General features: G+C 43.0%; 2 protein-coding genes and 2 pseudogenes across 2 annotated transcripts; 2 read left to right on the top strand and 2 right to left on the bottom strand.

Moving 5' to 3' along the window:
• The window catches only part of LOC135541536 (transmembrane and coiled-coil domains protein 1-like), a 20,898-nt pseudogene extending 1,628 nt beyond the window's left edge, over window positions 1-19,270 (top strand).
• A 1,758-nt stretch (window positions 19,271-21,028) lies between these two features.
• Window positions 21,029-23,256, bottom strand: LOC135541503 (protein B4). The gene is made up of 5 exons (XM_064967820.1): window positions 23,163-23,256; window positions 22,799-23,064; window positions 22,444-22,549; window positions 21,576-21,616; window positions 21,029-21,400 (listed from the first exon to the last, which is right to left on the bottom strand). The coding sequence occupies exons 1-5, from the start codon at window positions 23,254-23,256 to the stop codon at window positions 21,029-21,031; spliced, it is 879 nt and encodes a 292-aa protein (XP_064823892.1).
• A 9,949-nt stretch (window positions 23,257-33,205) lies between these two features.
• LOC135541023 (mucin-2-like) lies at window positions 33,206-39,241 on the top strand. The gene is made up of 9 exons (XM_064967163.1): window positions 33,206-33,274; window positions 35,927-36,238; window positions 36,385-36,429; window positions 37,253-37,300; window positions 37,488-37,541; window positions 37,632-37,685; window positions 38,540-38,596; window positions 38,737-38,784; window positions 38,958-39,241. Exons 1-9 carry the CDS (start codon window positions 33,220-33,222, stop codon window positions 39,038-39,040), a joined length of 756 nt encoding a protein of 251 aa, XP_064823235.1. The 5' UTR covers window positions 33,206-33,219; the 3' UTR covers window positions 39,041-39,241.
• Window positions 39,242-49,489: 10,248 nt separating this feature from the next.
• On the bottom strand, window positions 49,490-134,967 carry LOC135541022 (voltage-dependent calcium channel subunit alpha-2/delta-3-like; annotated as a pseudogene).
• Window positions 134,968-144,179: the final 9,212 nt, after the last annotated feature.

The raw sequence follows: 144,179 nt of genomic DNA, 5'->3' as shown, positions 1-144,179 counted from the left end.
TCTGTTGGAAAGGGGAGAAATTGTACTTTACAATGGTATTGACATTACAGTTGATCTGGAAGTATTACGTTTTGGGGGCGCTAAAATAAGGGCAATTGTACGGACCAAGGCGATGTACGAGTTTACGTTAGCGGGCTCATTCTGATATTGATGGTGGTTTTGTTTCAATGCTTGCCAAAAGATACCGAGCTTACCTTTACGCTGAGTTACACTGGGTTCAGAACGCAATCGTGGTTACTTTAAGACACCATGGAGCCGGCGCGAGATATGGGTCTGAAAACATACCTCAATGCATGGATGGGATATGCCACGACTTCAAATATTACCTTTATCCACCCTGCTCCATCAAAAATATTGAAGTACTGCTGGTATTTTTGTCATTGTGCTAGCTATCAGTAGCCACAGCAGCCATTATGGAATGGCATGTCTGCATTAAACAATAAAGGAGCTCAAATCATATGAAAGTTTTATTGGTCACATACACAGTTTTGTTCATGCTATTGCAGGTGCAGCAAAATACTTGTTTCTAGATCCAACAGTGCAGTAATACCTAGCAATAATAAAATAAACTATACACATATAATCCAGAATATCAGAAGGAGCAATGTCAGATCCTGGAAAATATAGGTGTGTGCCTTTCCAAATCATGTCCAATCAATTGAATTTACCACAGGTGGACCCCAATCAAGTTGTAGAAACATCAAGGATGATCAATGGAAACAGGATGCACCTGAGCTCAATTTCGGGTCTCATAACAAAGGGTCTGAATGTAAATAAGGTATTTCTGTTTTTTTATTTTGTAAAAAATTAGCAAAAAATTCTACATCTGTTTTCGCTTTGTCATTATGGGGTATTGTGTGTAGATTTAGAATTTATTTATTTAATCCATTCTAGAATAAAACAGTAAACTAACAAAATGTGGAAAAAGTCAAGGGGCCTGGTACTTTCCGAAGGCACTGTACATTTTAAAGTTGGTTAAAGAGTATCTAAACATTTATTGTCCAGTATTCAATGACTATGTATATAGAGCAGCAGTCTCTAAGGTACTGAGCAGAGGCCGGCTAGAGTGGTGACTGTTTAACAGTCTGATGGCCTGGAGATGAAAGCTGTTTCTTAGTCTCTCGGTCACAGCTTGGATGCACCTGTACTGTCTCTGCCTTCTAGTCTCATCGTTGTTGGTAATCAGGCCTACCACTGTTGTCGTCAACAAACGTGATAATTTGAGTTGGAGACGTGCATGGCCATACAGTCATGGGTGAACAGGGAGTACAGGAGTGGGCTGAGCACACCCCTGTGGGCCCCTGTGTTGAGGGTCAGCGTGGGGGAGGTCTTGTTGCCTACCTTCACCATTTGGGGTTGGGAGTTCAGGATCCAGTTGCACGGGGAGGGGTTCATAGCCAGGGCCTGAGCTTAGTGACGAGCTTGGAGGACACTAGGGTGTTGAAGGCTGAGCTGTATTCGATGAATAGCATTCTTACTAGAGGTCGACCGATTTAATCGGAATGGCCGATTTAATTAGGGCCGACTTCAAGTTTTCATAACAATCGGTAATCTGCATTTTTGGACACCGATCATGGCCGATTTATATTGCACTCCACGAGGAGACTGCGAAGCAGGCAGACTACCTGTTATGCGAGTGCAGCAATGAGCCAAGGTAAGGTGCTAGCAAGCATTTCAACTCGCCCAACATGCCTACAAAGTATCTAAGTTACCTGTAAACTTGGTCCAAACATTTCAAACAACTTTCCTAATCCAACTTTAGGTATCCTAAAACGTAAATAATCCATACAATTTTTAAGACGGGATAAACTGTGTTCAATACCGGACGAAAACAAAGTGAAGCACGTTCCAGGCCCGCACGCACCAAAAGACTTGAGTCCCTCTGAGTGACACATGGAAATAACAGGGCTACTTCTTCATTTCTCAAAAGAAAAACATCAACCAATTTCTAAAGACTGTTGATATCTAGTGGAAGCCATAGTAACCGCAAGCAAATTCCTATTAAAAAGAGCTTCCCATAGAAAACTAATAGAAAACACATTGACCTCAACAACAACAAAAAATCCCTGGATGGATTGTGCTCGGGGTTTCGCCTGCCAAATCAGTTCTGTTATACTCAGACATTATTCAAACAGTTTTAGAAACTTCAGTGTTTTCTATCCAAATCTACTAATAATATGCAAATCCTAGCTTCTGAGCTTGAGTAGCAGGCACTTTACTTTGAGCACGCTTTTCATCCAGACGTCAAAATACTGCCCCCTAGTCTTAAGAAGTTTTTTGTAACTACACATGGTTGAGGAAATTACGAGTTTATCTAGCTTGTCCTGCGTTGCATACAATCGATGCGGTGCCTGTTAATTTATAATTGAATCATAGCCTACTTCGCCAAACGGGTGATTTAACAAGCACATTTATGAAAAAAGCACCATCTTTGCACCAATGTGTACCTAACCATAAACATCAACGCCTTTCTTAAAATCAATACACAAGTATATATTTTTAAACCTGCATATTTAGTTAATATTGCCTGCTAACATGAATTTCTTTCAGTTAGGAAAATTGTGTAAATTCTCTTCAGTGCTGTGCAACAGAGTCGGTATGTGCAGCAGTTTGGGCCGCTTGGCTCATTGCGAACTGTGTGAAGACCATTTATTCCTAACAAAGACGGCCAATTTCGCCAAACTGGGGATGATTTAACAATGTGCTTTTTTCGTAAATGCGCTATCGTTGCACGAATATACATAACCATGAACATCAATACCTTTTATTAAAATCAGTACGCAGAAGTATATTCCAGGTTAGCAGGCCATATAAAACTATGGAAATTGTGTCACTTCTCTTGCATTCATTGCACACAGTCCGGGTATATGCAGCAGTTTGGGCCTCCTGGATCGTTGCAAACTAATTTGTCAGAGTTTTACATAATTATAACATTGAAGGTTGTGCAATGTAACAGGAATATTTAGACTTATGGATGCCACCCATTAGATAAAATACGTTACGGTTCCGTATTTCACAGAAAGAATAAACGTTTTGTTTTCGAAATGATCGTTTCCGGATTTAACCATATTAATGACCTAAGGCTTGTATTTCTGTGTGTTATGTTATAATTAAGTATATGATTTGATAGAGCAGTCTGACTGAGCGATGGTAGGCAGCAGCAGGCTCGTAAGCATTCATTCAAACAGCACTTTTGTGCGTTTGCCAGCAGCTCTTCGCTGTGGTTCAAGCATTGAGCTGTTTATGACTTCAAGCCTATCAACTCTCGAGCTAGTTAGCGGGGTGCGCGCTAATAGCATTTCAATCGGTGACGTCACTCGCTCTGAGACCTTTGAAGTAGTTGTTCCACTTGCTCTGCAAGGGCCGCGGCTTTGTGGAGCGATGGGTAACGATGCTTCGAGGGTAGCTGTTGTCGATGTGTTCCTGTTTCGAGCCCAGTTAGGGGCGAGGATAGTGACGGAAGCTATATTGTTACACTGGCAATACTAAAGTGCCTATAAGAACATCCAATAGTCAAAAGTGTATGAAATACAAATGGTATAGAGAGAAAGTGTAGCCTAGTGGTTAGAGCATTGGACTAGTAACCGAAAGGTTGCAAGTTCAAATCCCCGAGCTGACAAGGTACAAAATCTGTCGTTCTGCTCCTGAACAGGCAGTTAACCCAGTGTTCCTAGGCTGTCATTGAAAATAAGAATTTGTTCCTAACTGGCTTGCCTAGTAAAATAAAGGTAAAATTAAAATAGTCCTATAATAACTACAACCTAAAACTTATTACCTGGGAATATTGAAGACTCATGTTAAATGGAACCACCATCTTCGATATGTTCTCATGTTCTGAGCAAGGAACATAAACGCTTGTTTTTTTACATGGCACATATTGGATTTTTACTTTCTTCTCCAACACTGTGTTTTTGCATTATTTATTTGAGGCTACATTTATTTTATTGATGTATTAAGTTAAACTAAAATGTTTATTCAGTATTGTTGTAATTGTCATTATTACAAATACATTTAAAAAAAGTTTTTAAATTGTCTGATTTTAATCGGTATCGGCTTTTTTTTGGTCCTCCAATAATCTGTATCGGCGTTGAAAAATCATAATCGGTCGACCTCTAATTCTTACATTGACATTTCTCTTTTCCAGATGGGCAAAGTCAGTGTGCAGTGCAATGGTGATTGCATCATCTGTAGATATGTGAATTGTAGCGGGGTCTAGGGTGTTTGTTTGATGTAGGTGATATGGTCCTCTCAAAGCACTTCATGATGATTGGCTCACCCTGCCATTCCAAATGGCTGCTGTGGCTACTTCTAGAAAAGGGCAGTTTCCTGCTGCTGTGGCTACTGCTAGCTAAAAAAAAAGGGCAATTTTCTGGGAAAACGAGCAGTATTTAGGTCTTCTCTATGGAGCAGTGTGGATAAAGGCACAATGGCATATCCCATCCCTGCATTGAGGTATGATTTCCGACCCATATCGTGCGTCGGCTCTTCTCTATCTTAATGTAAGCATGATTGAGTTCTGACCCCAGTGCAGCTCAGTGTACAAGTGTAACGGTAGGGTCCGTATGTTCTGGCTGAAACTGAAATGGGATAGGATAATTATGTAGTCAATTTCTTAGCGAGTAGCTTAACATTTAGATTGAAGTGTGATTGCAATTAACTTGTCTTTTTGGCAAGTAATAAATCAGACTGATGCTTCTGGTTACACAGTCTGAGGTTAAAGACATGCTCTGTAACTTTGGTGACTTAAGTGTTTTTTAAAAACCTGTTAAGGATGCTGCGAATTTTCGCAGCTTTTTGTTAAGAATTGCGCAAAATTTCAAATGTCCGGGTAGTCATGCCAGGAATATAGTATATGCATATGATTAGTATGTGTGGATAGAAAACACTCTGAAGTTTATAAAACTGGTTAAATGATGGCTGTGACTATAACAGAACGTGTGTAGGAGGCAAAAACCCAAGGAAACCTGTTCACAAAAAACACTAAAAAAATATCAATCCGCCAGTCTCTGTATTGTCTATGGCAAGGGAAAATAGATAGCGACCGGTTTACAGTTCCTACAGCTTCCGCACGATGTCGCCAGTGTTGTAAATTGTATTGAAGTTAATCCTTGGTCAAATGAGTAATAGGCACTTCCTGTCGTCGAGTCTACCAGAGGAAGTTATGAAAGGGAGAAAATGGACGATTTCAAGACTTGCTGCTATTGAATACAGATCGCCCCGTGATCAATTTGATCGTTTATTAACGTTTACTAATACCTAAAGTTGGATTACAAAAGTAGTTTGAAGTGTTTTGTCAAAGTTTATAGGCAACTTTTTTAATTAAAAAAAAAGTGACGTTGCGTTTTGAAACAGTTTTTTCCTGGATTTGACGGTGTTCATAATTGGACATTTTGGGTATACATGGACCGATTTAATCTAAAAAAAAAGACCCAATTGTGATGTTTATGCGACATATAGGAGTGCCAACAAAGAAGCTCGTCAAAGGTAATGAATGTTTTATATTTTATTTCTGCGTTTTGTGTAGCGCTGGCTACGCAAATTATTTTGTTTACGTCCCCTTCGTGTTTTTCTGGGGGTTGCATGCTATCAGATAATAGCTTCTCATGCTTTCGCCGAAAAGCATTTTAAAAATCTGACATGTTGGCTAGATTCACAACGAGTGTAGCTTTAATTGAGTACCCTGCATGTGTGTTTTAATGAAAGTTTGAGTTGTATCGAGTACTACTAGTTGGCGCTCTGGAATTTCCGCTGATTTTGATCCCTGTACAGGGACAGCAGCCGTAAAAGGAGCAGTCTGACTGAGCGGTGGTAGGCAGCAGCAGGCTCGTAAGCATTCATTCAAACAGCACTTTCCTGCATTTGCCAGCAGCTCTTTGATGTGCTTCAAGCCTTGCGCTGTTTATGACTTCAAGCCTATCAACTCCCGAGATTAGGCTGGCAATACTATAGTGCCTATAAGAATATCCAACAGTCAAAGGTATATGAAATACTAATGGTATAGAGAGAGAGTCCTATAATAACTACAACCTAAAACTTCTTACCTGGGAATATTGAAGACTCATTTTAAAAGGAACCACCAACTTTCATATGTTCTCATGTTCTGAGCAAGGAACTTAATTAAACCTTAGGTGTTTTACATGGCACATATTGCACTTTTACTTTCTTCTTCAACACTTTGTTTTTGCATTAAATAAACCAAATTGAACATGTTTCATTATTTATTTGAGACTAAATAGATTTTATTGATGTATTAAGTTAAAATAAGTGTCTATTCAGTATTGTTGTCATTATATATACATGTATGTCTGATTAACGTTTATCAGATTAATTGAGCTAACAGCTCTGTTTAGCTCAAAGTTAACTGCCTCCTATTGTAAAAACAAACGCACCCCCACACATTCCATTTTGGAAAATCTATCAGTCACATCACTCTAACTAACTTTAGCTAGTTACACAACAATTCCTCCCCGGGCGCGGCAGCTCCCTGCATCTCCCGAAACCAAAACAAAAGATAAAAAAGCGGAAGTCACATTTCGTTTACCTTATGCGCAATTGACCAATAAAGTGATCTTGATTAGCTAAGAAATATCACGCTCCCAGACATACAGTGCCTTTAGAAAGTATTCACACGCCTTGACTTTTTCCACATTTTGTTGTTACAGCCTGATTTTTAAAAATGGATTCAATTTAGATTTTTGTCACTGGCCTACACACAATACCCCATAATGTCAAAGTGGAATTGTTTTTCAAAATGTGTACACTTTTTAATTACAAATCAAAAGCTGAAATGTCTTGAATCAATAAGTATTGAGTATGAATACTTTCTGAAGGCTCTGTAAGCTACTCAGAGGAGACAGTTGGCAATGGTTTGCCTGCCCCATGGCAGAGTTTGCACCTGTTTGGTCCTAGTTTTCATGACCGCTCACTGGATTAGCCAGAATGATATACAGTGCAATAGCTTATTGAATCTGGAGCGCATACTGTATTGAGTCTTGATAAACCACACATTAAATGTGCGAATCACATGTATTTGAGTTGAGTCTGAAAGTACAGTGTTGAACTGCGGTGAGTTTGTCAAAAGCATCAAGATCACATTTACCAGTCAGATCATCTAAAGTCAATGGACAAACCATGGTCTTAATGGTAAATGTTTATCTTTATACCCCTGGTGATTTTGGAAACCTGCCCTGACATTTCTCCACTCTTTCCATTGCAGCATGTGATATTCCTAAACATCACTGGATACCGTTGACTGAAGAGGAAAGGACATCCCACGTCTTTTATTTTGGAAAGAGCAGTTTTGAAAACTTCCCTGGAATATTTAGCCTTTTCTTATGCAGAGAAATCCTAATAGGCCTGCTGATGACTGGAACGTAAGGCATGTGTCCCAGTAGCTCGCCAAACAATTTGCTTTAGGAAAGAATCAACTGGCTGTCAAAAAGGAGGGAATTTCTTTGCCTTACGGTAGATGAGGAAAGAAGGCAGCTCCTGAGTTCAATTTTTTTGTTGATCCCAACATTGTTGAAAGTGGCATTAATGTTTCAGCCATGTTGACTTTCATCAGAATGAAGAATAGCTTATGAACAGTGAAAAAATAGATCAGAAGATCAATGATCAGCAGGCTGACACAGCACATTGAAGGGGAATGAAAACACTTTTTAGGACATATAGCAATGCAACAAGTTGTATTTAATCCACTAACACTAAACAGGTGTAAAGCCTAGTGTTTCCCTTCCCCTTTAAAGCTGGAATCATTAATGGTGAAACTGCCATGTCCTTTTGGGATATTACAACAGAGAAGTTACTGCAAACATCAAACTCTGTTTTTTTACCCTCTGACGACATTGCATACGCGATAGAACAGCAGAATATGTACTGTGTTGCTCGAAGCATCTCGCCTCCTTTAGGTCCACAAAATAATAAGATGTGCTGGGGCGGACAGGGGCGCTTTCCCCCCTATTGCGGATTCAATCTTTAAGATGTTGTCATCTTGCTGTAGATGCCGTGTGAAAGTAGACTGTTCCAGTGAATGGACACAAGTACAGATGTGGTAGATACATTTGCATGCAGCATCTTATCTATGTAGGCACAGGCAGTATAGACTGTAGACATACGCACACTAGTGTGACCTTGGACGGCTGAATGCTCGAGGCGGCGGGGGAGAGTGATAAGCGAGTGTTGGCCAACCCTCTTAAGTCAGAAAATGTAGCGGACTAGAGGAGGAAGAGAGACTGGGTGTCATGGTGTGTAATGATGTGTAATAGCGTCATGGTGTGTGTGTGTGTCACTGTGAATGTTTGCTACTATGCTCATCTATGTACTTAGCTGTGGGTGTGCATGTTGGACTGCATCTGTGGTGGTAGGTAGTCTGATATTATAGCATAAGGCCTTGTGTTCCATTAGCCTTTCTGCTTGTGGCACAGGTGTTTTATCTATAGTGTTTTTGGATATGTTGGATGTGCCTGCTTGTTGACGGTGACACACAATATCAGTGCTGAGCCACTCCTATGTTTGTCTGCTTAATAATGTATGAACAACACCGTTAGACTCACTTATCACTCTGTGTATTACCTTCAGGACACAATGGAACATACACGTCTCTGTGTGTGTGCAACATGCATGTCGCTGTGTGTGTATCTGCTCAACTGTTGGCCACAGCGTCCCCTCATTGAAATCGGGCCTGCACATAGCCTATAGATGGCCATACCTTTCAGTCTGGATTGCAATAAGTCGAACGTGGGGTGAAATGAGGAGGAAGGGAATGGGCAAACACATTAGGGGACTTTCAGTAACAGACGAGGAGGATGCTGATATGACCATTGTTGACACTTTGTTTTAGGTCAGTTGTTAGTTAGAGCAAGGGTTTGAATAGTTTCTCTCTGTGGGTGAGATTAGCCATAGTGGTACACCAGTGTTGGGTTAATGTTGCAGGGTTAGTGTTATAGTCCCTTCCTCATAACTTTCTCAAATGAAGCAATCTCTCCTATCCATTTGGGATACTTTCCCTCCATGCTAGTAGTGTTTTCTCTATGCTGTTCCTGCATAGCACAACCTCCTAATGTGAGGGCAATACAGGTGATGTATCATCATTTCAGACTGAGTAGGGGCGGTAGGGGGGGCTTGTGTGGGTAGGGGGTTGTCAGTGGTGCCAGTAAACTGGTGGTGACTGAATTTTTCACCTTTCTTAGTTTTGTGCTGATTAGGCAAATGCTGCCCCACAGGCCAGTAATTGGTGGGGTTAAGAGGCACTGACGGGCACTGTGTGTACGTGCCAAACAGCAGCCTAATTTCCTATGTAGTGCACTACTTTTCACCAGAGCCCAAATGCTGGAAACGGTAGTGCACTATTGTAAGGAATAGGGTGTAATTTGGGATGCTGCCAGTGACTCTAAGCAACAGGCTCTTAGCTCACGACATGAAATACACTATTAGGTTATTGACATTGTCTGCTAGTCAGTGTCTCTCAAGCTTTGTGTCCCTCATTTACTTACGTTATTTACAGTACCACTCATGATGCATCAATGTATCAGAGACCTCTACTGCTCTGCTCTCTGAGTAATCTGGATGGAGTCATCACTGTTAGGTGTTCCACACATCTTCATGTCATAGTTTCACATTTTGAGTGTGCACTGGGCAGTGAAGATAAGGACTGCTCCTTCTAGAATACATTTTTAGTAGTAACTGAATGGCCTCAGTGTGTGTTAGTGCACATACAGGTCTCTTTGATTCTGTGCAGTTTATACATGGCTGATTGAGCGTGAGTCGGTGTGCTGCCATACCAGCATAATTTATTTGAATCTCTTTGTTTGTTCCAATTTGATAGTGATTTTCCTCTCATGTTGACCACCTCCTCCGCAGCAGCCAACCCTGAGCTGTGAGTCAGAAGAGAAGCTGGACGGATGGTAAGCTTTTTTTCTCGCTCCATTTCTCCTCTTTCTTGCCAACTGTTTCTCCTTTTCCCTCTCGCTTTCATCCTCCATATCTCTCTCCCTCCCTTTGTCCCTCTCTCTTTCAATCTTTCTATGCTGTTGATAAGTGAAAGATAGTCTTTATATAATGTGCTCTCCATGAACTGCCCTCTCAGACGCTGTAGATTAGCCATAGACGGCCCCGCTAACAACTCCATATTTGATTCTGAGGCCAAAGCTCTCTACAGGGAGAACATGGTGCAACTGTGGGTGCCTCTGGCAGATAAGACCACCTGATAAAACTATATTATTTAATATTTTAGTGCTCACTCACCATCCTGTTCATATTATTTAGCTACAATTTAAACTAATTTGAAATCGTAAAAGGATATATGGTTTCTTTCACCCATTTGGTAAAGAAATTGTTTCTGAAATGCTGTGTCTTTATATTAGATGACAATGTAAAAGGACGGTCTGAGTATCACTTAGGCCTACTGTCTGAGTGAATAATTAAGGCAATGTTTGTTTGGCTCTGCCTGACCAGGGAACCACAAAGATTAGGCTAGTTTACCCAGGTCCTGACACACTTCTGTCCTCTAAAAGTGAATTTGCAATTTGATATGGTCACTGTGGCACTTTAGTGTATCTATGGAAACTGCACAATGAACCCCATTTCAGAAATGTATTTTTTTTTTTTTTATATATAAAAAAAATGTTTAGCATGACACCCATCATTGCTGTAGATTAGGCTTGTGCAGTAGATTTATTTTGTAAGTGGGTTTAGACATATCAGACATTATTTGGCTTATATGGATATCTCTGAGAACATTTATTATTATTGCCATTAAGAATATTTGGACATAAAAAAAACAATTTGACTCAACTAATAACTCAAGTCTCAAAGCCGACCCTAGTACGACTGTATGCTCCTTTGTGTAATCAGTTTTAATTCTGCTACTTTTTTTGTCCCGTCCACTCACTGCTGCATGTCATAATCCATTTTATTTTCCTTCTTGTGTTAGACGAGCATGACTTTGAGCCAATCCGCAGATGCATGCATGTGCACAGGGCCCAGTGCCATCCCCCCTGCTTCCCGGCTTTGAAACTGCTTCTGAGAGGGGGTGTGGCGTCGGGACGTAGCTAGACCCTCGCACCCCCAGTGTTGGCCCTGTGACCCCGTGGCTGAGCGTCAGCCTGGCGTCCCCTGATGGATCAGGCTAGCAGTGAGCAGAGTCCTGAGGAGCCGGAGGTGGGCCGAAGGGCGTCTGAGTCAGAGCACGGCCTGTCCAAAATCACCCACAATGCACTGGAAAACATGGGCGCGCTGGGCCACGGCCTGAAGCAGCTCTTCCAGCCGCAGCGCCGCCGCTCGTCCGTCTCCCCGCACGACGCCGCCACCTCCTTCTCTATGGGTGGGCCCGCCCCTGAGCCCCCGGACGGTGGGGGTACAGAGGTTGGGGACTCTCCCGCCCCGGTCCGGACTCTGACCCCCACGCTACTTCCTCCGCTCCCCCTGCAGCTCTGAGCCGCGTTCTGCAGCAGATCAGAAGCGCGCCCCCAATGATAAAGCGAGGGACCAGCCTGCAGAGCCGCCGCAGCAAGACTGGGGGGACTGGGGACCCCCCCCAGAAAGGCAGCCCCCAGATCCACCGGAGGAGTACCCAGGAGGTGATTCTGCTGCAGGATGGCCGTCCGCGCTCCTCCTCCACCACGGACACGCTCACCAGCCCCACTCTGGCCGACATGCTGCTCACATCCGGGTACCACTCCACTGAGGAGCCTGACCAGGTGAGTTTAACCCCAACCCTGGCCGACATGCTGCTCACATCCAGGTACCACTCCACTGAGTAGACTGACTGTGTAAGATTAAACTAGGGGACCTACTCACTGGGACAGACAAGCCACTGCAAAGCTTTTTGTCCTACACTAGTTCAAAAGTTTGGGGTCACTAGAAGGCCAGCATCCCGGAGTTGCCTCTTCACTGTTGACGTTGAGACTGGTGTTTTGCGGGTACTATTTAATAAAGCTGCCAGTTGAGGACTTTTGAGACATCTGTTTCTCTAACTAGACACTAATGTACTTGTCCTCTTGCTCAGTTATGCACCAGGGCTTCACACTCTTTCTATTCTGGTTAGACAGTTTGCGCTGTTCTGTGAAGGGAGTAGTACACAGCGTTGTATAAGATATTCAGTTTCTTGGCAATTTCTTATAGAATAGCCTTAATTTCTCAGAACAAGAATTGACTGTGTTTCAGAAGAAAGTTATTTGTTTCTGGCCATTTTGAGCCTGTATTCGAACCCACACATGCTGATGCTCCAGATACTCAACTAGTCTAAAGAAGGCCAGTTTTATTACTTTAATCAGAACAACAGTTTTCAGCTGTTCTAATAGCATCAATGCAAAAGGGTTTTCTAATGATCAATTAGAAACTTGGATTAGCTAACACAATGTGCCATTGGAACACAGGAGTGATGGTTGCTGATAATGGGCCTCTGTACGACTGTGATATTCCATAAAAAAATCAGCCGTTTCCAGCTACAATAGTCATGCAGAATGTCTACATAGTATTTCTGATCAATTTGATATGTTAAATGGACAAAAGAAATTGCCTTTCTTTCAAAAACAAGGACATTTCTAAGTGACCCCGAACTTTTGAACGGTAGTGTAAATTTAAGAAGCTGCTACTACTAGAGAAACAGAAGATTCATGACTTCTTGTGCTGTTAGATTAAATTGGTCAGATTTCGGCCAACTGGTTTGCCGTCCTCTGGATGTTCTTTGATGAAGGAGTGAAAGGAGCTGTCAGTGCTGATTGGTCAGAGAGAGAAATATTGTGTGTGTGTAGGTGACTATGTGCTCTAAGCTTTTCTATATTTAGCTGTGGCCTGTGGCTGCCTCTAAGTGTACTTCAGGTCAGCCAGAGAATGCTTGCCTTGCAGACCAAAACGAGCTCAAACTTTACATCATTGACACTGTTCTATATCCCCCAAGATCTAAAATGTTCCTCACTGGAATTTCTCACATCCATTGAAATGTGTAGTACACTGATTGAATACTGACTTGTAGCAGGTAAATGATCAAATCCTTTACATTGTTACAATTGAGCGTTGAACTCCTAGACAACTAGTAGAGCTGGCGCCTCATTGTGTCTGAGGTATACCAATCAAGCACAGTGCATATCCCCGGCAGTTATCTCACAATGCTTGATGACACCACCAAGCCTTCTGAGAAGTACTGGTATGAATCTGACTTTTGGATGGATAAGGCTAAGCTGTCTGTGATCACCCTGTGTGTACTGCAATGAACTGTCCTTACAAGAGCAGCTATCGGACTAGGGTCTAACTAGCATCGAGACATGGCTGTGGTTGAGGGACTCAGTCGACAGTCTGTCATTCTTTGAAAGAGCAACAACTGTCCTGTCCACTGCCTCTTTTACACAAGCTGTCTGAGCTGACCGTGATGGAAAGGGGGATGTACTCGCAACCCCACTGTGGTGGCCTACGTCTTTCCCAACTCCCAAGAACAGCACAGAATCCCTCTCTGCTCAAAGTTAATTCTCTTCTGACCTCTAACACTGCCGAACATAGTGCCTTCAGAAAGTATTCACACCCCTTTTACTTTTTCCACATTTTGTTACAGCCTGCATTTAAAAATGATTATATTTAAATGTGTCACTGATCTACACACAATACCCCATAATGTCAAAGTGGAATTTTGTTTGTATAACATTTTAGAAATTAATAAAAAATGTAAAGTTGAAATGTCTTGTCAACAAGTATTCAAACCCTTTATGCCAAGCCTAAGTAAGTTTAGGAATACAAATGTGCTTAACAAGTCACAAGTTGCATGGACTCATTCAGTATTCAATAAAAGTGTTTAACATTATTGTTTTAATAACAACCGCATCGGTGTACCCTATACATACAATTATCTTAATTGATTAGTGAATTTCAAGCACAGATTCAAACATCAGGTTTTTCAATGCCTCACTAAAAATGTCAATGAAGATGTGTTAAAAAAACAAACAGATGCTGAATATCCCTTTTGAGCATGGTGAAGTTATTAATTAGGCTTTGGGTGGTGTTACTACAAAAAATACAGTCCTTCCTAACTCGGTTGCCGGAGAGGAAGGGAACTGCTCAGGGATTTCACCATGAGGTCAATTGTGATTTTAAAACAGAGTTTTTAATGGTTGTGATGTGAGAACTGAGGATGGATCAACAGCATTGTCGTTACTCCACAATACTAACCTAAATGACAGTGTGAAAAGGAAGCCCAAACAAGCATCCTGTTTGCAACAAAGCACTTAAGTAATATTGCAAAAGATGTGGCAAAGAAATTTACTTTTTGTCATGAGTACAAAGCGTTATGTTTGGGGCAAACATCACTGAGTACCACTCGTCATATTTTCAAGCCTTGTGGTGGCTGCATCATGTTATTGGTATGCTTGTCATCGGTAAGAACTAGGGAGTTATTTAGGATACAAATAAACGGAATACAGCTATAAGCACAGGCAAAATTCTAGAAACCTTGTTCAGTCTGCTTTCCAACAGACACAGAAAACAGACACAATTCACCTTTCAGCAGGACAATAACCAAATCTACACTGGAGTTGCTTACCAAGACATTAAATGTTCCTGAGTGGCCTAGTTAGTTTTGACATAAATTATCTTGAAAATCTATAACAAGACTTTAAAATGGCTGTCTAGCAATAATCAATTTGAGAGCTTAAATAATTTAAAAAATCACAATTGGCAAATATTGTACAATCCAGGTGTGTAAAGCTCTTAGATTTACCCAGCTCTTAAAGACTCTCAGCTGTAATCTCCGCCAAAGGTGCTTCTAAAAAAATTAATTAATTATGTTTTCACGTTGTAATAATGGGGTATTGTGTGTAGACATGCGAGACATTTGTTTTTATTTAATACATTTTGAATGTAGGCTGTAACACAACAAAATGTGGAATAAGTTGTTGGTGTGTGAATACTTTAAGGCACTAACATTTTATTTTTCTGGTTGAGCCTTAAGCTTCTTCAGAGATATGTATGAGGTGGCACACAGTCTTTATGGCATCCCTGTCTGATGGATTACTGCTCAGATTATACACATGGATTCCTCTGCGTTAATATATGAAAGGTATGACCCAGCTGTTTTACACATTATAGGAAACCAGTCTGAGTATAATGGTAGGTAACAGGTAACCTTATGATTATAGGGTGTTGGTATTGGCTGGTTTATAATGTTAGTGCTATAGTTTCATATACATAAAGGTCTGATGTAGGATGAAGACAAGTTTCTTCACCACATCAAATAGTGACCATAGCAACTGGAGGAAGCTTGTGGTAACTGTTTTGCAGCCAAATGATCATGATAGTTTATGAAATGATGAAACTCAATATTGCCCCTGTTGATATAATAGGCCTTCCCCTTTCAGTTCAATTTAGTTATTTTTACGCTCTCCCTCATCTCACACGTCAGTCTCTGATCTCTTATTTCCATCTTCCCTTTATCTTCTCTTCCTCATTACACTCTCCCTTTCCTTGGTCAGCTGGACGGCTCTGGCCCGGCCATATCGCCCAACGCTATTTCCTATGGAGCCGACAGCTACGGGCTGGACTCGGTGGACAGCACCCCAGACCCCCAGCGCACAAAACAGGCCATCGCCCAGCTGCAGCAGAAGATACTCAAGCTCACAGAACAAATCAAACTCGAGCAGAGGGCCAGAGACGACAATGTGGCAGAGTACCTGAAGCTAGCTAACAACGCAGACAAGCAGCAGAGTGCCCGCATTAAACAGGTGTTTGAGAAGAAGAACCAGAAATCAGCCCAGACCATCCAGCAGCTGCAGAGGAAGTTGGAGCGCTATCAGCGCAAGCTGAAAGAGGTGGAGCACAACGGGATCCCCCGTCAGCCTAAAGACGTGCTCCGAGACATGCACCAAGGCCTCAAGGACGTAGGCGCCAAGGTCAGGGCTGTTATGAACATTTTTAATCACATTTACTTTCCCTGTGAGCTGTTTTGTTAGTCATCTCATGTATTTTTCACCACTGTCATACTAATTCCTGCCAGTGTAGTGTGCCACTGCATCTGCTAATGTGAGTAGTACCACCACAAATGTACAATTTGTCTGGTCTTAGCCACCTGTCCTTGACTTCTTTGCAGAGTGGTTTGCAGTACACAGCTTCTAACAGAGTCCTATAGAACACATGTAGAATACGTATCTCTCAGACCTGGGTTCAAAATTACTATTTGAAATCATTTATAATACTTTAGCTGGGCTTGATTGGCACAATGGAACCAATATAATAGTTGCAAAACATCATACCTGGCCTATCTGGCACTCCAGGCAGACTAAAGGAATCGCTAAAAATATTTGAACCCAGATCTAGTATATCTATGTCCCTGTCCATTAAGGGATAAACACAGACATTCTGTAGATTATCTTGGAAATAATGGATGACTTTGCAGAGTAAATTTTTCCAATGTAATGTACATAAGAGGCGTTTATCCCGCTTATACCACAGTTTCCAAAGAAAACAATACTAAAGCACACATTTACTGGTAGAAATACCTTTTTTTGTTTATTTACTTATCTTTTAAATGCTAGGGACTCAACCCAGTTGTTAATTCTATATGGTCTGTTGCCATGTTCGCTGGCTAACACAGGCATGACCTCTGCAGCCAGAATAACAAGAAAGTAGCTGCATTTGCATTTATTTAAGCTGTTTTCTATCAACAGCCATTAAGATAACAATGAGCCGATGGTGCTAGATTTTGTCTGGCATAGCTAGAAATGTTAATTACGAGGAGATTGCATATATTCAAATGTAAAAATACCTGATGCTGAAAACAGATGGTAAAACTAGAAACATGGGAGGATTTGACAGCATAGCGCCACTTGCGTAAGGACTAGAGAAATTCATCATTGCAAGGTGTTCTGATTTTATATTTTCAAATGGACCTGTTGTAATGGTTTTAATGTCCATTCTAGAGCCCTTCTAGCCAATCACGAACAAGTATTCAACAATGCTGTGGTCAAAATCTCCTTTAATTCACACCTTAGTCCCACCCCAGTTAGTATCTATCTGTCCTTCCCTACAGGTGACCGGTGGCCTCTCCAGCTTCTCCCACGCCACTCACTCTGCAGCTGGGGCCGTGGTGTCCAAGCCCCGAGAGATCGCCTCCCTCATCCGCAACAAGTTTGGCAGCGCCGACAACATTTCGTCCATGAGGGACTCCCTCGACGAACCCCAGGAGGATGGTCACGGTCTGGGGGGGGCTTCCAGCCCAAAGTACGGCAGTGAGGATGACTGCTCTAGTGCCAGCTCCGGCTCGGCAGGGGTCAACAGCGTCCCCGGGGGCCCGCCAAGCTCTAAGGGTCTTAACACCCTGGACCCCGGCCAGCCAATGGGCTTGGACACGCTGCTCCACGAGGTTCAGGAGCTCCGGGACAACCAGGGTCGGCTGGATGAGTCGTTCAACAGTCTGAAGAGTCACTACCAGAGAGACTACACCATGATCATACAGGCCCTGCAGGAGGAGAGATACAGGTAACCAGTCACTGCCACACACAACCTCGCAGGTACTACATACACTTTACTGAGTCCTCATTTACAAAGGACACGGACTGTCACTAATACTTATGTGATAACCTGAAATCTGCATGTATTTACCACCCCTCCCTGAACTCAGCACTTGCTCAAATCGCTTATAATTGCAAATCTGTCTTGTTATTAAACACTTTTTACGTTCAAAAGAATGTATTATTCTCACCCAGCAACAGAAAACATCTCCACCTTTATGAAAGGAAGCGTGTGTGATCGGTACCTGACCTCTGTGTGTCACTAGGTGTGAGCGTCTGGAGGAGCAGCTCAACGACTTAACAGAGCTCCACCAAAATGAGATCCTCAACTTGAAGCAGGAGCTGGCCAGCATGGAGGAGAAGATCGCCTATCAGTCCTACGAGAGAGCTAGAGACATTCAGGTAGGTTGTTTCTCCAGTACTTAAAAGAAGGATTATGGAATGATTATATTTGACTTTTAGCTCCAAAGGGCCTCAACAGTGCGTCTCCAGTGAACCCAAGGCGTATTCTTAGTCTGGGACATTTTTTGTATTATTATCATGGTACAGTAGTTGTCTAGTTTGTGCTGAATTGTGAAAGTATTTCACACGGTGATCCATGGTCTTCTCTATGACCCCCCCATCTCCCGGTATGTGGTACTGTAGTTATGTCTAGCCATGTTTGTGACAAAGTGTGTTGTTGACATTCCACACTGTGTGAACCATGGCTGTCTGATAACCCTTCTCTCCCCTCCCCCTGTAGGAGGCGTTGGAGGCATGCCAGACGCGGATCTCCAAGATGGAACTGCAGCAGCAGCAGCAGCAGGTGGTCCAGCTAGAAGGCCTGGAGAACGCCACGGCCCGCACCTTGCTGGGAAAGCTCATCAATGTGCTGCTAGCCGTCATGGCCGTGCTCCTGGTGTTCGTCTCCACTGTGGCCAACTGCGTGGTGCCCTTGATGAAGACGCGTAGCCGCACCTTCTCAACGCTGCTCCTTGTTGTCCTCCTCGCCTTCCTCTGGAGGAACTGGGAGGTCATCTCCCAGTACTTGGACCGCTTCCTGTTGTCCCCGAGTTGATCTGCAAGGGGTCCTCAATGAACGACAACAGAGGTGCGGGGCTCTCATAACAATCAGGGATGGCGACGCAGGGCCTGGCGGGACGAGAGGGGACTAACTAACCCATGCACTGCCTCTGATGCAACTGTAGTGGCGCCAGGCCAGCCCAGTTGGTGGGGCTTAGTGGAAAGGAGGAGGAGCCAGGATACCTTTCTTTCTCTAAGAGTGAATTTGTTTACAGGTGGAAGATGTTTATTGCAGTAGAATTGATTCAAGTGGTATTGAATTTGTTTCTTGATATTGCTATCATTAATGCAGATGATTGAGGGCTTTCTCGTTGCTGGATTTGGATAATGAACAGCTGGCATTTTGCTGATCCACATGGCTAGTGTCTTTCGCTATTCCTTTTCTCTTTCTAAGCCTAAAATCTCCCTTTTTCTTACTCTGATGTCTCTTGTCTTTCTGGGAGGATTGATAGACTAACTACCGTACCCTGTTGTGGACAAAATCTATCTGGATCAAGCAATTGATGGGTTCTCGAGCAGTGTGTTTTATATGGACAAGCTGAACGCAATGATGGGCCTGATTGGATAAGGACGCTGAGTTGGAATATGCTCAGCCCTGTTGGTCCTGCCCCCTGCAGAGATGATGAACATACTTGAAGAGCTGTAAAAATGCTCAGACTGTGCTTCCATACTGTTTCTATTAGTGACAATAAAATAGGACTTATTTTTTTTAAATGAAAGATGGACTGGTCCTTGAGTCTAGTGATGTAAATGGAGCGACATGCAAACCATGACTGGGTGATGTTTGTTTCCTTTTTCAAATCCAGGTTCACAGCAGTGTTTTATAGATCTCCTTGCTGACTTGAGAATTTGATCAAACTTCCAGGGACAAAAAAAACCAGCAGCACCCCAACGCCTTGATCACACCTAGTGCCACTGCCCAAAATGGTACACAGCATCTGGATGTGCAACATTCACCTACCATTTAATGCATACTTTTTATAAATGCAAATGCAGCATTCTATTGGAAATGATTGAGCTGTCGAGGTGCTCAATGGGTAAGGTTGGAGTACCCCACAAAACATTTGGTATGATCAGTTTAAGCTCAACGTGTCCTTGCACACCCTTGTGTAGAAGAGGTACATTTTGTTTACTTATGACACACTAATAACCCATGGCAAATGTATCGTTAATCCTGACGAGAGCGAACACCAACCTTGTATAACCACTCAGATTATGGATAGTGCAGTGGTAATCCAAGGCTGGGAGAACCCACTTTGCCATCAAATGTTAAACAGGATGTACTAGTAATGCAATTCACCTGGCAGAAGAGGCTACCTCTGCTGAACAGGTCTAAATGGCTATACCAATTTGACTCATGAACTGAGTTTTACATTGGTGGGCATTTAAGTTAAGACTACTAATGCCTACCCGAAAGCTTGTGTGACTCCAATCTTTGGAAATGTAGAACTATAGCCTCAGACTGAGCCTGATTTCAAATGAACTATTTGACTGGTTAATTTCTCCAGCCCCCCCAAAAGTTGTCAACTGCCACAAGCATTTAAAGTGACTCAAACTTGTATCAGTGCATTTAACAAATAAATGGGCCTCAAAGCTAGTTCCATTATGCCCCATGCCCTATAAGGACAGATTTAGACCTGGGACACCAGGTGGATGCAATGAATTATCACAGGGGCGCAACTTGTTTTAGAAGGGGGAGATACATTAATACAAACACTCCAGCCTACCCTTCCGCTCGGAGGTGTTCATATGGCACACCGTTGCCTTGTATCCAATGCTGAAACGGGGGGAGGGGGCAATTTCAGAATGTTTGTGGGGCCCCCCTGAATTATCAGGTACAATAATCGTGGGGAGACAAATCCATAGTTTTAGGTAAAACTCGGGGTACTGAAAAAGGAACGTTTCCTTGTTGGCTGTCTTTCAAAGAATTCGTACAAATCCAAACACCTTCACAGATCATTGTAAAGGGTTTAAACACTTTCCCATGAAAGTGGAAAGTCATTAAGACTAACAGCTTACAGACAGTAGGCAATTAAGGTCACAATTATGAAAACTTGACACTAACAAGAGGCCTTGACATACTGAAAAGAAAAAGATGCTCAGGGTCCCTGCTCATTTGCATGAATGTGCCTTAGGCATGCTGCAAGGAGGATTGAGGACTGCAGATGTGGCCAGGGCAATAAATTGCAATTTCTGTACTGTGAGACGCCTAAGACAGCGCTACAAGTCAGACAGCTGATCGTCCTCGCAGTGGCAGACCACGTGTAAATATTTACACATGTTAAGTTTCCTGAAAACAGACAGTGAAAGGACATTTTTGTTGCTGAATTTAGTATGCAGGTCTACACTAAAGGATACCGCAACAACTTCAAAAAATAAGCTTTATTCAAAAACATAGTGAATCTTTAAAACCCACATTTGGATGAAAGGAGATCAGTCACTCAGCTGCTCCCTTCTTGCCTCGTTTCCCTGTGGTTCTAGCAGCAGGAGCCCCCTCGCCCTTCTTGGCTGCCCCCTCGCCCTTCTTGGCTGCCCCTCGCCCTTCTTGGCTGCCCCCTCGCCCTTCTTGGCTGCCCCCTCGCCCTTCTTGGCTTGGCTGCCCCCTCGCCCTTCTTGGCTGCCCCCTCGCCCTTCTTGGCTGCCCCCTCGCCCTTCTTGGCTGCCCCCTCGCCCTTCTTGGCTGCCCCCTCGCCCTTCTTGGCTGCCCCCTCGCCCTTCTTGGCTGCTTTGGTAGTCTTCAGTGCTTTGGGCTGGTCCTCAGCCCCTCCTTCCACTGCAGGCCTCGTCGCCTTGGGCTTCTTCGTAGGGGCCACCTTGGAGCCACCAGGAGCCTTCTTGGGTTTTGCATCCTTGAACATGAAATTGACTGTCAGATTTGCCATACAATCACCCATTGATTAGAGCTAACATTTTGCCATGATAAAGCCCAAATGGAACAGTACCCATTATGACCAAGGTACATAAACTGCTTACCCACCAAAACCACTTGAACTATGTCAATAGTCATAAGAAAAAAAAACTTGCCTCTGAAATCTTCTCCTTTTTGGCTGTAGTTCTCTCAGAAACTAATGATGCAAATGGAACAACATGCAATCACGGACACCACAAAAAGGAGAAGTGAGATATGAATACAAGTCATGAATGAGCATGGTAGCCTAGTGGTTAGAGCGTTGGTCTAGTAACCGGAAGGTTGCAAGTTCAAACCCCCGAGCTGACAAGGTACAAATCTGTCGTTCTGCCCCTGAACAGGCAGTTAACCCACTGTTCCTAGGCCGTCATTGAAAATAAGAATTTGTTCTTAACTGACTTGCCTAGTTAAATAAAGGTAAAAAAATAAATTGTTCTGACAAAGAAATGTTACTGCAATATTATACCAATACCTAGTCTCGAAGTAGCAATTTGTTTCTCTAGGTAGCGCATCGTTCATCCTATAGCTTGTGCGCAATCTGTTTAATTAGTGAACCAATAAGTTTCAGCACATTTCCATGGCTGATTAAAATTAATTTCTCATGCTCTACAGCAGACATTATTGAGCAATATGCTCCCAGATAGCACAAATACAAAGTCCTGCAGATTAATTTAGAATGCCTAAATTCGTCACTCCACATTGTTTATACATCAGTTAGACAAACATTCTATTCGGATGTCTCACCGACATCTTCCCAATGTGCAAACGTGCTCCAAATGACACATTCCCCATGCAATTTCATACGTCAGCTCATTATCTGGGTTTGGAACATCAGCACCTAAATATGTGATAAGGTCCCTGGCAATTCCCAGCCCTCCATTGCAATGTGTTGCTCAATAAGCAACAATTATCCCAACCAATTGGGCAGATAGGGTTATGTCTAAACCCAAGGACTGATGAGCACAATAGGTTCAGTTTACCTGCTTCCTTTGGTCTTCTTGGCTCCAGCCTTGGAGGCCTTCGCCACATTGGGATCAGTGTTCTCAGTGGCCTTAAGCTTGGGCTCCTTCAATTTACCCCTGACTGCAAGCTGGAAAGGGAGGGTGACGACGGACTACATTTTAGAAACAGCAAACCCATATTCAACGCAATGTTTTGATGTAACAACTTGTATAATAAACACTGATGCTCAAATGTGCATTCAAAAGGTGGTACCAAATCCAATAGCCACATTTGGCAGGTACGCTACCACACAGGAAAGTATTTAAATTAGTTGACATCTGTAGTCCTAGTTAATTATCCTAACAAAAAAATATATATATAGTTATGGGTCACTTACCCGAAACCTCCCCTGTGCGCCGCTTGCAGTGGAGTTAGGTGGCCTCGCCAATACCCCGCTCTCGATTCCTTTGTTCAGGGCCTTGCGCATCATGTACTTCAACCTCACCTGGTCTAAAGATGGATATTTCTCTGTTATGTAATTACGAATGGCCTGCGAGGAAACACCCTTTCGAGAGTCCAATTCCTTCAGCGCTTCTTTGACCATTATCATCGTTGGTGGATGAAGGTGTGTTTTCCTTGCCACATCAGGTGCTTTGCTGGACTCTTAACAAAATGAAAAAGAACAATTTATAACCGTAAACTAACAAAATATCAGTAATATTAGGATACCCTTATTGGCCAAAACACATGGGTTAACAAACCGGATTGAGCTTTTCTCGACACTTTCTCATCTATATTGGGTGATTCAGAAGATGCGATTCCTTCTTCAGAGGCTACCGTTTTTTTAGGTGCCATTTTCTAACGATAAATCTTAAATTAACTTAAAAACAGAACGCCTATTTTCTCACCTTTAAAACCGGATTGGATTCCAATTTTATGCACTCCAAACAACTCAGCCGCAAACCACGTGGTTCATCAAACAGGTGCTCACAGTAATGAGGTAGGCTTCCACTCAGGACACATCCCACAAGTGTGAAGTCGATTCCTTTCCTCGCCTCTGTTCCTTCTTTGCATACTTTCCTTTATTGCTCTGATCAGCTGCTTACATTTACTGTTCTGGCATATTAAACACGATTCAACAAACATAAATAAAATATGAAAACATTTATGCTTCGATCATACTGAATGTTATTGCATTTTGGTACACCAGAAGTACATTAATTTCCAATGGAACACTGCATTTGCCTTGCAGCATTGTGTTGCGGAGGCAGTTGCAGTGTGTTCTGTGTGGTGCATATGTTGGATTTATCGAACTGTATGCTTAGACGGCTTGAAGGAAATGGTAGCAGAAGGTGAATGTTGAACTTTTGTTGCACACGTATCCAGAGGATGTTGCATACCATTTAGCATAATAACACGATAGGTGTGATGAAGACGTTACACCTAGATCACACGGACTGAGTCATTGCGTTTTGGTTACACCAGAAGTACATTAATTTCCAATGGAACTTTGCGTTTGCCTTGCAGCGGCAGTTGCAATGCATTCTGTGTGGTCCATATGTTGGATTTATCAAACATATGCATCGAATGAATGCATCAAATTGTATGCCTAGACTTGACAGAAAGTAGCAAACTGTGAATGTTGAACTTCACATATATCTAGTAAAAAATATTGTGGGATTACATCATTTAAAAAAGGTGTGACTAGAATTTTTTATTAAAATGATTTACAAAGTAAAAAACATTATTTATTCAATGATATCTACACATTTGTGACAGCCTATAATATAATTTACCTTAAAAATGCATAGTTGGAGGAAATTACAATAATAAATAGTCAAGATATGAGGCTCTTTCAACAATGAGACCAATGTTGTGCAAGCTGGTCTTGATTGTGCTGTTGGACTGGGACCAGCCCCCCCGAAAGCGCTGGTCTGTGTGGGTCCAGGGATGGTTGAAGTCCCAAAAGCAGGCAGGGGAGTTCCACTGTCTCATTCAAGAGCTTTGACTGTTTGCAAAGGAATTACAAAGCTACTTTTGTTTGGACCGAAGCCAGTTCGATCACCTCCTCCAGATGGTTGGAGACAGGATCGCCCGGATGGATACCAACTACCGGGAGTCCATCAGCCCAATTGAATGCCTGGCAAATTGTCTAGAGTAAGGAAAATTCAAATGACTTTTAAAGCCTTTGATACCGTAATTGATTGATATTAGATATACAGTGCATTCGGAAAGTATTCAGACCCCTTCACATTTTGTTACCTTACAGCCTTATTTTAAAATGTATTAAACACAAAAACAGGTTTAGAATTTTTGGCAAATTTATACAAAATAAAAAAACGGCAATATCACATTTACATAAGTATTCAGATCCTTTACTCAGTACTTTGTTGAAGCACCTTTGGCAGCGATTACAGCATCAAGTTTTCTTGGGTATGACGCTACAAGCTTGGCACACGTGTATATTGGGAGTTTCTCCCATTTTTCTCTAAAAGTCCTCTGAAGCTCTGTCAGGTTGGATGGGGAGCGTCGTTGCTCAGCTAATTTTAGATCTCTCCAGAGATGTTGAATTGGGATCAAGTCCGGGCTCTGGCTGGGACACTCAAGGACATTCAGAGACTTGTCCCGAAACCACTTCTGTGTTGTCTTGGCTGTGTGTTTAGGGTCATTGTCTTGTTGAAAGGTGAACCGTCGCCCCAGTCTGAGGTCCTGAGCGCTCTGGAGCAGGTTTTCATCAAGGATCTCTCTGTACTTTGCCCCGTTCATCTTTCCATCAATCCTGACTAGTCTCCCAGACCCCGCCGCTAAAAAACATCCACACAGCATGATGCTGTCCCCACCATGCTTCACCATAGGGATGATGCCAGGTTTCCTCCAGACGTGACGCTTGGCATTCAGGCCAAAGAGTTCAATCTTGGTTCAGAGAATCTTGTTTGTCATGGTCGGAGAGTACTTTGGATGCCTTTTGGCAAACTTCAAGCGGGCTGTCATGTGCCTTTTCCTGAGGAGTGGCTTCCGTCTGACCACTCTACCATAAAGGCCTGATTAGTGGAGTGCTGCGGAGATGGTTGTCCTTCTGGATGGTTCTCCCATTTCGAGCTCTGTCAGAGCGACCATCGGCTTCTTGGTCACCTCCCTGCCCAAGTCCATTCTCACTTGATTGCTCAGTTTGGCCAGATGGACAGTTGTAGGAAGAGTCTTAGTGGTTCCAAACGTCTTCCATTTAAGAATGATGGAGGCCACTGTGTTCTTGGACCCTTCCCCAGATCTGTGCCTTTACGCAATCCTGTCCCGGAGCTCTACGGACAATTCCTTCGACCTTATGGCTTGGTTTTTTCTCTGACATGTACTGTCAACTGTGGGGCCTTGTATAGACAGGCGTGTGCCTTTCCAAATCATGTCCAATCAATTAAATTTACCACAGGTGGACTCCATTCAAGTTGTAGAAACATCTCAAGGATGATCAATGGAAACAGGATGCCCCTGAGCTCATTTTCGAGTCTCATAGCAAGGCTCAATATACTTACGTAAATAAGTTTTATTTTATTAATGTGCAAACATTTCTAAAAACCTGTTTTTGCTTTGTCATTATAGGGTATTGTGTGTAGATTGATGACGGAAAAAAACATTTACTCAATTTTAGAATAGGGCTGTAACGTAACAAAATGTGGAAAAAGTCAAGGGGTCTGAATAGTTTCCGAATGCACTGTATTTTATGCTAGCTAAAGGGCTCTCTAGTTAATAGCCCCTATGTGATATCAGATGTACTTTTACAGAATGTTCATTAGGTCTATTACTTTTCCCAAAGTTTGTTTAAAATCCCTTTTTAATGATTAAATGTTACCAAATGAAAAGAATGTTGGGGTGCCTTCTGCCCTGATGAAGGTAGGCTAGTCTTCTCCAGGACCACTTGTTTAAGACAGTTACAGTCATTCATTGCATTCTTATTGGAATCATGTACACTCTTAGAAAAAAGGGTTCCAAAAGGGTTCTTCAGCTGTTCCCGTAAGATAACTCTTTTTGGTTCCAGGTAGAACTGTTTTGGCTTCCATGCCTGGCCCCAAGGAGGAAGACTGAAGGGACATCACTGCTGAGATCCTTGTTACCCAAACTGTTATAGACCTACATGTATATCCATCCTGCCCTGCCTTTCAAAAATCTTTGAAAGCCAAGTTAACAAACAGATCACTGACCATTTCAAATCCCACCGTAACTTCTCCACTATGCAATCTGGTTTCAGAGCTGGTCATGGGTGCACCTCAGCCATGCTCAAGGTCCTAAATGATATCATAAGCGCCATCGATAAAATACAGTACTGTGCAGCCATCTTCATCAACTTGGCCAAGGCTTTCGACTCTGTCAATCACCGTATTCTTATCGGCAGACTCAATAGCCTTGGCTTCTCAAATGACTGCCTCGCCTGGTTCGCCAACTACTTCTCAGTCAGTTTAGCATGTCAAATTGGAGGGCCTGTTGTCCGGACCTCTGGCAGTCTCTATGGGGGTGCCACATGGTTCAATTCTCGGGCCAACTGTTTTCTCTGTATACACCCTCTTGCTGCTGGTGATTCTCTGATCCACCTCAACGCATACGACACCATTCTGTATACATTTGGCCATTTTTTGGACACTGTGTTAACAAACCTCCAAATGAGCTTCAATGTCATACAACACTTCTTCCGTGTCCTCCAACTGCTTTTAAATGCTAGTAAAACTAAGTGCATGCTCTTCAACCGATCGCTGCTCGCACCATCCCGCCCGACTAGCGTCACTACTCTGGACGGTTCTGACTTATGTGAATATGTGGACAACTACAAATACCTAGGTGTCTGGTTAGACTTTAAACTCTCCTTCCAGACTCACACGAAGCATCTCCAATCCAAAATTAAATCTAGAATTGGCTTCCTATTTCAAAACAAAGCCTCCTTCACTCATGCTGCCAAACATACCCTCGTAAAACTGACCATCCTACCGATCCTTGACTTCAGCGATGTCATTTACAAATTAGCCTCCAACACTCTACTCAGCAAATTGGATGTATATATCACAGTGCCATCCGTTTTGTCACCAAAGCCCCATATACTACCCACCACTGTGACCTGTATGCTCTTGTTGTCTGGCCCTCACTACATATTAGTCTCCAAACCCACTGGCTTCAGATCATCTATAAGTCTATGCTAGTTAAAGCCCTGTCTTATCTCAGCTCACTGGTCACCATAGCAACACCTGTCTTTGACAGCCTTTCCTTCCAGTTCTCTGCTGCCAATGACTGCAGAGAATTGCAAAATTCACTGAATCTGGATTCTTTTATCTCCCTCTCTAACTTTAAGCATCAGCTGTCAGAGCAGCTTACAGATCACTGTATCTGTACACAGCCAATCTGTAAATAGCACACCCACTACCTCATCCCAATGTTGTTAATTATCCTCTTGCTCTTTTGTACCCCAGTATCTCTACTTGCACATTATCATCTGCACATCTATCACCCCAGTGTTAATGCTAAATTGTAATTATTTTGACTCTATGGCCTATTTATTGCCTTACCTCCCTATTTTTCTACATTTTCACACACTGTAGATTTTTCTATTGTGTTATTGACTGTACGTTTGATTATGTGTAACTCTATGTTGTTGTTTATGTCGCACTGCTTAACTTTTTCTTGACCAGGTCGCAGTTGTAAATGAGAACTTGTTCTCAACTGGCCTACCTTGTTTAATAAAGGTGAAATAAATTCAATAAAACCATTGACATTGTATGTCACATCAAAAACCAAGCTATGCGCCTCCTGGGTGGCTGGGTACTGCAGCGCCAGCTGTGCCATCAGAGACTCTGGGTTCGCGCCCAGGCTCTGTCGTAACCGGCCGCGACTGGGATGTCCGTGGGGCGACGCACAATTGGCCTAGCGTCGTCCGGGTTGGGAGGGCTTGGTCGGTAGGGATGTCCTTGTCTCATCGCGCACCAGCGACTCCTGTGGCGGGACGGTCACCGTGCGCGCTAACCAAGGTTGCCAGGTACACGGTGTTTCCTCCGGCACATTGGTGTGGCTGGCTTCCGGGTTGGATGTGCGCTGTGTTAAGAAGCAGTGCGGCTGGTTGGGTTGTGTATCGGAGGACGCATGACTTTCAACCTTCGTCTCTCCCGAGCCCGTATGGGAGTTGTAGCGATGAGACAAGATAGTAGCTACTAAAACAATTGGATACCATGAAATTGGGGAGAAAAAGGGGTAAAAAAAACACACAAAAAAAACAAGCTATGAGGTTGAATGAATTGTCCGTAGAGCTCCGAGATAGGATTGTGTCAGCACAGATCTGGGGAAGTGTACCAAAATGTCTGCAGCATTGAATGTCCCCAAGAACACAATGACCTCCCTCATTCTTAAATGGAAGAAGTTTGGAATCACCAAGACCCTTCCTAGGCCAAATTGAGCAATCAGGGGAGAAGGGCCTTGGTCAGGGAAGTGACAAAGAATCCGATGGTCACTCTGACAGAGCTCCAGAGTTCCTCTGTAGAGATGGGAGAACCTTTCAGAAGGACAAGGACAACCATCTCTGCAGCACTCCACCAATCAGGCCAGACGGAAGCCACTCCTTAGTAAAAGGCACATGACAGCCCGCTTGGAAGTTGCCAAAAGGCTCCTAAACACTCTCAGACCATGAGAAACAAGATCCCTCTGGTCTGATGAAACCAAGATTAAATTCTTTGGCCTGAATGCCTAGCATCTGAAGGAAACATGGATCCATCCCTAAGGTGAGGCATGGTGATGGCAGCATCATGCTGTGGGGATGTTTATCAGCGGCAGGGACTGGGAGACTAGTCAGGATCAAGGCAAAGATGAAAGGAGCAAAGTATAGAGAGATTCTTGATGAAAACCTGCTCCAGAGCGCTCAAACTGGGGCGATGGTCCATCTTCCAACCGGACAACGACCCTAAGCACACAGCCAAGACAACACAGGAGTGAGCTTTGGGACAAGTCTCTGAATGTCTTTGAGTGGCACAGCCAGAGCCCGGACTTGAACCTAATCGAACATCTCTTGAGAGACCTGAAAATAGATGTGCAGCAATGTTCCCCATCCAACCTGACAAAGCTTTAGAGGATCTGCAGAAAAGAAGGGGAGAAACTCTCCAAATAGAGGTGTGCTAAGCTTTTAGCGTCATACCCAAGAAGTAAAGGGTCTGAATACTTACAATTTAAGTCTGAAGTTTACATACACTTAGGTTGGAGTCATTGAAACTAGTTTTTCAACCCCTCCAATAATTTCTTGTTCACAAACTATAGTTTTGGCAAGTCGGTTTGGAAATCTACTTTGTGAATGACACAAGTAATTTTTCCAACTATTGTTTGAAGACAGATTCTCTGATAATTCACTGTATCACAATTCCAGTGGGTCAGAAGATTACATACACTAAGTTGGCTGTGCCTTTAAACAGCTTGGAAAATTCCAGAAAATGATGTCATGGCTTTAGAAGCTTCTGATAGGCTAATTGACATCATTTGAGTCAATTGGACGTGTACCTGTGGATGTATTTCAATGCCTACCTTCAAACTCAGTGCCTCTTTGCTTGACATCATGGGAAAATCAAAATAAATCAGCCAAGACCTTGTAAATAAATTGTAGACCTCCACAAGTCTGGTTCATCCTTGGGAGCAATTTCCAAATGCCTGAAGGTACCACATTCATCTGTACAAACAACAGTACGCAAGTATAAACACCATGGGACCACGCAGCCGTCATATCGCTCAAGAAGGAGACGCGTTCTGTCTCCTAGAGATGAACGTACTTTGGTGCGGAAAGTGCAAATCAATCCCAGAACAGCAAAGGACCTTGTGAAGATGCTGGAGGAAACAGGCACAAAAGTATCTATATCCACAATAAAACGAGTCCTATATCGACATAACCTGAAAGGCCGCTCAGCAAGGAAGAAGCCACTGCTCCAAAACCGCCATAAAAAAGCCAGACTTTGGTTTTCAACTGCACATGGGGACAAAGATTGTACTTTTTGGAGAAATGTCCTCTGGTCTGATGAAACAAAAATAGAACTGTTGGCCTTAATGACCATCTTTATGTTTGGAGGAAAAAGGGGAGGCTTGCAAGCCGAAGAACCCCATCCCAACCGCGAAGAACGGGGGTGGCAGCATCATGTTGTGGGGGTGCTTTACTGCTGGAGGGACTGGTGCACTTCACAAAATAGATGGCATCATGAGTGAGGAAAATGATGTGGATATATTGAAGCAACATCTCAAGACATCAGTCAGGAAGTTAAAGCTTGGTCGCAAATGGGTCTTCCAAATGCACAATGACCCCAAGCATACTTCCAAAGTTGTGGCACAATGGCTTAAGGACAACAAAGTCAAGGTATTGAAGTGGCCATCACAAAGCCCTGAACTCAATCATATTGAAAATTTGTGGGCAGAATTGATAAATTGATAAAGTGTGAGCGAGCAAGGAGGCCTACAAACCTGACTCTGTTTTTTAACCTTTATTTAACTAGGCAAGTCCGTTAAGAATAAATTATTATTTTCAATGACGGCCTAGGAACATGGGCAGCACAACAGATTTGTACCTTGTCAGCTCGGAGATTTGAACTTGCAACCTTTTGGTTACTAGTCCAACGCTATAACCAATAGGCTACCCTGCCGTCCCTGGTTACACTAGCTCTGTCAGGAGGAATTGGCCAAAATTCACCCAACCTATTGTGGGAAGTTTGTGGAAGGCTACCCAAAACGTTTGACCCAAGTTAAACAATTTGAAGGCAATACTACCAAATACTAATCGAGTGTCTGTAAACTTCTGACCCACTGGGAATGTGATGAAAGAAATGAAAGCTGAAATCATTCTCTCTGCTATTATTCTAACATTTCACATTCTTAAAATAAAGTGGTGATCCTAACTGACATAAGACAGGGAATTTTTACTAGGATCAAATGTCAGGAATTGTGAAAAACTGAGTTTAAATGTATTTGGCTAAGGAGTATGCAAACTTCAACTATATGTAAATGTAATAGTTCTGTTTTTTTTAAATGTTTTGCTTTATCATTATGAGGTATTGTGTGAAGATTGATGAGGGGGAAAACAATTTAATCACTTTTAGAATAAGGCTGTAACAAAATGTGGGAAAAGTCAAGGGGCCTGAATATTTTCCGAAGGTACTGGAGAACAAGCTTACTACTATACTGACCTGGCAGTCTTTGCAGCATTGATGCAAAGACGCTGTCGGTGTGATCAAGGCGTTACACTTTAGAGACTTTTTTTTTTGGGGGGGTGTCAATGTAAATACACTGGGTGGCAATTTTATTAATTGTTCAGCAGTCTTATGGCTTGGGGGTATATCTGTTAAGGAGCCTTTTGGACCTAGACTTGGCACTCTGGTACCGCTTGCTGTGCTGTAGCAAAGAGAACAGTCTATGACTTGGGTGACTGGAGTCTCTAACAATTTTTTGGGCCTTCCTCTGACACCGCCAAGTATATCGGTCCTGGATTGCAGGAAGCTTGGCCCCAGTGATGTACTGGGCCATACGCACTACCCTCTGTAGCGACTTACGGTCGGATGCCGAGCAGTTGCCATACCAGGCGGTGCTGCAACCAGTCAGTGCTCTCAATGGTGCAGCTGTAGAAATTTTAGGGGTACCATGCTAAATCTTGTCAGTCTCCTGAGGGGGAAAATGTGTTGTTTTGCCCTCTTCACGACTGTCTTGGTGAGTTTGGACCATGATAGTTTGTTGGTGACACCAACGAACTTGAAACTCTCGACCCGCTCCACTACTGCCCTGTCGATGTTAATGGGGGCCTGTTCGGCCCTCCTTTTCCTGTCATCCACGATCAGCTCCTTTGTCTTGCTCACATTGAGGGAGAGGTTGTTGTCCTGGCACCACACCTCCAGGTCTCTGACCTCCTTCCCGAAAGGCTGTCTCATCGCTGTCGGTGATCAGGTTGTTGTTTTGTCAGCAAACTTAATGATGATGTTGGTCGTGCTTGGCCAAGCAGTCATGGGTGAACAGGGTGTACAGGAAAAGTTTAAGCACACACCCCTTAGGGGCCCCACTGTTGAGGATCAGCGTGGCAGATGTGTTGGCAGATGTGTTGTTGCCTACCCTTACCACCTAGGGCCAGTCCACCAGGAAGTCCAGGATTCAGTTGCAGAGGGAGGTGTTTAGTCCCAGGGTTCTTAGCTTAGTGATGAGCTTTGTGGGAACTATGGTGTTGAACGCTGAGCTGTAGTCAATGAACAGCATTCTCACATAGATGTTCCTTTTGTCCAAGTGGGAAAGGGCAATGTGGAGTGTGATTGAGATTGCATCATCTGTGGATCTGTTGGGGCGGTATGTGAATTGTAGTGGGTCTAGGGTTTCCGGGATGATGATGTTGATGTGAGCCATATCCTGTTCAAAGGCACTTCAATATTTTGTCTTGCCCATTCACCCTCGGATTTGCACACATACACAATCCGTGTCTCAACTGTCTTAAAAAAAACATTTTTCCTCCCTTTCATCTACACTGATTGAATTGTACTGTATTTAACAAGTGACATCAATAATGGATCAAAGCTTTCACCTGGTCAGTCTATGTCATGGAAAGATCAGGCGTTCTTAATGTTTTGTTCACAGTGTATATGACTGAGACATTATTCTGATTGTTCAGATGCCATGGCCTCCGCAACATTTGTCCACACTTGCTGCATGGGCCTGGTTTTTGCTCTCTGTGGTTTTCCTGTGCACATGCTCCACATCTACTTCTCCATTCAAACACTCCCACTGTCTCAGTCACATAAACCCTACCTTGTGAAAGCATACTTACAGTCTGAAACACTCTGCATAATTACAATGTTCATCCCTGATATGGCAGCTGGTCGTCTGTTTTTGGTCATCGTCCTTCTATGTGAGTAATTCCTTTGATCCAAATGACATGATCTGTTTTTGCTACAGGTTTCTCTCTTTTCATCTTTTACTTTAGGAACGCTTGACATTTCTGAATTTCATGGCTAGATCAGTATAGTACGTTTTGTTCAGATAAGAATAACCACTGCTTGATAACATAGCCATGAATGCATTTACAGCAGGGGTGTCAAACTCATTCCACAGAGGGCCGAGTGTCTACTGGTCTTTTGTTTTTTTCCTTTCAATTAAGACCTAGTCAACCTAGTCAACCAGGAGTTCCTACTAATTAGTGACCTTAATTCATCAATCAAGTACAACGGTGGAGCAAAAACCCTGCAGACACTCTGCCCTCCATGGAATGAGTTTTACATGTTTATTTCAGGCTATTCAACTTTACCGACTTGTGCCAGTCTCATGTCTTCTCATTTTTTAGAATGGCAAAATGTGCATTATAATGACTAATTTTATTATTTATAGATACCTTTCAATACATCAAAGCCCAAGATCAGTATCATTATTATGATTTAAACTGCTACTATTTTCAGTTTTTCCAATTTATTTAACTATTTTAACTAAATAATATTACACAGTACCATCAATCTAAATGATCTTTTTCCAATGTCAATCAAATGCAACTTTGTATCTATAATTACCGTGTTAACCTCAAATACATATTTTAGAAACTCTGTTACTAACAGATACCAGTGACTTAATAGTTATTTTTTTCTGATTTGATTTTGAATATAACTTTATAGTTTTTTTCTTTCAAACTGATATACAGTGCTTTCAGAAAATATTCCCTCTCCTTAACCAATTCCACATATAGTTGTTTTACAAAGTGGGATTAAAATGGATTTAATTTGCATTTTTTGGCAACAATCTACACAAAATACTCTAATGTTAAAGTGGAATAAAAATGTGAATATTTGTAAACAATTAATGAAATTTAAAACACTAACTTGATTAGATAAGTATTCAACCTCATGAGTCAACAATACATGTTAGAATCACCTTCGGCAGCGATTACAGCTGTGAGTCTCTCTGGGTAAGTTTATAACAGCTTTTTTTAACCTGGATTGTGCAATTATTGTACAAATATGGGGCAGGTCATGATCTGCCCACTGAGCTCAAAGTGAGCTGTATCTACTATGCTGCAGGGAGGTCTAACCCATCTCCTCTTAGCGACATTGTCTCAGTCACTTTTCAAGGTAAGCAGGTGGTTTATAGTAGGCAGGTCAAAGTTCACCTGCTGAAAAGATCCCAGAAGAGACACACTTTCCATCAACATACATTGAACCTGTCTCTTTTACGAGTCTGGGTACAAGATTATTATTTAAATGAATACACTGACCTGATTGGCTAATTGTAACAATAATTACTTTTTTAAACATCTTCAGCTGGCACAATAAAACAATACATTTCTCATTATTTCAGTAATTTATAAAGAGGTGTGTATTATTATTTTTATGCTACTGTATAGACAGAATATTGCTGCTTTCTCCTCTCAAGTGAACTAAAGAAACCAGAGATTGGTGTCAATGACATGACATCACCGTCATCTGTGTACTTCCTGAGTCTGTGATGGCAGCAGATGTAACCTGTACACTGGAGACTGGCTCAGCCTTACAAAGAGGCTCAGGCCGCGAGGATGATGTGGAAGTCAACCATAAGAATACTCTGTAGCTTCAATGTGACTAAGATTGAATACAAATTTGACATTTTAGCCACAACACATTAATGGGTATGTATCAGGGGTTAGAACTGGTTCAGTGAACAGAACAGAAGACCGGGAAAGAACAAAATTTTTGAGGAACAGAATCAGAATCTTTACTGTTCCGGAACAGAAATGTTACACTGAAAGCAATGGAACCGGTTAATAACATTATTTTACGTTCCAGGCATTTTTTTCAGTCACGCAAGAACACGCAATAAGGCGCTTATTGTAAATGAGAACTTGCTAATAATAATAATAATAATAATAATAATAATACCTGGTTAAATAACGGTGAAATAAAACATTTAAAAAATAAAAAAGCCCTAACCTTTTCAATGCTAATTAAGGATACTATAGTTATCACGGTTCACATCGGATTTATTAACTACAAAAAGGTTAGATGTGTTTTTAATTCTGGTGCCGCTCTGCACACACATGCTTGTTAGCTAGCTAGCTCTGGTCCAACATTAAGTAAACTCAGAAGTTCAAAGACATTCAAAGTTCCTCAATAGAAGCCGCTCCTCGGTAGGTATAATTATGTTGACCAGATAATGCATGTCATAACAAGACGCACAGCGCTTCAAGTCATCCTCTCCTGTTTCAGCCACATCTCGTGCCCTACACTTGTCTGACCATCGCACATGTAAACAACTATAGCTTGCCTTCACCATAGCAAGCTCCTCTAACCACACTGATTGGTGAAGTCATTTAATGTTGAGCTAATGTAAATTTAAGCTTCTAAAAAAATACATTTTTCTGAGGTTTAAAAATAAAAATATAGGAACGATTTTTATATACTTTTATATTTTTTCATATTTTTATAGAAACCATAGATCCATAATGTTTTATGAACATCTGCATTTTACGTTTAGTTGTGAAAATGGAACTTATAAAATAATAAACAGAATGATATGCATAGAAGTGTGTTCTACTTCACAGTTCAGAAACCAGTGATTAGTACCAGTCATAATGAGGAGGATTTCATCATCAAATGTTTGATTCCTGGACTTGCTGGTAGAGACACCACATGTAACCTGTATATTGGAGAGAAGAATAAGCCATTCTTGAAAACACGGATATGGAAAAAGAAAACCCGAAAAGCCAAGCAATGGTACTGTACATTCTCTGTGACCGAAGACGATCTGATCAGACATCTACAGTCAGTGAGGAGTAAGGAGGTGAGCTGTGACTACAGAGTGAGCTCAGGACCAAACTCTCTCTCTCCATGTAGTGATGGATACAGCTTTACAGGTGAGTCATGATCTATTCAAATCTATCAGTGCTGCAGGTCTTCATGATCTGACTTCCCTTTGATTTACAATATTCTTAGTATTACTGTATTCATTCTGACCCACAAACTAAAAAACTTATTTACTGTAAATCTCAAATACTCTTAGATCTGGTGGAAGTTCACATCAGTGATCCAACAACTATTACAGCAGGTAGGCCTAAAAATATTGTTTTGTTTATTTGAACAACAAAAAAATGATTGAGGCGCTGCTGTTATTTTATAGCAGAGTGGGTTTCAGTAGCAAGATACAGTATAACAGCTGATGTTATTTTATAGCAGAGTGGGTTTCAGTAGCAAGATACAGTATAACAGCTGATGTTATTTTATAGCAGAGTGGGTTTCAGTAGCAAGATACAGTATAACAGCTGATGTTATTTTATAGCAGAGTGGGTTTCAGTAGCAAGATACAGTATAACAGCTGATGTTATTTTATAGCAGAGTGGGTTTCAGTAGCAAGATACAGTATAACAGCTGATGTTATTTTGTAGCAAAACACATTTCAGCATTAAACCAGATCCTGGCTCTACTTTGCTTCTGAGCAGAACAGTGAGCAGACTACCTTTTCAAGTAGTTTCCAATTATACATTCATTCAAGGATGTAGGTTTTAACAATAACATGCCATCTTTCTACTGACTGAGTTGTGTTGTTAATACCTTTATTCTTTGCTAATCAGATACAGAATCAACTTTTATTGCTTCCCAGCAGGTTTGACTGATAGTTCTACTTTGACCCTCCAAAACGTTTGACTTTGTTAAATGTTTTTCTCATATTTATTTACTAATGCTCGGACTGACTTTGCAGTAATAGATCTATTCATAGATGCTTGTCATTTTATTTCAGATTTTTTAAAACTTTTACATTTGATTTGTAGGGAATGTATAGTGTAATTATCTCTTTCTGCGTAATGGATAACCTTAGACATTAACACATGTACATTTGCTCTTGTATAATATGAGTTCTCTCTTCTCACAAGGATTGACCTCTCCTTTGACCCCCAGCACAGTAGTGAATCCTACGTCAGGTGTGTTGGACATCTTTATATAGATCATGGTTTCCCAAACTCAGTCCTGGGGCCCCCCCTGAGTGCACGTTATGTTTATTTGCCATAGCACTACACAGATAATTAAATTAATCAACTAATCGTTGAGATCCCATTTAGAAACCTTTATTCTTGTATAATTAGATCCAATTACTTTTCTGTGCACCAGGTTGGACTGTTCTTTCTACTTTGACCATTGACACCGCAAAGATTTCAACTGAAGGTAAGTATGGCTGCTAGATTTTGCATAGTATTCTAAGTTGTGTTGTGTGTTAACTGTTAGTAAACTCTCTCTCTGGCATGTGCACATTAGGTCAAAGCTACACAGAAAGTGATGTTTTTTCAAACAGTCAAGAAAGCGTTACAGGTATGCATCCTTCTCCAGGTACCTAACTGTTTTTTTCTCACACAAACGAGACAATCGAGACATGTAATGGCACATTTTCTGAGATCACATCATGAGATGAAGTATTGACCCTGGGAATACAAGCTAATGACCTCCCCCAATGTCACCAAACAGCTGAGTAACTGTGGCAGGCAGCAGTAGCTGTGGCTTCTGGAGGGGAGGGCGTGCAAATAATAGTCCTCATTTCCGATTTTATACTGAACAAAAATATAAGTGCAATATGCAACCATTACAGCTCATATAAGGACATCAGTCAATTTAAAAAAATACATTCATTAGGCCCTAATCTATGGATTTCACATGACTGGGAATAAAGATATGTGTCTGTTGGTCACAGATGCCTTAAGAAATACCATAACCGACCGCCACCACGGGGCACTCTGTTCACAACATTGACATGTGGTCTGCGCTTGTGAGGCCGGTTGGACGTACTGTCACATTCTCTAAAACGACAGTGGAGTTGGCATAAGGTAGAGAAATTAACATTAGATTCTCTGCAAGCTCCTTCAAAACCTAGAGACATTTTTGGCATTGTGCTGTGTGACAAAACTGCACATTTTAGTGTGGCTTTTTATTGTCCCCAGCACAACGTGCACCTGTGTAATGACCATGCTGTTTAATCAGATTCTTGATATGGCTCAGGTGGTTGTTGTCCTTGATGATCTTTTTGGCTTTCCTGTGACATTGGGTCAAGTGCCTTCAGTTTTGAGCGAAAGCTGCCATCTATCCACGGTTCCTCTCTACTGACTGAGTTGTGTTGTTTATTAAATAAATAATTCATACATTTATTATTGTGTAATCATATTCCTTCCCAGCATGTTCAACTGTTGCTTCTACTTTGACCCTTGACATCACAGTGAGACCAACTACCAGTAAGTAGGTCCTAAGTTTAGCTTAGTTTGCAATTACAATACTTTTGTACACATTAATTAAATAAAACTCCAACTGGTTTACTAGAGTAATAGATATATTAATAGCTGCTTGTGTAATATGACTTCTCTCTTCTCCCCAGGTTTGACCTCTCCTTTGACCCCCAGCACAGCAGTGACTACTACATCAGGTGTGTTGGACATCTTTATCCAGTTTGTAGATAGAACTAAAACAAATAGACTAGCTTTTTTCCATCACAAATTTGCCTCATTACAAAAAGAGATTGATTTGATTGATTAAATCATCCCAGTTAGATACCTTTATTCTTGTATAATCAGATCCAATGACTTTGCATTGCGCCAGGTTCGACTGTTCGTTCAACTTTGACTACTGACACCACACTGAGTCCAACGGAAGGTGAGTATGGCCACTATATTTTTGTTTAGTGCTTTAACTTTTCTCAAACAATTTGTCACATTATAGAAGGTGTGAACATGTTATCACTCTATACTGATTTGTGTTAAGCATTTAAGGTCCAATGCAGCAGTTTAAAAAAATCTCAATCTCAAATAATTTCTGGGTAACAATTAAGTACCTTACTGATTTTTTTTATATTAAAATTGTCAGAAATAAACCAAAATAGCTTCTTAGCATAATTTCTCAAGCAAGAATTTTGCTAGGGCTGTCTGGGAGTGGTCTGAGAGGAACTCTTATTGGCAGGGAGAGGGCAAACTCTCCTTTTTATTAGTCTATTAAACTTACACCGCCTGGTGATGTCACCAGGCAGTCCAAAAACCCACCTAGCTAAACAAGCTGAAATTTGAGGCAGTCTTTTCAACCAGCTCCTACACTAAAAGTGCATTATCCACATTTTTTCACAATTACACAGTATTATTCCAACCTCAGTGTGAAAAAACTGTATATGTATATACAACCCAGGAAAATCACGTTTTTTTGTCAGAGAAAAACAATTCTCAGAGGTAAGTAATTCCCCTTGTTTTTGATATTTGACAGTATGATGCAGTTTCTATCAACCTTTAGTTGTGTGTTGTCATGACGAGGTCTTACCACAACCTTTTTGTTGTCCTTTTCTTTTCCTCTAGACCTACAGCCAGACAGGATGATGACAACCAATGTATGTTCCAAACACAATACATAAAACACCACCACACTACTAACACAACGACACACATGCATGTACAAACACATTGTAATTACATTTACATTTTGTTTCTGTTGTAGATGATTTGGTGTTGGGAGCCATGAGCAGTGCAGCCATGGTGGATTCTGGGGAAGCTGGGATATACAGTCAGATCACCTCTGTACCAGCCACGTTTTTGCCCTCAGGTGAGTCCATTCTGTTCATACCAAAATGTCTTCTGTCCCTATCTTCCCGACCTGAGAGGTGATTTCGGCATCCTCAGAATAACCACACTCAATGTCAACTGTATTAACTTAATGCAGAAAATAATGTGTCAGCATCTGGGTAGCATGAGAAAAGAGCTGTAAGTTAAACTCATTCCACGAGTGTCAAACTTATTCCACGGAGGACCGGGTGTCTGCAGGTTTTCGCTTCTCCCTTCACATAATTGATGAATTAAGGTCACTAATTAGTAAGGAAGTTCCCTCCCCTGGTTGTTTAGGTCTTAATTTAAAGGCAAAAACAAAAATCCTCAGACACTAGGCCCTCCATGGAATGAGTTTGAAACCCCTGGTCTACAGGATGGTTTGAGTAAGGAGGAGAAGTGTGAAGTGACATTATTACATGTTACTTTCACTTCTGTTCTGCTGTTACTAATGCACTGGGGCAAATTTGGCAAAGTAATGTACACATGGACCCAATACCTCCTCCCCCCCACGCACACATGTATAAACCCATGCTCCTCTCCCCACCCTTGTATAAGCCCCCTTGTATGAATTTATTTGCAAATTATGGTGGAAAATAAGTATTTGGTCACCTACAAACAAGCAAGATTTCTGGCTCTCACAGACCTGTAACTTCTTCTTTAAGAGGCTCATCTGTCCTCCACTTGTTACCTGTATAAATGGCACCTGTTTGAACTTGTTATCAGTATAAAAGACACCTGTCCACAACCTCAAACAGTCACACTCCAAACTCAACGCAAATAAATAAATTAAAAATCCTACAATGTGATTTTCTGGATTTTTTTTTTCTCATTTTGCCTGTCTTAGTTGAAGTGTACCTATGATGAAAATTACAGGCCTCTCTCATCTTTTTAAGTGGGAGAACTTGCACAATTGGTGGTTGAATAAATACTTTTTTTGCCCCACTGTATATACTGCTTTTTATAGGACATAAAGTTGTTTATGCCTGGATTTAGTTCTGGATGTAGTCATATCAGCAAGCATGTATTATAAGTTATACATACATCAGAACATGTGTTAGTCTGAGCATCTTGAAAGTGTTTGAAACAGAGCTGTAAGTCTTCAGGGTGGTTTGACTCTGGAGCAAAAGTGTAAAGTGACATCAAGCTCAGCAAAGAAACACAGCCACACCAACAACTGGAGGCACGCACACACATTCTCACTCAGGCTCTCTCTGTGTTGTACAGGCCCTATTGAAGAGAATGGACAGTCATTTGAAAACTACACAGTAAGTTTAGAATCACCAACTGTGTTATGTGTGTGACTTTCAGTTTCAGATATGTGTTACATCCATAAAATATGCATATTCCCAGAGGATTAGTTTTACAGCACTGTAGATTTAAAGGTCTAAAGTGAAACTGTTTCTTTTCTCTAGACTGATACGTACCACATATACAGCTCAATCCCTGACAAACTAGCAAACTCAGCCCAGCCGGATGGGTTGTACAGTCTTCTACAGGCACACTGAAACTTCACCACTGGCTGTCTGTAGCTATGTCTCACACAAATACCCTCTTTGTCCCATGATGTGCTTTGTTTATTACATATCAAGTTACTGAGCGTATCCATAACATCTGTTACTGTGTTACTAGTTTTATTTTGGAGGGGTCTGGTGGCATACTCCTGAGTATTTGTCTGATTTTGTTCTCGTAGTAAACAAAAAATCTACTGTGTATCTATTCTTTCAGCTGTGTCATTCCATAACGGTCAGATCAAAATCAACAAATACGGACATTTCAAAATGATATCAATAAATGTATAGCATATTAACACAATGCTACCATGCAACAACGCAAATAGTAAATGAAGCAACATTCATTGAAATTAAGAACAAAAGAGTAGTATCTTAAAGAAAAATAACACAAATTCCCCAATATACAACAATATTACATTTTCCTTTGTGAAATGAATCTTGCCACTAACATTAAAATATGCTTATTAGCTAGATGCTAGATGCACCAAAAAAGCTTGGGAAAAGTCTGAAGATGTAATAGACTTTTCCTCTTTTTATAGCAGGAGTATTCATATTTATATTTCCCATACATGCTGCTTCAGGCTACAAATTATATTTCAACTTTAAAATGTTTACGTTGTTGGCAACAGATCATAAAAATGGAAAATATAGATTTCCTAAATGCTACTCAAATATCCCCATCTGCCCACTTTTACCTGTTATTTAATTTCCCAGTTTAAATTAAACTTACTCTGCCTCCCCTTCAATGTGCAGTGTTGTAGACACATTCTAGCTTTTTAGTTCAATGACCTCTGAGCAGTTAAGATGTAAATGGTGTTGGTGCCATAACTTTGATGACAATTTATTTTCAAACTAAAATGGGGAGGGGGATTAGCCTCATTCGACCATTCTGATCTTGCCAGTTTACATTATGTTTAGCTGCATATGAGAGTTCAGCAGATATGGAGGAGAGGGGGGGGGTGTCACGATCGTTGTATGAAGGAGACCAAGGTGCAGCGTGGTATACGTACATTCTCTTTATTAAAAGAATGAACACCGAACAAACTAACAAACAAAACGTGAAGCTATACAATAGAGTGCTGAAAGGCAACTACACATAGTCAAGATCCCACACCAGAAAGTGGGAAAAAAGGCCTGTCTAAATATGATACCCAATCAGAGACAATGATAAACAGCTGTCTCTGATTGGGAACCATATCAGGCCAATATAGACATACATAACCTCTAGACATACAGTGGGGAGAACAAGTATTTGATACACTTCCGATTTTGCAGGTTTTCTGTAATCTGTAGTTATACACAGGCCTGTAATTTAACCTCAATTCGGAGGTCAGGTCTTTAGTAAAACGAGTCAGAACTCATTCGTGCACGATTTTCAGCGTACTACCTCCAGATAACAGGGAGGGGTATTTAGATCCGGGATCGAAGGACCAATTGATAGAGGAATTCTATATTCCTATATGTTTTGTAGCCGAAACCAAATTCACACTCTTATCTATTTCTTAATAAGTTGTAAGTTTATTATTTTTGCATGAAATAGATCGAGACCAGTCTTAAAAGTCAGGTAACAGCGTTTAATTCAAGAGAGTACTAAACTAAAATACAAAGAACATTACATTTTAAAGGGAAGATAAAAATGACGTCATCAGTTTCTCACACTCTCTCCGATCCACACAATAGCACAGTGTCTTCAGGTCTGGAGATTGTGTCCTACTCCCCTCATAAAGCAAACATTCCAATCTGTCTAAAAGAGGCCCTCCTTCTCCCTTAAACCAGCAAGGTACAGACAATTAATTTGTTTTACCTACATTTTCGGTCCTAGTTTAACCAAGAACCCACACATTTCATACCATAACATAATAGTATTAAAACTTAATGGTTCTAAAAGAAATGTATACATAATTAATAATTTCAACTATAATTTCCTCCAACACCGAGAGACTGAAAAACAGCTTCTATCTCAAGGCCATCAGACTGTTAAACAGCCACCACTAACATTGAGTGGCTGCTGCCAACACACTGACTCAACTCCAGCCACTTTTAATAATGGGAATTGATGGGAAATGATGTAAAATATATCACTAGCCACTTTAAACAATGCTACCTAATATAATGTTTACATACCCTACATTATTCATCTCATATGTATACGTATATACTGTACTCTATATCATCTACCGCATCTTTATGTAATACATGTATCACTAGCCACTTTAACTATGCCACTCTGTTTACATACTCATCTCATATGTATATACTGTACTTGAGACCATCTACTGTATCTTGCCTATGCTGCTCTGTACCATCACTCATTCATATATCTTTACGTACATATTCTTTATCCCCTTACACTTGTGTATATAAGACAGTAGTTTTGGAATTGTTAGTTAGATTACTTGTTGGTTATTACTGCATTGTCGGAACTAGAAGCACAAGCATTTCGCTACACTCGCATTAACATCTGCTAACCATGTGTATGTGACAAATAAAATTTGATTTGATTCAAATAAAATTTGATTTGATTTGATAAAAGGTCTCTCTCTCTCTCTCTCTCTCTCTGTACCAATCACATTCATGCTCACAGGTGAGTTCATTCAGACTGCTTATACATTATTAATAACAATATATTGGATTCATATAGCTCAAGTTGTACTTAAAACAGGAAGGAGTATGTCAGAACATCTTGGGAGTGTGAGAACCGAGCTGTACACTCCGGTGGTTTGATGTCATGAGGAGAAGAGTGAAGTGACATGACATCAGACCTTACTTTCACTTCTGTTCTGATGTAATGCACTGACACTCACTCACTCACTCACTCACTCACTCACTCACTCACTCACTCACTCACTCACTCACTCACTCACTCACTCACTCACTCACTCACTCACTCAGGCTCCCTCTGTGTTGTTCAGGCCCTGTTAAAGCCAATCGACAGTCACCTGTAAACAACGTAAATTCATAATCTGTAGCTTTGTCTCACACGTCTCACAAATACCCTCACACGTGATGTCCTTTGTTTAACCATAACATCACCGGGGGCAAACTACCAGCCCTCCAGGACACCTACAGCACACTCACAGGAAGACCAAAGATCATCAAGGACATCAACCACACGAGCCAAGGCCTATACACCCCGCTACCATCCAGAAGGCGAGGTCAGTACAGGTGCATCAAAGCTGGGGCTGAAAAACAGCTTCTATTTCAAGGCCATCAATCACTTTGGCACTAATTTCAGAACCTTGATGCCATTTTTCAAAACTCTAGACACAAAACTCACAACCAATGATCAAAATGCCAATTTTTCAAAACACTTAACACTTTTTCCAATTGCTTGGATGCAATATATATAAAGCTAAGATCATTTGTTTATTGAACTAAAATCACCTGTTCAAAATGACACAACTTAACATCAAAGTATTACCATTTCAAAATGCAATTCACACATTACATCTGAGATGACTGTCTATTAATTTAAATACAATGATCTAACTATCAATTGATACAACTGCTCAAAATGATAAGTAACTGTTGCATTACTCTTAATGTATTGTTTTATGGAAACTGACGAACAATATTCCATGTTTAGATCATGAAAATGTCCGGATAACGAGATACATTGATACCAATTACTGTGGAACATGAACCAATTGGACTACATTATCTATGGATGTAATAGTTCATCATCATTATTTATCAGACACTGTTCTAATATCAATTTAACACTTTTCCAGACCATGTTTTCAGGTTTGACATTCCTGTACACTCACAGGCCACTTTATTAGGTACACCGACTGGGTAGGACCCCCTTTTGCCTCCACAACAGCCTGAATTATTCACAGTGTTGTACGTTAAGAGATGCCCTTCTCCACACCACTGTTTTAAACAGCTGTTATTTGAGCATTTGTGGCCTTTCTGTTAGCTCGAATGAGTCTGAACACTCTCCTCTGACCTCACTCATTAACAAGGTGTTTTGTCCCACAGAACTGCCGCTCACTGAATGTGTTTTGTTTATCGCACCATTCTCAGTAAACTCTAGAGACTGTAGTCAGGAGGACAGCTGTTTCTGAGATGCTGAAACCACCTTGTGTGGCACCAACAATCATACCACGGTCAAAGTTGCTTAGATTACGCATCTTGCCCATTCTAATGTTTGGTCGAACAACAACTAAAGCTCTCTACTCTATATACTCTATATGTTGAGTTGCAGGCTGCCACATGATTCTCTGTTCAAAGGAGCAGGCTATTTGCATTAACACGCAAGGGGCCAGTGAGTGTTTGTATGCAGGCCCTTGTAATTGCTTTTTCAATACTGACAACTAGTTACTGATGAGTGTTTTCACATTGTGGTACGAGTATATAGTGAAATGAGTGGTATCCACCTACAACAACATAGTGATAACATGGAGCCAGCAGGTGATCCAGGTCACAACAGAGGTCAAGCAGTGGGAGGAGGAAGACGAGGAAGACGTATTGGTCAAACGAATGGCAGGGGACAAGCACCCCTTCTGAGAGGTGGTCGTGGGCCTCGTTTGAGAGGTGTGGGGGAATGTGGTAGAGGAGAAGGCCAGGACCAAGACAGCGGCAGCAACAGCAAAGAGTGTCCAATGAAATCCAAGCACAGAGTAAGTGATGTGACTAAATGTGTTCTTACTGTAATTTTCCCTGCAGAATTGAGACTAGGCCAAATAGGGGACGCAGAGGCAAAATTCTGACTGACCAACAAGAGAGTGCTGTGGTCAATTGGTTCAGGCCAGAAATGATATTCACCTTACAGAAATTTGGCAGCACATCTTGGACAATAACGACATGTTCAACAATGTGGAAGCCATAAGTTTGTCGACTATTGCACGCATGCTGAAAAGGCACCAGGGGTCTCTAAAACAGCTATACCGTGTGCCTTTTGAAAGAAAAACAGCTATACCGTGTGCCTTTTGAAAGAAAAACAGCTATATCGTGTGCCCTTTGAAAGAAAAACAGCTATACCGTGTGCCTTTTGAAAGAAAAACAGCTATACCGTGTGCCTTTTGAAAGAAAAACAGCTATACCGTATGCCTTTTGAAAGAAAAACAGCTATACCGTGTGCCTTTTGAAAGAAAAACAGCTATAACGTGTGCCTTTTGAAAGAAAAACAGCTATACCGTGTGCCTTTTGAAAGAAAAACAGCTATACCGTGTGCCTTTTGAAAGAAAAACAGCTATACCGTGTGCCTTTTGAAAGAAAAACAGCTATACCGTGTGCCTTTTGAAAGAAAAACAGCTATACCGTGTGCCTTTTGAAAGAAAAACAGCTATACCGTGTGCCTTTTGAAAGAAAAACAGCTATACCGTGTGCCTTTTGAAAGAAAAACAGCTATACCGTGTGCCTTTTGAAAGAAATGCAGACAGGGTGAAGCAACTGAGGACTGAAAGAAAAACAGCTTCCTGATGCCTGTTGTGAAAAAAGCTATACCGTGTGCCTTTTGAAAGAAAAAATTCTACATTATTGTAAGCTTCTCTTTCCAAAATGTATTTCTAGAGGGTGATGGAGCTGGATACTGATGAAAACCTACACAAATTCCTCTTTTTGGATGAAGCAGGCTTCAACCTGGCCAAGACAAGGAGGAGAGGTTGGAATTTCATTGGCCAGCGGGCATCCAACCAAGTACCTGGACAACATGGGGCCATCATCACCATGTGTGCGGCTATGAAAGAAATGCAGGTGGGACGCAGACCTCGAGGATCATATAAAGCTGAGCTCAAAATTCCTTGTGTAACCTTCTTGAAAAGATAAATCAGGTCTGTGGAGCTGATGCTGATGAAAGACCTCGTATTGGATCATATAAAGCAGCTCTCCTTGTGTAACCTTCTTGATGAGATAAATCAGGTCTGTAGAGCTGATGTCGTGGTGGGACGCAGACCTCGTATTGGATCATATAAAGCAGCTCTCCTTGTGTAACCTTCTTGATGAGATAAATCAGGTCTGTAGAGCTGATGTCGTGGTGGGACGCAGACCTCGTATTGGATCATATAAAGCAGCTCTCCTTGCGTAACCTTCTTGATGAGATAAATCAGGTCTGTAGAGATGATGTCGTGGTGGGACGCAGACCTCGTATTGGATCATATAAAGCAGCTCTCCTTCTGTAACCTTCTTGATGAGATAAATCAGGTCTGTAGAGCTGATGTTGTGACCTATGTCATTGCGTGGGTTAATGTCAGGTTCTACCATACTCAAATGGTGCAAGCACGGTTCCAGGCCCATCCACAATTTATCACCCTGTACTTACCCCTATACTCTCCTTTCCTTAACCCGATTGAGACATTTTTCTCCAAGTGGAGGTGAAAGGTATATGATAGGCGCCCTCAGGAACAAGCCACCCTTCTCCAGGCCATGGATGATGTATGCAATGATATCAGGGCAGACCAGTGTCAGGCCTGGATTCACCCTGCCCGAAGATTCTTCCCAAGATGTTTGGCCAATGAAAACATCCATTGTGATGTGGATGAGAACCTGTGGCCAAATCTACAAGACAGAGTTGTTGGGAATATAGAAGTACAGTAATCAATCCTTTGTTTTTTTTTTTACAGTAAGCCAGGTGAGGGACACTGCAGCTGACATTTTACTGTAGTTTTTTCTTTTTTGAAGCTAATTATTTTTGCTTTGATTCAAGGAGACCTGACCTATGTTGTGATTTTATTGTATTTCATCAATACCTTTCAGATTTTGTTCAATGATTCCACTGTTTGCTCACTCTTTGCTCGTCATTTTACACTGATGTATTACGTGTAGTACCATAATGAAACACATATCACATATTTTGTACTACAATATTTACTGATTGTATGAACAACTACACAGTGAAACTATCGGTATATTGTGTGTGGGTGATCTAAATTAATGTTCCTATGGTATTTCATGATGAAAGAGTTATTTGAACCAGTGCAAGGTTTATTTAAAGATACAAATGCACAATAAATTGTTTTGAACATTGGACAGCCTGTGTAACAAGTGATGACCGTTTTGAGTTTTGTGTCTAGAGTTTTGAAAAAACTGTCAATAGCCATTACTAATTGGCTTCCACCCAGTTACACAACCCTGCACCTTAGAGGCTGCTGCCCTATATACATATACTTGGAGTGACTGGCCACTTTAATAATGGAACACTAGTCACTTTAATAATGTTTACATACTGCTTTACTCATCTCATATGTATATACTGTATTCTATTCTACTGTGTTTTAGTCAATGCCACTCCAACATTGCTCAATCTAATAATTATATATTTCTTAATTACATTCTTTTACTTTTAGATGAGTGTATATTGTTGTGAATTGTTAGATACTACTTTACTCTTGGAGCTAGAAACACAAGCCTTTCTCTACACCTGTCACACTCTGATCTGTTTCACCTGTCTTGTGCTTGTCTCCACCCCCCACCAAGTGTCTCCCATTTGTCCCCATTACCTCACTGTGTATTTATACACTATGAAGTACCTCAGAAAACAAACGTTCACTTACAAACACCCATCTACTCACAAAAAAATAAAATTCTACTTAAAACACGCACAACCCTTTTTACAAAAAAAACACATTGAGCTACAGTCACACTTGTTGTCCACGACGACCATGAGGATGCTGAAGAGAGAGAGAGATAAAGAGAGAAAGAGAGAAGGAAAAAAAAGAGAGAGAGAGAAAGAAAGAGAGACAAAGAGAGAGGGAACGAAAGAGAGAGAGCGGGGGAGAGAGGTCAATTCAATTCAGTTTGATGCTTGAAGGTTAAGTAATGCTACTCCACCAATACGACATTACCCTGTATGCAAATAATATGAGTGTCTATCAGTGCCTAACACCTAGGTAACTGTGTTCCAAGTAACTGACACAGCCCTCACAGTCAATGTTGCCTGTGGTCTCTGTGATGGTACGCTCAGAGACGAAGGCAGGGTAGGTACTCCGGGTCACATTGTACCATCATGGTCTTTCCCCTCAAGCTTTGGGCTGGAAATGGGACATGTAAATGTTAACATTCTAAAAACACAATAATTTAACACACTTCAAAATGCTACTGATAAATAAATAAAGCTGAAAGGTCTGTGTTTATTGAGATTTTAGCAGCCTTCTTAAAGGAAGGGGGTTTGGGTTCAAGGGTAGGGGTCAACATTAGGGGTTATAGTCAAGGTAACAATAACATTCTTAAAACAGGCAAATGTTCATATTTCCGTTTGCAGCCAGAGCTCTGAACTTGATTCCTTTCATGGAACTTAAGTATGTTTGTTTTTATCCATCACATGCATCTTTTTACTCTGTATGAAATGTTCACTGCTGTAAAAATGAAAAGCAGGCTAAATAAATTGACTTCAATCATCCTGTAATCTCTTACTTCACATGATCCCGGTCATATCCCAAAATACAGAATTACATTCTCCAAGATAATGCTACATATATTTAGCTCAAAAAATAAAACAATTGCGGATCTATGTTTTAATTTTTAGCAGTTTCTTTTCTATTGTAATTGATAGACCACTCTTTTCAAAAGGTGACGTTTTTTTTCTAGTTCTTTCATAACTACCTTGACATAGAAGGTCTTATTTTCTACAGTGCAGGTAAAGTACACAGGGATATTGATTTCTTTGCTCTGTAATGCTCTCAGAATGTCTATATTGCATCACAATGCTTTCTCATAGTTTATTTCTCAGTCTGATGTCCATATGGTTTCCCTCTTGGAACAGTGTTCTATTTATCTTGAACAATGCCTTCTTATTCATTATTTCTCTGCTGGTTAGCGATAAGCAACTCAGTTAGTTATGAGTAAGTTCTTCTGGTTGGCAAGGCTCCCTGCGCTTTGTCAGCATTTGATGGTGTGTTAAAGCCGGTCTATCAGTCTCTCCAGTGTTGGGTCAAGTGTTGAGTCCAGTGTGGTGGGCTTCGGCGGCGGTATGGTCATCTGGTGAAGAGAGTGGCCAGCAGGGAGAGCAGTGCTCCTGTGAGGGGGGCAGACAGGCCTGCTGCTCCTCCACACTCCATGGCATTCTCCTTCAGCAGACACAGGGGGCATCAAAACAGAGATACTAGAATTAATATATACACTATGTATCTATGGTTCAGACAATATACAGATGGTCACATAGGTGCTAACTGTCACATTATTACTCAACCAAAAACAGGTGTTCATGTTCATTTTCATGTCATCACAGAGCAAATATATACTACGTACCTCAGGGTGGAAAGGATGACATGATTCTGGCCGCTTCCTGTCCTTCTGAAACTTCAGCCTATCACATTTCAGAGATTCGTTGTGTTCAGAGGGGTTAAGGATGGAAATACTGATGAACCAAACCTCAGATATGCATTTAACTGACACTGTGGTGTCCATTTCTGCAACATCATTGTAGCTTGATGAGAAACACAAACCATATTGCACGCTTCAAAAATACCTACATGTATGAGAAATGTAGTAATACCTCTGACTATGAAGTAACTCAGAAGCTGTTGATGTTCTCAGAAAACAAATGTTTGAGTTCACTTACAAAAGCTCACTCAAAAACCCATCCTAGTAAAAACACACTCGAAACCTTTTTCACTAAAAAACACACTTAATTTTCCCAAACTTCACAAGGATATACATAATCTCAATGGGGTCCATGGAAACTGGAAGGGTGGAGCTACAGTCACACTTGTTGTCCACGACAACCATGAAGAGGTTACTGCTGGGAATCTGCTGAATAACAAAAGATCTGAGGACAGACAGACAAGACAGACAGACAGACAGAGCGACAGACAGACAGACAGACAGACAGACAGACAGACAGACAGACAGACAGACAGACAGACAGACAGACAGACAGACAGACAGACAGACAGAGAGAGAGAGAGAGAGAGAGAGAGACAGACAGACAGACAGACAGACAGACAGACAGACAGAGAGCGAGACAGATAGAGAGAGATGAGTCGATTCAGTTACTGCTTGTAATATTATCCCACTAAGGCATGATCCAGTAAACACTATCAACACAGGTTAAGTGAGTTTATAAGTGCTTAATGCAAAGGTAACTGTATTCCCAGTACCTGACACAGCCCTCACAGTCAATGTTACCCGTGGTCTCTTTGATGGTACGCTCAGAGACAAAGGCAGGGTACTCAGTATCACATGGCACCAACATGGTCTTTCCCCTCGAGTTTTGGGCTACAAATGAGACATGTAAATGTTAACATACTATAAACACACATGAATCTCTCTCATACACACACACACTCATTCATGCATGTGCACACACTTGAGCTCACACACACATACTGACCTTTGACAGAGAGGTCAACATCCCACCAGCTGTACAGGTTGAATTCCAGCAGGAAACTGACGAGGAAGACACAAACATACACATTCAAAATATACATTTATATAACAAACCATTTCTGTGGTTGATAATCAGTGGACCTTTAATCATTTTACTATATCATGGTGATAGTATTATTCTCACATTACTAGTTCAGTCAGGAGCCATTTCACAATGGAGATGGGCTGGAAGAGAATCAATTAAACATTTGCATTAAGTGGATTTAACATTGACTTGATGTAAGGCTAGTGAATCATTTAGGGGTGGAACTTACATGTGATAAACAGTGTCCACTGTCACTGCTGCCAGCATACTCTCTACAGAGTGCCTGGTAGTCGTACAGATTGATCCTACAGGGACGAGACACTAGGACATTAGTGTGTGTATGTGTGCGCACCAATGTGTATAGGCCATGGCGGTGTGTGATCGACTGTGTAGGACAGAGACATTGTAGGTATGATGATTGTAATATTATTGCTTCTCTAACCTCTTGAAGGAGCCAATGAGGAGCAGCTTGGTCATAACAGCAGCCTCCACCTCGCCAAAGAACTCCCCTGTCTGAGGAAGAAAATATGGTTTATTTAAAGGCAAATACTAAGACCTAGGAGAGCAACAGGCCACGGGACAGACATATGTGTCTTGTGTATGTAAGTGGTACCTGAGAGTAGTCTTCTGTGACCAGAATAAAGCCGTTGTTGTCTATGAGGTAACACTTGATGTCCTGAGAATAGAGAAGATAGGAAGATACACATCATCAGCACAGGACATAATACAGCAATTCAATAGCGTGTGGGAACAGAGAAAGGTCAGAGATGGTACAGACGAGAAGGCCCAGAAACCAGAAGTAGAATGAGGGGAGTTTCAGACAGGGACTGTTCTGTTCTTACCTCATTATCACAGCTGATGGTGCACTTCCCATCCAGAGCAGCACACTGTATCAAATCAATATGATGAATCATTTCATTCAATAATAAATACATCATGTCACTGGAGTTTGAATGAGTGAATTTGTGTGTGAATTTGTGTGTGAATTTGTGTGTGTGTGTGTGTCTACCTGTCTGCTAGCGGTCCAGAACTTCCTCTGAAAGAAATTCAAGTTCATTTGAATCCCAACGGCTATAGTGGATTTGAGAAAAACAGAACTGTCAGCACACTGTACATCTAGTAGAGGAAGTAAGCATTTATGTGAATTGTGTCAATTCTTTATCTATATATTCTGTCTGTACATTCTGTTTATTGTGGTCAACACTATTTCACCAGGTGTAATTCCTGTTACGTGTACATGTAATTGGTGAATAAAGGTGATTCTGATAAAGGGGTCTCTTGAAATGTCTTCAATGGGCATTTATATAGAAAATATGACAGTTAAAAGTTCATGACAGGAAAACCTTACAGTACTCTAAATTAGGGATTAGTGAATTTACATGCAACAATGGGTGACTTCCTGTCATCCAGCAGCTGTATGGCGGTGCTGGCCAAAACCACACTCTTATTCTCATTTCCTGAGGAGAAACAGGAACACAGAAGAACACAGACATTAGCAGACATTTAACAGAAAAAATGGCATAAAAATTGACCAAAAAGTATTTGTCAGTAGCTAGGTTCCATCCAATTGGCAACAGATTTTAATGTGAATATTCTAAAATCGGCATAAAAACAACATGCACATTTTCCCACCAGAGATGTGTTTCCATCAAATTACTTCCCTACATCAAACATGTCTAACAAAACACAGGTTTAAACAAGAAAATACATATATATACACCATATATATACACATATACATATATAGTGGCTTGTGAAAGTATTCACCCCCTGGAACTTTCCTACTTTGTCGCCTTACAACCTGGAATTAAAATACTTTTTTTTTGGTATCATGTGATTTACACAACATGCCTACCACTTTGAAGATCCACAATATTATTTATTGTGAAACAAACAAGAAATAAGACAAGCGTGCATAACTATTTACCCCACCAAAGTCAATATGTTGTAGAGCCACTTTTTGCAGCAATTATTGCAAGTCTCTTGGAGTACGTCTCTATAACGTGCTCAAGAATTTCCCTGTATTTAGCGCCATCCATCATTCCTTCAATTCTGACCAGTTTCCCAGTCCCTGCTGATGAAAAACATGGATGGTGTTCTCGGGGTGATGGGAGGTGTTGGGTTTGCCGCCAGACATAATGTTTTCCTTGATGGCCAAAATGTCACTCCCTGACCTGAGAGAGCCTTTTTATGTCTCTATTTTGGGTTGGTCAGGGTGTGATTTTGGTGTGCATTCTATGTTTTGTTTTCTATGTTTCTTTGTTTTGGCCGGGTATGGTTCTCAATCAGTGACAGCTGTCTATCATTGTCTCTGATTGGGAATCATACTTAGGTAGCCCTTTTTCCCTCCTTTCAGTGTGGGTAGTTGACTTTTGTTAGTGGCACTATAGCCCTGTAAGCTTCACAGTTATTTCTTTGTTTGTTGGCGACATTTTAAATTAACCGAAAATGTACGCTAACCATGCTGCACTTTGGTCCACTTCTTTCGACGGCTATGACACAAAAAGCTACATTTTAGTCTCATCTGACCAGATTCCCTTCTTCCCTATGTTTGGGGAGTCTCCCACATGCTTTGTGGCAAACACCAAACGTGTTTTCTTATTTTTTTCTTTAAGCAATGGCTTTTTTTCTGGCCACTCTTCCATAAAGCCCAGCTCTGTGGAGTGTACGGCTTAAAGTGGTCCTATGGACAGATACGCCCATCTCCTCTGTGTAGCTTTGCAGCTCCTTCAGGGTTGTCTTTGGTCTCTTTGTTGCCTCTCTGATTAATGCTTTCCTTGCCTGGTCTGTGAGTTTTGGTGGGTGGCCCTCTCTTGGCAGGTTTGTTGTGGTGCCATATTCTTTCCATTTTTTAATAATGGATTTAATAGTGCTCTGTGGGATGTTTAAAGTTTCTGATATTTTTTTATAACCCAACCCTGATCTGTATTTCTCCACAACTTTGTCCCTGGCCTGTTTGAGAGCTCCTTGGTCTTCATGATGCCACTTGATTAGTGGTGTTGCAGACTCTGGGGCCTTTCAGAACAGATGTATATATACTAAGATCATGTGACAGATCATGTGACACTTAGATTGCACACAGGTGGACTTTATTTAACTATTTATGTGACTTCTGAATGTAATTGGTTGCACTAGATCTTATTTAGGGGCTTCATAGCAAAGGGGTTGAATACATATGCACGCACCACTTTTCTGTTTTTAATTTTGTATACATTTTTGAAACAAGTTAATATTTTCATTTCATTTCACCATTTTGGACTATTATGTGTATGTCCATTACATTCAAATAAAAATACATTTAAATTACAGGTTGTAACGCAACAAAATAGGAAAAACACCAAGGGGGATGAATACTTTTGCAAGGCACTGTATACATAACACTACCGGTCCAAACACCTACTCTGTCAAGGGTTTTTCTTTATTTTTACTATTTTTTACATTGTAGAATAATAGTGAAGACATCAAAACTATGAAATAACACATATGGAATCATGTAGTAACCAAAAAAGTGTTAAACAAATCAAAATATATTTCATATTTGAGATTCTTCAAATAGCAACCATTTGCCTTGATGACAGCTTTGCACACTCTTGGCATTCTCTCAACCAGCTTCATGAGGTATTCACCTGGAATGCATTTCAATTAACAGGTGTTCCTTCTTAAAAGTTAATTTGTGGAATTTATTTCCTTCTTAATGTGTTTGAGCCAATCAGTTGTGTTGTGTCAAGGTAGGGGTGGTATACAGATGATAGCCCTATTTGGTAAAAGACCAAGTCCATATTATGGCAAGAACAGCTCAAATAAGCAAAGAGAAACAACAGTCCATCATTATTTGAAGACATGAAGGTCAGTCAATACGGGACATTTCAAGAACTTTGAACATTTCTTCAAGTGTCGTCGCAAAAACTATCAAGCGCTGTGATGAAACTGGCTTTCATGACGACTTTTGACTTTTGACCAGTAGTGTGTATATTTATATATGTATATATACCAAAATAATAATGACAATTCTATGTGCAATTGTATTCACTCAGAAAATAACATGTAATTATAATAAATCAGGAAGAAGTTATTATTTTTGTTATTATCAAATTGACTTGTTGCAGATAAAAAGCTTTACATGATGACATAGTGCACATAAAAATACCTTTTCCGGTTAAGTTCCCATGTACCGAATACAAAATACAAGTTCAATGGGTTTCCATCATAGTTTCAACTCTACTGATGGTTTACTCATAAAACAGATGTACCTACTCTGGTATTGGCACTGGGCTCAGCTCATATATAACCTACATGGTGAGATTATGGACAAAAAGATCAAGATTATTTTTATTTGTCAAACCGCAGCTAAGCATCGACGACAATGTCACCTAAATAAGACCCTAGATATTTATTGGGAATGAGCATCAAGCTCATCACCTTGCACTTTCACCACTCATTTATTTCATCAGTATCCTAATAAGCCCAACGAGTTGTAGTGGGAGGACCACACAACATGGCAGAGCGTGACTCCAGATTTTCTTCAATATGATGATTATTAACAACGTATTGTCTCAAGGCTTAAACATCCTTCTTTAACCCGTCTCCTCCCATTCTTCTACACTGATTGAAGTGGATTTAACAAGTGACATCAATAAGCGATCATAGCTTTCACCTGGTCAGTCTATATCATTGAAAAAGCAGGTGTTCCTAATGTTTTGTACACTCAGTGTCCATCAACCCTTGAACAAATCACATAAATATGAGTGATACACCTTATCAAGCTTGAAGATGGCGCCATACCCACAGCTTTCAAACAGCAGGTTCTAACACAGGAGCAACCCACTACTCCACTCTGTACAGTTCTAGAGTATAATGACATCAATAGAGCTCAGCCAGGTAATACAACGCCCCTTGAGAGAGCGAGAGAGAGAGAGAGAGAGAGAGAGAGAGAGAGAGAGAGAGAGAGAGGAGAGAGAGACAGAGAGACAGAGAGAGAGAGAGAGAGAGAGAGAGAGAGAGAGAGAGAGAGAGAGAGAGAGAGAGAGAGAGAGAGAGAGAGAGAGAGAGACAGAGGGAGAGAGAGAGGAGAGAGAGAGAGAGAGGAGAGAGAGACAGAGGGAGAGAGAGAGGAGAGAGAGATAGAGAGAGAGAGAGAGAGAAAGGAGAGTGAGAGAGAGAGAGGAGAGAGAGAGTGGAGAGGACAGAGAGAAACAAGAGAGAGAGAAGAGAGGAGAGGAGAGAGAGAAGAGCGAGAGAAGAAAGGAGTGAGGAGAAAGAAGAAGAGAGAGAGAGAGAGAGAAGAGAGAGATAAGAGAGAGATAGAGGGATAGAGAGAAGAGAGGAGAGATAGAGGAGTGAGCAATAGAGAGAAGAGAGGAGAGAGAGAAATGAGAGGAGAGAGAGAAGGCAGGAGAGAGAAGAGAGGCGAGAAGAGAGAGAGAGAGAGGAGAGGAGAGAGAGAAGAGAGAGAAGAGCAAGAGAAGAAAGAAGAGAGGAGAGAGAAGAGAGGAGTGAGTGAGAGAGAGAAGAGAGGAGAGAGAGAAGAGAGAGGAGAGAGAGAAGACAGGAGAGAGAGAGGCGAGAAGAGAGAGAAGAGAGAGAGAGGAGAGAGAGCGAGAGAGAAGAGAGAGAGAGGAGAGAGGAGAGAGGGAGAGAGAGAGAAAAGAGGAGAGAGGAGAGAGAGAGAGAGAGAGAAAAGAGGAGAGAGGAGAGAGAGAGAGGAAGAGAGAGACAGACAGATAAAAACAGGTAGAGCAGGTAAAGAGGGAACAGTATGATTGTGATCTGATTCTACCTCTCCTCTCTTGCTATCAGTGGGGGGAAAGTGAGGTACATTAATTACACACAGGAGTTAGAGAGGTGAGCTGTACAGTATACCCTATCAGAGACACAGATACACAGTCTCCATGACAAACCTATCAGAGACACAGAATCCCCACAGAAATGCAGAGATACATACAACAAGGTAAACTAAAAGGAACTATTGAGTGTGAGAATGCACTACAGACGGTATTGCATTATAGTGTTGCGAGAGTGAGCTACTGTATATTAGAGAAACTGAAGAATGATTAAAAAGTCAACTACACAACACACAAAATAGTATTTTAAAGGCAACAACAACCACACAATGGAAACACAGGACGAGCGATGGATGTATGGCCGTATAAAAATGTTTGTTGAACTTTGAGGTCGAGTAAAGATGTATTTAGTGGGTGTGGGATTTCTGGATGTAGCAAAGGTACATTTAGTGTCAGTGTCTCCTTACCTCCAAAGGGGATGGAGTAGACAAAGGTACATTTAGTGTCAGTGTCTCCTTACCTCCAAAGGGGATGGAGTAGACAAAGGTACTAGTGTCAGTGTCTCCTTACCTCCAAAGGGGATGGAGTAGACAAAGGTACTAGTGTCAGTGTCTCCTTACCTCCAAAGGGGATGGAGTAGACAAAGGTGCCAGGGACCTGCTCTGCTGCTCTCTTATACCACAGAGGGAAGTGGTCAGCGTTAAACACCCCCTCCTTATCCTCCGCTGTCAGGAAGTCTCTGATGGAACACAGGAAGTCATGAAGGAGTCAAAGGAGAAACTACAAGTCACTGCTGAAACTACAAGTCATTGCTGTAATGCTTTGTCTTAGTGTTAATTTCACTAATTCATCAGATGCTCAGTATAGTGCTCACTGATTGGATAGATCCTCTTGGACAACAAACAGGTTGGTTCTAGAGAGGCCAGTGCGTGTGCCCAGGTAAGCAATCTCCACACCTTTATCTGAATTCCTGTAGACATGATGGAAGCAAACAAGTGTACAGTAAGAATATAATAAGGGGAGATAATCTGCATATTTGTCATGATATCACAGAGTACACTTTGCTACATACAGTACCTGTGGTAATACAACAGGTGCAGGACAGTGGCAATGTTAGTTGAGAAGAAGTTAGTTCAGTAGTTAGTCAGTAAGACTCACTCTGACTTGTTGAGGGCCAGGCCTGTCCAGTAGGCCTCCAGTGGGGCTGTGACCACAGCATCAAACAGAACCTCCTGGATCAGCTCCCTGTCACCTGCAACAGAAAGGAGTTGTTCTGGTTCACTACAGGAACCTATACAGACAGGACTGAGTCATCCACCACTATCAATCATGACTAGATAACAGTACATTCTATTTTGACTAACCACATCATTATAATTCATTCCTGTCTTCTGAAGCAGATGGGATATTCAGTCCAGGAAACACTTGGCCAAGTCCTCTACAGACAGGGTATAGGGTTAAGGCTGAGGCTAGGGTTAAGCAGGATATAGCTCGGGGTTAAGGCTGAGAGTTGCTAAGCCTAAAGTTTAGGGTATAGTGGGTATAGGGTTAAGGCTAAGCCTAAAGTGCTCACTGTTTGGATAACCTTTATTTAACCAGGCAAGTCAGTTGGACAGGCTGAGGGTTAGAGTATAGGGTTTAGGGTTTTCAATGACAGCCTGGGAACAGGTGGGTTAACTGGTTCAGGGGCAGAACAACAGATTTGTACCTTGTCAGTTCTGAGGGTTTGAACTGAGGATTAGAGTATAGGGTTCACAACCTTCCAGTTACTAGTCCAACGCTCTAACCACTAGGTTACACCTTAAGCCTAAGGGTTAGGGTGTAATTAGGGCTAAGCCTACAGGTTTAGGGGGTATAGGGTTTAAGGTTAGGGTTAAGGGTTAGGGTGAGGGTTAGTAGGGTTAAGGCTGAGGGTTAAGGGTATAAGGGGAGGGTATAGGGGGTTAAGGCTGAGGGTTAGGGTATAGGGTTGTCAGGGTAGGGTTAAGGCTGAGGGTTAGGGTACAGTTAAGGCTAAGGCAGGGAGGGTACAGGGGGTTTGCTAGGAGTATAGGGTTAAGGCTGAGGGTCAGGGTACAGGGTTAAGGCTGAGGTTAGGGTATAGGGTTAAGGCTACAGGGTATAGGGTTGTAAGGCTGAGGGTTAGGGTATAGGGTTAAGGCTGAGGGTTAGGGTATAGGGTTAACAGGGTTAAGGCTGAGGGTTAGGGTATAGGGTTAAGGCTGAGGGTTAGGGTATAGGGTTAAGGCTGAGGGTTAAGGGTTAAGGCTGAGGGTTAGGGTATAGGGTTAAGGCTGAGGGTTAGGGTTAGTTCTGAGGGTTAGAGGGTATAGGGTTAAGTTAGAGTATAGGGTTAAGGGAGGGTTAAGGGGTTAGGGTATAGGGTTAAGGCTGAGGTTAGGGTATAGGGTTAAGGCTGAGGGTAAGGGTTAAGGCTGAGGGTTAGGGTTAGGGTAAGGCTGAGGGTTAGGGTATAGGGTTAAGGCTGAGGGTTAGGGCCTGAGGGGGTATAGGGTTAAGGCTGAGGGTTAGAGTATAGGGTTAAGGCTGAGGGTTAGAGTATAGGGTTAAGGCTGAGGGTTAGGGTATAGGGTTAAGGCTGAGGGTTAGAGTATAGGGTTAAGGCTGAGGGTTAGAGTATAGGGTTAAGGCTGAGGGTTAGGGTAGGGTTAGAGTATAGGGTTAAGGCTGAGGGTTAGGGTATAGGGTTAAGGCTGAGGGTTAGGTATAGGGTTAAGGCTGAGGGTTAGAGTATAGGGTTAAGGCTGAGGGTTAGAGAGGGTTAAGGCTGAGTTATAGGGTTAAGGCTGAGGGTTAGAGTATAGGGTTAAGGCAGGTATAGGGTTAAGGCTGAGGGTTAGAGTATAGGGTTAAGGTTGAGGGTAAGGCTCTGTATAGGGTTAAGGCTGAGGGTTAGGATATAGGGTTAAGGCTGAGGGTTAGGTATAGGGTTAAACCTAGCTGAGGTTAGGTATAGGGTTAAGGCTGAGGGTTACAGGGTACAGGGTTAAGGCTGAGGGTTAGAGTATAGGGTTAAGGCTGAGGGTTAGGTCAGGGTTAAGGCTGAGGGAGGGTTAGGGTATAGGGTTAAGGCTGAGGGTTAGAGTATAGGGTTAAGGCTGAGGGTTACAGTCAGGGTTATAGGCTGAGGGGGTTAGGCTGAGGGTTAGGGTAGGGTTAAGGGTTAGGGTATAGGGTTAAGGCTGAGGGAGGGCAGTATAGGGTTAAGGCTAGGGTTCAGTCCAGGCTGAGGGTTAGGTATAGGGTTAAGGAGGGTTAGGTTAGGGTAGGGTTAAGGCTGAGGGTTAGGGTATAGGGTTAAGGCTGGGAGGGTTAGGGTATAGGGTTAAGGCTGAGGGTTAGGGTATAGGGTTAAGGCTGAGGGTTAGGGTATAGGGTTAAGGCAGGGTTAAGGGTAGGGTTAGGGTCCTAGGGTATAGGGTTAGGGTATAGTTTGACAGGGTTAAGGCTGAGGGTTAGGGTTAGGGTTAGGGTATAGGGTTAAGGCTGAGGGTTGAGGGTTAGGGTATAGGGTTAAGGCTGAGGGTTAGGTATAGGGTTGAAGGCTGAGGGTTAGGGTATAGGGTTAAGGCTGAGGGAGGGTAGGGGGTTAGGCTGAGGGTAGGTAGGGTTATAGGGTTAAGGCTGAGAGGGTTAGGGTATAGGGTTAAGGCTGAGGGTTAGGTATAGGGTTAGGCTGTATAAGTTAGGTATAGGGTTAAGGCTGAGGGTTAGGGTTAGGGTTAAGGCTGAGGGTTAGGTATAGGGTTAAGGCTGAGGGTTAGGTATAGGGTTAAGGCTGAGGGTTAGGGGGTATAGGGTTATTTAAGGGTATAGGGTTAAGGCTGTTAGGGTTAGGGGTTATAGGGTTAAGGCTGAGGGTTAGGGTTAGGGTTAGAGGGTTATAGGGTTAAGGCTGAGGGTTAGAGTATAGGGTTAAGGCTAGGGTTAGGGTTAAGGCTGAGGGTTGTATAGGGTTAAGGCTGAGGGTTAGAGTATAGGGTTAAGGCTGAGGGTTAGGGTATAGGGTTAAGGCTGAGGGTTAGAGGGTTAGGGTTAGGGTATAGGGTTAGGCTGAGGCTAGAGTATAGGGTTAAGGCTGAGGGTTAGAGTATAGGGTTAAGGCTGAGGGTTAGGGCAGGGTTAAGGCTGAACAGGGTATAGGGTTAAGGCTGTTAGGGTATAGGGTTAAGGCTGAGGGTTAGAGTATAGGGTTAAGGCTGAGGGTATAGGGTTAAGGCTGAGGATTAGGTATAGGGTTAAGGCTGAGGGTTAGAGTATAGGGTTAAGGCTGAGGGTTAGGGTTATAGGGTTAAGGCTGAGGGCTAGGGTTAGAGTAGGGTTAAGGCTGAAGGGTTAAAGGGTTAGGGTATAGGTTAAGGCTGAGGGTTAGGGTATAGGGTTAGGGGCTGAGGGTTAGGGTTAGGGTTAAGGCTGTTAAGGGTTAGGGTATAGGGTTAAGGCTGAGGGTTAGGGTTAGCTGAGGGTTATAGGGTTAGGGTATAGGGTTAAGGCTGAGGGTTAGGGTATAGGGTTAAGGCTGAGGGGGTAAGGCTGAGGGTACAGGGTTAGGCTGAGGGTTAAGGTTAGGGTTGTATAGGGTTAAGGTATAGGGTTAAGGCTGAGGGTTAGGTATAGGGTTAAGGCTGAGGGTTAGGGTACAGGGTTAAGGCTGAGGGTTAGGTATAGGGTTAAGGCTGAGGGTTAGGGTATAGGGTTAAGGCTGAGGGTTAAGGCTGAGGGTTCAGGGTTAGGGTATAGGGTTAAGGCTGGGGGTCAGGGTACAGGGTTAAGGCTGAGGGTTATAGGGTTAAGGCTGAGGGGGTTAGGTATAGGGTTAAGGCTGAGGGTTAGGGTATAGGGTTAAGGCTGAGGGTTAGGGTAGGGTTAAGGCTGAGGGTTAGGTATAGGGTTAAGGCTGAGGGTTAGGGGTGAGGGTTAGGAGTATAGGGTTAAGGCTGAGGGTTAAGGCTGAGGGTTAGGGTATAGGGTTTAGGGTAGGGTACAGGGTTAGGCTGAGGGTTAGGTATAGGGTTAAGGCTGAGGGTTAGGGTATAGGGTTAAGGCTGAGGGTTAGGGTATAGGGGGTACAGGGTTAAGGGTTAAGGCTGAGGGTTAGGGTATAGGGTTAAGGCTGAGGGTTAGGGTATAGGGTTAAGGCTGAGGGTTTATAGGGTTAAGGCTGAGGGTTAGGGTATAGGGTTAAGGCTGAGGTATAGGGTTAAGGCTGAGGGTTAGGGTATAGGGTTAAGGCTGAGGGTTAGGGTATAGGGTTAAGGCTGAGGGTTAGGTACAGGGTTAAGGCTGAGGGTTAGGGTAGGGTTAAGGCTGAGGGTTAGGGTATAGGGTTAAGGTTGAGGGTTAAGGCTGAGGGTTAGGGTAGGCTGAGGGTTAGGGTATAGGGTTAAGGCTGTATAGGGTTAAGGCTGAGGGTTAGGGTATAGCTGAGGGGGTATAGGGTTAGGCTGAGGGTTAGGGTATAGCTGAGGGTTAGGGTATAGGGTTAAGGCTGAGGGTTAGAGTATAGGGTTAAGGCTGAGGGTTAGGTATAGGGTTAAGGCTGAGGGTTAGGGTTAAGGCTGAGGGTTAGTATAGGGTTGAAGGCTGAGGGTATAGGGTTAAGGTTGAGGGTTAGGGTTAAGGCTGAGGGTTAGGATATAGGGCTGAGGGTTAGGGTACAGGGTTAAGGCTGAGGGTTAGGGTATAGGGTTAAGGCTGAGGGTTAGGGGTAGCTGAGGGTTAGGCTAGGGTTAAGGCTGAGGGTTAGGGTATAGCTGAGGGTTAGGGTATAGGGTTAAGGCTGAGGGGGTATAGCTGAGGGTTAGGCTATAGGGTTAAGACTCAGGGTATAGGGTTAAGGCTGAGGGTTAGGGTATAGGGTTAAGGCTGAGGGTCGGGGTACAGGGTTAAGGCTGAGGGTTAGGGTATAGGGTTAAGGCTGAGGGTCAGGTATAGGGTTAAGGCTGAGGGTTAGGGTTAGGGTATAGGGTTAAGGCTGAGGGTTAGGGTACAGGGTTAAGGCTGAGGGTTAGGGTATAGGGTTAAGGCTGAGGGTTAGGGTATAGGGTTAAGGCTGAGGGTTAGGGTATAGGGTTAAGGCTGAGGGTATAGGGTTAAGGCTGAGGGTTAGGGGGTTAAGGCTGAGGGGGTTAGGGGGTTAAGGCTGAGGGTATAGGGTTAAGGCTGAGGGTTAGGGTATAGGGTTAAGGGTTAGGAGGGTTAAGGCTAGGGGGTTATAGTTAGTAGGCCTATAGATCCCAGTGAGGTGTGGCTCACATTTGATGAGTGGTTTGCGTCCGGTCAGGTAGAGTTTAATAGCCTGGATCTGGGAGAGAGAACGGTGCTCATAGTACTCGTCTGTGTTGCAGTACGTCCTGTCAAATGAACAGGTAGAAACACACCCCACAAATATATACTGAAGAAAGTCATACACTGTCTAAATACTACCAAACACTTAATGAAAAGTACCAACATTTTGGCCATAACATAACAGACACATGTGCTGTTATGTCACATGGCTCAACATAACATGTTTACTGAGATTTACAGAGAGCAGTAGCCCTCTGATTTTTTCACATTTTGTTGTGTTACAAAGTGGGATGGAAATATTGTCACACCCTGACCATAGTTTGCTTTGTATGTTTCTATGTTTTGTTTGGTCAGGATGTGATCTGAGTGGGCATTCTATGTTGTGTGTCTAGTTTGTCTGTTTCTGTGTTTGGTCTGATGTGGTTCTCAATCAGAGGCAGGTGTGAGGCCATTGTCTCTGATTGGGAACCATATTTAGGTAGCCTGTTTGGTGTTGGGTTTTGTGGGTGATTGTCTCCTGTGTCAGTGTTTGCACCACATGGGACTGGTTTCGGGTTGTCACATTTATTGTTTTGTAGTTTGTTCATGTATAGTTTTTCTTATTAAAAAACCATGAACTTCAACCACGCTGCGTATTGGTCCGACCTCTCCTTCGACGGAAGAAGCCCGTTCCAAATATATTTAATTGTACGTTTTTTTTGGTCATTGATACTCCATAAAGTGAAAATAAAAATTCTTCACATTTTTACAAATGAAAAATGTAATAAATAATGTAGTAATTTAATAAGTATTCACTCCCTTTGTTTAAGCAAGCCTACATTAGTTCAGGTGTAAAATTTGACTTAACATATCACAAGTTACATGGACTGAAATAATAGGAGTTGACATGATTCCAGAATGACTAACCCTTCCTCTGTCCCCCATACATCCATCTGTAAGGTCCCTCAGTCAAGTATCGCATTTCAAGCACAGATTCAACTACAAAGACCAGGGAGCTTTTCAAAATCCTCACAAAGAAGGGCAGTGATCGGTAGATGGGGAACAAGACATGTAATATCTCTTTATGCATGGTCAAGTTAATAATTATGTTGAGCCTGTGGATGATGTATAAAAAAACAGACACATATAGAGTAGTTCTCCTGAAATTAACTGAGCTCAGGGATGTCCCCAATAAGGTCATTAGCGATTTTAAAACAATGGCTCAAAGGCTGTGATGGGAGAAAACTGAGGCAACAACATTTTAATGACTCCACAATAATGACCTAAAGACAGAGTGAAAAGAAGTATTCCCAAACATTCATCCTGTATGTGACAAGCCACTAAAGTCATCCTGGAGAGAAGAAAACATGGCAAAGAATACACTTTCTGGCATAAATGTCAAGCATGGTGGTGGCTGCATCATGGTATGAGTATGCTTGACATCCACAAAAACTGGGGAGTTTTCAGGATAAAAAGAAATTCACCTTTCAGCAATAACCTGTAACAGCAGGCCAAATCTACACTGAAGTTGCTTACCAAGAAGACAGTGAATGTTCCTAAGTGGAAGGGTTACAGTTTTGACTGAAATCTGCTTGAAAATCTATAGCAAGACTTGAAAATTGCTGTCTCATTATGAGCGCCAACACCATGACTAAGCTTGAAGAATTTTGAAAAGAACAATGGGTGAATATTGCACAATCCAGATGTGAAAAGCTCTTGGAGACTTACTCAAGAAGACTCACAGCTGTAATCTCTGCCAAAGGTGTTTCTAACATGCATTGACTCAGAGGGTGAAAAGTTATCAAATCAAGATATATCAGTGTTTTATTTTTAATTAATATAAAAATAAATACAAATTCTTCCCCCTTACAGAGAATGATGTGTTGATCATTGACAAAAAAAATATAAATAAATCAATTTTAATCCCACTTTGTAACACAATATAATGTGAAGAAATCCAAGGCGGATGAATACTTTTGATACCCACTGTATATAATGCTTGTCTGACCAAGCTCAAGCCTTTAACTCTCAACATTACCCATAACCCCCTGCATTACCATTCATCTGCCAGTGCAACATCTGGCTGTTCCAGGTCATGAAGCCCTGAAAAACACATGAACATCAGATCAGTGACGCTCCAGCAGGGCCAGGCTCAGTGGGCTGATAAATGGCCTTATGAAAAGGCAGACCACAGGTACAGAATACACAGATCCTATGTGAAACTGATGATGTACTGGTAGTTTGTTGAGTGAGTGTAGGATAGAAGGAGTGGGAGAGTGAATGAGTAGAGTGACGCTTACCTGCTTCTACGGAGAAACGTTTCCTCTGAAGAAGAATTTGCCATGGCCTCTGGACAAAGCCACACCGACACTGAACACAGAAATAAATACACACACACACACACACACACACACACACACACACACACACACACACACACACACACACACACACACACACACACACACACACACACACACACACACACAGTAGGGTGAACCGCAGAGATAGTCAACAGTTACATTCACATGTCATTCACTCACGGAACCAGCCCATCATGTCAACTCACAGAAGAACATCAAGAGAATTGATCAAGATAAATGGATAAATCAATAAATGTACTGAAAAGCTAAAGAAGTATAGTGCACCATACTCTCCTCTGCTCAACATGAATGACATCTCCACTCACCTGAACCCAGTAGTGACGGACTACAGTGCATTCGGAAAGTATTCAGACACCTTGACTTTTTCCACATTTTGTTACGTTACAACCTTATTCTAAAATGGATTACATTTTTTTCCCTCATCAATCTACACACAATACCAAGTAAAAACAAAGAAACGATTGCAAATGTATTTAAAAAAAAAACAGTAAATCTCATTTACATAAGTATTCAGACCCTTATTCAGTACTTTGTTGAAGCAGCTTTGGCAGCGATTACAGCCTTGAGTCTTCTTGGGTATGAAGCTACAAGCTTGGCACACCTGTATTTGGGGAGTTTCTCCCATTCTTCTCTGCAGATCCTCTCAAGCTCTGTCAGGTTGGATGGGGAGCGTCGCTGCACAGCTATTTTCAGTTCTCTCCAGAGATGTTTGATTGGGTTCAAGTCCAGGCTCTGGCTGGGCCACTCAAAGGCATTCAGAGACTTGTCCCAAAGCCACTCCTGCATTGTCTTGGCTGTGTGCTTAGGGTCGTTGTTCTGTTGGAAGCTAAACCGTGGCCACAGTCTGAGGTCCTGACGCTCTGGAACAGGTTTTCATCAAGGATCTTGCAGTACTTTGCTCCGTTCATCTTTCCCTCGATCCTGACTAGTCTCCCCATCCCTGCCTCTGAAAAACATCCCCACAGCATGATGCTGCCACCACCATGCGTCACCGTAGGACTGGTGCCAGGTTTCCTCTAGATGTGATACTTGGCATTCAGGCCAAAGAGTTTCTCAAGGTCTGAGAGTCCTTTACGTCCTTTTGGCAAACTCATGTGCCTTTTACTGAGGAGTGGCTTCCGTCTGGCCACTCTACCATAAAGGCCTGATTGGTGGACTGCTGCAGAGATGGTTGTCCTTCTGGAAGGTTCCCTCATCTCTACAAAGGAAATCTAGAGCTCTGTCAGAATGACCATCGGGTTCTTGGTCACCTCCCTGACCAAGGCCCTTCTCCCCCGATTGCTCATTTGGCTGGGTGGCCAGCTCTAGGATAAGTCTTGGTGGTTCCAAATTTCTTCCATTTAAGAATGATTAAGAATGATGGTAGCCACTGTTTTCTTGGGGACCTTCAATGCTGCAGACATTTTTCGGTACCCTTCCCCAGATCCGTGCCTCGACACAAACTTGTCTCGGAGCTCTACAGACAATTCCTTCAAGCTCATGTCTTGGTTTTAGCTCTGACATGCACTGTCAACAGTGGGACTTTATATAGACAGGTGTGCTTTTCCAAATAATGTCCAATCAAATGAATTTTCCACAGGTGGACTCCATTCAAGTTGTATATCTAAAGCAGGTATTCCCAATGCCGTCAGGGTATGCCAAATGAAAATGTGATTCACATAAATAAATAAATAAACATTTTCAAGCAGTACCTTTATATTTTCCAACAGGGCTAAACATTTGGGTGAGGTTTGTTTTCTCACCTGAGTAGCCTCGTTTCACAGCCAAAAATAAAATTAAACCATCTAGTGTTCAGCAAAATAACAACACAATGTCAAATAATTAACATCCAATCACATTAACCATTACTCTCACAGGAAACCTTCACTCTTGTAAAGACATTTAGAAACTTAACATAACCCTTTGAAAAATAAACCACAGGAGTTTTTGAGCAAGAATAAAGATGACTTTCGAGTAGTAAGACATGTATAAAAGCTACAGATACCATTAATAAGAAGGAGTTAAGAAGCGTCTTATATGGTGAGCTACCGAGTGGCTAGGACAGGCAAGCCCCACACAGGCAAGCCCCATACTCAATTCTTCCTGCTGCCACAGATATGGCTGGGACAATGCTGGGGGGAAAGGCCCAAAATAACAATACAGACAATGCCTTCATCAAACAACACTGTTTCATGATGCATCAGTGACATGGCAGGAGATGTTTTTAAACAATTTCTGCTTTGCATACAAGCCAATGAATTATATGCGTTACAGCTGGATGAATCAACAGATGTGACGGGCCTGGCACAGCTCCTGGTATATGTCCGTTAAGGTTTATGGGGGTTAATTAAGGAAGACATCCTCTTCCTCAAACCACTGGAAACCAGGACAACATGAGAGGATATGTTTAAAGTACTGGACATCTTTGTGACATCAAATGGACTTTGGTGGTCAAGATGTGTTGGTATCTGTACTGATGGAGCAGAAGCCATGACAGGGTGACATAGTGTAGTGGTAACACGTGTGCAAGCAGTTGCTCCCAACGCCACTTGGGTACACTGCAGCATCTAACGAGAGGCTCTTGCTGCCAAGGGAATGCCTGACAGCTTGAAAGACGTTTTGGACACTACAGTGAAAATGGTTAACTTTGTTAAAGCAAGACCCCTGAACTCTCGTGTATTTTCAGCATTATGCAATGACATGGGCAGCGACCACGTAACGCATTTACAACATACAGAAGTGCACTGGTTATCAAGGGGCAAAGTATTGACATGTTTTTTTTTTTAAATTGAGAGACGAGCTTAATGTTTTCTTTGCTGACCATGATTTTCACTTGTCTGACCACTTGCATGATGAAGAGTTTCTCACACGACTGGCCTATCAGGGTGGTGTTTTTTCTCGTCTGAATGATCTGAATCTAGGATTACAGGGACTCTCTGCAGCTATATTCCACGTGTGGGACAAAATTGAGGCTATGATTAAGAAGTTGGAGCTCTTTTCTGTCTGCATTAACAAGGACAACACACAGGTCTTTCCATCACTGTATGATTTTTTTGTGTGCAAATGAACTCAAATATGATATAGCGAAGCACTTGAGTATGAAAAAATATATATATCTTACGTTTATTTAACTAGGCAAGTCAGTTAAGAACAAATTCTCATTATCAATGATGGCCTAGGTTAACTGCCTGTTCAGGGGCAGAACAACAGATTTGTACCTTTGGGGTTTGAACTTGCAACCTTCTGGTTACTTGTCCAACACTCTAACCACTAGGCTACCCTGCCACCCCAGTGAGCTGAGTGAGCTGGGTGCGCAATTATGCAGGTACTTTCTCGTAACGGACTACACAAACAACTGGATTCGTTATCCCTTTCATGCCCTGCCTCCAGTCCTTTTAACGATATGTGAACAAGAGAGCCTCATCGAAATTGCAACAAGCGGTTATGTGAAAATTGAATTTAATCAGAAGCCACTGACACATTTCTGGATTGAGCTGCGCTCAGAGTTTCTTGCCATGGCAAATCACGCAGCTAAGACACTGATGCCCTTTGCAACCACGTACCTATGTGACAGTGGATTCTCGGCCCTCACTAGCATGAAAACTAAATACAGGCACAGACTGTGTGTGGAAAATTATTTAAGCCAGACTCTCTCCAATACAACCTAACATTGCAGAGTTATGTGCATCCTTTCAAGAACACCCTTCTCATTAACCTGTTGTGAGTTATTCACCATTTCTGATGAACAAATAAGGATTTATATGTAAGATGGCTAAATAATGAGCAAAATGATTGATTATTATTATAATATTATTTGTGCCCTGGTCCTATAAGAGTTCTTTGTTACTTCCAACGAGCCGGGTTGTGACAAAAACTCAAACTCATGTTTAATAAATGTATCATATAGTGTGTGTGTAGCAGGCTTACAATGATGGCAAAAAACAACATTTGAGAGTGCGCTGACCCTGGTTCTAGAGGGGGTACGCAGCTGGAGGTTGAATGTTTTATGCGGTATGGGACTATAAAAAGTTTGGGAATCACTGATCTAAAGGATGATCAATGGAAACAGGATGCACCTGAGCTCAATTTCGAGTTTCATAGCAAAGGGTCTGAATGTGGAAAAAGTCAAGGGGTCTGAATACTTGCCGAATGCACTGTACATTAAATATTAGAGAATGTATCAAGATAAATAGGAAACTGCGCAAACCTGAAGGGAGTTCCCTTGACTTCAGTGTAGTAGTAGTCATTGTGCATCTTCAGCAGACGTTTCTGATAGCACAGAGGAAAGCACGAAGCATAAGGACTCATCCACTGATTTCATTACAGTCCACAGTCTTTGGTATACAGTAACTGTAAGGGTCATCCCCCTCCTCCTTTCTCACCCCTTTGTCTACTGTCTTCTTCACTTCCATGGAGAAAGTCCCCGTCTTCCTGTTGACCATTGCATTACGCAGCTGAAACAGAAAAACCAGCTGAAAGGAGTCTGTGCAGTTCTGGTGTCATCATTATTAGACACCAGGAGGTGTTATATTTGTTCAGTTTGATCAGACCAGCATTGAATCAGAGCGCGTTACAGAGTAACACACTGGACAGCCGATAATGCCCCTTTTAAAGGTAATTTACGCTTGAGCCGACATCCGCAGCGTTTACCATGAATGTGATTTCCAAAAATGTCTGGGACATTGCTTTTAAAAGGCACCTTGTTGGCTGTCCAGTGTGCTACTATATACAGTGCCTTGCGAAAGTATTCGGCCCCCTTGAACTTTGCGACCTTTTGCCACATTTCAGGCTTCAAACATAAAGATATAAAACTGTATTTTTGTGTGAAGAATCAACAACAAGTGGGACACAATCATGAAGTGGAACGACATTTATTGGATATTTCAAACTTTTTTAACAAATCAAAAACTGAAAAATTGGGCGTGCAAAATTATTCAGCCCCCTTAAATCAATACTTTGTAGCACCACCTTTTGCTGCAATTACAGCTGTAAGTCGCTTGGGGTATGTCTCTATCAGTTTTGCACATCGAGAGACTGAATTTTTTTCCCATTCCTCCTTGCAAAACAGCTCGAGCTCAGTGAGGTTGGATGGAGAGCATTTGTGAACAGCAGTTTTCAGTTCTTTCCACAGATTCTCGATTGGATTCAGGTCTGGACTTTGACTTGGCCATTCTAACACCTGGATATGTTTATTTTTGAACCATTCCATTGTAGATTTTGCTTTATGTTTTGGATCATTGTCTTGTTGGAAGACAAATCTCCGTCCCAGTCTCAGGTCTTTTGCAGACTCCATCAGGTTTTCTTCCAGAATGGTCCTGTATTTGGCTCCATCCATCTTCCCATCAATTTTAACCATCTTCCCTGTCCCTGCTGAAGAAAAGCAGGCCCAAACCATGATGCTGCCACCACCATGTTTGACAGTGGGGATGGTGTGTTCAGGGTGATGAGCTGTGTGTCTTTTACGCCAAACATAACGTTTTGCATTGTTGCCAAAAAGTTCAATTTTGGTTTCATCTGACCAGAGCACCTTCTTCCACATGTTTGGTGTGTCTCCCAGGTGGCTTGTGGCAAACTTTAAACGACACATTTTATGGATATCTTTAAGAAATGGCTTTCTTCTTGCCACTCTTCCATAAAGGCCAGATTTGTGCAATATACGACTGATTGTTGTCCTATGGACAGAGTCTCCCACCTCAGCTGTAGATCTCTGCAGTTCATCCAGAGTGATCATGGGCCTCTTGGCTGCATCTCTGATCAGTCTTCTCCTTGTATGAGCTGAAAGTTTAGAGGGTCGGCCAGGTCTTGGTAGATTTGCAGTGGTCTGATACTCCTTCCATTTCAATATTATCGCTTGCACAGTGCTCCTTGGGATGTTTAAAGCTTGGGAAATCTTTTTGTATCCAAATCCGGCTTTAGACTTCTTCACAACAGTATCTCGGACCTGCCTGGTGTGTTCCTTGTTCTTCATGATGCTCTCTGCGCTTTTAACTGACCTCTGAGACTATCACAGTGCAGGTGCATTTATACGGAGACTTGATTACACACAGGTGGATTGTATTTATCATCATTAGTCATTTAGGTCAACATTGGATCATTCAGAGATCCTCACTGAACTTCTGGAGAGAGTTTGCTGCACTGAAAGTAAAGGGGCTGAATAATTTTTCACGCCCAAGTTTTTGATTTGTTAAAAAAGTTTGAAATATCCAATAAATGTCGTTCCACTTCATGATTGTGTCCCACTTGTTGTTGATTCTTCACAAAAAAATACAGTTTTATATCTTTATGTTTGAAGCCTGAAATGTGGCAAAAGGTCGCAAAGTTCAAGGGGGCCGAATACTTTCGCAAGGCACTGCAACATGCCTTGGATTGAATACTGTCAATAGTATTATTATTTCAAATGAAACCAGTCAGATGTGTGTATAACGTTTCTTATGTCAGGGTTTAGACGTACAAAGTCATCCTTGTCCTCCCACTCCACCTCAGACAGGTCCACACTGCTGTAGTTGGGCTTCCTCCTCTTCTGGCCCTTCTGGTACTGAGGTACAGAGGAACACACATTTGAGGGAAGCAGTTTCAGATTTTGGTTGCACTGTGGATGTTCTGTGTAAACAGCACATTTCAGTGGTGCAGTGGTCTAACACACTGAATCGTAGTTGCTAGCTGTGCCACTAGAGATCCTGATTCGAGTCCAGGCTCTGTCCCTTCGGGAGACCGAAGGGGCGGCGCACAATTGTCACAATGTCGTCTGGGTTAGGGGAGGGTTTGGCCGGCAGGGATGGCCTTGTCACTTCACGCTCTAACGACTCCAGTGGCGGGCCGGGCACATGCACACTGACACGGTCGCCAGGTGTACGATGTTTCCTCCGACACATTGGTGTGGTTGGCTTCCGGGTTAAGTGGGCATTGTGTCAAGAAGCAGTGCGGCTTGGTTGAGTTGTATTTCGGAGGACGCATGGCTCTCTACCTTCGCCTCTCCCGAGTCCGTACGGGAGTTGCAGTGATGAGACAAGACTGTAACTACCAATTGGATACCACGAAATTGGGGAGAAAAAGGGGTAAAAGTTTTAAAAAATTCTAATAAAATGAAACACATTTCAGAGTGAACCTTTTATAAGGCCTCACTAACTTTGCTCAAAACCAGAACACTCCTAGCCTGATCAAGCAGACTGACTCACTGCGCAGAATGTTGACCGCTCAAACAGAATGTTGACCGCTCAAACAGAATGTTGAGCTATAGTGTCATCAGGCTGGTTCCACCAGGTTAGAAGTCCCCAGTTCAATAACGCCTAATTGATCAGTTCATTCAACAACCAATAATATAAAAACATCCAGTCCAATAGAGTCTGGTTCAAGATCAGAATACACCACCCACAGTCACATCACAGTCTACGACACAGAAAAACCCACACAGGGGCACTAATATTACACAGACACTGTTACACACAGATCCACTAGAACATGTTTCCAGTGGGAACCCAAGCAGGATCCCAGAGAGTAAGTGTCTATGGTCTAGTCTACAGTTACAGGTGAGTGTCTATGGTGCAGTCTATGCATAGGACAGTTACAGGACAGGAGGGTTACCTCAGGGTTACTGTTAGCTCAGTTAGCCAGGGCCAGCCAGACCTACAGTACTATCAATGGTCTGTGTCTCTCCCTGCATGCATATATCAAAGGAAAAGGTGGGGATTATAGATTGCTACCGAGCAAGTTGGGAGGCTCACTCACTCAAACTGGTTCTGTTTTTAAAAACACTCATATTCATTGGCGGCATTATATGTATTAACAATTCAATGAACCGCTCTCCTGCTTTCTATATAGTCCAAGGTGTAGGTGCAGGTTAGGGCTAATGCAATGTTGTGGCAAGGTTACAGTTAAGGTTAGGGGACAAGTGTGTTTAGGAGACAGTGTATTACCAGTGGCCTCAGGTCTGGATGGGTCAGGATGTAGCCGTTGTTAGTGATGGCAAATGCGTAACCGTGGATACCCAGCTGAAGGCACACAAATAATATAGAGATAATTGATTACATGAAGTAGAGTGTATGAGAACAGTAAATGACAATGCGTCATAACTTTGGGTTATTAGACACTGTACCAGGTGTTTAGGGATGATCTTCATAAGTTCCTGTAGGGGAATGTCGGTGCCCACTACCCCTAGGAGAATACCCTGGTTCTTCTGTACGGAGAGGAAAAACAGACAAGACTCAATGACAGAGAGAGAGACAGACTCAATGAGTATCACACAGACAATCAGATGGACAGAAAGAAAGAAAAATACAGACTGACAGACAGACACACAAAGACACATACACTTACCGTCTCGTTCTTGGTGCTGAACACAGGCATGGCCACCGTGGTCATCAGGCTGGGGCCCTTCTTGTTTCTGGACTAAGACAGAACACAGTGTCAGAGACCGTGTCTACTGAGATTCCTTATGCTTTAACTATCATAGGCTGTTGCTACAGTATTCTCTTTCTGACTGATGCTAAATGCTAATCTGAGTCAACAGAGGAATATAAGCAACAATGTCCATCCGTGCCAAGTTTTCACCAAAATAGATTTCAACAAACAGACATGTTTATACAAAATAGACATGTCTGGCGGGCGGAGGTAGCCTAGTGGTTAGAGACAGGTAGCCTAGTGGTTAGAGACAGGTAGCCTAGTGGTTAGAGACAGGTAGCCTAGTGGTTAGAGACAGGTAGCCTAGTGATTAGAGACAGGTAGCCTAGTGGTTAGAGACAGGTAGCCTAGTGGTTAGAGACAGGTAGCCTAGTGGTTAGAGACAGGTAGCCTAGTGGTTAGAGACAGGTAGCCTAGTGGTTAGAGACAGGTAGCCTAGTGGTTAGAGACAGGTAGCCTAGTGGTTAGAGACAGGTAGCCTAGTGGTTAGAGACAGGTAGCCTAGTGGTTAGAGACAGGTAGCCTAGTGATTAGAGACAGGTAGCCTAGTGGTTAGAGACAGGTAGCCTAGTGGTTAGAGACAGGTAGCCTAGTGGTTAGAGACAGGTAGCCTAGTGGTTAGAGACAGGTAGCCTAGTGATTAGAGACAGGTAGCCTAGTGGTTAGAGACAGGTAGCCTAGTGGTTAGAGACAGGTAGCCTAGTGGTTAGAGACAGGTAGCCTAGTGGTTAGAGACAGGTAGCCTAGTGGTTAGAGACAGGTAGCCTAGTGGTTAGAGACAGGTAGCCTAGTGGTTAGAGACAGGTAGCCTAGTGGTTAGAGACAGGTAGCTTAGTGGTTAGAGACAGGTAGCCTAGTGGTTAGAGACAGGTAGCCTAGTGGTTAGAGACAGGTAGCCTAGTGGTTAGAGACAGGTAGCCTAGTGGTTAGAGACAGGTAGCCTAGTGGTTAGAGACAGGTAGCCTAGTGGTTAGAGACAGGTAGCCTAGTGGTTAGAGACAGGTAGCCTAGTGGTTAGAGACAGGTAGCCTAGTGGTTAGAGACAGGTAGCCTAGTGGTTAGAGACAGGTAGCCTAGTGGTTAGAGACAGGTAGCCTAGTGGTTAGAGACAGGTAGCCTAGTGGTTAGAGACAGGTAGCCTAGTGGTTAGAGGCAGGTAGCCTAGTGGTTAGAGGCAGGTAGCCTAGTGGTTAGAGGCAGGTAGCCTAGTGGTTAGAGACAGGTAGCCTAGTGGTTAGAGACAGGTAGCCTAGTGGTTAGAGACAGGTAGCCTAGTGGTTAGAGACAGGTAGCCTAGTGGTTAGAGACAGGTAGCCTAGTGGTTAGAGACAGGTAGCCTAGTGGTTAGAGACAGGTAGCCTAGTGGTTAGAGACAGGTAGCCTAGTGGTTAGAGACAGGTAGCCTAGTGGTTAGAGACAGGTAGCCTAGTGGTTAGAGCGTTGGACTAGTAACTGAATGGTTGCAGGAACAAATCCCTGAGGTAAAAAATCAGTCGTTCTGCCCCTGAACAAGGCAGTTAACTCATTGAAAATAATAATTTGTTCTTAACTGACTTGCCGAGTTAAATAAAGGTAAAATAAAAAATAAATAAAATAGAAGACAGTCTCAGAGCTCCCAACTCTCATGCATTGGCTGTGAGACACGTATTTGACCCTCTTGTCACACTCACACGCCACACCTCTTATATCTCACGCAGTGAAAAGTACTGTATTTATTTTTCTAATTAGTCCATTGTATAGTCAGTGTGTTAACTTTTCAACTGTGCTCCAAATGTTTTTGAAATCGTAGCATTTGCGCCTGCAACTTAACATCATGAGCAGAACCTCTATCATTGTCCTGTTTTACCACAGCACTGCGAACCGCGGCACATTGGAGCATATGATTGGTCTATTTATGTAAAGGGATCAAGGGAATTGGATGTGCATTTCAAAGAAACACCCCTCAAGATTAGGAGAGTGGAGCTGAATGGAGAGAGAGAACGTTCTCAGCTGAGTTTATCAAACTGTAAAAAGAGCAGCATGGTAGCTGTTTTATATACACCGTTGTCAACAAAATTACAATATGTTTTAGCAGAGAAGTTTAGTAGGGTGACCTGATTTGTAACTATGAAAATAATTTTGTCAAACATATTGTGAACCCCAAAGTGTACATTTGAATCTAGAGGAGGGACAATAAATATTACAGTCATTTGGTTATGGCGTAGAGGCAGATTCATTTTATTTTGTCCTCAGGAGATTTTATTATATATTTACTTTATTTAGTCTGATCAGTGGAACAATTATCATTCTTCACAATGGGCTAACATCTAGGGTAATTAGTGTGATTGCCAGTAGAAGCACTACTGTTATTCCCCACACTTATTTTATGATTCCACTTCTTGTAAATGTTGCCAGTGTAATCTGATTAGCCTACTTGTGTTTTTGAAAATGGATAATATGGGGCTATGTATTTTTGCAGCCATTCATGGACAGTTTTGAATAAGTCATACAAATAAGCAATGGATATTGAATGCTCCAGGCCTCAAGTATAATTTTGGACATTTTATTATTGTGCACAAGCTAGGCAAAGATGGTAGGAGGACTCACAACTCATAAACACATCACATAATGTCTATGTAGAGTAAGAGAATGACAAGGATCTTCAACTAGTAGACATAAACCACCTGAATATTGATATTCATTAGATTTTTCTTGAAGGTTGGATGATTTTGAGAAATTAATTGTTATAACAAATACATTATAACAATAACACCCAGTACTTTCTTCCAGTCCTATTTTAAAAAGTTCACCCAACTTACAAAATATTTGTGTGTTTACCTTGAAAACAATCTATGGACAAGGAGACTGCAATCTATGATTTGCTTACCCACTGCCATCAACCATTAATATAAACATTTCCTGTACAGAGCCTTGGTGTCCCCACACATGTTGCATCTAACTTTCAACCTGAGAACAGGGATCAATCCCTGCTTCCTTCCCATCTCATTACTGTCTGAAGGAAGTGTCAAACCACCTAAAAAGTAACCAAGTCATCACATTTTGAGTGTTCATTTAATGTTCAAAGTATCCTGAATACACCTGACCTGTGGTGTATTTGTTTTTAATGTTCCTCCCTGGTCATAGCCCTAACTAAATCCATGTCAAAATGCATAGAATTGTGGGAAATTAGCTTTAAAACAGTACCATTTTACAACCCCCCATCTAGGGGTTGTGCCAGGGAGCAATGAAATTATCATATTACATCTCACTCCAAGTTTTCTTCAAAAGTTGGAAGCACTGAAATCTGGACTATAACACTATGGTTAATGTTGCTCGTAGTCTGTGGCTTTACAGTACATTTATAGTGAAGCTCCGGTTTAGAGCAAATCCCCAGTGTTTCCTGTTTGGCTGAGAGTGGGGCTATGCTCAGCAGAATGAGAAGTGACTTGACTAAACACATGAGCTGTCACGTTGGCATGAAGGATTGGGAGACAGATGCAGGAATGTATAATCGTTTTTTTTATTAAGCCCAAATTACGGCGTGCAGTGTAAAGGCACGGGGACGAAGACCAAACAAATCCGTAACAAAACACAGGGTTGAAACCCAAAACAAAAGAGTGAGGAGTACCTTGAATAAATAGCACACGCGCACAATGATTATCACACGGGACGAGACCCGTACTCATCTGCGCAATCCACAAGGGCACAAAAGCCAAAACACACAGCACAGGTATTCACAGGCACCAACGGACAATGTAACAATAATGGACAGTCCAATGGAAACCAAAGGGCACACTTATACAAGTACTAATCAGTGGGAATAGGGGACAGGTGTGCGCAATGAAAGTTCCGGAGGCATCGTGACATGAGCTCACTGAAACTAGGTCTGCTATTCCCTCACAGGCTCATGGACACAGCTGTGACTGTGTGTACTGGGTGTGATTGTGTGGCTATTTGTGTGTGGGAGTGAGTGTGAGTTTGCCTAAAAGAGAGGGAGTGTGTGTGAGTGTGCGTGTACTGTGTATATGTATGTGGCTGTTCGTGTGCAGGATAGAATGTGTATTACAAAAAAGAGTGTGTCCATGTACAGTACAGAACATGTGTCGGAGAGAGGTAGTGAACTGTGTAGGGTACTAAGGTACTGGATTACTAAGGTACTAGGATACTAGGCTACAAAGGTGCTAGGGTATTAGGGTACTAAGGTACTAAGGTAGTCTCTGTATGGTACTAGGGTACTAAGGTACTAGAGTACCAGGGTACAAAGGTAATAGGGTATTAGGGTACTAAGGTACTAGGGTACTAAGGTAGTCTCTGTATGGTACTAGGGTACCAGGGTACAAAGGTACCAAGGTGCTAGGGTACTAAGATAGTACCCTAGCACCGAGCACCTTGGTACCTTTGTACCCTAGTACTTTAGAACTCCAGTACCATACAGAGGCTAAGGTACTAGGGTACTAAGGTAGTCTCTGTATGGTACTAGGGGACTAGCCCACACTGGGACTAAGGTACTAAGGTGGGAGAATGTTTCCTTGTTGACTCAACAAAATGATTAATGGACTGGGTTTCATAGACCAACCATCGACCACCCTCTACCCTCCCAGAGCAGCAGCCCACACTGGGAATAGAAGGGTTCAGAACAGACACACTGGGAATAGAAGGGTTCAGTACAGACACCATGTGAATAGAAGGGTGCAGTACAGACACCATGTGAATAGAAGGGTGCAGTACAGACACACTGGGAATAGAAGGGTGCAGTACAGACACACTGGGAATAGAAGGGTTTAGCATAGACCAACTGGGAATAGAAGGGTTCAGTACAGACACCCTGTGAATAGAAGGGTGCAGTACAGACACACTGGGAATAGAAGGGTTTAGCATAGACCAACTGGGAATAGAAGGGTTCATGTCAGACACACTAGGAATAGAAGGGTTCAGTACAGACACCATGTGAATAGAAGGGTACAGTACAGACACACTGGGAATAGAAGTCAGGTGAATAGAAGGGTGCAGTACAGACACACTGTGAATAGAAGGGTGCAGTACAGACACACTGGGAATAGAAGGGTTTAGCATAGACCAACTGGGAATAGAAGAGTTCATACAGTCAGACAGTACACTAGGAATAGAAGGGTTCAGTACAGACACCATGTGAATAGAAGGGTTCAGTACAGACACACTGGGAATAGAAGGGTTCAGTACAGACACCCTGTGAATACCCTGTGAAAGGGTGCAGTACAGACACACTGGAAATAGAAGGGTTTAGCATAGAACAACTGGGAATAGAAGGGTTCATGTCAGACACACTAGGAATAGAAGGGGGTTCAGTACAGACACCCTGTGAATAGAAGGGTGCAGTACAGACACACTGGGAATAGAAGGGTGCAGTACAGACACACTGGGAATAGAAGGGTTTAGCATAGACCAACTGGGAATAGAAGGGTTCAGAACAGACACACTGGGAATAGAAGGGTTCAGTACAGACACCATGTGAATAGAAGGGTGCAGTACAGACACACTGTGAATAGAAGAATAGAAGGGTTCAGTACAGACACACTGGGAATAGAAGGGTGCAGTACAGACACACTGGGAATAGAAGGGTTTAGCATGCAGACCAACTGGGAATAGAAGGGTTCAGAACAGACACACTGGGAATAGAAGGGTTCAGTACAGACACCATGTGAATAGAAGGGTGCAGTACAGACACACTGGGAATAGAAGGGTTCAGTACAGACACACTGGGAATAGAAGGGTTTAGCATAGACCAACTGGGAATAGAAGGGTTCATGTCAGACACACTAGGAATAGAAGGGTTCAGTACAGACACCCTGTGAATAGAAGGGTGCAGTACAGACACACTGGGAATAGAAGGGTGCAGTAGAGACACAGGGACTAGAAGGGTTTAGCATAGACCAACTGGGAATAGAAGGGTTCATGTCAGACACACTAGGAATAGAAGGGTTCAGTACAGACACCATGTGACTAGAAGGGTGCAGTACAGACACACTGGGAATAGAAAGGTTCAGTACAGACACCCTGTGAATAGAAGGGTGCAGTACAGACACACTGGGAATAGAAGGGTTTAGCATAGACCAACTGGGAATAGAAGGGTTCAGAACAGACACACTGGGAATAGAAGGGTTCAGAACAGACACACTGGGAATAGAAGGGTGCAGTACAGACACCCTGTGAATAGAAGGGTGCAGTACAGACACACTGGGAATAGAAGGGTGCAGTACAGACACACTGGGAATAGAAGGGTTTAGCATAGACCAACTGGGAATAGAAGGGTTCAGAACAGACACACTGGGAATAGAAGGGTTCAGTACAGACACCATGTGAATAGAAGGGTGCAGTACAGACACACTGGGAATAGAAGGGTTCAGTACAGACACCCTGTGAATAGAGGGGTGCAGTACAGACACACTGGGAATAGAATGGTTTAGCATAGACCAACTGGGAATAGAAGGGTTCATGTCAGACACACTAGGAATAGAAGGGTGCAGTACAGACACACATGGACTAGAAGGGTTCAGAACAGACACACTGGGAATAGAAGGGTTCAGTACAGACACCATGTGAATAGAAGGGTGCAGTACAGACACACTGGGAATAGAAGGGTGCAGTACAGACACACTGGGAATAGAAGGGTTTAGCATAGACCAACTGGGAATAGAAGGGTTCATGTCAGACACACTAGGAATAGAAGGGTTCAGTACAGACACCCTGTGAATAGAAGGGTGCAGTACAGACACACAGGGACTAGAAGGGTTCAGAACAGACACACTGGGAATAGAAGGGTTCAGTACAGACACCCTGTGAATAGAAGGGTGTAGTACAGACACACTGGGAATAGAAGGGTTTAATACAGACACACTGGGAATAGAGGAGCTTAATACAGACACACTTGGAATAGAAGGGTTCAGTACAGACACACAGGGAATAGAAGGGTTCAGGACAGACACACAGGGAATAGAAGGGTTCAGTACAGACACACAGGGAATAGAAGGGTTCAGTACAGACACACTGGGAATATTCTGCAGCAGTCAGCAGAAGCTAGAAACAAGATCTTTCAGGGAAATGACCTTGTGATATCCTTCTGCCCCCTGTCCGCCGTCCCCCGTCCTCCTGTTCCCCTCTCCTTCTTTCTCTGTCTCTCTCCGCTCCAATGTCAGTTTTATTACAGGCTTTAGGAGATAAAAGGCAATGATCCACAGAATGATCAATGGTGTGTCTCTGTGGCTGAGATACAGCAGAATACACTCTAGAGGACAATCCCCCTACCAACCCAACCCTCACCTCTGTCACCACTGTGTGTGTGTGCGTGCGTGCGGTGTGATCTAGTTCTTGCACGAGTGCGCTTCTGTGTGTTTGTTTGTGTACATGAGTTTATGTGTGTGTGTGCATGTACTTACACAATACACATTCAATCTCTAAATTACAAGGAAATTAGTTTCAAGCAGTTCTCGTCAGAGAGACTGATTTTTATCAGAGAGAGAAAGAGAGCGAGAGAGAGAGAGCGAGAGAGAGAGAGAGAGAGAGAGAGACAGAGAGGGAGAGAGAGAGAGAGAGAGAGGGAGAGAGAGAGAGAGAGAGAGAGAGAGAGAGATAGAGAGGAGAGAGAAGAGAAAGAAAGAGATAGATGTAGATAAACTTGAATTTTTTTCGGAAGGACATACAGGATAGTAACCTAAGCAGTAACACCTTCAATCCAAATCTAAATTTCTGACCTAAAACCTTGATTTTGGACAAAATTACCTGAATGGACTATTACTACCAAGGACTCCCAAGAAAAAACTTCGAACAAACCAAAACCTGCAGAAAAAAACACAGCGGAACCTGGAAATACCGTCCATCACAACACTGAGTGAGTAATACTCACTCTGAAGCTACTTCACAAGCCACAAAGTAAAAATACAATAATCTCCAGGTAATTGTGTTATATAAAGCTAAGTAAATAAGTATACTAAGCTACCGAGTTGTTAGGACAGAACAGACCTGGTGGCACCTTCAATTAGCACTGAAGTGTGAAGTCAGATGTGTGAAAACATTTGAGCCCAACAATGGCATGAGATCCCCTGGCCTGGCACAGTGCTATATTAACACACACCATCCCCTGGCCTGGCACAGTGCTATATTAACACACACCATCCCCTGGCCTGGCACAGTGCTATATTAACACACACCATCCCCTGGCCTGGCACAGTGCTATATTAACACACACCATCCCCTGGCCTGGCACAGTGCTATATTAACACACACCATCCCCTGGCCTGGCACAGTGCTATAACAGCACACTACCCCTATGGCAAGAGAGAGAGTATTGGCCCAGGGTGGAAACTCAGAATACAAGACATCGAGGAAATTTAAACAACCTCTGTCAAATGTGTACAAGTCAAATGTGACAGTAATGGTGCAGGGCATCCTCATGCAAGTCCCAGAAGGACTTTACGAGATCAAATAGAGACCACAGCAGGAAAAGCTCACTCTCTGTGACGACTCCCCCATCCTGAGTGAGTCTGATCACACCTCTTCAAACTGTCCTGCAGATGAGGATAGTCACCCCCCCCCAGTGCTGAACACACCCAGGTCCCACAACTGACTGCTGCTCCAGGGATAAATTCTTAGAACTGGAGAGAGACATGGTAGAGCTCAGAGAGCTAGTCCACACAATCCAGACAGAACAAACCCATAAAACAGACCAGCACAACAACACCCCGAACAAGACCCAGAGGGCAGAAGATGGAGATGGACAGCTGTCTGAGAGAGCTGGCTGCTCTACGGACTGAGATGAGAGAACTTAAAGAGGCACACATGGCACTGAAGGACGAGGTCAGAAAGCTGAGGTGTGACAGAGAGCAGGACACTCCCCAAGACAAGCCAGCAGAACAGCCCAACTCAGACCCAGACTACAACCTCAACACCACAATGGGACAGACAACACAGAACCTACCAACCCAACAGACCCCATACCCTCCTAATTGCCCCCCTGTCAGCTCCCCCGATAACCCTCCTGACATCCCCCACACATCCACTGAGGACACACAAAAGCCAGAGATTCTGCTCCTCATTGACTCAAATGGCAAATACATTCAAGAGGATAAACTTTTTCCCAAACACAAAGTGGCTCAACTCTGAGATCAACCATTTCCAGTCCCAGGGACATGTACTAGTCTGTGGCAACCTAAATGCCAGAACCCGACAAGAACCCAACCCCCTCAGCACACAGGGGGACAAACACCTACCTGGAGGTGACAACATTCCCTTCCCCATATGCCTCCCGAGACACAACTATGACAACATAACCAACAAAAACAGGTCACAACTCCTGCAGCTCTGTCAGATGCTGGGTACGTACATAGTCAATAGTATGCTTCGAGGGGACTCCTATGGTAGGTACAACTATAACTCATCACTTGGCAGTAGTACTGTAGTTTACTTTATCACTGACCTCAACCCAGAGTCTCTTAGAGCATTCACAGTCAGTCCACTGACACCCCTATCAGATCACAGCAAAATCACACTCTACTTGAACAGAGCTATGCTCAATCATGAGGCATCAAACCCAAAGGAACTGAAAAATATTAAGAAGTGCTTTAGATGGAAGGAAAATTGTGTGGAAATCTACCAAAAAACAATTAGGCAACAACAAATTCAATCCCTTCTAGACAAAAGGTTTCACTGTAATAGTGAAGGTGTACATTTGGCAGTGTCATGACGTTGCCCTCTTTGGGTACAGCAAGCCCATCCCCCTCTCCCTGTCTCCTACACCCAGGCTGCTGTGGTCAGAGAGAGGTTGTAAATTCCTGGAGGAGATTATCTCCTCATGGCCACAGTATAGAGACAGAGTGAATTTTCATAGAGAACAAAGGAATTTCTTCCACCTCACAGGCCTGGAGTACCGAACATCATTTATGTTCTGGAGAAGATATAAAAGTTCGGTGAAGAATCCAGCTATGAACTGGTCCATTTGGTACAATTTGGTGAAACTCATGGAAGACAATACGGCCACATTACCATAACACTGTTTATATAATAGTCTCAGATATGAGGTTTACATCTAATTGTTGTATAAGATGAATGAGTGAAGATGATACTGTTTGTAAAATTGTCTAATGTGATTTTGGACTGTTTAATGAAGGAAACTCCAATTCCCTTTTGAGTTTAACTAAATCAGAGGACCGCCCATGAGCCCAGATCGGACCTGGCGTCATGAGACAGCCTTTTTCTGCTCTCCCGAATAAAACCCCCACTTTGAGAATTTCTCAACAGACCATGTTTCCCTCAATTACGAGAAGACAAAGGTTGCAGACCAGCTTACCTCGATAACGAGAGGGCCAAGGTTTGAGACCAGACTGCTGAATCTTTTAACCATCCCACGTGGTTAAACTCTTAGACTATCGATACCGACAGAATAAGAACAAGTCTTTGATATTAATTACTAGTCTGCAGCTAGGAATACGGTATCATTGAAAGTGAAGACCGCAACTGTCGAAACATCTATCCATAACGACATGAATGAATGTCACTCTGAACTATCCATTCTAACCACGACAGAGAGGGCAAACTCTCCAACAGAAACAAACTTTTCAACAGAGACCCCGACGACACACTGAGCATAAATATATACAGTATGTTGATTGCAATTGTTCACAAATGAGTGAGCGTTCATGTGCAAAGTATTAGCATTTCAATTGTTATAATTATCAACTGTGTGTTGTCTTATCTCAGTCGACCCCCACTTCCCTTTTGTACACCAAGCCGCGATGCCAGTTTATCCCATTAGGGAAACTCTGTTATCATTTCCTTGTAACTATCTACTGTTTGTTTATGCATTTCTGTGAATTATTTAGTTAGTAAATAAATTATTTAAGACAATTGATGTATGGATGAGTCATAGTGAAGACGGGGTTCGTGCAGATAACCTATAATTTACAACGTTTGGAATAAGACTAACGTGAGGTAAAATAAATAATTCATTAATTCAGAAGACTATTGATCAGATATAAAAATATCTGAAAAGTTATATTAGGAAAATTATAACTTTGTAATCTGAATATTTTCCTTGATGCCCCCGACTTCCTAGTTAATTACAGTTACATGATTAATCAGTCGAATCGCGTAATAATAATTACAGACAATCTTTGATAAAAACTACAAGTCTTCATTTAATGATAGTAAAGACACGACAGCAGTAGAAAACCTAAACAGTATATTTGACCTCTCAGCTTCCCTATCAAATCTAAAAATGTCAAACAAACAACCGAAGAAAAGTCGGTCCCTCTCCTTGTTCGGGTGGTGTTCGGTGGTCGATGTCACCGGCCTTCTAGCCATTGCCGATCCACTTTTCATTTTCCATTTGTTTTGTCTTTGTTTTACACACCTGGTTTCATCCTCCAATTACATGTTCATTATTTAACCCTCTGTTCCCCCATTGTTTTTGTGAGTGATTGTTTGTATGTTTACGGTCTGTTATTGTGGGCTAGTTTATTGTGTTGTATATATTTGTATTCTTGAGTAAAGTACGTTCATTACTCATATCTGCTGTCCTGCACCTGACTCCTCCTTACCAGCTACACACAGACCGATTACAAAGAATGCAAAAACCTAAGAAATTGAGAAACTTATCCAACCAAAAACATAGAGACCCAGAAAACCTGAGCCTACGCTTTCACTATGGCGAAGCACTAAAACAAAACAGAAATACTGTACACTACGGAAAAAATAAGTTGTAGCACATCAGAAATCAGCTCAATGTAATTGAAGAGTCCATAGAATCTAACCACTTCTGAGAAAATTGGAAAACTCTAAACAAACAACAGCATGAAGAGTTATCTATTCAAAACAGAGATGTATGGATAAACCACTTATCCAATCTTTTTGGCTCTATAACAAAGAACAAACAGCAAAAATATATACACGATCAGATACAAATCGTAGAATCAACTATTAAAGACTACCAGAACCCATTGGATTCTCCAATTACATTGAATGAATTACAGGACAAAATACAAACCCTCCAACCCAAAAAGGTCTGTGGGGTTGATGGTATCCTAAATTTAAGGACAAAATATACAGACCAATTGGTTATACTTAATACCTCTTAGAGATCGGGCTACTTTTTTCAACATTCTGTTAAAAATCGCACAACATTTCAACGTCCTGCTACTCATGCCAGGAATATAGTATATGCATATGATTAGAATGTGCATAGAAAACACTCTGAAGTTTCTAGAACTGGTTCAATGGTGTCTGTGACTATAACAGAACGAGTTCCGTGGTCAAAATCGCAAGGAAACCTGATCACAAAATCGACGGAGAAAAAAATCAATCCGCCAGTCTATGTATTGTCTATTGGAAGGAAAAATACTTAAGGATGGGATTACAGTTCCTACAGCTTCCACACGATGTCGCCAGTGTTGTGATTTCGATTCAACTAAATCCTTGGTCATCTGAGTAATAGCCACATCCGGTTTTCAGGTCCACAGCTGTGAAAAATGGAACCGAAAAAGTTGGCTACGGTTTCCAAACTTGTGCCTATTGAATACAGATCGCTCCGTGATCAATTTGATTGTTTATTAACATTTATTAATACCTAAAGTTGGATTACAGAAGTAGTTTGAAGTGTTTTTTCAAAGTTTATAGGCAACTTTTTAATTGTAAAAAATAACGTTGCGTTTAAAAACGGTGTTTTTCCTGGATCTGACGGTCTTCATAAATGGACATTTTGGGTATACAAGGACCGATTTAATCGCATTTGCATTTATTGTTGGCAAGGTGGGATGCTAGTGTGTCGGGTGGGCCAGAGAGGTTAAACTCTTTAACATAATCCTCAGCTCTGAAAACATACATTGTAAAATCCATGTACATAAACAAGTGTGTGGTTAAAATTGGCAAAAAACACACATTTCTTTCCACAGTGCCAGGGGGTGACACAGGGATGCAGCTTCAGCCTCACACTCTTCAACATATAACCTGTAACGCTCGTCGAATTGGGTATACCAAGGCGCAGCGTGATTTGGGTTCATCATATTTTATTAGAATGTGAACCAGCAACAAAAACAATAAAGACAAACAAACAAACGTACAGCCTTGTAGGGCTCAAAAGCAACAATACAAAAACAAGATCCAAGAAACAACAAATGGAAAAAGGCTGCCTAAGTATGATCTCCATTCAGAGACAACGATAAACAGCTGCCTCTGATTGGGAACCATACCCGGCCAACAAAGAAATAGAAAACATAGAATACACATAGAAATAATAAAATAACACCCCCCAGTCACACCCTGACCTACTCCACCATAGAAAATAAAGGCTTTCTATGGTCAGGACATGACAATACCAACAAATTGGCAAGGGCACTAGAACAGTCTGCAGCACCCTACTACAATCTGAAGTCTTATGTCTACTGTTTGCTGATGATCTGGTGCTTCTGTCCCCAACCAAGGACGGCCTGCAGCAGCAGCTGGATCTTCTGCACAGATTCTGTCAGACTTGGGCCCTGACTGTAAATCTCAGTAAGACAAAAAAATTGTGTTCCAAAAAAGGGCCAGTTGCCAGGACACCGAATACAAATTTAATCTAGACACCGTTGCCCTAGAGCACACAAAAATGTATACATAACTCGGGCTAAACATCAGCACCACAGGTAACTTCCACAAAGCTGTGAATAGTCTGAGAGACAAGGCAAGAAGGGCCTTCCATGCCACCAAAAGGAACATAAAATTTGACATACCAATTAGGATCTGGCAAAAAATACTTGAATCAGTTATTGAACCCATTAACCGTTATGGTTGTGAGGTTTGGGGTCCGCTCACCAACCAAGAATTCACAAAATGGTACAAAAAACAAATTGAGACTCTGCATGCAGAATTTTGCAAAAATATCCTCTGTGTACCAAGTAAAACACCAAATAATGCATGCAGAGCAGAATTAGGCCGATACCCGCTCATTATCAAAACCCAGAAAAGAGCTGATAAATTCTACAACCACTTAAAAGGAAGCGATTCCCAAACCCTCCATAACAAAGCCATCACCTACAGAGAAATTAACCTGGAGAAGAGCCCCTAAGCAAGCTGGTCCTGGGGCTCTGTTCACAAACACAAACAGACTCCAAAGAGCCCCAGAGCAGCAACACAATAAGACCCAACCAAATCATGAGAAAACAAAAAGATAATTACTTGACACATTGGAAAGAATTTACAAAAGAACAGAGCAAACTAGAATGCTATTTGGCCCTAAACAGAGAGTACACAGTGGCAGAATACCTGACCACTGTGACTGACCCAAAATTAAGGAAATATTTGACTATGTACAGACTCAGTGAGCATAGCCTTGCTATTGAGAAAGGCCGCCAAAGACTTTCAAGAGAAGACAGGCTATGTACATACTGCCCACAAAATGAGGTGGAAACTGAGTGCACTTCCTAACCTCCTGCCAAATGTATGACCATCTTAGAGACACATATTTCCCTCAGATTACACAGACCCACAAAGAATTTGAAAACTCCCATATAAACTCCCGTATATATTGGGTAAAATACTACAGTGTGCAATCACAACAGCAAGATTTGTGACCTGTTGCCACAAGAAAAGGGCAACCAGTGAAGAACAAACACCATTGTAAATACAACATATATTTATTTTCCCTTTTGTACTTTAACTATTTGCACATCATTACAACACTGTATATATACATAATAGGACATTTGTAATGTCTTTATTTGGAACTTTTGGAAGTGTAGTGTTTACTGTTAATTTTTATTGTTTATTTCACTTTTGTTGATTATCTACAGTGGGGCAAAAAAGTATTTTGTCAGCCACCAATTGTGCAAGTTCTCCCACTTAAAATATGAGAGAGGCCTGTAATTTTATTCATAGGTACACTTCAATATGTCAGACAAAATGAGAAAAAAAATCCAGAAAATCACATTGTAGGATTTTTAATGAATGTATTTGCAAATTATGGTGGAAAATAAGTTTTTTGTTAATAACAAAAGTTTATCTCAATACTTTGTTATATACCCTTTGTTGGCAATGACAGAGGTCAAACGTTTTCTATAAGTCTTCACAAGGTTTTCACACACTGTTGCTGGTATTTTGGCCCATTCCTCCATGCAGATCTCCTCTAGAGTAGTGATGTTTTGGGGCTGTTGCTGGGCAACACGGACTTTCAACTCCCTCCAAAGATTTTCTATGGGGTTGAGATCTGGAGACTGGCTAGGCCACTCCAGGACCTTGAAATGCTTCTTACGAAGCTATTCCTTCATTGCCCGGGTGGTGTGTTTGGGATCATTGTCATGCTGAAAGACCCAGCCACATTTCATCTTCGATGCCCTTGCTGATGGAAGGAGGTTTACACTCAAAATCTCACGATACATGGCCCCATTCATTCTTTTCTTTACATGGATCAGTCGTCCTGGTCCCTTTACAGAAAAACAGCCCCAAAGCATGATGTTTCCACCCCCATGCTTCACAGTAGGTATGGTGTTCTTTGGATGCAACTCAGCATTCTTTGTCCTCCAAACACGACAAGTTGAGTTTTTACCAAAAAGTTATATTTTGGTTTCATCTGACCATATGACATTCTCCCAATCTTCTTCTGGATCATCCAAATGCTCTCTAGCAAACTTCAGACGGGCCTGGACATGTACTGGCTTAAGCAGGGGGACACATCTGGCACTGCAGGATTTGAGTCCCTGGCGGTGTAGTGTGTTACTGATGGTAGGCTTTGTTACTTTGGTCCCAGCTCTCTGCAGGTCATTCACTAGGTCCCCCCGTGTGGTTCTGGGATTTTTGCTCACCGTTCTTGTGATCATTTTGACTCCACGGGGTGAGATCTTGCGTGGAGCCCCAGATCGAGGGAGATTATCAGTGGTCTTGTATGTCTTCCATTTCCTAATAATTTCTTCAAACCAAGCTGCTTACCTATTGCAGATTCAGTCTTCCCAGCCTGGTGCAGGTCTACAATTTTGTTTCTGGTGTCCTTTGACAGCTCTTTGGTCTTGGCCATAGTGGAGTTTGGAGTGTGACTGTTTGAGGTTGTGGACAGGTGTCTTTTATACTGATAACAAGTTCAAATAGGTGCCATTAATACAGGTCACAAGTGGAGGACAGAGGAGCCTCTTAAAAGAAGAAGTTACAGGTCTGTGAGAGCCAGAAATCTTGCTTGTTTGTAGGTGACCAAATACTTATTTTCCACCATAATTTGCAAATAAATTCATTAGAAATCCTACAATGTGTTTTTCTGGATTTTTTTCCTCATTTTGTCTGTCATAGTTGAAGTGTACCTATGATGAAAATTACAGGCCTCTCTTACCATTTTAAGTGGGAGAACTTGCACAATTGGTAGCTGACTAAATACTTTTTTGCCCCACTGTATTTCACTCGCCGTGGCAATATGCTTCCCATGCCAATAAAGCCTTTACATTGAAATTTAACTGAGAGAGAGAAAGGCTTTACCTTGTGTGCCTGGGAGAGCTGCAGGAGACAGAAAAATTACATATGAGGATTGACAGACAGTCGCTCACTCACTCGGTCAGACAGACAGACACTCAGTCAGACAGACAGTCAGTAAGTCAGATAGACAGACAGACAGACAGACAGACAGACAGACAGACAGACAGACAGACAGACAGACACTCAACAGACAGTCAGCCAGACAGACAGCATATCATCATTCTGCACACAGAAGAGCAGAACAAGTCAAACTCGAAAATCCAGTCAAATGAATGAAGCTCAAAATGAGGAATCCATTGTGTAGCTTGAAGAGGACTGATCAGAGTGGACACACACCCGGACACACACACACGGACACACACTCAAACGCACAAGCACATACACATGCGCACACATACAGTACATTATGTACACACATGTACAGTCATGTCCTTTTCTACTCACTATGATACTCCCAGTGCTGTCCATGTAGGCCTCTGTCCAGACCGTGTCATGTTCATGATCGATGACTTTAGGACGACTCATAACATGAAGATACCTCATCACATTTTCCTGTACATCAGCCAGTGTGGAGATCTGACTGAAATACCCTGTGGCAATACACACAAGCACGCACGCACACACAGACACACACACACACGCACGCATGTGCACACGCACACACAATGTATCACACTAGGGGTATTTCCCAGTAAGTGTGTGTTGCTGTGAGTGTCAGAATAAAGTTAGAGTTGCTGGGCTGTGTAATCCCACAGTGATCACTTTTCCTGACTGTGACTTTCCCAGTCCAGAGCATTCACCTCTCATCTGGAGCATGGGCACACGGTAGCCATCAGCGGCAGGTGGCCAGGGGGAAAGTCTCTGACAGAAAGAGGGATTAGGCAGGTATGGCCCCTGAGCCCTGTGTCTCCACTAACACTCCATTTTGCACACATCAGCACAGCCAATCTACCCAACACACACTCACGCCCACATATTATATCCTTCCTGTTTGGCCCTGTCCGGGGGTGTCCTCGGATGGAGCCACAGTGTCTCCTGACCCCTACTGTCTCAGCCTCCAGTATTTATGCTGCAGTAGTTTATCTGTCGGGGGGCTAGGGTCAGTTTGTTATATCTGGAGTACTTCTCCTGTCCTATCTGGTGTCCTGTGTGAATTTAAGTATGCTCTCTCTAATTCTCTCTTTCTCTCTTTCTTTCTCTCTCTCGGAGGACCTGAGCCCTAGGACCATGCCTCAGGACTACCTGACATGATGACTCCTTGCTGTCCCCAGTCCACCTGGCTGTGCTGCTGCTTCAGTTTCAACTGTTCTGCCTGTGATTATTATTATTTGACCATGCTGGTAATTTATGAACATTTGAACATCTTGGCTATGTTCTGTTACAATCTCCACCCGGCACAGCCAGAAGAGGACTGGCCACCCCACATAGACTGGTTCCTCTCTAGGTTTCTTCCTAGGTTTTTGCCTTTCTAGGGATTTTTCCTAGCCACCGTGCTTCTACACCTGCATTGCTTGCTGTTTGGGGTTTTAGGCTGGGTTTCTGTACAGCACTTTGAGATATCAGCTGATGTACGAAGGGCTATATAAATAAATTTGATTTGATTTGACATTCACACACAGCCAATCTACCCAACACACACTCACACATTCACACACAGCCAATCTACCAACCACGCCCACACATTCACACACAGACAATCTACCCAACACACACTCATACCCACACATTCAACATACCATCACAGTAATAGTATACATGTACTGTGTAGTATATTTGGTACATAGTGTATGTGGTTATTATACAATTTTTAAGAAAAGACAAACCTTTATTTGCACAGGCCATCCATTTCATGTTATCAGCAAAGGCAGACTCTCGGCCAATCAGGTAAGGGAATATGCGCACCTATTTGAAGAAGAAAGGGACATCAGCCATTTACTGTGTGGTGATTTAAATAGAGAATACATAAACATTTGCAGTGATGGAATCACATGGTGCTCCATTTTCCTGAGAGGAGATGAGATGAGAGGAGGATGAAAGTATAGTCTACTACCGAAGAGAGGAGAGGAGTGGAGATGACAGGAGGGTGGAGAGATGTATAGTCTACTACTGAAGAGAGGAGAGGAGTGGAGATGAGATGAGAGGGGGTTGGATAGATGTATAGACTACTACCAAAGAGGAGAGGAGTGGATATGAGAGGAGAGGATGGATGTTTAGTCTACTTCCTCTGTCGTGGCCAAAAGTTTTGAGAATGACACGAATATAAATGTTCACAAAGTCTGCTGCCTCAGTTTGTATGATGGCAATTTGCATATACTCCAGAATGTTATGAAGAGTGATCAGATGAATCGCAATTACTTGCAAAGTCCCTCTTTTCCATGCAAATGAACTGAATCGCAAAAACATTTCCACTGCATTTCAGCCTTGCCACAAAAGGACCAGCTGACATCATGTCAGTGATTCTCTCATTAACCTCTTGAACCTCTGGGGGCAGTATTTAATTTTTGGATGAAAAACGTTCCTGTTTTAAACAAGATATTTTGTCACGAAAAGATGCTCGACTATGCATATAATTGACAGCTTTGGAAAGAAAACACTCTGACGTTTCCAAAACTGCAAAGATATTGTCTGTGGGTGCCCCAGAACTAATGCTAGAGGCGAAACCAAGATGAAATTTCATACAGGAAGTGAGCCAGATTTTGGAGGCGCTGTGTTCCAATGTCTCCTTATATGGCTGTGAATGCGCAAGGAATGAGCCTACACTTTCTGTCGTTTCCCCAAGGTGTTTGCAGCATTGTGACGTATTTGTAGGCATATCATTGGAAAATTGACCATAAGAGACTACATTTACCAGGTGTCCGCTCGGTGTAATCTTCAGGTGCGTAATCTCCAGGTGCATGCACGTTTCCATTTGATTCAGAAGAGAAAGTCAACTGCCCCGAATTATTTATCATCGAAAGATATGTAAAAAACACCTTGAGGATTGATTCTAAACAACGTTTGTCACGTTTCTGTCGATATTATGGAGTTAATTTGGAAAAAAGTTTGCTTTGTAATGACTGAATTTTCGGGGTTTTTCTTAGCCAAACGTGATGAACAAAACGGAGCGATTTCTCCTACACAAATAATCTTTTTGGAAAAACTAAACATTTGCTATCTCACTGAGAGTCTCCTCATTGAAAACATCCAAAGTTCTTCAAAGGTAAATTATTTTATTTGAATGCTTTTCTTGTTTTTGTGAAAATGTTGCCTGCTGAATGCTAGGCTTAATGCTATGCTAGCTATCAATACTCTTACACAAATGCTTGTGTAGTTTGTTTTTTCATGAATAGTTAACGTTGCGTTATGGTAATGAGCTTGAGGCTATAATTACGCTCCCGGATACGGGATTGCTCGTTGCAACAGGTTAACACAGGTGTGAGTGTTGACGAGGACAAGGCTGGAGATCACTCAGTCATGCTGATTGAGTTCGAATAACAGACTGGAAGCTTCAAAAGGAGGGTGGTGCTTGGAATCATTGTTCTTCCTCTGTCAACCATGGTTGCCTGCAAGGAAACATGTGCCGTCATCATTGCTTTGCACAAAAAGGGCTTCACAGGCAAGGAAATTGCTGCCATTAAGATTGCACCTAAATCAACCACCTAAATCAACCATCAAGAACTTCAAGGAAAGCGGTTCAATTGTTGTGAAGAAGGCTTCAGGGTGCCCAAGGAAGTCCACCAATCGCCAGGACCGTCTCCTAAAGTTGATTCAGCTATGGGATTGGGGCACCACCAGTACAGAGCTTGCTCATGAATGGCAGCAGGCAGGTGTGAGTGCATCTGCACGCACAGTGAGGTGAAGACTTTTGGAGGATGGCCTGGTGTCAAGAAGGGCAGCAAAGAAGCCACTTCTCCCCAGGAAAAACATCAGGGACAAATTGATATTCTGCAAAAGGTGCAGGGATTGGACTGCTGAGGACTGGGGTAAAGTCATTTTCTCTGATAAATCCCCTTTCCGATTGTTTGGGGCATCCGGAATAAAGCTTGCCCGGAGAAGACAAGGTGAGCGCTACCATCAGTCCTATGTCATGCCAACAGTAAAGCATCCTGAGACCATTCATGTGTGGGGTTGTTTCTCAGCCAAGTGAGTGGGCTCACTCACAATTTTGCCTAAGAACACAGCCATGAATAAAGAATGGTACCAACACATCATCCGAGAGCAACTTCTCCCAACCATCCAGGAACAGTTTGGTGATGAACAATGCCTTTTCCAGCATGATGGAGCACCTTGCCATAAGGCAAAAGTGATAACTAAAACATTGATATTTTGGGTCCATGGCTAGGAAACTCCCCAGACCTTAATCCCTTTGAGAACTTGTGGTCAATCCTCAAGAAGCTGGTGGACAAACAAAAACCCACACATTCTGATAAACTCCAAGCATTGATTATGCAAGAATGGGCTGCCATCAGTCAGGATGTGGCCCAGAAGTTAATTGACAGCATGCCAGGGCGGATGGCAGAGGTCTTAAAAAACAAGGGTCAACACTGCAAATATTGACTCTTTGCATTAACTTCATGTAATTGTCAATAAAAGCATTTGACACTTATGAAATGCTTGTAATTATACTTCAGTATTCCATAGTAACATCTGACAAAAATATCTATAGACACTGAAGCAGCAAATTAATATTTGTGTCATTCTCAAAACCTTTGGCCACGACTGTATAGTCTACTACTGAAGAGAGGAGAGGAGATTAGAGGAGAGGAGGGTGGATGTATAATCTACTACCGAAGAGAGGAGAGGAGAGGAGGGTGGATGTATAATCTACTACCGCAGAGAGGAGAGGAGAGGATAGGAGGGTGGATGTATAATCTACTACCGAAGAGAGGAGAGGAGATGAGAGGAGAGGAGGGTGGATGTATAATCTACTACCGAAGAGAGGAGAGGAGACGAGAGGAGGGTGGATGTATAATCTACTACCGAAGAGAGGAGAGGAGAGGAGTGGAGAGGAGGGTGGATGTATAATCTACTACCGAAGAGAGGAGAGGAGATTAGATGAGGGTGGATGTATAATCTACTACCGAAGAGAGGAGAGGAGAGGAGGGTGGATGTATAATCTACTACCGAAGAGAGGAGATGAGAGGAGAGGAGGGTGGATGTATAATCTACTACCGAAGAGAGGAGATGAGAGGAGAGGAGGGTGGATGTATAATCTACTACCGAACGGAAATTAGAGGAGTGGAGAGGAGGGGGTTATGTATCGTCTACCACCAAAGAGAGGAGAGGTGGAGATGAGAAAAAAGGAAAGTAGAGGAGAGGAGAGGAAAGTAGAAGAGAGAAGGGGGGATGTATAGTCTACCACTGAAGAGAGGAGAGGGTGGATGTATGGACTACTACAGTACTGTTTGTGCCTCACAATGAAAGACCCAGCACTCAGTATAGCTCTCTGTCTTTCTTCTTTTCCTTGCTTTTCCTTTCCTTTCCCTTCCCTTCATCTCTGCTCTCCTCTCTCCTCTCCTGCATCCTCTTCTCATTTTCATTATGTTTCCTTCCTCTTGCTCTCTTTCTTGCTCATCCATATGATCTGCATGTCTGCGCTTAATTAGATCTGTGTGTATAAACCAAGGTTGACAGCACAGAGAAACAAGAGACAGTTAGAATTTTCTCTGTGGCATCCGCCAGCCACGTCTCAGAGTAAACGGCTGCCAAATACTGCCCCTCCGGGTATGTGGGGGATGGAGGTTACACTGCCAGATACTGCTCCTTTGTGCCGAGTCTGCCGACACACACATGGTTGATGGGACTGGACAAAAGGGCCCCAAGGTGTTGTTTTTATTGCACTGTGAATAGTACAGCAGCCCATTTAATTTCAATTGCATTTGTTTAACGTTTTCACCAAGTCGTTTGTCACAGTGTGGCCTCCTGCCAGAATGACCCTCCAATAGAGAGCCAGCCTGGGGCGACAGAGGCAGAGACTGAGAGGCAGAAGCAGGGAGAAGTGTATGTTGGTGCTATGAGGAGGAGAGGGACTCTAGTCCGTATGTAGTCAGTCTGGGGCAGAGGCAGAGGAAAGGCTGAGGATAGATACATGAGGAGAGAGGAGATCTACCATATGGAGAGATGGCCTCGGGCAGTATAGATTAGCAATGCGCATGCCCCACCTTGGATCTGTCTTTTTCAGCCATCTACTTCCTGTGTCTGAATAGTGCCAAATCCACCTATCACTGAAATCTCATTGGATTGATTGCTTTCATTTTACTAACGCAACTGTTTCAAACTCTTGCTTGTGCCTGTCCTTTTTTCGACCGCGGAAATCAAATCAAATCAAACTGTATTTGTCACATGCGCCGAATACAACAAGTGTAGACCTTACAGTGAAATGTTTACTTACAAGCCCTTTAACTAACAGTAGAGTTCAAGAAGAGTTAAGAAAATATTTACCAGAAAAACTAAAGTAAAAAATAATAAAAAGTAACACAATAAAATAACAATAACGAGGCTATATACAGTGGGTACCGGTACCGAGTCAATGTGGTGACTATATACAGGGGGTACCGGTACCGAGTCAGTGTGTGGGGGTACAGGTTAGTTGAGGTAATTTGTACATGTAGGTAGGGGTAAAGTGACTATGCATTGATAACAAACAGTGAGTAGCAACAGTGTACAAAACAAATGGGGTGGGGTGGGGGGGTGGGGGGACAATGTAATTGTTCAGCAGTCTTATGGCTTGGGGGTAGAAGCTGTTATAGAGCCTTTTGGTCCTAGACTTGGCGCTCCGGTACCGCTTGCCGTGCTGTAGCAGAGAAAACAGTCTATGACTTGGATGACTGGAGTCTCTGACAATGTAATGGACTTTCCTATGACAACGCCTTATATAGGTCCTGGATGGCAGGAAGCTTGGCCCCAGTGATGTACTGGGCTCATTTATGTCTGGAAGTAGCTAGCAAGCTAGCCAACATTAGCGAGCTAGCTTGGGTGCTGGACTGGACTGCAGACCCTTGCTGGAGACTCCGGACCTTGGATCATCACTGGAGGCTCCGGGCCATGGATCATCACTGGAGGCGTCGGGCCATGGATCATCACTGGAGGCTCCGGGCCATGGATCATCACTGGAGGCGTCGGGCCATGGATCATCACTGGAGGCTTCGGGCCATGGATCATCACTGGAGGCTCCGGGCCATGGATCATCACTGGAGGCGTCGGGCCATGGATCATCACTACAGGCTCCGGGCCATGGATCATCACTGGAGGCTCCGGGCCATGGATCATCACTGGAGGCTCCGGGCCATGGATCATCACTGGAGGCGTCCGGGCCATGGATCATCACTGGAGGCTCCGGGCCATGGATCATCACTGGAGGCTCCGGGCCATGGATCATCACTGGAGGCGTCGGGCCATGGATCATCACTGGAGGCTCCGGGCCATGGATCATCACTGGAGGCGTCGGGCCATGGATCATCACTGGAGGCTCCGGGCCATGGATCATCACTGGAGGCTCGGGCCATGGATCATCACTGGATCATCACTACAGGCTCCGGGCCATGGATCATCACTGGAGGCTCCGGGCCATGGATCATCACTGGAGGCTCCGGGCCATGGATCATCACTGGAGGCGTCGGGCCATGGATCATCACTGGAAGCTCCAGGCCATGGATCATCACTGGAGGCTCCGGGCCATGGATCATCACTACAGGCTCCGGGCCATGGATCATCACTGGAGGCTCCGGGCCATGGATCATCACTGGAGGCGTCGGGCCATGGATCATCACTACAGGCTCCGGGCCATGGACCATCACTGGAGGATTCGGACCGTGGAGGCGCACTGGAGGTCTGGAGCATAGAGCTGGCACAACCCGTCCTGGCTGGATGCTCACTTTAGCCCGGCAAGTGCGGGGCTCTGGCACAGGACGCACTGGGCAGTGAAGGCGCACTGAAGACACAGTTTGTATGGTCGGCGCAGGATATACTGGGCCGTGGTGGCGTACTGGAGGTCTGGATTTTTTTTTGTGGCTGCCTCTTGTGCTTCCTTCGCGGTCGTGAACCCCGGTGTCGTCGTTGTTCCTCCCTCGCTGCCTCCGTCTGCTCCCATGGAAGGCGATCCCTTCCGGCCTGGATCTCCTCCCACATCCAGGATCCCTTACCATCCAAGGGCACCTCCCATGTCCAGGATGTCTGCTCCTCCTGGCCACGCTGCTTGGTCCTTTGGTGGTGGGATCTTCTGTCACGTTCGTTGAAAGATGGATATACCCAAAGCGCAGTGTGGAAAGTGTTCATGATTTTTAATACTGAACTCCGACAAAACAACAAAATACAAACCGAACATAAAGTTCTGCAGGGCTAGACAGCAACTATGCAAAAACAACATCCCACCCTCTAAGGAGGGAAAAAAGGCTGCCTATGTATAATCCCCAATCAGAGACAACGATAAACAGCTGCCTCTGATTGGGAACCATACTAGGCCAACAAAGAAATAGAAACATAGATTTGGCCACCCAAGTCACACCCTGACCTAACCAAATAGAGAATAAAAAAGGCTCTCTAAGGTCAGGGCGTGACAACATTAAATCCACTTTAAATTCAGGCAGTACCACAACAAATTGTGGAAAAAGTCAAAGGGTGTGAATACTTTCTGAAGGCACTGTACAAACCTCATTTGTTCATCAGAAAGCGTGAATAACTCACCACAGGTTAATGACAAGGGTGTGCTTGAAAGGATGCACATAACTCTGCAATGTTGGGTTGTTGACACACCCTGATCTGTTTCACCTGTTCTTGTGATTATCTCCACCCCTCCAGGTGTCGCTTGTTTTCCCCAGTGTATTTATCGCTGTGTTTCTGTGCCAGTTCGTCTTCTATGTTTAGTCAAGTCAACCAGCGTGTTTTTCCCCGTACTCTTTTTGCTATTCTCTTTTTCTAGTCCTCCTGGTTTTGACCCTTGCCTGTTTCTGGACTCTGTACCCGCCTGCATGACCATTCTGCCTGCATGACTCTAGTATGGTATTGACCTTTTTGCCTGTCCACAACCATTCTCTTCCCTACCCCTTTGGATTAGTAAACATTGTAAGACTCCAGCCATCTGGGTCTCGCCTTGTGCCTTGATAGTTGTATTGGAGAAAGTCTCTATCTAAAATCATTTTCCACAGACAGTCTGTGCCTGTATTTAGTTTTCATGCTAGTGAGGGCTGAGAATCCACTCTCACATAGGTACGTGGTTGCAAAGGGCATCAGTGTCTTAACAGCATGATTTGCCAAGGCAAGATACTCTAAGCACAGCCCAATCCAAAACTTGGCAGTTGCTTCTGATTAAATTCAATTTTCACAGAACTGCTCGTTGCAATTTTGAGGCTCTCTTGTTCAGATATTGTTAAGTGGACAGGGCATAAAAGGGATAACGAATCCAGTTGTTTGTGTCATCCGTTTCAAGAAAGTTCCTGCGTAATTGCGCACCCAACTCACTCAGGTACTTCGCTGTATCACATTTGACATTGTCTGTAAGCTTGAGTTCATTTGCACACAAAACATACAATGATGGAAAGACCTGTGTGTTGTCCTTGTTAACGCAGACAGAGAAGAGCTCCCATTTCTTAATCATAGCCTCTATGTCCCGCACACTGAATATAGTTGCGGCGAGTCCCTGTAATCCTAGATTCAGATCATTTTGGTGAGGAAAAACATCACCCAGATAGGCCAGTTGTATGAGAAACTCATCATCATGCAAGCGGTCAGACAAGTGAAAATTATGGTCAGTAAAGACAACTTTAAGCTTGTCTCTCAATTTAAAAAAAAACATGTCAATACTTTGTCCCTTGATAACCAGCGCACTTCTTTCTGTATGTTGTAAATGCGTTACGTGGTCGCTGCCCATATCATTGCATAGCGCAAAAAATACACAATAGTTCAGGGTCCTTGCTTTAACAAAGTTAACAATTTTCACTGTGGTGTCCAAAATGTCTTTCAAGCTGTCAGGCATTCCCTTGGCAGCAAGAGCCTCACGGTGGATGCTGCAGTGTACCCAAGTGGTGTTGGGAACAACTTCTTGCACACGTGTTACCACTCCGCTATGTCTCCCTGTCATGGCTTTTGCACCATCAGTACAGATACCAACATGAGCAGCAGCTATGTTTGGCTACATATGGACCGTTAGTGGAATTCCCTCGAGAGTAACGGTTAATGTGATTGGATGTTAATTATTTTACTAGGCTACTTGTAATGCACTCTATGCGTAGTGGGTGCGGAGTCAGGCGCAGGAAGCAGAGGGTAAAGAACAATGTTTTATTCCGACGCAGGGAAAATGGTTACGCCAAACACCAGGCGAAAGAACAAGGCCGGCCCAAAACCAGGACCCAAACAGTAAAACAAAGGAAATCGCACAACCACAAGCATGAACAGAGGAAAAATAAGCCCCCACAAAGAGCAGGTGGGCATTACCGGCTTAAATAGCTCAACTAAAACCTAAACAAGAAACAGGTGTAACCAATAAGACAAAACCAACAGAAAAGGGAAAAGGGATCGGTGGCAGCTAGTAGGCCGGTGACGACGACCGCCGAGTGCCGCCCGAACAGGAAGAGGAGCCACCTTCGGTGGGAGTCGTAACACTACCTGTATTTGACATTGTTATGGGGAGGGGAATGGATGGGGTATATACAGTGCCTTGCGAAAGTATTCGCCCCCCTTGAACTTTGCGACCTTTTGCCACATTTCAGGCTTCAAACATAAAGATATAAAACTGTATTTTTTTGTGAAGAATCAACAACAAGTGGGACACAATCATGAAGTGGAACGACATTTATTGGATATTTCAAACTTTTTTAACAAATCAAAAACTGAAAAATTGGGCGTGAAAAAAAAACGTTTAACAATTTTGATTGTAGTAGAGGCAGGGAGAAGGCTGTGGATACGGAAGGAGGGAGGGGCTCTAGAGCACAGATAACCAGCCTGGGGCAGCATAAGCAGAGAAGACAGGAGAAGAGAGGCTCTAGAGTACATCCAGTCCTCTTCCTCTAGCAAAGCACATGCAGGAGCAGAGTTCACTGTCTGCATGAGTGGCTGATTGAGCCAGACCAATCTGTTAAGGTGGATGGAGGTCGGACAGACAGATGCCACTGAACACCTGATGAGATTCCTCTCCTCACTTTCCTCTAAAGCACATATGTCAGAGTCAAGGCCCGCGGGCCACATCCGGCCCGCGAGAAGGTTTTTTACGGCCCCTGGGATGATCTTGATTTATTATTAGAACCGGCCCGCAGACCGCAGCAAGCCGGCAGCCCGCAGATCTTTTACACGCACCAATACTACATTTCCCACAATGCAACGGTGACGCACCGAGCAGTAGGCTGCTTCATTTCAATATTTATTGGCACAGCAGTCGTCAGCATCACAGTAAAATTAACTTTCAGATACCCATCAAAAATGGCAAAACGGAAGGTGGACACTGAGAACCGGGGTTTCAAACAAGGTGGGAGTCGGAGTATATGTTCACGGAGGTAGCTGGAAAACCTGTGTGTCTTCTGTGTGGAGAAAGTGTGGCGGTACTGAAAGAGTATAATCTGAGACGACATTATGAAACGAAACACGCGGACAAAAACAAGAATATGGACATGGAACAAAGGCTACAAAAGGCAGAGGAATTAAAACGAGGCCTCAAATCTCGACAGGCTCTGTTCAAAAAAGCCAAATCACAAGGCCAGGCTGCTGTCAAGGCCAGTTTTATTTTGGCAGAAGAGATCGCTAAATCAGCCCGGCCATTTACGGAGGGGGATTTCATCAAAAACTGCATGATTAAAGTTTGTGACGAAGTTTGCCCAGAAAAAAGGCAACTCTTTTTAAATGTGAGTCTGAGCAGAAACACCATTGCCGAGAGAGTAGACCAGTTGTCCATCAATCTAAAAGAGCAGCTTGTGAAAAAGGAAAAGATTTCATTGCATATTCCTTGGCTGTGGATGAGAGCACCGACATTTCTGACATTGCCCAGTTGTCAATTTTCATCCGCGGAGTGGACTCCAGCCTAAGCGTGACAGAGGAGTTTTTGGCTTTACGTCCTATGCATGGCACAACTACGGGGCATGATTTGTATGAAGAAGGTGTCAAGATGTGTAAATGAGATGGAGCTGCCTTGGGAAAAACTCGTGGGTTTGACAACCGACGGAGCACCTGCGATGTGTGGACACAGGAGCGGACTGGTGGCGAAGATACGGGAAAAGATGCAAGAGGAAAACGCGACAGGTGAGCTGACAGCTTATCATTGTATCATACACCAGGAAGCGTTGTGCGGTAAAGCCTTGAAAATGGAGCATGTAATGAGCATCATCACGCGCACAGTTAACTTTATCAGAGCCAAAGGTTTGAATCACCGCCAGTTCAAGGCATTTCTGACGGAGTTAGAAACGGAGCATGGTGATTTGCCTTATCACACAGAGGTCTGATGGCTAAGCCAGGGAAAGGTGCTTCAAAGATGTTTCGAGCTTCGTGAGGAGATTTGTCTGTTCTTGGACAGCAAAGGGAAAGACACAACACAACTCCGAGACGAAATGTTTCTGTGTGAAATGGCTTTTCTGTGTGACATTACGAGTCATCTGAATGCAATGAACTTGCAGCTGCAGGGTCGGGATCATGTCATCTCTGATATGTACAGTACAGTGAAGGCATTTAAAACCAAACTGACTCTGTGGGAGACGCAGATGCGGAAAGAAAATTTGAGCCACTTTCCCAGCTGCCAGACCATGAAAGAGAAGCTCTCTACCAGTGCGTTCCCGAGCGCACAGTTGGCTGATAAAATAGGTATGCTTGCCGCTGACTTTCGACGCCGATTTGCTGACTTTGAAGCACAAAAAAGCAGGTTGGAACTGCTCGGTAACCCATTTGCTGTTGACGTGGAAAGCTCACCACCAAACCTCCAAATGGAGTTGATTGACCTCCAATGCAATGATGCACTGAGGGCAAAATATGCGGCAGTGGGTGCTGCGGAGTTCGCCCGTTTCCTCCCGACACAATGCCCCAGCTGCGCATCCAGGCTGCTCAAACGTTGTCTATGTTTGGCAGCACATACCTGTGTGAACAACTTTTTTCTTTGATGAACCTGAACAAAACATCACACAGAAGTCGACTTACTGCTGAACACCTCCACTCAATTCTGAGGATTTCCTCAGCTCAGAGCCTTACCCCGAACATTGATGAACTTGTGGAAAAGATGGGACACCACCAAGTATCACCCTCAACCTCAAACAAGTGAACATTACTGTGCAATCACATATTTAGAGTTTTTACTCAGTTCAAGTTTAAAAGTTAAAGTTTAATATTTGTTTTCACTGCATGTTACTTCTCCTTAAACAAAGTGTTGTTTTTGATTAATAGATTTTTGCACTTTATTTTATTGTATTTCAATCCAATTATATTTTAAAAATATTTCAGTTGAGTGGATGATAGAAAATTGCTATTATTGTTTTTTTTTTTCTTTGAAGTAAATTTAGCCCACTTTTGCTAAAATAGAAAATATAGGCTACTGATGGTGCCTTGAATACCGGTTTCTTTCATTTAATGTTCATGTTATGGGGATTTTTATATAAAGGAAATTTGTCTTTTGTGTCTGTTGAAAATTAAAGATTACTGACAGAGCCATAAGAAAATATTGCTTTATTTATCTGATCATATTGGAATATATTTGTTAGGTTTTCAGTAGGTTCAATTAGGTTCACTAGACTATATGCGTCATTTAAAAAATTTTCAATGAACATTCGAACAGTCCGGCCCTCGGCTTGTAGCTAAATTTTTTATTTGGCCCTCCGTCCATTTGACTTTGACACCCCTGCTCTAAAGGATGGCTGGAAAGTCCATCCACAGTCCCTCCATTATGACTATTTACGTCATCAATGTAGGGTTTACGAAATCTTGTATGTTGCAGTTAATTGTAGATTTACTGTGCTAAAAGCTGTAACTGAATAATAAGAACTACATTTTTCTCCAAACATCAAAAAGGAAAATCAAACAGCCATTTAATATCCATGATTTTAAAATGGTACACTTGCAATGGCTGCCTGGTATTGTGATGCAATCATTTTCATGGTATTTTGGAAAGTTCTTTCAACTGATGGTGGACTGCCATGGTAATGTAGAATATTCATTCAAATGATACTAACTAATGTGGCTTATACAATGAAATACATTTTTTGTAATGTCAGTTGAGGTGACTCAACAAATCACATGGTTGTGACTAGAGGAAGTGCAGCTACGACCGGAAGTGCCTTTTCATAGCAGGTTAGGAGATAATTTTAGCTCCAAAGGGCCGTCCATATGAAGGACAATAATGATAAAAATATTTTTTTATATTCAAGTGAACAGGAGCGTTCACACAACGATAATTACAAAATGAATGGAGAACGATTTTTTGAATTTTATTTTTTCACCTTTATTTAACCAGGTAAGCTAGTTGAGAACAAGATCTCATTTACAACTGTGACCTGGCCAAGATAAAGCAAAGCAGTGAGACACAAACAACAACACAGAGATACACATGGAATAAACAAGCGGTCAGTAACACGATAGGAAAAAAATAGTCTATATACAGTGCAAATGGCGTGAGGAGGTAAGGCAATAAATAGGCCATAGTAGCGAAGTAATTACAATTTAGCAAATTAACACAAGTGATGGATGAGCAGATGGTGATGTGCAAGTAGTGATACTGGTGTGCAAAAGAGCAGAAAAGTAAATAAAAACAATATGGGGATGAGGTAGGTAGATTGGGTGGGCTATTTACAGATGGACTATGTACAGCTGCAGCGATCGGTTAGCTGCTCAGATGGCTGATGCTTAAATTTAGTGAGGGAGGTATAAGTCTCCAACGTCTGCGATTAAAAAAATAAACATTAATTATTATTATTATATATTTTTTAATAAATGTTTTTTTCTCCGCAATTCGTTCCAGTCATTGGCAGCAGAGAACTGGAAGGAAAGACGGCCAAAGGAGTTGTTGGCTTTGGGGATGACCCTTGAGATATATCTGCTGGAGCGCATGCTGGGTGTTGTTATTGTGACCAGTGAGCTGAATTAAGGTGGGGCTTTACCTAGCAAAGACTTATACAGTGGAACAAAAAAGTATTTAGTCAGCCACCAATTGTGCAAGCTCTCCCACTTAAAAAGATGAGAGAGGCCTGTAATTTTCATCATTGGTACACTTCAACTATGACAGACAAAATGAGGAAAAAAAATCTGAAAATCACATTGTAGGATTTTTAATTAATTAATTTGCAAATTATGGTGGAAAATGTCCGGCAAGTGTCTTCACTGACATTTTCAACCTCTCCCTGACTGAGTCTGTAATACCTACATGTTTTAAGCAGATCACCATAGTACCTGTGCCCAAGGAAGTGAAAATAACCTGCCTAAAATGATTACCTCCTGTAGCACTCTCGTTGGTAGCCATGAAATGCTTGGAAAGAGTGGTCATGGCTCACATCAACAACATCATCCTGGATACACTAGATCCACTCCAATTCGCATACCGCCCCAACAGATCCACAGATGACGCAATCTCAATCACATTCCACACTGCCCTTTTCCACCTGAACAAAAGGAACACCAATGTGAGAATGCTGTTCATTGACTACAGCTCTGCGTAGTCCACAAAGCTCATAACTAAGCTAAGGACCCTGGGACTAAACACCTCCCCTGCAACTGGATCCTGGACTTCCTGATGGGCCGCCCCCAGGGTAGGTAAAAACATTTGCCACACTAATCCTCAACATAGGGGCTCCTCAGGGGTCTATGCTTAGTCCCTTCCTGTACTCCCTGTTCACCCACGACTGCATGGCCAAACATGACTCCAACACCATCAAGTTTGCTGATGACCCAACAGTGGTAGGACTGATTACCGACAATGATGAGACAGCCAATAGTGAGGAGGTCAGAGACCTGGCAGGGTTGTGCCAGGACAACAACCTCTCCCTCAATGTGAGTAAGACAAAGGAGCTGATCGTGGACGACAGGAAAAGGCGGGCCGAACAGTCTCCCAATAACATTGACAGGGCTGTAGTGGAGCGGGTTGAGAGTTTCAAGTTCCTTGGTGTCCCCATCACCAACAAACTATCATGGTCCCATCAAACCAACACAGTTGTGAAGAGGGCACGACAACACATTTTTCCCCTCAGGAGACTGAAAAGATTTGCCATGGGTCCCCAAATCCTCAAAGTTCTACAGCTGCACCATCGAGAGCATCCTACATCGCCTGATATGGCAACTGCTCATCTGACCGTAAGGCGCTACAGTGGGTAGTGCGTACAGCCCAGTACATCACTGGGGCCAAGCTTCTTGCCATTCAGGACCTATATAATAGGCACTGTCAATTGAAAGCCCATAAAATTGTCAGACTCCAGTCACCCAAGTCACAGACTGTTAACTGACTGTTCTCTCTGACACCCCCCCTTTTGTTTTTTACACTGCTACTTGCTGTTTATTATCAATGCATAGTCACTTTACCCCTACCTACATGTACAAATTACCTCGACTAACCTGTACCCCCCTCACATTGACTCGGTACCGGTTCCTCCTGTATATAGCCTTGTTATTATTTTGTGTTACTTTTATTATTTTTTTTACTTAAGTTTATTTGGTAAATATTTTCTTAACTCTTTCTTGAACTGCATTGTTGGTTAAGGGCTTGTAAGTAAACATTTTGCAGAAATGTCTAAACCTGTTGTATTCAGCACATGTGACAAATAAAGTTTGATTTGCACACTGCCTATAAAATGGTGACAACTGAGCTGCACTTCATAACCTCTTGCCAAATGTATGACCATATTAGAGACCTATTTCCCCAGATCCAATTTGGATGAATTCCCATATCTATTGGGTGAAATACCACACTGTGGAATCCCACCAGCAAGATTTGTGACCTGTTGCCACAAGAAAAGGGCAACCAGTGAAGAACAAACACCATTGTAAATACAACATATATTTACTTTCCCTTTTGTACTTTAACTATTTGCACATCATTACAACACGGTATACATAATATTTGAACTGTCTTTATTCTTTTGGAATTTTTGTGAGTGTAATGTTTACGAGAGCGAGAGATCAATTTCTCACCTTTCTGTCTGGCCAGTTGAACTTGGCGAAAACATCGTCGTACATCTGTGTGGCCCCGTCAGTCACAAGCATGATGGCCTGGCTACACACACTGCCATGCCCAGTCTGGTTAAACTACAGATACACACACATTCAGGAAAAGAGTTGAGATTTGTCTGGGACTGTGTTGCACTTCAGTTGCAAAAATACAGGCTCATGACTTGACTATAGTTATAGGCATATTTTGGTTAATTGAAGTTCAGATGATTAATTTATAGAAATATACAGACAATTATCGACTAGATTATTTAAAACATTTCTAATAAGGAAACTCATTGAGTTGAACAAGATCTCCAACATCAGGAGAAAATGATGACCACTTTTGCACCATTATTCAGAGGGCCACCCACTAAAAATGTCTTGTTCCGTGACCCAAAAACAGCAGTGTAAAATTTCAGCAACAGTTTGTAGATAATGTTATGAACATGAATACGTTGTGATTAAAAACTTGAAGTGGCACATTATTTAGCTTTGAAATCACAGCGCATCTTGGAAATTTCCCTAGCAACTTTCCGACGTTGTTTCACCTTCGTTACTTTTTTTGCACACTGGCGCACAGAACTATACGTGTGTTCGTCCATGCATCAGCTCAAGCAACACGTGTTACTGTCATTGATCCAGATCAACCCCGAAATGAGAATGTTTTAACCAGGTACAGTACAGTGTGAAGACATTTTTTGGCAGCTGTATAGAGAGCAATAGTAATGTCGTATTTTTGTAGGCACTGACATCACCTGTCATGTGTGCTCCCTCTCGGCCTCTAGGTCACCAGGCTGCTCGTCTATGGCGCACACCTGTCACCAGCGTATCGCATTTGCCTGGACTCCATCACCTCCTTGATTACCTGTCCTTTATGTCATTCCCTTTGGTTTCTTCTCCAGTTGTCATTGTTTCAGGTCGGTGCGCTGTTTGTGTTTTCCTGTTTTGGTCATTTATTAATTAAATGTATTCACTCCCTGAACTTGCTTCCCGACTCTCAGCGTACATCGTTACACTACCATGGTTCATTGGCCAATTTATGGGGAAATTAATGGTGTTTTTGGATAAATGCTGAAAACAAGGTCTGCGGTAAACACAGGAGATCGTATACGTTATGTTCTATGAGATAAAGATGATCAGCTAACGTACATTTTTGTGAATTTTGAAGCATTTGTCATAAAAAAACACTAAGGCTTCATAATTCATAAAGGTCATGTTAACTGACTGGTATTACCTCCATAGAACAAAACGTATCAGATCTCCTAAGTGTGTATTAACCTCTGACCTTATTTTTGGCATTTATCCCAAATCCCTATTCTTTCCCCATTTAATATCCCCCATGGCGATGACTGTACGAACCAGACTTAACTAATTTAGGACTACAAGGGTTTTAGGACTACAAGCTGGCGAGCTCTATTAAGCTTAGAGGGGCCATTGTTGCTCTTGCCTACTAGCGAAACTAAAGACAGCATAACGTTTGCTAGCTAACACAGCTCTCAAAACAAGAATTAGTCCCGACACCTAAATAAAGCGCTGTTCTGCCATCAGAGAAAAATATATTTTGCATGTTTCTGCAAGGATGTACAACGGAACTTGTGTAAAAATTGTAACCGATATGTAACATGGCAAACTCATAATGTTGCGAGGAGAAATGATAAAAAATGTGCTATGATTTCAAATCGTACCTTTGATTTATAATATTGAACTAATGTGCAGCTTTTACAAGGTTTGAATGACGCAGTGTTTATATTCATAAAATCATCTATTACGATGTTGAATTTTGCAGTTTTGTTTACTGGGTCACGGAATGCCTTTTCAGAAGCCTTTTTTTTTGTGGATGGCCTTGGACCACATGGTCTTCACGATAGCCAGCTGACTATCTTCAAAAACAAGCACCATTTATCCACGGGGCATGTTCATCTGTTCTCTAATCCTATCCCATCTCTGTCTTTGAGGCCTGGGCTAACTCTGAGACAGACCTGGGTTCATATACGATCTTAAATTATTTCAAATCCTGGGCTTAAGTTTGCATGAGACAATGGAAGCAATATAATAGTCATATGAAATAAAAACCCTGCCCATTTGGCACTCCAGGCAGGCTAAAGCAAATGCTAAAGATTTCAAATAGTATTTGAACCCAGGTCCGCTTTGAAACTCAGCTGCCTGTCACCTCTGCCCTTGGCCATGCCTGTAATGTCTGTTTTCGTTGCTGATGTCTGATGATGTCCGATACTGGCGTCCCATCAGGGACTAAAACACAGATAATCTCTTTGTAAATAAACTGGGAAGTGCAGCCCACATTAATCTGATGGCAGAAGATGCATGGTGGTAATTAAATAGCTTATTGACCCGTGACAGAGTGAATGTGGAGAAATAGAGCTTTGTGGAGTGAGCACCATTATTGCCGTCTAAAAGCCACTGAGCTGAGCATGGCTCTGCTCCCAAAACACATCGGCAGCAGCGTTTTGTAAGAGTGTGTGTGGAGACAGACATACATACACACACAGGATTACAATACCGCACGGACTGTCTCTCTTGACACACACTCATCCCTCACACATGCATGCACAGTGGTCTCCACACACACTGCAGATTACCACAAGTTGACCTTGCTCAGAGCATCCCTTAAAGCTAAAGAGTTACTGTAGATAGGTCAAAGAGACCAATACAAACAGCATATGGAGCAAATTATTTAAATGTATTTTGTCAATGCTAAGAGCAGTGTTAGAGCTACGCAGGTTTGTCGGAGGCAGAGAACTATAAATAAGGCAGCATTGGATCAAACTAACAGCATTGAAAGCCTGTCCACCACAGTGAACTACACAGAAAATGAAAGATATACCACCCAGATAGACCATAATGTTTAGAACAGATTCAGGGTAGAATACATGATACCATGGTAGGATTTGAGTTTTCACAAATGTGGAGATGATGGGAACATGTGGTGATCAGTATTATGGTCAAGGTGTGTTTTTGATCAGACCACAGTGCTGCTTCTAGCAGAGAAACACACAAACACCTCCAGGCAACCCTAGTCTTGATACACCACTAGTCAATTGCTTTCTACCTTCGATCTGCTCTGCTAAGGGATGGTATAGAGAATAAAATGGCTATAGCCCAGTTAGAATCCATCCCGTCCATTCACCAAGGTGGTAGCCTAGCCTAGAGTAGCAATGTATTTCACACTCAGCCTATTGGCCGCCTGATTACCATATTCATTGCACTAGATTTAATTAATCAGACAAATGCAGACGTTGAAGCCGTGTTCCCAGGGCCCGGTGCAGAGCGGTGCGACAGACCGCTAGCCTGAAAACAGAGAGATAAGACCAGGAGGCTCTACCTTTTATCTCCACCGGCGTTGTGTTCCGATCATCCTCCTTATTAATCAGTACTGTTAATTACAACCATTAATCATCCTTCAGAATAGATGTGCCTGTGCTTGCAGGGCGGAATGGGGGACAGCAGGGATTGCGGCGAAGAGTTTCGAACGGTAGACAGGGAAGAGACGTGCTATATTCAGAGGTTGAGAATAAGTACTGTATGTACACCTTACTGATGCTGCTCCGTTTAAATCACTCAATTAGGTTGGGAAGTGAAAACTACTGTGCCTGAACTAATTGCCTTTCTACTCTAACTTCTCTGGCATGGATCCAAGTGTGTTTACATATTTGTTGTTCAATCATGTAAAAACTCATTCTGGAATTAAACCAAAGTCTGAGACACATATGAGAACCAATTTTTTGTTTAAAGTTGTGTGTTTCATTTGGTCTCTGCTCTAGTTTGTGATATGGAAACACAGGCGCAGTACATGTAATTACTGTATATTAGTCTGTGCAATATCTGTGTTGAACGGATGAATGAATGAATTCAGGGGGGTTAAAGCCAGAGGCTGAACTTACATCATTTAGAATGGTGAATGCTTCGGTAAGAGCATCACCCAGCAGACCAATCCCTTTGGCAAACAGCTTGTCCAGATGTTCTCTAAAATGCTAACAGTAAAGAGGTAAACATACAGTATGATTTGAGTGATAATCAAACACATTCCCTCTGATATGATCTACATACAATTATGTGTGTGTTAGTGAGGAACTTACAGCTTTATTGTTTCTGTCTGCTCGTACCAGTGTACCATTCAGACAAGGCTCCACATAGTGAATCTCTTGATTGTACTGTGAACAGACATATGGAGAGGGTTAGCTTTGAGTGGAATATCACGATAAGAGTACAGACACACACACATTCTAGACATACCTATTCATTTTCTAGATATGGTTTTAGATATGAGGTAGGATAATCATAAACACGGTATAGAAAAACTAGCAGCATAAACCCCATATAAACAGAGAAGCTAAAATGCTAAGGGTGATATATTAAGCAGACACCCCCAACACACACAACCCACTCCAGCACACACACACACACACACACACACACACACACACACACACACACACACACACACACACACACACACACACACACACACACACACACACACACACACACACACACACACACACACACAGGGGACAGTTCACTCAGACTGACAGCGATGATGTTGAAGAAGTCGTCGTCTCCCAGTGTGTCCAGTATAGAGGAGACAGTCTGTCTGGCGATGGTCAGTCTCAGGCCCTTCATACTGCCACTCACATCTACTAGAATCACCACGTCTTTAGGAGATGTCGCTGCCTGGATGTACCTGACCATGAAGGGATGACACAAGTATACACACACTAATCAGAATGTCAGTTCTATCTATCTATCTATCTATCTATCTATCTATCTATCTATCTATCTATCTATCTATCTATCTATCTGTCTGTCTGTCTGTCTGTCTGTCTGTCTGTCTGTCTGTCTGTCTGTCTGTCTGTCTGTCTGTCTGTCTGTCTGTCTGTCTGTCTGTCTGTCTATCTATATCTATCTATCTATCTATCTATCTATCTATCTATCTATCTATCTATCTATCTATCTATCTATCTATCTATCTATCTATCTATCTATCTATCTATCTATCTATCTATCTATTTATTGGGGGTATATAGTGTGGCATAACAACACAAAACATGCTGCCCAACCTTGGACTGCAATGCAGCAAACACTGACTGGAATCAATGCAGCGCTAAAGCAACACACAACACATTAACAAAATCCATGACAGGGATCAAGATTTTGCCATAATGTACGCTGCACAAACAAGTAAAGCATGATATTGTAGGCTACACAGCAAGAGGAAAAACAGTTTCCTCATTGGCTAACGCTGACCTATTGTGAAAAAGCATACCATTTCCTGTTCCTGCAGTCAAAGGCGATGACTCCGTGTTCGTCTGGATGCCATTTGACCCCTGGAACCATGAGGAGAAAGACACTTAGCTAGATACACAGCGCATTACGTTACAGAGTCATACAGAGTCTAAAGACATTCCGGAGCCAACTACAGACTACAAAATGTCTTTAGAAATGGGGGTTCAATACGCAGGTCTGTCTTTCCTTGCTATGTGTGTCTCAATAGAAATTGAGAGGAGAGTGGAGTTTAATGATGCCACATCCGTGAAGGGCACAGTGCTACGTTACATGTCCGACACACTAACAATACACTAGTCTCATTGGAACTAATGCATAACATTATCCACACACAGTCAGGCAGGGCACATTGGTGGTGGGTGACTTTAAATGATATGACTGCAATGTGAAGGGAATTTGATGAAGGGCATTATATATGAAATAACACTTTCTGTATCACCTCTAATTTCCCATATATGTATCTGTGGTGTTATAGTATTGCAGTCAGCACGGTCACTGTCTGACGATCACTGTCGGTGCTCTAATGAACCCTTAGCTCTGCCTTAGCTCTGGACTGTGTTGCAGTGTGCTGCTGGCATCCTCTCTGATGGTCTGTAAAATTACAACATTAGCTAAATCACCCTTTGAGTGATTCCATTTCATTTTCTCCCATTTCTTACAGTGACTGCTTCCTGTGTTTTGCCCCTCTCCCACTCTCCCCACACAAGCATGCACACACACACACGCACACACACACACACACACACACACACACACACACACACACACACACACACACACACACACACACACACACACACACACACACACACACACACACACACACACACACACACACACACACACACACACACAACTCACCGGGATACTGCCTAAAGAAGCCCTTGGCACTGCCAAAGTACTGCCATATCAGGGACGGATCCTTCTCAAAGTTATCCACAAACACTTTATTCAAGGCCTCTGACCAATACACCCCATTCACTATGGCAGGATCTGAGAGAGAGAGAGAGCGAGAGAGAGAGAGAGAGAGACTGTTAATTTTTTATTGTTTATTTCACTTGCTTTGGCAATGTAAACATATGTTTCCCATGCCAATAAAGCCCCTTAAATTGAATTGAATTGAGAGAGAGAGAGAGAGAGAGAGAGAGAGAGAAATAGAGAGGACATTGTTTTGGCAATGTTAACATATGTTTCCCATGCCAATAAAGCCCACTGAATTGAATTGAATAGAGGGGGAGGAGGGAGGGGAGAGAGACATAGAGAGGGGAGGAGGGACCGTGTGAGAGAGAGAACACCAAATTTAGACTCTGCAGCAGAATTCTGCAAAAAATATCCCCTGTGTACAACGTAAAACACCAAATAATGCACGCAGAGCATTTAGGCCGATACCTGGTAATTATCAAAATCCAGAAAAGAGCCTTTAAATTCTACAACCACCTAAAAGGAAGCGATTCCCAAACCTTCCATAACAAAGACATCACGTACAGAGAAATTAACCTGGAGAAGAGTCCCCTAAGCAAGCTGGTCCTGGGGCTCTGTTCACAAACAAAAACACACCCCACAGTGCCCCAGGACAGCAACACAATTACACCCCACCAAATCATGAGAAAACAAAAAGAGAATTACTTGACACATTGGAAAGACTTTACACAACAAAAAAAACAGCAGAATTCCTGACCACTGTGACTGAACCAAAAATGAGGAAATATTTGACTATTTACAGACTCAGTGAGAATAGCCTTGCTATTGACAAAGGCCACCGAAGGCAGACCTGGCTCTAAAGAGAAGACAGGCTATGTGCCCACTGCCCACAAAATGAGGTGGAAACTGAGCTGCTCTTCCTAACCTCCTGCCAAATTAGAGACACATATTTCTCTCAGATTACATAGACCCACAAATAATTCGAAAACAACTCCCATATCTATTGAATACCACAGTGTGCAATCACAGCATGATTTGTGACCTGTTGCCACAAGAAAAGAGCAACCAGTGAAGAACAAACACCATTGAAAATACAAAGTATATTTGTTTATTTATTTTCCCTTATGTACTTTAACAATTTGTACATCGTTACAACACTGTATATAGACATAATATGACATTTGAAATGTATTTTTTGTTTTGGATCTTTTGTGAGTGTAATGTTTATTGTTAATTGTTTTGTTTATTTCACAATAAAGCCCCTTAAATTGAAATTGAAATTGAGATTCCAAAAGGGTTCTTCGGGCTGTCCCCATAGGAAAACCCTTTTTGGTTCGAGATAGAACCCTTTCTTCAGAGGGTTCTACATAGAACCCAAAAGTGTTCTACCTGCAATTAAAAAGGGTTCTTCAAAGGATTCCCATATGGGGACAGCAGAAGAACCCTTTAAGGTTCAAGATAACACCATTTTTTCTAAGAGTGTAATAACAAAGGTAATAATGGTCATAATCTCCATTAACACTGAACACAGGAGTGCTGGACTGTTGACCTTTGGCCTTTATTAACCCCTCTGGTGGAGGGACAAGCAGTGTGACTAAATAATGCCCTCCCATCCTTCTGCTGCATGGTCTCCACACACACGCGTACGCGCACACACACACACTGAGGCTCTCAGATAGCCTTTCATTGTGCAGAGAACAGAGAGGGGTGGGAGGCACTGAGGAGGCCATTATAGACAGACAAAAGAGACCCAGGGCTACACAGAGACAAGTGACACGATGAGCTATAAAACAAATAACAGCTGAACATTAAGTCACTGCAAGAGACACAACCCCATCCCTTCTTTTCTCCTCTCTTCACCCTTCCCTCTTCTCCTCACTCACTCCATTGTCTTTGAAAGGCCTGTAGTGTGACTGCTCTCTCTATCTTTGGGCCATTATGGATCCCTTCTTCACTGTCTACCCCTATCTCCACCCCCTTCCACCCTCTATCCCCGCCCTCTACCTCCGCCCTCTACCCCCGCCCTCTACCTCCGCCCTCTAACCCCGCCCTCTACCCCCTCCCTCTACCTCCGCCCTCTACCTCCGCCCTCTACCCCCGCTCTCTACCCACCTCCCTCTACCCACCTCCCTCTACCCACCTCCCTCTACCCCCGCTCTCTACCCACAGCCACCTACCCCCGCCCTGTACCTCCGCCCTCGACCCCCGCTCTCTACCCACCTCCCTCTACCTCCGCCCTCTACCTCCGCCCTCTACCCCCGCTCTCTACCCACCTCCCTCTACCTCCGCCCTCTACCCCCGCTCTCTACCTCCGCCCTCTACCTCCGCTCTCTACCTCCGCCCTCTACCCCCACTCTCTACCCACCTCCCTCTACCCCCGCCCTCTACCTCCGCCCTCTACCTCCGCCCTCTACCCCCACCCTCTACCCCATCCCTCTACCTCCGCCCTCTACCTCCGCCATCTAACCCCGCCCTCTACCCCTTCCCTCTACCTCCGCCCTCTACCTCCGCCCTCTACCCCCGCTCTCTAACCCCTCCCTCTAACCCCTCCCTCTACCCACCTCCCTCTACCCCCCGCTCTCTATCCACAGCCACCTACCCCCGCCCTCTACCTCCGCCCTCGACCCCCGCTCTCTACCCACCTCCCTCTACCTCCGCCCTCTACCTCTGCCCTCTACCTCCGCCCACTACCCCCGCTCTCTACCCACCTCCCACTACCTCCGCCCTCTACCTCCGCCCTCTACCCACCTCCCTCTACCCCCACCCTTTACCTCCGCCCTCTACCCCCGCCCTCTATCCACCTCCCTCTACCCCCGCCCTCTACCTCCGCTCACTACCCCCTCCCTCTACCCCCTACCTCTACCCACCTCCCTCTACCCCCGCTCTCTACCCACCGCCCTCTACCCACGCCCTCTACCTCCGCCCTCTACCTCCGCTCTCTACCCACCTCCCTCTACCTCTGCCCTTTACCCCCGCTCTCTACCCACCTCCCTCTACCCCCGCTCTCTACCCACCTCCCTCTACCCTCGCCCTCTCCCTCCGCCCTCTTATGACACCTCACGTGGGGGATTTCCTACTTTTCCATATCCATATCTGCACACTTCAACTATTATGCACTATATTGGCAGTGATTTCTGAGTGTCCCTACCTTTGTTATACATGTTGGTGGGCACCTGCACCACACTGAGGCTGAGGTTGACTGACAGGTTGTTGAAGTGTTCATTGGGTTCGAGGACAAACTCTCCTCCCAGCTCCACGTTGTTGCCCTCCTCATCCACCTCGTTGATCAGCACCGCGTTGAAGTACTCATACTGGGGAACAGACATGGTACACATAGAGTTAACAGAGTTAACATCCACATTGTTAATCAGCACCGCGTTGAAGTACTCATACTGGGGAACAGACATGGTACACATAGAGTTAACAGAGTTAACATCCACATTGTTAATCAGCACCGCGTTGAAGTACTCATACTGGGGAACAGACATGGTACACATAGAGTTAACAGAGTTAACATCCACATTGTTAATCAGCACCGCGGTGAAGTACTCATACTGGGGAACAGACATGGTACACATAGAGTTAACAGAGTTAACATCCACATTGTTGATCAGCACCGCGTTGAAGTACTCATACTGGGGAACAGACATGGTACACATAGAGTTAACAGAGTTAACATCCACATTGTTAATCAGCACCGCGTTGAAGTACTCATACTGGGGAACAGACATGGTACACATAGAGTTAACAGAGTTAACATCCACATTGTTAATCAGCACCGCGTTGAAGTACTCATACTGGGGAACAGACATGGTACACATAGAGTTAACAGAGTTAACATCCACATTGTTAATCAGCACCGCGTTGAAGTACTCATACTGGGGAACAGACATGGTACACATAGAGTTAACAGAGTTAACATCCACATTGTTGATCAGCACCGCGTTGAAGTACTCATACTGGGGAACAGACATGGTACACATAGAGTTAACAGAGTTAACATCCACATTGTTAATCAGCACCGCGTTGAAGTACTCATACTGGGGAACAGACATGGTACACATAGAGTTAACAGAGTTAACATCCACATTGTTGATCAGCACCGCGGTGAAGTACTCATACTGGGGAACAGACATGGTACACATAGAGTTAACAGAGTTAACATCCACATTGTTAATCAGCACCGCGGTGAAGTACTCATACTGGGGAACAGACATGGTACACATAGAGTTAACAGAGTTAACATCCACATTGTTAATCAGCACCGCGGTGAAGTACTCATACTGGGGAGGAATAGACGCAGTGCAGATACTGTATATAGAGTTACAATCCAACTCAACAATCAGATCAGCACTGCGTTGAAGTACTCATACTGGGGAGGAAAACAAGAGAGAGTTAACGTCCATCTCCACCATCAGTTTCAATAGCCTTGTGGCTATGGAGTGGTACTGTATTTGTCTTGACAACCCAGACCTTGATGAGAAAAACATGTGACATGTATGTGTTACATAAAGGGATATCCTTAGTAATGAGGTCAAAATACAGTACAACTGCACTTTGACACTATATTTATACAGTAACTATTTTTTATTTACTTAATTAGGCAAGTCAGTTGAGAACAAATTCTTATTTACAATGACGGCCTACCCCAGCCAAACCTGGACCAATTGTGCTCCGCCCTATGGGACTCCCAATTACGGCCAGATGTGATAGAGCCTGGATTTGAACCAGGGTGTCTGTAGTGACACTACTTGCATGGCAGTGAGGTGCCTTAGACCGCTGTGCCACTCGGGAACTAGAGTCAAGCTAAACATTTTTAAAATGAAGTGCAGGTTACAGCGCAGCAGTCTAGCAGTGGAGGTGAGCTGTGCTGCTCAGCTCTCTGTCTGGATGATGGGGTTAATTAAGAGAACAATCAGACTTCTCTGAAGTGTAACTCTGCTTTGGGATTGGCCTGTTCTTCACAGTGCTGAACCCTGGACCAGCTTAGAGGAGAGACTCTTTCGTTCTGTCAAAGCAGCCTAGCTCTGAACTGACTGGCACTGTTTGCCAGTGAAGGGCTTAGGGAGAGGCAGGGAGGGAGAGGAGTAGGGGGGTGTGATGGACTCTGTGGCGTACTTGGGGGAGGCCACACGGGCATCACCATAAAGCAGGGCCTGACAGCTCATACCACGCCTGGGCGCCCCTCTGACGGGCCGAGGAAGGTAGGAGGGGAGGAAGGTAGGAGGGGAGGAAGGTAGGAGGCGAGGACCGTGCATGCTCAGCAGAAGTGATAGGACTGTAGAGAGAGAGGCCCGTTAACCATCAGCAGGGTTATTACTGTAGTGTAGAGCAGGCCAGGCCAGACATGGGACACTGCGGCTCCACGGCCGTGACGCTCTATTGGCTCTTACTGTAGGTTACTGTACACCACTGCTGCAGCGAGACGCCGCCTACCGTACCAGGGCTGGCTGTATAGGTAGTTGCTTGTGGGTCTAATACCCTCAACCCTGAATTTTTCACAATGTCCTTGCAAGCACGGTTCCATGCAGCAACTATGGGATGGATGCATAACAAGGCCAGGAAGACTACAGTTTGGCATGGCTTGGCTTGTTTCAGTAGTGTGAAATGGGTATAACTGGTTTAAACACGGGTTGACTGAGTTTGCTAAATAAAGCTAATTAAAGGGCAGTGTGCGAGTTTCTTCTTGTTCTCATCTTATTCAACTGTTACCATGCACCTGCAACAAAGATAGCTCAGATGTGCAAGGGCCTTTTGAAATTGGAACTGCAGTGGGTCTTACTGGACCTCTTTGGAGGTCAATGTACCACATATGACAGAGTAGTCCAGCCCAGTTTCTCCATACTAACCCTTTGATCCTCAGATTGACCTTCAGGCAGCCAGAATGACTCATTGTAGACATCACTGAGACTACTCTGCATAGTAACATGCTTAACACAAATGTTGAACAAATACTGGTGGTAAAAAAAGAAAGTACAGAAAGCTGTTGAGAGCTACTGTAGATGAATACAAGTATTTACACTACTTATACAGGCACATGTTATAATATTATTTTCCAGTTGTAAGTCATTTGACTTTAATTTGATTCTCTTTAGGTATGTTTTATGTTTAAACCAACATAAAACTATATACACATACAACTATATACACTGTATCAAGTGGAAATTTAAAATTATAAGAATTCTGCTACTTTAGAGTTCTACCTGAGGATATCAGATCATTTTATAACATCAAACTCTGTCGCATCATTTAATAACAGCTTGCCGTTTTGACACCATGCATTTTTCACGCACAAAGACGTGATACGGTGGGTTCTCTCTTATCTCGTCTCTGTCTCATTTTAAGACGGTGCTGTGTTTTACATTAACCAGTGTTAGGCAATACAACCAGGGTTCAAGGGCGTGCAGGTGATGTGTGTGACAGCATAGTATACCGCAAGGTGAACTCTCTGTATCCGCTCATATGCTATCGATAACAGATCCCGCAAAATATGTTCAAATAATAATGTATTTTCACTGTTGTATTGTAGTTTATTGTATATTCGATGGGTTTCCGCAATTTACGTTTTATTGTTAAAGAGGAGAACCGTGTTTTGTAAGCAGCAGAATAGTAGACTATTTAAAAGTCTGGCTACATTTGCTGATAAGCATAGCGTATATGAGAGTCCATTTTTGCAAGTCATAGTGACAACATTGAGCATCGAAGAAAAAAATCTGGTATACCTGTAGAATTTTTGTATTAAAGATGAGCAATTCTGAAAATATTTTAACAGTTTTCTAGAGAGACGGGGGGCGGCGGAGTAGGCCTACCCTACATTTTTACAATAAAGAATAGGCGTTAGGATTTTACAATGAAAATGCGGGCATTAAGTTTTAGCAAGTTCACTGTAAAATAACTAGTCTGAATAGAGCCTAAAGGAAAGAACGAAATATGTTTTACATTACCATGTAAAAAAATCGATGCACATTATTCGGCTTAAACTACTGTATAGCGATTCAAAATGGGTGAATTTGGTCACCATTTTAAATAATAGTAAATTATTATTATCTAAAATAGTAACCCTGTTATGTATGCACTAAAATATCTAACAATCACAGTAATAGCCTTCAAAACTGTGAAAATTAGTTATAAAGCTTATTAGGCATGTTTAGCATATTGTGTAAACGTGTAGGCCTATACTGTAAATGTGTAGCTTACAGTAGATCTAAATATAACACTCCCAAAAAAACAGGAAACCTTTTGCTCAATGACAATATGCTCTTAAATCATAAAACAATACAATAATGTGTTGTGGGCTACGTAACTGCATTGTTATAAAGAATATGAATATCACCACAGCAATGAACATACACAATCATCTGGTCACATTGAATCTGGAGTTGATTGTTATCCTCAAACTATAAACTACCAAAATGATGTTCTATAAAGGTAATAATGACCTTATCCAAATTCTTCCAATGTGTTAATATAATCACCAGAGAAACCTGCAAACTATGGGGTGATCACAATGTATTCATATGATGTAAGTGCAGCTATTAACTGGGTGGCGACAAGTGATTTGTTGCCCAAGTGAGTTTCCAATCTTCAGGAAGAAAAGTGGAACAATGCACTGTGCATAAGAGTTCCATTTATCTTTGTCTACTGGAGAGAGAGAGAGAGAGAGAGAGAGAGAGAGAGAGAGAGAGAGAGAGAGAGAGAGAGAGAGAGAGAGAGAGAAAGAGAGAGAGAGAGAGCAATGAGTGAGGGAAGGAAGAGAAAGAGGGAAAAAGGGAGAGAAGGAATGAAAGAAGGAAGGAGGGAGGGGAGAGGGTCCTGTATATTCTCAGTGTGACAGAATTACTGCAATTCCACTGCATAGGAAGAGAAGGCTTACTGCACCAAAGAAAATGAAAAAGAATCCAGCAATAACAGCTGTATAATGTCCTTTACTGAGCACAATGGCTGTGCACTGGGCCGGGTTGTAACACACACGGGCATGGGACCCACACCTGAACACATACCGCAGCACACATAATGGGAATATTATATTCTCTTATATTTTAAAAAGTATGAGGATGGATGAATTTATGAATATTTAATGTATGAAGTTGAAATAAACCAAAGACACAGCTGATTGTTGTTGCATGACATCCAATAATTTTGCTGTGTTGCATTACTCTTGATATCAGTGTACTATTTATAGCACTATGCTTCGTGATGTGTTAGAAGATAACATCAGCATTCCTTGGGTGCGAGATTGCATTCAGAAAAATAAAAAGTACCTCATTATTGTTAATGGTGCAGATATGTAATGGTATAAATGCATTGTAATATAATCTGATTCCAGTGTGGTTGTCAGTGGGCGCTGACCATGGTGCTGAATTTACACTTGGATCGTGTTCTTTACAATGGCAGTTTACTGAAATTGAAGCCACTCCCTCTTCAACAGTGTCAGGTTCACAGGCTACAGTGTGAGTTACCAGCCGCAGCATGGTATGGCGTTCTATGCAGCGTTGCTTAATAAAGAGGAATTATGTATCATCACTGTGACAGGGCATTAACATGAAGGACATTGTCAATGCCAACAACTACTATACTGTCCGTAACCCCTTCTATCACCTTGTCATAGACTAGCCCTTCTATCACCTTGTCATAGACTATCCCTTCTATCACCTTGTCATAGACTAGCCGTTATATCACATTGTCATAGGCTACCCCTTCTATCATCTTGTCATAGACCCCCCCCCGCCTCTCTCACCTGCAGCTCTGGGTTTTCCTCATGCTGTAGATGTGCCTCTTCTGCTGCCTCCACCAGCCTCTGAAGGAGGGGGGCATAAGGGGGGGAAGAGAGAGATATGGGGAGGGGATGAGATGAGATAGGGAGGGAGAAGGACAGAGGGGAAGCATCAACACACCAGCTCAACTCCAACCCATCCCCCATGATCAAGAGTTTTTTAAGACCAGACACAATGTCAGAGCATCTCAGTGGCTCCGATAGTTCTAGCTAGCCTGCTGCAGCGAGGCAGTGAATCTGCAGTAACAGAGGGCCAGAGAGATGAGGGCTGAGGAATGGCCCTGCCTGCCTACCTGCATAGCTGTTTGGAGCACAGCGACATGAGTTTGCGCTACTCCTGGTGCTCTGGCCACGGAACAACCCAAGCCAAGTAATGTAAATGGTAGCTGGGATGGACAGAATGTCTAGTCAAGGACCTTTGACATCTTACAGTATTCAATCAATGTTTCCACACTTCAATGATATTTCACAAAACGAATAATGATAGAGTTATACATCAACTGTTAAAGGATTTGATGTTATTTAGTGATGCTCAGGTCATTCTTCTAATCCACTTCAAATGATAGCCCTAAGCACTGTGCTCAGCCTATCAATTACCTGCCTCCAACAAAGGATGCTCATGCCTCTGAAAACAACATGAAAATCATACCAATAGGCATACAACAATGATGTGGTAAAAATGTCTCATTGCCTAGGTTACTGTAGGCCTAGGCCTATGTTTCTGCCTAGCAAGGCCACTCACAGAAATATGCAGTGCAGTGAGTGAACTTATTGATTAGCATGGCCCAGTGTAGAACTGTAACCCACCACACGCAATAACCTATACAATATTCCCCTCTTTCAAAGGTGCTTGCCTACGTGTTTTGGAAGAAATGCCGCCTTAACACCTAGGCTTCTACAGTCGCCATCGCCGTTCTGGAACAGGTCATTAATAACTCTCGAGCATGTCAACTCAAACAGTAAACAGCTGTAGGCTATGGCATGAAGCAAACGCTTGTGTGACAGTTAAACTTAATTTATTTTTCATACCTAGATGCTGTTGTTAACAATAGACATAGGCAATTGTAATGATGATAAAACCTCTATGGTGCTAAATGTAAACAGATTTTTCTCTAGGGCTATTTTTGATGGGAAGGTATTTCAAACCATATCAATTAAGTATTATTAACGAAAGTGAATTTCAAAACAGGTAGCCATACCACTCTAAAAATATGCAAGGTTCAGAAGGACTAGATCAATATCATAAACACGAATTGTACATTGCTACATTGTAATTGTTTTATATTAATTTTAATTTCCAATAGGCTTTCACCACGACAATGGTAGCCTATAGCTTATTGTCAATTGGTGACCATCGGAATTTCGTTAATTGGATATGACAATATGATTGTTGCCAATTGAGAGATATCAGTTATTTTATTTAGGCTAAGCGATAACAAAATAACAATTACAGTGCTGTAAATAACAATTTACAGCACTGTAATAATATACATTGAAATACTGCCTCATAAATAGAGAATGATACAAGCAAATGGGCCCACACGGTAGAATTACAACCATGCAGGTAATACCGTACAGCGCAGTGAGATCTGGCCGTGCGAGATAAACGCTATCATCTAACACCAGCTTAACTATTAAAATAGGCTACTTGCACATCTCCTCTCGGGCCAAATACAAATGTCCAACGGCTATATTTGTCTCTTGAGAATGCTGTCGCAGGAGAGGGATCGTAGTAAATAGCATACCGCTGCTGGATAAAAGGCGACAGTGTAATTGTCATCCATGACAAACTTTACATTTAAACCTGTGCTATGAATAGAAATGCACACCAAGCAGAAAGCTTGAGGAATATAAACGAAATATACATTTCTGACCGTTGATATATATGGCCACCAGCTTACAATTGGTTATAACAGCTTCATTCATGGTCATGGATAGGCCTAAGGAAAATGCAAAATATGCTCCTAAATGTGATAATACTAATTATAATACTACATATAGATATTTTGTTGATAATTTTTAGATATTTAAAGTCTCCTCTTGTAAGTAGTCTAAATCAGGCCTACTTCCAGAAATCACAGCCTAATGAAGGGGGGACAAAAGGAAAGATACGACGATATTTGTACCCGAATGGCCTCCTTTTTCTTCCGGAACATCTCCTCCATCTTCTTCGATAGATTTTTGACCACTTTCATGCCATCAATTTCTTCCACTCGGACAGACTTTTCCAATTCTTTATATTTCTGTAAATGAAAGAGAAAATACGTTTTAACTCTCTATTACTTTGATACTGAATTAATCATCAGCTGGTGTTTGAGAAATTCAGAGTGAGTGTGTGTCACAAAGGATCACACGAACACGTCGAATACACATCTCATGTCAATGGGTTTTATTGGGTGGGTTAAGTCAATGAGCTCTGTGTTTTAGTAACAGAGAAGGTGAACCTTTGTTCTATCTGTTAATTCCACACACACACAGAAAAATCCCTTAGCTTTCATATCCCTGCACCTCTGGAACCAGCAGAGTGTAACACTCCCTCCCGTGTATCTGAGGAGGGCTGACAACCCTCAGATGATTGGATGATAAAACCTATCCTGTTTTATTATATGATTGATAGGCTTTATCTTGGCTGACAAGCTGTGGCTCTGGCTCTGATTGGCTGCTGGGTGGGCTGTGGGCGGGCCTGGAAGTGAAGGCCACGCATGGTTGGAGGGTAATTGAAATGCAGTCAAAGCATGGGAGAAAGATAATAACGTGTCAGGCTTGGGCGCTTCTGGATAATGAACTACACTTCACATAATGCTGAGCTTGCAGGATACACTGCACCTGCACTGACAGAACAAAGCCCAACAGAACACACAAAAGAATAGAACATAACACACACAACAACAAAAAACACACAGTCACACAAAATAATAATCCAAATATAACCTGCATGTCTCTCACGTCACACACACACACACACACACACACACACACACACACACACACACACACACACACACGCACACACACGCGCACACGCACACACACACACGCACATGCGCACACGCACGCAGACACACACTGGGGTTCCCTTTGATAAAGATGAGCAAAAATGACTGTATAAAATAAATAATTCAAATACTGCGCAATGTATGCTAAATAAATGTATGCTAAAAAATAGGGAAATTATATTATTTCATACTAACACAATTGCTCAGAGAGAGTTTTGGTTAACAAATAACAATTTTCTCAAAAAGGTATGGGTGAAAAAGTATTGACAGCCCTGTTTTAAATACTTTTCAAAACCTCAACTTGAGGATAAAGGCACCAACAGACAGCATGCGGTGACCTGGGTGGCCCATTAAGTTTCGATGAAGCCTAGGCGGGGGTGAAATTCTACCCAGATGGAGGGGTCTTTAGTTTAGTTTATTAATTCGACCATTTAAAAAAACAAGCACACATAAAACTTTAAAAAACTCATACATATGAATAAAATCATCATGAAAAAAATAATCTATGATAACACACAATAAAGTCTGGGACTTATTTCCATTGTGGTCCTCTTGAGACAAGATGGCTAGACAAGATGGAACACAGTTAAACACAGTATGGCAGTGAAATAATAAAACAAAAACATAGAAGAAGAACATCTATCTCATCATTCCAGTTACATCATAGGAGTTATTCATATGGGCACAGAGGGCATCAAACATATTTTTACTTTATGTTTAAAGCTGCCCAGAGAGGATGTTGTTTTTATAGGCAGAGGCAACTCATTCCATTCTGAGGCTCCAGTATACAAGGAAGTACCTTTCCCAGCATTCCTCCTGAACCTGTATAAGCACACATCAGAAACACCTGATCTGGTGCTGTGGTTGTGTGCATCCCTAACATGAGGAAAGTAATCACTGATAAATCTGGGCACAGGACCATAAATACTCCTGTAAACCAAACCTAGTCTAATCTGGGACACCCTAGTCTCAACAGACAGCCAGTTTAGTTCCTGAAAGCAGCTCCTGCCTATGTGAGTATGTGGACTCACTTTCAATACTACCCTGATCAGCTTATTCTGGGCTATCTGGAGCTTCCCCTACACAATTTCAAATCAAATCAAAGTTTATTTGTCACATGCGCTTAATACAACAGGTGTAAACCTTACAGTGAAATGCTTACTTACAGGCTCTAACCAATGGTGCCAAAAAAAGGTATGTGTGTGTGTGTGCGTGTGTGTGTGTGTGCACGTACGTGCGTACGTGTGTGTGTGTGTGTGTACGAGCGTGCGTGTGTGTGTGTGTGTGTGTGTGTGTGTGTGTGTGTGTGTGTGTGTGTGTGTGTGTGTGTGTGTGTGTGTGTGTGCGTGCGTGCGTGTGTGTGTGTGTGTGTGTGTGTAGGTAAGTAAATAAATAAAACAACAGTAGAAAGACATTTGAAAAAAGAGTAGCAAGGCTATATTCTGTTAGTCAGGCCTATTGAGGTAGTATGTACATGTAGGTATCGTTAAAGTGACTGTGCATATATCGTGAACAGAGAGTAGCAGAAGCGTAAAAAGAGGGGTTGGTGGGTGGTGGGACACAATGCAGATAGCCCGGTTAGCCAATGTGCGAGAGCACTGGTTGGTCGGGCCAATTTAGGTAGTATGTACATTAATCTATAGTTAAAGTGATTAAGCATATAAGATAAACAGAGAGCAGCAGCGTAAAAGAGGGGTTGGGGAGCACACAATGCAAATAGTCCGGGTAACCATTGGTTACCTGTTCACGAGTCTTATGGCTTGGGGGTAAAAACTGTTGAAAAGCCTTTTTGTCCTAGACTTGGCACTCCGGCACCGCTTGCCATGCGGTACTAGAGAGAACAGTCTATGACTGGGGTGGCTGGGGTCTTCAACAATTTTCAGGGCCTTGCTCTGACACCGCCTGGTGTAGAGGTCCTGGACGGCAGGCAGCTTTGCCCCAGTGATGTACTGGGCTGTACGCACTACCCTCTGAAGTGCCTTGTGGTCGGAGGCCGAGCAATTGCCTTACCAGGCAGTGATGCAACTGGTCAGGATGCTCTCGATGTTGCAGCTGTAGAACCTTTTGAGGATCTCAGGACCAATGCTAAATCTTTTTAGTTTCCTGAGGGGGAATAGGCTTTGTTGTGCCCTCTTCACAACTGTCTTGGTGTGTTTGGACCAATCTAGTTTGTTGTTGATGTGGACACCAAGGAATTTGAAGCTCTCAACCTGCTCCAATACAGCCCCGTCGATGAGAATGGGGACGTGCTCGGTGTTCCTTTTCCTGTAGTCCACAATCATCTCCTTAGTCTTGGTTACATTGAGGGATAGGTTGTTATTCTGGCACCACCCGGCCAGGTCTCTGACCTCCTCCCTATAGGCTGTCTCGTCGCTTTCGGTGATCAGGCCTACCACTGTCGTCAGCAAACTTAATGATGGTGTTGGAGTCATGCCTGGCCATGCAGTCGTGGGTGAACAGGGAGTACAGGAGGGGACTGAGCACGCACCCCTGTGGAGCTCCAGTGTTGAGGATCAGCGTGGCAGATGTGTTGCTACCTACCCTCACCACCTGGGAGCGGCCTGTCAGGAAGTCCAGGATCCAGTTGCAGAGGGAGGTGTTTAGTCCCAGGATCCTTAGCTTGGTGATGAGCTTTGAGGGTACTATGGTGTTGAAAGCTGAGCTGTAGTCAATGAACAGCATTCTCACATAGGTGTTCCTTTTGTCCAGGTGGGAAAGGGCAGTGTGGAGTGCAATAGAGATTGCGTCATCTGTGGATCTGTTTGGACGGTATGCAAATTGGAGGAGGGTCTAGGGTTTCTGGGATAATGGTGTTGATGTGAGCCATTACCAGCATTTCAAAGCACTTCATGGCTACAGACGTGAGTGCTACGGTTCTGTAGTCCTTTAGGCAGGTTGCCTTTAAGTTTTTGGGCACAGGGACTATGGTGGTCTACTTGAAGCATGTTGGTATTACAGACTCAATCAGGGACATGTTGAAAATGTCAGTGAAGATACCTGCCAGGTGGTCAGCACATGCCCGGAGCACATGTCCTGGTAATCCGTCTGGCCCCGCAGCCTTCTGTATGTTGACCTGTTTAAAGGTCTTACTCACGTCGGCTACGGAGAACGTGATCACACAGTTGTCCAGAACAGCTGATGCTCTCATGCATGCCTCAGTGTTGCTTGCCTCGAAGCGAGCATAGAAGTGATTTAGCTCGTCTGGTAGGCTCTTGTCACTGGGCAGCTCGCGGCTGTGCATCCCTTTGCTGTCTGTAATAGTTTGCAAGCCCTGCCACATCCGACGAGCATCGGAGCCGGTGTAGTATGATTCAATCTTGGCCCTGTATTGACGCTTTGCCTGTTTGATGGTTCGTCTCAGGGCATAGCGGGATTTCTTGTAAGCTTCCGGGTTAGAGTCCCGCACCTTGAAAGCGGCAGCTCTACCCTTTAGCTCAGTGCGAATGTTGCCTGTAATCCACGGCTTCTGGTTGGGGTATGTACGTACAGTCACTGTGGGGACGACGTCCTCAATGCACTTATTAATAAAGCCAGTGACTGATGTGATGTATTCCTTAATGTCATCAGAAGAATCCCGGAACATGTTCCAGTCTGTGATAGCAAAGCAGTCCTGTAGTTTAGCATCTGCTTCATCTGACCATTTTTTTATAGACCAAATCACTGGTGCTTCCTGCTTTAATGTTTGCTTGTAAGCAGGAATCAGGAGGATAGAGTTGTGGTCGGATTTACCAAATGGAGGGCGAGGGAGAGCTTTGTACGCGTCTCTGTGTGTGGAGTGCAGGTGATCTAGAATCTCCTCTGGCGCCATCTTCCATCTTAGGTCTGGATCCAGAAATAATTGCTTCAGTTTTCCCTAAGTGCAGAGAAAGCTTATTATCTCCAAACCATTTGCTAATGTTAGTAAGCTCTGTGCTAAGCTATGCTCCACAACATAGTTTTACTTTGTGAGACACCAGAAGTGTAGAGTCATCCGCATAAAGAAAAAGACGGCAAGAACAAGCATCTTTCATAACGTTAATATACAATAAAAACAGCAGAGGCCCAAGCACGCTCCCCTGCGGAACGCCACAACTCATTGGTTTTGCCTGAGACAGTGAACTATTAACCTCTACTACTTGCTCCCTTCGGCGGTGTTCGTGCCTGTAGAAGCTGTTAAACCGAGCCATAGAAAATATAATTTTTCTCTATTATTCAAGCAGCGCTGTAGTTGTTGACCAATCACAGTTGAAAACATGGCCTGCGTGGTGGTACTTCAGCAAGAATGTCCAATTTGCCCACTCCAGCTAGCTAGCTGGCAGTTTACAGAGTCATGTCTAACGATTAAAAATAAATGTTTTCTAATAGATTTTTTGATAAATAATTTCTGTTGCATGTAAATACATTATTATGCATGCATATGGTGTGAAAGTGATCATTTTTTTGCATGTCAATAATGTTTGTTTATTTTGTTGCTATGGTCACTGACAGTTGGCACCCTCCTGTGTGAGAGAATGGGGCTGGAGGGATGGTGCTATTTTGTGTATTTATTTGTGCTGATCCTAACTTGTTTCGCACATAATTTTTCCGCCATCGTTTCCTATGACGAAAAGAGCTTCTTGAAATCAGAACAGCTATCACTAACCTTGATTTGGACAAGGACTTCTACTTCAATAAGTCAGAGGCGAAAGACATATTGATTATCCTGGACCAGGCCCAAATCTCTGAAGGAAGAGGAGACGGCGCTATAGAAGCCGACATGTGGGATACCTGACGAGACTACTCGGAGAGTTGATTTGTGGATTCTGATGTATGCTTGGGGTTATTGTCTTGGTGGAAGATCCATTTGCAGCCAAGTTTCAACCTCCTGACAGAGGCAACCAGCGTTTGGCCAATGGGTAAAGTTCATGATGCTGTTGACCTTAACAAGGTTCACAGGACCAGTGGAAGCAAAATAGCCCCATAACATCAAAGATCCACGACCATATTTTACAGTAGGTTTGGGGTTCTTTTCTGCTCATTCATTCTCATTTCGACACCAAACCCACCACTGGTGTGCGTGGCCAAAGACCTCTATTTTCATGTCATCCAACAGATATAAATGTCTTTGCTAAATGGCATTTGCACTTGGATTGGAACCGGTGCCTTGGTCAGTTTACATGAAAATAGAGCTCTTTGGCCACGCACAACATTGGTGGGTTTAGCGTCGAAATGAGAATGTATGAGCAGAACACACACATACATACACAAATCCCAGTACATGGGGTGAAATTGACCCAGGGAAGGGAAGAGTGTGGGCCGGCAGTGGCTCGGAACAGTTCATTTCACGCCTGTCCTCCCTTCCTCCCCCTGCCCCCCACCCCTCCCCAGTCATCAGGGAGAGGTTAAACCCCATCCATCAACAGAACTGATTATGTTTATTGATTAAGGTAATGACTGATGTGTAGATGAGGCCTGACCGAACCCAAGCCTGAGGAGGAGTCACACAGACACACACACACAGCCTCCTGTCTGTATCTGTATTCCTGTTCTGTTGTCCATACAGTAGCTCAGCTCTTTGTGGAAATCTACTAATTCCCCATAATAAAGCACCTAATGATCATCCTTAATGATCAGCCCTAAAACCACCCAGCCGTGCCTCTCTCTCTCCACCTCGCCTCACTGGCCCCTGTAGGTCTAGAGGCCTGCTGATTGGATGAAAGGTGTCCTACACCAGTCATGCATCTGTGAACAGGAACATAAGGAAAGTGCTTACATACACAGAAAGAAAAACAACTGCTGGGGACATTTTACCTCTGAGTATTCTGTTCTCACACAAGATCAGCTGGGGACATTAGACTGTCAAAAGCTAGGCAGACACTCCCATCCAACACATAAACACAAGCACACACACTACCCGTATACTGCTACAGTGTTGGATGTTAGAGTATTGCAGCAACAGCCTGGTGCTGAGCTAAGCTACACATTATCAGAACATGAGAGACTGATGAACATAGCTAAATGCGGATATGAATCTCCTCATCACCACTGACTTCACACTCAATCACATTACACAACCGACCACTTACATACAGTACAGTATGTACTGTGTGAATGTAACATATGTAATCAACATACATAATCATATGTAACATATCCGGTCGTGTTCACTAGGAACCAAACGGATTGAAACAGGGAGGGACTACCTGAACTTGTCAAAATAAGAAACTCTATTTTCATAGCAAAATGTTTTTTGTTGTAAAATGTTTTGCTACCGTTTATTACGGTGTGCACTAATGATTATGACCCATGTTTTCCTCTCTCTGTGGTCATCGACAATCTCTGGTTTTCAATCAAACTTATTTCAAAATGCTGCAAGTCTGCAATATTTTTTTATTTAAATGCAGAGTTTAATTAAAGCTCAATTGAAGGAAAATGAGCATAAAATCTGTTGGAATAAAATGACTGTCTACATTCAGGTGTAAGCACATAGGGCCATATGGCCAAGTTTTAAATCAATCCATCTGCTTAACTCAGACTTTCCTATGACATATGCACATTAGTGCTCAGTTCTGATGCTGTGAGTTCACTACAGTACAAATAGTGCTTAAACTTCAAAATGCCCATATTGCCAAGATAACACAAACTCTGTACTTTTACAGTACTGTAGGCAGTGCTCTGGGTCCAGCATTAGGTTTGCAAGATTCCAGAAATCCTGGTTGGAGGATTCACAATTTTCTGCTTATTCCCTTCTGATTCTGCGAATCTTCCAACCAGGATTTCTGGAAAACCTGGGAATTTTTGGAAAGATTCAAAATTTTGCAACCCTATCCAACATACAGTATAGTACATTGTCTCCACTTGGATGACAGGTGCTGTAGTGTTCAAACCATAACCTCTGTACACACTGGGGAGCACATGGCTGCTGCCAAGTGGTCATTTACTTTCACTTAGGGGCTTTTTTCTGCAAACCCATCTCTCTTTCTCTCTCTCTTCTCCCCACTCTCTATCTGCACCCCACCCATTGCCTCCAGCCCATCCCACCCCATCCCAACCCATCACAGCCCATCACACTCAACACACTCTTATTCAATTTGTCTCCTTGTCACATTTATATCCTGGGGTTGAAACTCTTTACTCCAGAGAGTGAACTGGAGATGAGATGGGAGAAGAAACCGTGCTGTGGTTAATGGGCTGTGTCCAGTACACCCCCCCCCCACACACACACACACACACACACACACACACACACACACACACACACACACACACACACACACACACCCACACCCACACACACACACACACACACACACACACACACACACACACACACACACACACACACACACAGATGGAGAAATGGGCCTCTGATCCACACACCTGAGTCCTTTCATACACAACACATCAGTATTCAGCTGGGACACAGAAATGTGTCAGCAGCCATTAGATGAAAATGCAGCATTACACCATACAGTGTGTGTGTGTCTGTGTGCGTGTATAGGAATGAGATTAAGATTGAGGAAAGAAAGAGATACCTTCTGCAGCAGCTGGGATCCAGAGTATTTTGCAGAAATTGATTTAATTTCTCCACCAAACGCTGAGGCCCATAACTTCACCCTGGAAACCAACAGAACATTTCTATATTGTTATTATACCAGTTCAGGTGAACACCGGACATTCTGTGACATTACACACACATTTTAATAACGTACAGCTGAGATAACAAGAAAACACAAACTGCACCAGAAATTTTAAAACAAATTTCAAAAAATTAAATCATAGATCCATGGATATCTGGAAGTTGTTTGTGTGTTATATGGCTGGTGTATAAACTATTTTCTTGAAGATACTCCTGTCCTTAAAAAACACAAGACCCTCATATAAGAAATACATTGTTTTGAGGTGTGTTGAATTTGCCTCCATCAACAATATGTCAAATACACGAGACCTACATTGTAGATAAGTGATATCATTCAATGTAGCGGTTTATTCTTGTTTGTTTGGTGTTTATGATGTGTTATAAATTGATAGTTTATGAAGCTAAAGTTGATGCAAACTTTTGCCTAAAGTCTTCCTTAAACTGTACATTGTAGACTGTGGTGTCTCTATGCAGACCAAAGTACAGCACTCTGGGTTAACACTCGACAAAATGAACATGGTTTTGTATAGTAGTTATTTAGGACATATCTGTATTTTGATTAAAAGAAGGACAACAATCAGTTTAAAATAAAGACATCTTTACATTTAAATAGTGTGTACATGTCTTATATGATGATATATGATTCATTTGTTGTTCTTATGCCAGATATGATCTATCTATAGCAGCAATAGACTTGGGGTTAGGGTAGAGAAGTCTATTTTTGGTCATTATTTATTAGACACCAACACTAATAAATAAATAACAAAAACGATTTATTATTAGTATTATGCAGTTGTGGTTACATTGTTATTACATGCTGATGTTTTCGGCTTGTTTATCATTTTTACTATAACAAATCTACTGCTTACACACTTCAGGAAATATAACTGAAAAACTCAACAACATGTGGTGTAACTATTGAGTAACTAAAATGTTAAGATATGACATCCTCCACTCACACTGAGAGAGGAATCCCTTGCTGGGACCCTTTCACTTCCACCACTGCCGTGCCCAGTATAGTCCAGAACAGAAGGAAGCTGGCGCAGTACACGTGCGAAACGAGGATCTTCCAATTCCACAGCATCTTCACGAGCATTCCCGACCACGGATCCTGGTACAATGGCTAGTACCTCTCTAGTCCCGAAAACGCACTCAGCGCGAAAAGCGGCAGCCCCTGTTACCGGCACATATTTATCAGTTTCTCCCCCTGCGCCAGTCCCGCATCCAGTTGTCACTCCTGAAGGGACCCGCGTGCTGAAAGAGAGCGTTGACCTATGAACATAGGCACAAACCGCTCACCACCAGAGGGCAGAGAGAGAGAGAGAGAGAGCGAGATAATGCACGCAGAGCAGAATTAGGCCGATACCCGCGAATTATCTAAATCCAAAAAAAGAGCCGTTAAATTCTACAACCATGTAAAAGGAAGCGATTCCCAGACCTTCCATTACAAAGCCATCACCTACAGAGAAATTAACCTGGAGAAGAGCCCCGAAGCAAGCTGGTCCTGGGGCTCTGTTCACAAACACAAACAGACCCCAAAGAGCCCCAGGACAGCAACACTATTAGACCCAACTGTTATTATATGTATGTGAATAAATTCCGTTGGAGAGTTTGGTAAAATAGAAGCATAATCCTTAACTCAGGTGTTACATGTTACAGGTTACCACATTCTAATCAGACACTCGTAATGCACCTGTTCATACATCCTAGAAAGGTGTTGGATTGGCATCATGCCCATTATCTTAACATCTTCCTTTTCATATATAATTAGCTCGATTACTTCATACCATTTTAATACCAGTACATTATCATTTTGTAAAAATATTTTGAATTTTTATCAAATAAAAAATGTCATTATCCACCTCATAAGGGACATAGTCCCCATAACACAGGGGCAGACTTATGTTAGCCCTTGTCCTAGTGTGTCACACTGGTAGCTTAATGGGCACCTCTGGGACGTTGGGCACTTCTAGGACGTTGGGCACCTCTGGGACGTTGGGAACCTCTGGGACGTTGGGAACCTCTAGGACGTTGGGCACCTCTGGGACGTTGGGAACCTCTAGGACGTTGGGCACCTCTGGGACGTTGGGAACCTCTAAGATCCTCAGGGCCTCTCCTTCCTCTTCCACAGCCTTCTGAAATGTTTATTTATTTTATTTTGATTTAACCTTTATTTAGCTAGGCAAATCAGTTAAGAACAAATTCTTATTTACAATGACTGCCTATCCCGACCAAACCTGGACAACGCTGGGCACCGCCCTATGGGACTACCAATCATGGCCGGTTATGAGACAGCCTGGAATCGAACCAGAGTGTAGTGACACCTCTAGATGCAGTGCCTTAGACTGCTGTGCAGCTTGGGAGCCCCAAATTGTGGAGGCACAGACTGTCACGCCCTGACCATAGAGAGCCCTCGGTTCTGTTTAGGTCAGAGTGTTTAGGTCAGAGCGTGACTAGGGGGTGTTCTAGGGGGTGTTCTAGTAATTTATTTTCTATGTGGCTGGTTTGTATGGTTCCCAATTAGAGGCAGCTGGAAATTGTTGCCTCTAATTGGGGATCATATTTAGGAAGCCCTTTCTCCCACCTGCTTTATGGGAAATTGTTTTGAGTGAGTGCATGTAGCACTACGTTTGTTCACGGTCGGTGTTTGTTTATAGTTTTGTTTAGGAGTTTCACTTTAAATAAATATGTGGAACTCAAATCATGCTGTGCCTTGGTCCGTCTTTCCACACGACCATGACAGAATATCCCACCAAGCAAGGACCAAGCAGCGTGCCATGGAGGAGAAGGTGAGTTGGACCTGGCAGGAGATCAGGAGTGGATGCGAGACCCTTCCTTGGCGGGACTCACATAAGGATCAGGAAGGACAGCGACGACGCCGGGGGCCTCTGCCACAGAAACCCCAAGATTATTTTTTTTTTGGGGGGGGGCACATGGAGCTGGCGGCTGAGCAGAGGGAAGAGCCAGAGACCGCCAGGAAGGCGATGGAGAAGTTGGGGAGAGAGAGAGAAGAGAAATGTTGGTCAAGTGTGTTCTGCTCAACATTCGACCTGAAGAGCCTGTCAGCAGTCTGGTGAAGCCTGTGCCGGCTTCACGCATCTGGCCTCCAATGCGCCTCCCCAGTCCGGTACGTCCTGTGCCAGCTCCCCGCACTCGCCCTGAAGTGCGTGTCACCAGTCCGGTGCCACCTGTGCCGGCTCCACGCACCAGGCCTCCAGTGCGCCTCCCAGTCCCGCTCCTAGGCCGGAGTCTTCCTCTGCGCCGGTGCCTAGTCCAGCTACAGCGTCCAGTCCCGCTCCAAGGCCAGAGCCTTCCTCTGCGCCGATGCCCAGTCCAGGCACAGTGTCCAGTCCCGCTCCATGGCAGGAGCCTTCCTCTGGTGCCCAGTCCAGGCACGGTGTCCAGTCCAGCTCCAAGGCCGGAGCCTTCCTCAGCGTCGGTGCCCAGTCCGGGCTTGGCTGCCAACCCAGCTCCATGGCTGGAGCCTTCCTCTGCGCCAGTGCCCAGTCCAGGCTTGGCGGCCAACCCAGCTCCATGGCCGGAGATCTCCTCTGCGCCGGTGCCCAGTTCGGGCGTGTCGTCCAACCCAGCTCCGTGGCCGGAGCCTTCCACTGCGCCGGTGCCCAGTCCAGGCACGGCGTCCAACCCTGCTCCATGGCCGGAGCCTTCTTCTGCGCCGGTGCCCAGTCCAGGCACGGCGTCCAACCCAGCTCCATGGCCGGAGCCAACCTTGGCGCAGGTGCCCAGTCCAGGAACGGCGTCCAACCCAGCTCCATGACCGGTGCCTTCGTTGGCACCGGTGCCCAGTCCGGGCGCGGCGCCCAACCCAGCTCCATGGCCGGATCCGTGGGCAGGGCGGGGGCAACGACTCACGCGGGAGCCGCCACCGACACGTTGCCTCTAATTGGGGATCATATTTAGGAAGCCCTTTCTCCCACCTGCTTTGTGGGAAATTGTTTTGAGTGAGTGCATGTAGCACTATGTTTGATCACGGTCGGTGTTTGTTTATTGTTTTGTTTCAAAGTTTCACTTTAAATCAATATGTGGAACTCAAATCACGTTGCGCCTTGGTACATCTTTCTACATGACCGTGACACAGCCAGCAGAGAACTGTCCTGGTGGGGTCTTGCCGTCTCCTCATTGTGTCCTGCCCGCACCATTCAGTGTCCTGCCCGCACCATTCAGAGGATATTCCCAGTCTCCCCATGTGTCCCTCCTATTCCCTATGCTTTCCTGAACTGGGGGTATGTCCTTCGGTTCCTTCCATACTTTCGGCCCTTTACTTCCACTTCATATGACCTTGCGCTGATGTGCCCTATGCATGTGCCAAGACTCCATGTGGCATCCCTGGCGTGAGGTGACAGGAGCACTCTGACAGCTTGGCCTTGATTTCTTTGCATGCTGGTCATAGTAATGTTTTGACTTGTCCTGACGTGCACGTTTGTGAGCCTGAACATCCCCAATGACCTATGGTGCAAGGAGCTTGGGAGCTGTTGGCAACAGAGAGCGGGTGCTGTACAGGACTGCTGTACAGGACTGCTGCCGAAGCCCTCTGTGGGAGTATTTCTCCACGCCAAAATGGCTTGCCACACGTCTTTGCCTTCGTGCATAGTATTTGTGATAAGAGTCTTTGCTATTTTCTCTGCTGACTCCGCCTTACCATTACTCTGACTGTGGTAGGGTGATGAGGTCACATGATGGAACTCCAAGGCTTTTACAAACAAAGCAAAGTCTTGACTCATTGACTGCGGCCCATTATCCATTAATATCTATATATACCATATCTGCTAAAATGCTGCTTACAACAGTCACTGATGCAAGCGACTGTTGTGTCAATCCATTTCTCCACCTCCCAAAAATTGGAATAGTAGTCCACTATAAATCAAAAATGGAACGTTCTTTATTGTGAACAGATCCATTCCCTCTTTAGAACAAGGCCGTGCTGGTATGTTATGTGGGTGCAGCGTTTCCTTTTGCTGCTTAGATAGATTAGCATTACATATGCTGCAGACAGCCACAAAATGATTAATTTATTGGGTCATGTTGAGCCAGAATACTGAGTCTCTGACTTTGTTGAGACTGGCTTCAACCCCTGAGTGCCCTGCATGGGTATGATTTTACCTTTATTTAACTAGGAAAGTCAGTTAAGAACAAATTCTTATTTTCAATGACGGCCTAGGCGGACTGCAATAGCATCGAATAGTCCCCGCGATATGCAACTGTTCAGGGAAGTCAGGAACCAATACACGCAGTCAGTCAGGAAAGCTAAGGCCAGCTTCTTCAGGCAGAAGTTTGCATCCTGTAGCTCCAACTCCAAAAAGTTCTGGGACACTGTGAAGTCCATGGAGAACAAGAGCACCTCCTCCCAGCTGCACTGAGGCTTGGTAACACGGTCACCACCAATAAATCCATGATTATTGAAAACTTCAACAAGCATTTCTCAACGGCTGGCCATGCCTTCCGCCTGGCTACTCCAACATCGGCCAACAGCTCCGCCCCCACCGCAGCTTCTCGCCCAAGCCCTTCCAGGTTCTCCTTTATCCAAATCCAGATAGCAGATGTTCTGAAAGAGCTGCAAAACCTGGACCCGTACAAATCAGCTGGGCTTGACAATCTGGACCCTCTGTTTCTGAAACTATCCGCCGCCATTGTCGCAACCCCTATTACCAGCCTGTTCAACCTCACTCTCATATCGTCTGAGATCCCCAAGGATTGGAAAGCTGCCGCAGTCATCCCCCTCTTCAAAGGGGGAGACACCCTGGACCCAAACTGTTACAGACCTATATCCATCCTGCCCTGCCTATCTAAGGTCTTCGAAAGCCAAGTCAACAAACAGGTCACTGACCATCTCGAATCCCACCGTACCTTCTCCGCTGTGCAATCTGGTTTCCGAGCCGGTCATGGGTGCACCTCAGCCACACTCAAGGTACTAAACGATATCATAACCGCCATCGATAAAAGACAGTACTGTGCAGCCGTCTTCATCGACCTTGCCAAGGCTTTTGACTCTGTCAATCACCATATTCTTATCGACAGACTCAGTAGCCTCGGTTTTTCGGATGACTGCCTTGCCTGGTTCACCAATTACTTTGCAGACAGAGTTCAGTGTGTCAAATCGGAGGGCATGCTGTTCCGTCATCTGGCAGTCTCTATGGGGGTGCCATAGGGTTCAATTCTCGGGCCGACTCTTTTCTCTGTATATATCAATGATGTTGCTCTTGCTGCGGGCGATTCCCTGATCCACCTCTACGCAGACGACACCATTCTATATACTTACGGCCCGTCCTTGGACACTGTGCTATCTAACCTCCAAACGAGCTTCAATGCCATACAACACTCCTTCCGTGGCCTCCAACTACTCTTAAACGCTAGTAAAACCAAATGCATGCTTTTCAACCGATCGCTGCCTGCACCCGCATGCCCGACATCACCACCCTGAATGGTTCCGACCTTGAATATGTGGACACCTATAAGTACCTAGGTGTCTGGCTAGACTGTAAACTCTCCTTCCAGACTCATATCAAACATCTCCAATCGAAAATCAAATCAAGAGTCGGCTTTCTATTCCGCAACAAAGCCTCCTTCACTCACGCCGCCAAACTTACCCTAGTAAAACTGACTATCCTACCGATCCTCGACTTCGGCGATGTCATCTACAAAATTGCCTCCAACACTCTACTCAGCAAAACAGTTTATCACAGTGATGACAGTTTCCATCACAGTCAGCCAAAACTGTTCGCTGCTCTGGCCCCCCAATGGTGGAACAAACTTTGTCACTCCGGAACACCTGAAACCCCACCTCTTCAAGGAATACCTAGGATAGGATTATACCACCCTTAAATGATTTAGATGCACTATTGTAAAGTGGCTGTTCCACTGATGTCAGAAGGTGAATTCACCAATTTGTAATGCTCTGGATAGCGTCGCTAAATGACTTAAATGTAATGTAATGTAAATGTTTGGCACCTTATACCACCCAAAACTGCGACTTGTACATATTTGTCGCCAGACCCATTGGCTCCAGGTCATCTACAAGTCCATGCTAGGTAAAGCTCCGCCTTATCTCAGTTCACTGGTCACGATGGCAACACCCATCCGTAGCACACGCTCCAGCAGGTGTATCTCACTGAGCATCCCTAAAGCCAACACCGCATTTGGCCGCCTTTCGTTCCAGTACTCTGCTGCCTGTGACTGGAACGAATTGCAAAAATCCCTGAAGATGGAACTTTTATCTCCCTCAAACATGTGCTATCTGAGCAGCTAACCGATCGCTGCAGCTGTACATAGTCTATTGGTAAATAACCCACCCATTTTCACCTACCTCATCCCCACACTGTTTTTATTTATTTACTTTTCTGCTCTTTTGCACACCAGTATCTCTACCTGTACATGACCATCTGATCATTTATCACTCCAGTGCTAATCTGCAAGTTTGTTATTATTCGCCTACCTCCTCATGCCTTTTGCACACAATGTATATAGACTCGCCTTTTTTGTACTGTGTTATTGACTTGTTAATTGTTTATTCCATGTGTAACTCTGTGTTGTCTGCTCACACTGCTAAGCTTTATCTTGGCCAGGTCGCAGTTGCAAATGAGAACTTGTTCTCAACTAGCCTACCTGGTTAAATAAAGGTGAAATAAAATTTAAAAAATAGGAACAGTAGGTTAAGTGCCTGTTCAGGGGCAGAACGGCAGATTTGTACCTTGTCAGCTGGGGGATTTGAACTTGCAACTTTTTGGTTACTAGTCCAACGCTCTAACCACTAGGCTACCCTGCCGCAATGGCTCACATACGTCAGACAGATGAGGTAAGAATTTTTAATAAGTAAAATTAAAGTAATTTACAAAATCAAGCAGTCGCTGTACTGCTTTTGTGTCTGTAGGTGTCGGCATTTGCTGTTCTTCAATTTAAAGACCCTTGCGCCCTTCGGTCTCAACGTAGACTTTGATCTGAAGCCATTCTTGTGATTATTGTGATTTTGCCATTGTAATTGTGTGTAAACTTGTATAGTCAAATTAATCTATGATCGTATGCTATCCATTTGTTTGTATGCTGTTCTTTGTATGACATTTTAATATTTGATTATTAACCAATGATATTAGGCCACTCCTGGCCATGATTACAGACACCTGTGTCCTTTGACACTATATAAACGAGTCATCCCGCAGTGTTTGTGATTATACCCTGATGAAGACAGCTTGGCTGTCGAAACGTTGGTATTAAATTTTTGCATCTGAGCTCCAAGAGTGTGCGGCTCTCTTTTATTTTTATTTTCAGGCATTTGCTGTTCTGCCTCGACCTTCTGGCCTTCAGCTGTCGAAAGATGTCCCATGTATGTAATACTTGTGAGCCTGAGCTTAACTTTGTCTTTATTTAGCTTTAGATTCATCTCCCTTTGCTCTTTGTAAGAGCTGAGTCAGGTTGTGGTCATGGTCCTGCACGGCTTCTTCCATTGTAGCACCAGAGCCATATACCAGGATGTCATCGGCTATGACGCTTATTCCTGGCAGTCCCTGAAGCGCATCATGTTGCCTGAGCTAATATTCCTCTGCAGCTGGTTTCACTCCAAAAGGTAACCTTGTCCACCGGTATCTACCATTGGATGTCCAAAATGTGGTGAGGTAACCCATTTTGGTGCCAGTACCCATTTTTTTGCATCCATAACGGAAAAGATTTTCACTTTTGCCAGGCTTGGCAGAACCTCTTCAATGGTAGGCATTTGGTAATGTGCCCTACATAGGGCTTTGTTCAGGGCACTTGGATCAAGGCAGGCTTTTCCACTACAACCATGTTGCTTAGTAGGTTTGGTGACCTTCGTTATGACACCCTGTTCCTCCATTGAATCAACAGCCTTTAGTATCTTTTCCTTCAGTGGAACGGGGACTCTGCGTAGAAGCTGTTCAACTGGTCTAACAGACTCATCCCCACCAGGTGAAGCTCACCTGCCAGAGCCCCCATCTCTTCAAAAACATCCTCAAACTCTTTCAGTACTGCCTCTGATGTGTAAAAGTCTAATGGTACCTTTGGTTTTTCTTTAGTACTGACATGATGAACAACATGTTGGTGGTTGAGCTGTAGCAACGTAAGCTTTTCACACATTTCTGCTGAAAAGGAGAGACCTTTTGCAAGGTTTTCACCACTTTAGCACACATGTTTCCCCATCATTATTGGCTTGTAGTTCACACTCCCCTACTGGTGTAATAACCAAGCCATCGTACAGCCTTAGCCTTGCCTTGCTCGGTTGGTTGTGGCTTTGCATCTCCATCCTGCATTACTTGCATAACATCTCTGTAGCTGAGTATATTAATAGTTGAGCAACTGTCTAGCTGGCATTTGATAGTGCTGCTTGGATCATAATCACAGTTATCACATGTCAGTGGGGCAAGCTTTAAGTTTGTAAACCATTTATCTTTGACACTTTGGACAAAATTGATATCTGTCATGTATAGCATGTCGCTTGATCACTGCATGTATCCTGTTCTAGCAGATTGACAAGCTTACTTTGTCTGCACGCTTTAGCAAAATTTGTATTTTTTTCCACATAATTTGAATATACCACCATAATTTGCAAATAAATTCATTAAAAATCCTACAATGTGATTTTCTGGATTTTTTTCTCATTTTGTCTGTCATAGTTGAAGTAAGTGTACCTATGATGAAAATTACAGGCCTCGCTCATCTTTTTAAGTGGGAGAACTTGCACATTTGGTGGCTGACTAAGTACTTTTTTGCCCCACTGTAACCCCATATGATGGGAATTTGGCTCGTGCGTGTGTTGATCCTCAGTACATGCACCCATCTTTAGTATTTTTCCACCTTGCATCACTGTCCGATGAATTATGTTTCCATTTTTTAGCGACATGGTCTCTGTATTTGTTCTGAGTGGCATAATTGACAGATTTTTCCTGTTCAGGGACAGTGTTCATCTTTTTAAATTGTATCTTCGTCTGTTCGCTTGCTCTGCATATATCTATGGCTCTTAGTCAGTGTAAATTGCGGTTTGCGCAGCCTACTTGCTCTTACTCTGTTATTTTTACAGACAATCACAAGTCTGTCTGACCATTTCGTTTCTCATTGACCCCGAAATCACATGAATCAGACAATTGAAGCAGCCTCACAACATATTGATCAGACGTCTCTGCTTGAGTTTGTTCATGTGTTAAAAATGAATCTTTCATAAATCACATTACGATTGGGATCAAAATGTCTTTGTAAAACGTCAAGTATTTTCTTTGAATTGTTCCTATCCTCTTCCCCCAAATACAGTGTTGCCAACTTAACATTTTCAAAAAAATTGACTAGCGACAATTCTAGAGGCTTTTTCTGGTGTTATTGGAGACTTTTGGAGACTCTGACTTGAAAGCACATATCGCTCTTACTCTTCTCAACGAGCAGCGGGTGCTGCCGTGGGCCCCACCCCCATCCCAAAGCACTTACATGTGGCCCAG

Source organism: Oncorhynchus masou, chromosome 6, assembly GCF_036934945.1.
Source record: "Oncorhynchus masou masou isolate Uvic2021 chromosome 6, UVic_Omas_1.1, whole genome shotgun sequence".
NCBI classification, from domain to species: Eukaryota; Metazoa; Chordata; class Actinopteri; order Salmoniformes; family Salmonidae; genus Oncorhynchus; species Oncorhynchus masou.
Note: the sequence above shows the minus strand (reverse complement) of the source record. Positions and strands in the feature narration are given on the sequence as shown.

Excerpts from the sequence above, each read along its gene's own strand:
- LOC135541503 (XM_064967820.1), bottom strand. The coding sequence starts at position 23,256 with ATGGCACCTAAAAAAACGGTAGCCTCTGAAGAAGGAATCGCATCTTCT. Across the intron at positions 21,617-22,443 it reads AGCCAAGAAGACCAAAGGAA|TTTCTGAGAGAACTACAGCC; the intron begins GCAGGTAAACTG and ends TTGCATCATTAG. Across the intron at positions 21,401-21,575 it reads AAAAGGAGAAGATTTCAGAG|GATGCAAAACCCAAGAAGGC; the intron begins GCAAGTTTTTTT and ends TTCATGTTCAAG.
- LOC135541023 (XM_064967163.1), top strand. The coding sequence starts at position 33,220 with ATGTTCATCCCTGATATGGCAGCTGGTCGTCTGTTTTTGGTCATCGTC. Across the intron at positions 37,301-37,487 it reads AGTAGTGAATCCTACGTCAG|GTTGGACTGTTCTTTCTACT; the intron begins GTGTGTTGGACA and ends TCTGTGCACCAG. Across the intron at positions 38,785-38,957 it reads AGCAGTGACTACTACATCAG|GTTCGACTGTTCGTTCAACT; the intron begins GTGTGTTGGACA and ends GCATTGCGCCAG.